Here is a 142,231-nt window from a genome sequence, read left to right as displayed (position 1 = left end):
CTACTGACTTCTCCATTTTACTTGAAATACACATTCAAGGTTTGCCTTCCTTGGGCTTCTCTCTTTTCATTACGCTGCCCACTGCTAGGTTTCATCGCCTCTCCAGAACGCACAAAAATGGAGACCCCGCCTCATTTAAACCCTGGACTATAGCAACAAGGATCGTTTCAGCGGAGCCAGAACAGAAGGAGCCACGACGGGGACGCAAGCGTTTTATTCTCCCCCGTGGTTCCCTCTCCCTCTCGCTCACATTTCCCTCCATGAAGCAGAACAGGAACATGTTACAACTGAGCCCAGCTTTACTCCCGGCCTCAAAGGATGAATCGCAGACAAGCAAGCGCCCGGTGGAAAGAGGTGGTGTCTCCCAGGAAGCCGGAGCTCAAGTGTCAATGTCTCCGTCAGCCTCTCTCCCCGGGCCGGGCCCCTCCCGCCCGCAGAGGGAGCCTTCCGGCCGCAGAGGCTCTGAAACCCCCCCCCCCCCCGGGCGCTGGGGTTCCCGCTGCCCTGGTCCCAGTGCTAAGCGGCCCGCAGGTCCCAGCCCAGAGGGCTCTGTGACGCCACGCTGCGCCCTCCCCAGGTCACCGTCAGGGCAGTGACGTCACTGCTACCCCTGAGTTTCAGAGGCACCTGGCGTTTGCTGGGCTCGGGGGTGGCCCGTGTCATTCCGGCTGAGAAGAGGCCGGGGGAGGGTCGGCAGCAGAGAAGGGGACAGAGTGGGGTGCAGGAAGCGGGGTGGAATCACCCGGGCGGGGGAGAAGCAGAGCCCAGGCGGGCGGGAGGGGTGCAGGAAGCGATGGCAGGCCGAGGTTCCCGCCCGAGCCGGAGGCAGAGCCCTCGGCCAGGCCGGGCGGCCCCTCACTTGGAGACCAGCATGTGCACGAACTCCTCGTAGTTGACCTGGCCGTCCCCATCCACGTCGGCGGCCCGGATCATCTCGTCCACCTCGTCGTCGCTCAGCTTCTCCCCGAGCCTGGTCATCACGTGCCGCAGCTCGGCCGCGCTCACCAGGCCGTTGCCGTCCTTGTCGAACACGCGGAAGGCCTCCCGGATCTGCTCCTCGCTGTCCCGGCCCCTCAGCTGCCGGGCCATCATGCCCAGGAACTCGGGGAAGTCCACGGAGCCGTTGCCGTCACGGTCGATCTCGCCCACCATGTCCCGGAGCTCGGCCTCCGTGGGGTTCTGGCCCAGGGACCGCATGACGGTGCCCAGCTCCTGGGTGGTGATGGCGCCGTCCCCGTCCTTGTCGAACAGGCAGAAGGCCTCCCTGAACTCGGCCACCTGTTCCTCTGTCAGCTGGTCGGCCATGGAGGGAGCAGTGGCAGCGGCCGGGCTCCGGGGGACAGGTGGCCGCGCTAGGGGCGCCGGCTGGCTGGCCGTCTGGCCCGGGCTTGACTGGCGGGCGCTTAAGAAGGAGCAGGGCTCCGCTGGCACCCCGACTCCCCGCCCCGCGGTTGCCCGGGGCCGGGCGCTGTTGGAACAGGAGTCCGGCACCAGGAACGGGCCGGTGGAGGGTTGGGCTGCGGCCAGCGCCCGTGCGCGCGCACGCGTGTGTGTGTGTGTGTGTGTGTGTGTGCGTGTGTGCGCGCGTGTGTGAGCTGCTCCCGCCCGCTCCACTGGCAGCTGTTGGGAACCCCCCGCGGGGACTCCCTGTCCCCTCCGCCTGCCCCATCGCCAGACCCCGCACTCAGTGAAACAAGCAGTTTCCCTTCTGGGAAAGTTCGGGCAGGATGAAAGGCAGAGGTTGCCTTGGCCTGAAGGGAACTCCTTTCCTTGTCCGGGTTCCCTTGGCCTGAAAGCCCTCGCTTTCCCAAGAGGGTTTTCAGAGAACGAACAAAGGCTTTCTCCTTCAGGTGGAAGCAGATGTCTTCTCACCTTCAGAAGAAACACGAACGGAGAAGGTTTTCCTCCAACGTGTTCACTCCTCGATATGTATCGAGGGCCTACTGTGTGCAAGTACTGTTCTAGAAGCTGGGAATAGAGCCAGGGACAAGACAGGCCACTCCCAGGCCTCCAGAAGCTTGTTTTCCCTCCCGGAGACAGCTAGCTGGCGAGTAAACCAAGCGATGAGATTCGTGGATACTGTGACAGGTGCCGTGAAGGAAGACACAGGGGCGCTGGCGGGGAGAGCACGGACAGGTCACCTCCACGGCGGTGCTCAGGGAAGGCTTCTCTCAGAGGTGGCACTGGAGGGTGACCTGAAGGGAAGGAGGTGCCTTCCCGGCAGGCAGGCTGAGCAGGTTCAAAGCCCACGCGGTGGGTGGGGAGAGGGCGTGGCATGGCCAAGGGACAGAAAGGCGGCCAGTGTGGCTGCGGCCTGATGGATGAGGGGAGAGAAGGACATGAGGAAGGGCACACAGAGGCCTCCTCAGATGCCGTGGGGGAGTCACGTTCTATTCTCTGATGAATGGGAAGACAGGCAAAGGCATGTCTGAAAGTCTGGACCTGGGTTTTGGGGGAGAAGAGCAGAAGAAAGGGGGTATTTTTAAGAGGAGACGGTCTCAAGAACGCGAAATGGGATGCTCACCGAGCACACATTCCTGCCCCCAGGGAGCCTGGGGAAATGACCACCCACCTAGTGACAAGAGGCCACGCTGCCTGCGGGAATCCACGGAAACCCAAACTGGGAGAGACCCCCAGAGAACCACCATGATACGGCGGGAGACGAGCAAAGGAGGACGACACCACCAGACTTCCTTGTAAAGCCACAGTAATCAAGATGACGTGGGACTGCCAAAAAGTGGACACATAGATTAATGGAACAGGACAGAGGGCCCAGAAATAGACTCGCAGAACACAAGCGACTAAGGAGCAAAGGAAATACAAGGTAGTCTTTTCAACAAGCGGTGATGGGACAGCTGGGCGTCCATGTGCAAAAAAAAAAAAAGTGAATCTGGACACAGACCTTACGCCCTTCCCAAAAAGTAACCCAAAATGGATCACAGACCCACATGGGAAATGCAGAACTACAAACCTCCCAGATGAGGACATAGAAAGTCTGAGTGACCTTGGGCTTGGCAATGACACCCAGCTCATCCAGTTTGGGTCCGGGCTGGGTTTACATAGGACGCCAAAGGCGTGATCCGTGGAAGAATTGATGAGCTGGATGTTATGGTCGGAGTATGTCTTCCCAGAATTCATAAGCTGAAATCGCACCCCCAGGGGGATGTAGTCATGAGATAACACGAGGGCAGTAGCAGGAGGCCGAGGAACCACTGGGCACAAGCGTGTAAGCGACACGGTGTCCTGGAGAGCCAAGGGCTAGCATCGTGGGAGAGCTCGTGAGACGGTCCCCGTGGTGGACGCAGACGTCCTCGCTTCCTGCCTACTTCACCCGCGAGGGGGTAAGTGGCCGATGGGTGTCTGCAGTCTTCTGGATCCTGGAGCTGTGGCTCCAACATCCAGCCCTCGCCCTAAGCGAGTTCTTCAAAAAGGCACGTTGAAAGAGAGCTCAGTAAGGATTTTAAACAAAGGTACTCATGACTCACAAAGGACGGTGCTGGGATGGGCTAAAGCTGTGGCGGCCTCACCGCTTGGGAAACTCGCTCTTATTCCATGGCTTTCTGCCATCCTCTCCCTGCAGCCTTCCCCGAGAATACATTTTTGATCCTGGGACCCATCTAAACATTTAAAATTATCGAGAACGCCAAAAGGCCTTTGTGTATGTGGGCTGCACCAACCAGTATGTTCTGGAGTTGAAATTACAACCGGAAAAAAATTCAAGTATCTAGCTGTATTTTTCTTTTTTACGTTTATTTATTTTTGAGACAGAGAGAGACAGGGCATGAGCAGGGGAGGGTCAGAGAGAGAGGGAGACACAGAATCCGAAACAGGCTCCAGGCTCTGAGCCGTCAGCACAGAGCCCGACGCGGGGCTCGAACTCACGGACCTCGAGATCGTGACCTGAGCCGAAGTCAGCTGCTCAACCGACTGAGCCACCCAGGCGCCCCTGTATTTTTCTACGTTCATTTGTAACTTAAAAAAATAGAAGTAAAAAACTCATTGCATGTTAACAGATATACTGTAGTTTTATGAGAGATCTATTTCTAAAATAAAAAAAATAATTTTAATTATTAATAAAACTAATAAATTATTTATTAATTATTATTTATTAATCAATTGTTAATAAAACTGATAAAAACAACTTCGCAAATCGCTTCGTGCATCTGGTTTTGTAGAAGCATGTCTGTTTCTGCTGCACTGGTCTGTGGGAGGATGTTTCGATATGAAGTACCGACTAACCCAGCTTCACACGGATACGCAGCTGGAAACGGAGAACGTCTAAATGACTCAGGTATTGGCGGGTATTTTTCTTCGGTACTATATCAACATTCGACGAGTGGTGGTTTCTCAAAGGTTAGCTGCAGTGTGGGATCCGAAGCCACATCAATGATCTTTCTCGTACTGTCACATTAAAATCCATCGGTCACTCTCGGGCTTCGTGATTGTGTCATGCTCTGCTTTGTTCCTTTGGACAATATTGGTTCACTGAGTTCTGTAGATCTTCTGAATGTTGCCCCGTTGCAGATAAAATTATAAAAATCTCATGGGGCACCTGGGTGGCTCAGTCGGTTGAGCGTCCGACTTCGGCTCAGGCCACGATCTCACGGCTGGCAGGTTTGAGCCCTGCATTGGGCTCTGTGTTGACAGCTCAGAGCCTGGAGCCTGCTTCTTATTCTGTGTCTCCCACTCTCTCTGCCCTTCCCCCACTCATGCTCTGTCTCTCTCTCTCTCTCTCTGTCTCAAATATAAATAAACATTAAAGATTTTTTAAAAAATCACATTCATTCATGTCACCAACAATCCTATTAGGAAAGTATCAGAAAGTCTCAAGCTCACAATGACAGGTATGGAATTTCCAAAATTCTAATTTTTATTTGAAAGCTCAAATTTTATCATTGACCACAAAGACTATCGATTGTTTTTCTTAAAGTGACAAGCTCACTTCATCCATTTTTGAAAAAAAATGTCTGCCAAATACCAAGTCTGGAGCAACCATATGGTGTCATATCAGCTGTTCTTCCCAATAAAGATGGCGGCCCATGACAAAAGCTTCCCCATTACACATGGGCTCACAAGGGCACCTTTCTTTTTTTTTTTTTTTTAAATTTTTTTTTTCAACATTTATTTATTTTTGCGACAGAGAGAGACAGAGCATGAACGGGGGAGGGGCAGAGAGAGAGGGAGACACAGAATCGGAAACAGGCTCCAGGCTCCGAGCCATCAGCCCAGAGCCCGACGCGGGGCTCGAACTCACGGACCGCGAGATCGTGACCTGGCTGAAGTCGGACGCTTAACCGACTGCGCCACCCAGGCGCCCACAAGGGCACCTTTCTTATGGCAAATGCTGTATGTCAGTGTTTAGCAGCATATTAAAGATGTGCCTACAAGGGTTGAAACTTAATAAAATAATAATGTCACTACTTCTCCAAGAACATTCTTAAGTGAAACTGGCTTTTGTTTTTTCAGTTCAGTGAAGTGTATGATGATTGCTAATACAGGAGCCTTGATTCATGCTAAAGGGGTAGTGATTTTGCCCTCCACTGCTCTGGCCCCAGTGCAAGACGTCAACACAATGAACACAGCAGATAATGTCTTGGTATTATTAGGAGAATAGTTTGGCCTCCCAGACCCTCAGAAAGGGTACTGGGGACACCCTCCCCTCCCACGGATCCTTGGAACACACTTGGAGGCCCACAACGGTGGAGTGTTGAGAACCATGTCTGAACTGAGTGTAGGACTCCCTGGGCTGGAGGTAAGAGGTACTGAGGACGCTGGAATCTTGGCAGGGACAGTGTGGACCCTACAGAATATGGTGTTAATGATGACCTCACTAGACACACATCCAAGGGAGTGCCTGCTGCAACAACTTCCTCTGAAGAGTAGATAACCCAAGGTATTTCTCTTCTCTCTGGATTGGCACTATAATAGTTTTTGTTAAAAATAATTCATGCAGCACCCTTGTGGATATGCCTCTCTTGCTGAGCGCTATGAAGATATAGATTAGGATTCCCCAGTCTCGTCAACCACTCATACCTCTGTGCCCTTCGAGAATGGGTGAGGCTGAGTGTGGCCATGAGAGTTCTCTCTCTCTCTCTCTCTCTTGATTAACAGCCCTAACCCTTGCTCGTCTACCTCCGGCCCTCCGGTATGAATATAAACACGTTGTCGTAATGTGTTTGGGTCGCTATAACAAAATATGACAAACTGGATGGCTTCCAGATTCAGGGCATGAATCTGAAGTCACTCTTGGAGTGACTTTTGGTCAGTCTTTATGACCAGGGCTGTCCTGGGCTAGGCTGGGCTGGAGTTTGAGTTCAGGGAAGAGAAGGCGGTTCTGGATCAGAGCGTGAGTTGTTTAATTGAGAAATCTGATAAGTAACCGGTGACATCATGTTTAGGAGGCTTGTGCACGATGTGAGAACGCATTTCCCAGAGCTCATGAGACACCATGCACGGCCTTCCGCTGGGTCATAAAGTGCAGGAGTGCTCACTTTTATGATTTGAGGCCTCACCTGCAGAATGAAGTCCACTGCAGAGGAAACAAACAATCAGACTGTTTTGAGAGTTGCCTGGATCCCCTTGGGTCAACGGGTCCTCATGTCCACTCCCACTGCTTTTACCAGGCAGCCCGCCGGAGGTCAGCCTCCACGGGTGCCCCACCCTGCACCAAGGCCACCTGTTTATGTACCGTCGAGCTCCTTAGCAGCTCACCCGCTGAGGCCAGTGCCTCCGGTGTCGCTGAGCACCTCTCACTCGGTGCATTTACGAAGAGGCAGCAGGACGGACACAAAGTGCCCTGTATACTGACAGCCACTTTGATTAAATCAGTATTAAATGATCACCCCAAATGAAAGCAAATTAGTCCTAAATCCCACAAGAAAAGCAACCAGGCAAGTTAAGATGTCTTCTCGAACTTCCTGTTTTCCTGCAAGAAGGATGATTTTTTTTTAATGTTTATTTTTCAGAGAGAGAGAGAGAGAGAGAGAGAGAATGCAAGTGGGGGAGGGGCAGAGAGAGAGGGAGACACAGAATCCAAAGCAGGCTCCAGGCTCCGAGCTGTGAGCACAGAGCCCGACGTGGGGCTCGAACCCATGAGCTGTGAGGTCATGACCAGAGCTGAAGTCAGATGCTTAACCAACTAAGCCACCCAGTCACCCCAAGGATGATTTTTTTTTTTAAAACACCTGCCAGGATTGGTGACTTTCTCCAGGTAACTCACCAAGCTCACTGGTTTCTCCTACCACGAACTTCAGGGCAGGTGAAGCGTCCTGGACTGGCCTTGGAGAAGGCAGGGTAGAGGAGAGCAGAGCAGGGAGGAAAGTGTGTTGGTTCTGGAAGGGCTCCTTTGTATGACTCACCGGCCTTTCAAATCTGATATTTGATGTTTTTTCTTTTTGTTGTTGTTGTTTTTACTTTTTTGATATTTGATGTTTTGAAAAAAAAATGACCAACAGTAAACATTAAATGAGGTAATGTTGCTGAGGGGCTAGAACTACATTCAACAAATCTTCTGATACCCGGCTACGTTTGATAATTGGCTAAGCGGGTTTAAGCACCCCCCCCCCTCCGCCCAAGCACAAGGGTGTGGTAATTACCTTCAAGAGAACCACGCACTTCCCCGAAGGGTCTGGAACTCACTAAGAGGCAGGAAGAGTGTTTCTTCCAAGTTCCAAGCCTTTGAAGTTTACGATTGTGATGAAAACCTTTCATTCAGTCCAGAAAGCGTGTGTGCGCGCTTGTGTGTGCGTGGGGCTCAAGTGTCCACGTGAGCACATGTGTGCCTGCCAGGGAGCACGGGACGAGTGGAAGAAGCAGGAGTGTTTGGGGCATGGGCTCTGTACCCGGGGAGGTGATTCGAAGGAGGCAAAGTGCTTTAGCAAAGTGCACAACTCCCTTTGGAAGTCATTCCCCCAGTGTTGTTGCTTTTTTTTTTTTAATATTTATTTATTTTTGAGAGAGAGAGAGCGAGAGAGCAGGGGAGGGGCAGAGAGAGAGGGAGACACAGAATCCGAAGCAGGCTCCAGGCTCAGAGCTGTCAGCACAGAGCCCAGCGTGGGGCTCGAACCCACGGACTATGAGATCGTGACCGAGTCAGATGCTTCACTGACTGAGCGGCCCAGGTGTCCTGTCACCCAATGGTTTTTTTTTTTTTTTTAATTTTTTATTTATTTTTGAGACAGGGAGAGACAGAGCATGAACAGGGGAGGGTCATAGAGAGGGAGACACAGAATCTGAAACAGGCTCCAGGCTCTGAGCTGTCAGCACAGAGCCCGACGCGGGGCTTGAACTCACGGACTGTGAGATCGTGACCTGAGCCGAAGTCGGATGCTTAACCGACCGAGCCACCCAGGCGCCCCAACCCAACGGTTTTAAACTTGCTCTTGAAGCACAGCCGTGGCACAGGGCACTACAGATTCCTACACGAGGGGGTTCCGAAGGGTGGCTGGGACAGTAAGAGCTTAATAAAGGTTAACTGTTATTCACCATCCAAGTAAGATTTCATGTGAAAAGGGGCTTCCCCTGCTAATGAGATTGTGAAAGTTACCCTCCCGTCTAAACCCCTTCGTTTCCGGACAAGGACGTTATAACCCATCAGACTGAAGGATCTGGTTAACTACTTAGTGAACCACAAGATATGGGTCTCGGTGGGGGTGGGGGCGTGGGGGGTGGTCTCCTGGCTCTTCAAGCTTCGAGGACCGGGGCCCGAGGGGCACTGCCAGTTACTGAGGGACTCTCTGGTCAGCCTCAAGTGCCTCGAAGGCAGAGAGAGCGTTTTGTTCACTGGAGACTCTGGGATTCCAGCGCAGCCCCAGCTCAGAACAGGCACTGGAGAAACTTCTGAATGGACGAGGAAGGCTTTGACCAAGGCGGCTTTGACCAGAGCGCAGGTTTCCCGGGAAGGCCTGGTCCCGTGGGCAGGGAGGACAGGGCAGGGGGGCTCGCGACGCTGGCGTCACCGACCACGGGGGTCAAGCGTCTCAGAGCGAACCCAAGAGCCTCGAGGTCCAGTCCTGACTCAGCGCCACTGATGTCGACCCCGGTGGCGATTCTGTCTGTCGGAGGAAGAGAAGAGACCGCTCCTGACCTCGTCTTTAAAGGGATACAGAGGTGACCAAAAAAAAACCTCACCCAGGACCAAGCATTGCCTTCCTGGAAGAGGCCAGATTTGGGGACTCAGAGAAGGGGTGACTGAGGAAAGGAGGAGGAAGGGGTGGAGGGTGCGGATATGGTGTGACCCAAGGGACCTCAGTGGGAAGCCCCAGGGCGAAGTCCCCTGCAGTCAGCGGGGGAAGGAAGGATTAGGGAGCTCAGTTTGGAGATTTTCCTCCGTGGGTGGCTCAGCTGGAGTGGAACTCAACGGATAAAGGAAAAGGAGGCGGCACGAGAGGCCCGACACAGGGGTGGGGGGTGAGCCCAGCATCAGGTCTGCCCCATGGGCCCGACCTCCCACCCCCCACCTCCCCCGAGCCCTACACTTCCTTCGGCTTCGTGCCCGCTCTGAGGTCTCGGCAGATGAGGGGAAAAGGGGAACGGCTATGTCTGCGAAGACACGGGCGGAGATCAGCATTTACACCATCTCTGTGCGACCAGGTGGCACCAGGAAGCCGGTCCTCCTCTGCCTCCCGGAGCCTGGAACGGCAGCTTGGACTTCCTGCAGAGTCAGGCTGTGAGCAGCATCCGACCCCCAGACTTGACAGGGTGGAGGGCCCTCGAGGGGGGCGCTGGGCGGGTGCCGCTTCCATACAGGAAGGGAGATGGAACATTCAAGACGCGCAGGGCTGGGCAGGGCTCTGCGTGCTGAGCCCCTCCCACCGCAACACTTTTCCAAGGTGGGATGGGAAGTGAAAAATTATGGCATCTATCTATCTATCTATCTATCTATCTATCTATCATCTACCCATCATCTATTATCTATTTGTCTATCCATCTATCTATCATAACTGGAGGAAGAAATTTCAAATGCATCATCGGGAAAATGCTATGTAGCTTGAGGAAACAAACACACAAAAATGACCACGAACCCAAATATTTAGAACTGGTTTAGAACACCTCAATTGCACAAGGAGCTTATTTCACTGGAAATAACAGCCTGGAACACATGCGAGGAAGGGAAATGAGCCAGTATAAATGGCAGCATTTATGCGCCAGAAAAAAGAGAGTAACGTGTAGAAGCAAAACTTCTGCTCTCTCTGATGGTGCACAGGACTAGTCAGGCTGAAGAATGCAGCTCACGTGCTGGGAGGGGCAGGGGGAGCGTGAGGAGGGCTCTAGTGAGAAAATAGAAAGTTACTAACACCTTAGTAAGAGGGGTGAGCAGAGGTGGAGAGAAAGCTGTGCCCTCTTTTCAAGATGCTAGAAACTAGTCAGATATGCTTTGTTTTTTTTTTTAACTATTAATGTTTATTTCTGAGAGAGAGAGAGAGAGACAGAGCGTGAGCATGGGAGGGGCAGAGAGAGAGAGGCAGACACAGAATCCAAAGCAGGTTCCGGGCTCTGAGCTGTCAGCACCGAGCCCGACGCGGGGCTCAAACCCACGAACCGTGAGATCATGACCTGAGCCAAAGTGGGACGCCCAACTGACTGAGCCACCCAAGTCAGATATGCTTTTAAAAATGTGAAGAAAGCTCTTAGGGAAGGAGTTAAAGTCTAGAGATCTTTAAAAAACAAATCATTGTTTCCCCATGTTTAATGAGGAGCAGGGACATTAAAAACCACAGACGAGGGGGCGCCTGGGTGGCTCAGTCAGGTGAGCGTCTGGCCCTTGATTTCGGCTCAGGTCGTGATCTTGAGGTTCATGAGTTCAATCCCCAAGTGAGTGTGGAGCCTACTTGGGATTCTCTCCCTCCCCGTCTCTCTGTCCCTCTGCCCCTCCCCCACTTGTTCTCTTTCTCAAAAAAAAAAAAAGAAAAGAAAAGAAAGAAGAGAAAAGAAAAGAAAAAAAAGAAAAGAGAAAAGAAAAGAAAAGAAGAGAAGAGAAAAGAAAAGAAAAGAAAAGAAAAGAAAAGAAAAGAAAAGAAAAGAAAAGAAAACAACCACAGATGAAGACTGGACTAAAAGTAGGGGAGTTAAAGCCCCAGCGAAGGGATGGGTGTAGCCGGAGATGAGGTTACCGAGGGAGAGAGAAAGTTGAGTGAGAATCAGGGCAGCTTGTCCCAGAATGTTCCAGAAGATAGGAGGATAATGGCGGACCTGGGTAAATACAGGCTCGCGGAGGTGATGCCGTGGGCTTACCGCGAATGATGGCTCCTCGAGAAACCGTTTCCAAGGATTTCATGGAAGCGCGTGAGGACCGTCTTCGCCCCAAGCACATTTGCCAACTTATCCAATTTAAAAGGCGAAACTGACCCCACTCAGGTCCATGTGCTGTGAAGCCAGGCCGTGCTGAGGGGCGGGGCACCCGCCGAAGCTCCACCTCTTTCTGGTGCATTCCGTGGCCTCACCTGCCTTCCTGCCCTTCTCCCCCCAGGGGGCGGCCAGCTGTCCCCGGCTCCGCGCCTTGCCTGAGCTGCGTGCGGCGGTCCTCGGTGGCGTGGGAAGGACAGCTGAAGTCCGCAGACACTGGGAGCCCAGTGGCTCCTCCGGGAACGAGTTCCGCGCCTTCTCTAAGCCTCCCTTGCTGTATCTGTAAGATGGGAATACACTGTTGAGTGGGGACAGGAGGACAGATGGATGGACAGATGGACGGATGGATGGATGGATGGATGCATCAACGGACGAGGTCCGGTGACCGGTGACCAGGATGAGGTCACCCATCGCAGCCCTTAGTGCGGCGCTGGGCACACAGAAGGCCACATCACCCCGCTCTCACCTGGTGTAAGCCACCGCCCTCTGTCTCTGCCGCGTCAGTGCTCCCAGGACAGGCACAGAGGAGACGGAGTCCCCATCCTCAGTTTCCTTAGGACCGCGGTCCTGCCGCCTCTGACAGTGCCCTGGGTCCCGTCTGCTGGGACCACAGAGGTTTCTCTCGCCCCTGGTCCCCGGTCACATCCAAGAATCACTAGCCTCTTCCTCACACCTTCTGTGTCGAAAACAGCCTCCTGGGTCAGGCCCCGGATCGGGAGGTTGCAAACACGAAGGCCTCCGCGTGATTCACCTGCGGGTGGTCGGCTGGCCCGGGCCTGTCAGCTCCTGGGGAGGAAGGGCAGGGTAGAGGGGCTGACCGCTCACCTGTGTGCACTGTCGTGCCCAGCAGCCCCGTGGACCGGCCTTCGAGGCCTGAGGGTCAGGCCTCATTCACTCCTCTCACAGCAGACAACCCTGAAGCTCAGACAGTGGCAGCTGCTTCTCGGGCCTGGCGGGCCGGCCACAGGGCCGCCGAGACACGTCGCGTGAGGCCTTGCAGCCATCTTTCCCGGGACCTAGTGCCCGGCCTCCCGGCCCAGCTCCTTTCTCTCTCCCCTGGCGGCCGGAGCCATCCAACTGTTGAAAACAGAAAAGGTCCTTCTTCCCGGGGGGCGGGGGCGCTGGGGGCCGCAGGCCACAGGCCTCAGTCTTGCCGGTAGGGACGGGATCCCGTGGCCTCTGCTTTGGGAGCACTGTGACCTAACTCACCCTTTCTGAGCAGCGCATCGGGACGCGTGGGTGTGCCCCAGTCACTCCTCTGGTCTGCTCCCTCCCCGACTTCTTGCCAGATGGGGAGAACATCAGCGCCCCAAGCAGAGGTCAGAGGGGGGGGGGTGGGGCGAGCACCTGCTCTGAGCTGCTGTTGAGGCAGTCCTGACGCTTTAGGATCTCGCCCCGAGGTCAGAGATACAGTAGAAGCACCGGGCGCCCCCTCAGAGCAATTGATTTATTACCGGTTTTAAATTAAAGTTGCTAGGGGCGTCTGGATGGCTCAGTCGGCTGAGTGTCCGACTTCGGCTCAGGCCATGATCTCATGGTGGGCGAGTTGGAGCCCTGCGTCGGGCTGTGCGCTGACAGCATAGAGCCTGCTTGGGGTTCTCCCTCTCTCTCTCTCTCCCTCCCTCCCCCCTCCCCTGTTCTTTGTGTCTCTACATGAATGAGTGAATAAATAAACTAAAAAAAAAAATTCAAAATTAATTAATTAATAAATTAAAGTTGCTGCTTTACAAGTTTGGTTAACTTTTTTTTTCCCCCTGGCAAATTTTGGCTCTGCCTTAAGTTATGTCAGTAATCGCTGTGAAACGAAGCCGGAGACCCACGGAAATATAACAGTTGACTACAGACAGGAGGTGGGACTGGCCAGCCAGAGGAATTACAGCAAGTCCAGACAAACCAGCGCCTGGCCCAGGCACCTGCTCACGTCCCTGTGGGCAGTGGCACACGATGACAAGACCGTCTCTAACTATGGGAAGCACGGTCCTCCTCCCTTGTTCCGAGCGATGGGAAATACAACATGTGACTCGCCTTGGAAAGGTTCCCACCACAGTTAACACGCTCGGTGTTTGAAGGCCTCCATTTCAGGACTCCGGAAACATACCGTACTCAAAGCCCTTCTTGCAGAAAGTGCCGGGTAGCTAGAGTGCCATTGTCACTGGGGCTGCATACGTGTGCGGACAGCGCATGCAGAGAGATGTGCGTCCTGCCAAGCTCCCGGGTGTGTCGTTGACCGAGAAGAGTGGGAAGGACGGCCCTTGCCAGGTGCCCGGCAAGTCTAGGCAAACTGTGGGCACCGACTACCCACAGCCCCTGCCAGGTCGCTGTGTTGAACGCAGGGCAGACACAGACCCTGCTCTTTTTTTTTTTTTTAATGTTTATTTATTTTTGAGAGAGAGAGAGACAGAGTGTGAGCAGGGGAGGGGCAGAGAGAGGGAGACCCAGAATCCAAAGCGGGCTCCAGGCTCTGAGCCGTCAGCATAGAGCCCGACGCTGGGCTCGAACCCACGAACTGCGAGACCATGACCTACGTTGAAGCCGGATGCTCAACCGACTGAGCCACCCAGGCGCCCCAGACCCTGCTTTTTTAACACAATCCCATGACAGCAGGGCCTCTGCCCTTTTCCACGTGACACGTTGGTGGCCCAAGAATCACAGCTTTGCTCGGAACAGGATCTAAACCAGAAAGATGATCTCCAACTTCTGCGCCTTCAACATGTGACCATTTTCCTGTCCAATGGAAGTTCACTCGACGCCCGGAGCACCTGCTCTGCGGCGCTAGGAGCGGAAGCAGGGAGCAAGAGGGGACGCGGCCCCCAGCATCAGTGGGGTCAGGTGTTTAACTCGGCCCGAGACCTTCTGAGAACTTAGAATAGCCACCCGCTCCGCTTCAGGGACGTTTGTCCTTGGACCTGCGAGAAGGTGCCTGGAGGAAACCGAGCCGAAGCTGCCCCAGGCGGAGGGCTGGCTCTGGGCCCACGGGGGAGGGGGTGACAGCAATGGCCCGCACTCTCAGCCCTGATAAGGCAGGTGTGTGTTATCTCCTCTGCGGTGAAGTCACCCGCCCCAGGCTGCACCACCTGTGACTGGACACACCCCACAGCTTCCTGGTTCCAAGGCCAGGGATGGAACCACCCGCTGCTCCGTGGGGGAATGTGACCTGTGTTTAGGGTTGGGGACACAGCAGGGACTCGGCGGGGGGGGGGGGGGCACATTCGGTGAAGGCAGCACGTGGCTCACGGTGGCCCGATGGAGGGCGGGCTCCGGCAGCAACATGTGCAGATGTGCTCACGTGGGCACAGGGTGATCCCCACGCAGGAGTTGCAGGCAGGGTGTGGGGGTGCTAAGCGGGGGAGGGACACGTGGGTTCCGGCAAGTCAGAGGAGCCAGGTCCTAAACCGGTCTTACTCGTTTGTCACCAGACCCGGCCCACAGAGCCCACAGAGTGTGTCTGTCCCTGGGGTACCCAGGCTGGCTGCAGCCATCGGTCTGAAGGCCTGGAAGGAGGACAGCCAGCCCACACCCCTGTGCCCAACACCCACACTCACACACACGCACACACTCACAGAGGGGTGTCCCCCCAGAGGGGGATCCCCCTCCCCTGGGCCGCGGGGGCCTGTTGCCCGTAGGGACGCCCTCGGGGACTCCAGAACCGTCACTGGGAGAAGTCCCAACATCCCTGGCAGCAGGGCCAGGAGGTAAACTGAGAGGGGCAGGAGAGGGAATGAGTCTGGGTGGGAGAGCTGACCTCCAACCGGCGACGGCCACGGGCCCGAGGTTTTGTCCAGGAACCCCTGGGTCTCTGTGCTGACGGACCATATCCTCTCCGCCTCTCTGTTGCGCTTGGTCCCAGGGGCTCCTTCTCAGCACACGTAGGTCCTCCACTCAAGCAGGCAGCCTCTCTTGTCTCCCTGACACCCAGTGGGGGTGGGGGGTGGCGGGGAATGGGACGCCACACGGGCTAACGTGGAGGTCTTCTCACTTGTCTTCGTGCGCACACTTCTTATGTGCCCCAGGGCTCCGCGGTGGGGCGTCCAGCAGGTGCCAGTCTCCCAGGCTCAGGCTCACTCCCAGATGGACGCCCTCGTCCCATCACACTGGGAACCCGGCAAGAGGTGCAGCCCCGTAAGGAGACACCCATGGACGTGAGGCATCTCTAGTTCCTTCTTGCTCCTTCCAAAGAGCTGGGCCGGGACCTGGAGGAAGAAAGGGGCTGGACCAAGCTAGATGAGGCTTTGGCGACACGTGCCTTGTTCCCCCGCTTTTCCCAGCACTGAGTTCAGCTGTCAGACAGTCTGTGGAGTTGGTCACTGGGGAGCAGCGATCCCTGATGCTGGTACCATGAGGCTGACCGACCGCTCACCTGCTTAGGCAGGAGGCCGAGGGGAAGGGGTAAAGGAGTGACTTTCATATGGATTCCTTCTCAAGAAGAGAAGACACGCTGTTAGAGAGGAAGCAGGGTCCAAAATGGCAGGCCAAGGGTGGGGAGGGACTTACCAGAAGGGTGGCTCTCTCCTCAATTTCTGGGTGGCCTTGGGCATTGGACTCTATCACCTGAGACTCCATCTGTGCATGGGCACAGTGAGCGACAACGAATAATTATCACCTTCCGGTCCCATGAGGTCACTCACTAGATGGTCTTTCTAAATACAAGCGTCTGTCTGCACTGTGTAGAGCTGTGTGGTGAAGGCTGATGTCCAAAAGCTGACTAATGTCAGAATCTGGGACTGTGTGACGTGACTCTACCCTCCCGGCAGACGAGTTTATCAGTGCCATCAGAAGGGTGTAACGACAAAATTGAGAGAGAGGTCCTCCTTTTCTTGCGTGTCGGTTCACATCAAACACAAACCAGCTTGCTACCGAAGATGAGGTTCATCATAGAATAATTACACTTCCTGATGATCAAAGATACTTTGATCTTTGATCTTAAGCGCCCCGATCATAGACGGTGGACGTATTATCCTATTTTGTAGATGTAGATACCGAGACCCAAGTTAAGTTCCCAAACCAGCAAGGGAGTCAGAACCAAGAGCTTCATCTCCTGATAGCGTCTGAAAAGCTCCTCCCTCGTTACGACGCATCATTTGATACCAAGGGGGAAATAAGAAAATGTTAACCATCTTGGATTTTTAATCACAAGCCCTGCTAATCAAGGAAGAAGAAAATAAAATGTAAACTATAGATTTATATCTTCAAATATTCTTAAAAGGATATCCTTGTTGTCAGGAGCCCCGCCCGTCCCTTGTCACTTCTGACCATGTGGTAGCTTCCTGTGCCAGTGCCCCAGGGGGACCACATTCTCCACCCAATACTGGTTGTGGGTTTCACTGAGAAACTGATTGCTCAATGTTTATTGAGGTCTCTGTACTATTCCAGCACGAAGATGAAACAGCAATTCTTCCTCAAGACGTCTTTATAATGTTGATTTATTTTTGAGAGAGAGAGAGAGACAGAGCACGAGCGGGGGAGGGGCAGAGAGAGAGGGAGACGCAGAATCCAAAGCAAGTTCCAGGCTCCGAGCTGTCAGCCCAGAGCCCGACGCAGGGTTCGAACCCACAAACCGTGAGATCGTGACCTGAGCCAAAGCCGGACGCTCAACCGACGGAGCTGCCCAGGCGCCCCCCTCAAGACGTCTTTATGCAAGAAGTTGGACAACTGGAACCTTCCCTTTATGTGTCTCTCCACATCTGGGTCCCTGGCTCGGGGTGCGCCGTGCCGTGCCCAGGGACGCGTCTGCCTGGCTGCCCTCTAGGGAGGAGAGACGCCGCAGTCTGTCTGATGGGCTGAAACGGAGACGGCTGGGGTGTATACAGTTTCTCAGGAGAGGGAAGGAGTTGGTGCGTCACACACAAAGGCACAGGCGGGTGGAGGATCTGGGAGTCTGTAGGGACCAAGAGGACATTTGCTTGAGAAAGACACCGTGGAGACTCTGGTGCAAATGTCCAATTGAGGGCCTTGGGTGTCACTTGCTAGGGACCCGGGGAGAGTCCCCAAGGGCTGAGCTCTTGGTCTAAAATCTGCTACTCAGAGCAGTGGGCAGAGATGACATCCTTCCAGAAGACAGAGGAGACTGTGGACCGGGGAAGTTTCCAGACTGGGTTTTGTGCTTAGGGCTGACCCTTAGTAAACCCTCGAGCTAGGCCACGTCTTGGCCACCCCTTTCCACACCCCTCTGTCCCTAGCGTCTGCAGGGGCTGGCCCGCTCTGGATCCCGTGCTGCACGGAGCCCCCCAGGCTCTCTGGCGGGACACCCGTGAACGGAGCAGACCCCCCCATTCCTCCCCCGTGCCCTCATAGAGAAGCTTGAACCTAACAGTGGAATGGGATCAGAGGAATCACGGGGCCGGAGGAGAGGTATTCCGGGGGGAACAGGAAGACCTTTCCTCACCCCCGAAATCACACTTGGGACGACCACGTGATAGACAGTTGGCACGTATGCATCACGCTCTGCACGCACACGGGCCTCTTGCTGTCTTGAAGCTGCGGGCACCTAGGCGCATCTTCCGTGGCCTGGGAACTTCATGATGCCCAGGGTTCCGCCCTGGTAGAATTCCACTCGCTTCTGCCACCCATCTGCCTCCACCAGGGCGTCCTGTTAGGCCAGAGCTGACAACAGTTCCAAGAAGAGAATAGAAATGCCAGACAGTCCCCCACTCCTCCGGGACCTGCTGTGTCCACCGAGGGAGGCTCCCCTTCCCTCCCCAGCCATGGTCTCTGCGAGAATCAGCCGGGTGAGAAGCTTCTAGAGTGGCAGGTCTGCCATCGGGGCTAGCAGAGGCTGGCTGGCCTCCAACGGCCCCCATGCTGGTTCCCTCCAGGCTTTCCTGGGCGGGCCCTGCGCTCCAAATTCCGGCCTTTCTGGTTTGCAGCTGGTGCGTCCCTCCCTGGGAGGAGGATTTCGCCCAAGGACGTGGGGAGGGCGGAGAGCCTTCCTCCTCCCTTTGCTCCGAATGCAGAAAAGGAGGGGGGTTCCATCCCTTGGCAAGACTGCCACGGGAGCTCTGCCCTCACACAGACACAGCCTCCCGTCCCAGCCGCCGGTCCCCGTCTCCGACGTGAGCCCTTTGAGCCAAGTGGCAGCCGGCTCGGAAGCTCTGTGACAGGTGTACGTGACATGGCGGAGCGGCTGTCTACAGAACAGGTGGCCGAGTTCAAGGAGGCCTTCACCAGGTTTGACAAGGACGGGGATGGAAAGATCGACGTCCAGGAGCTGGGTGCCGTGATGCAGGCCCTGGGCGAGAACCCGTCGGAAGCCGAGCTGAAGCAGCTCATCGCCCGGGGGGATGCCGATGGCGACGGCCGCATCAGCTTCGACGAGTTCCTGGCAGAGATGGCCAAGATCATGAAGTCCTCGGGCAGCGAGGCGGAGATGCGGGAAGTCTTCCGTGCCTTCGACCTGGACGGCGACGGCCACATCAGCGCCAACGAGCTCAAGCAGGCCATGGCCAAGCTGGGCCAGAATCCTTCCCAGGACGAGCTGGACGCCATGATCCAGGGCGCCGACGTGGACCAGGACGGGCAGGTGAACTACGAGGAGTTCGTGCGCATCCTCTCTCAGAAGTGAGGCCCGGCCCGGGGCCCATCTCCTGCCTGATTCTGGTCCTCGTGCCTTCTCGGGGCCCCTGCTTCCGTGGCACAGATATAAAGGGGAAGTCTGGGGGGGGGGTGGGAAATTACCTACTGGAGGGAGGGCCTGGGTTCCGCCCCGTCTGCCCGGTGAGACCTCGGAGCAGCTCCTGTAGAGAACCGGGGAGGCCCCCTGCCTCACTGGGCTGCGGTGAGGGACCCCAGAGCAATGTGATGGCTGACATAAAAGCAATTGGACTCCGAGAGCGGTGCTTACAAGTCTGGTTGGAAACTGGAAAATCGAAGGCCCCGAGCGGTGGCATCTGGGGTTCTTCTGCGCCTCTACGCCCTGCGCTCGGGCCTAGTGGGGGAGCAGACCTGGGTGGGCCAGATGGTCTGCCTTGGCCTCCCCCGCATGCCCCAGGAGGACATCAGGTGCGGGCGGCCGTGTAGGGCTGGGAGGGGACAGAAGAGGCACGTTTCTTTGGTTCAAGGGTCTGCCTGAGCTTCTGGGTCAGGACCGGAGGCCGGAGGCTGGAGCCCGGAGCCTGGGACGGAAACACTGTCTACACCACAAACCATAAAGTCATCACTCCTTGCATTTAGCCAACTGTTCTGTAGGCTCAAATAAAAAAAAAAAAAAAAAAAAAAGAAGTGTGTGTGTGTGTGTGTGTGTGTGTGTGTCCTACACGTGAGATGCAGGAAGGGTCTTACAGGTGAAAAAAACAAAGGTGGGGACACCAGGGGATCAGACCCACCTCACTCGAGGGGCCTCACGGGGCAGGACCAGAGGCTCCGGGCGGGACACTGTGTGTCGGGGGCAGCACCTGGGGTGGGGCCGGGGGCCGGCCGCGTCCTGGGGGTGGACGGCCAGGTCCTGGGGCGCCCGGCTCAGGGCGGAAGGCGTTTCCTGGCTGACGGCATCTCTCTCTCCCGTGAGAAGCCGTCCTCCTCTGCCGTCCCCCAACCCCATTCGAACGGGGCTTCGTGGCCTTGCCGTGTGGTCCTCACACCCGGACCTGCTGGAGGCTGCCCGCCTCAGCTTGGAGTTCCCACGGCTCCCTCGTCCTGGTCCTCAGAGATGGCTCATTCAAGGGCACCCTGCACGTGAGGAAACAGGACCAGGGTGGCCTCAGAATGAAATCTGGGTGGGGCGCCTGGGTGGCTCAGTCGGATAAGCATCCAACTCTTGATCTCGGCTCAGGTCACGACCTCACGGTTCGTGAGTTCGAGCCTCACATCGGGCTCTGTGCTGACAGCCCGGATCCTGCTTGGAATTCTCTCTCCCCCCCTCTCTCTCTGCCCCTACCCTACTTGTGCTCTCTCTGTCTCAAAATAAATAAACTTAAAAAATAAAATAAAATAAAAAAGAATGATGTCGGGGGGCTGGGCAGCAGGGGTGTCAGGATCATGGGGACTCAGGATTCGGGAAGCACATGATGTTTTCCAGCACTGTCTGCACACAGCCGCGCCGTTCTGGGCGTCATTCAACGGCGGGCTTCCCCTTTCTCCTCCGTGAAACGAGGTTTTCTTTGGTTTTTGGTGATGACTGACTTTATCTTCTCTCAGCTGCGGCAGGTCTGTGGCTCTGGTTCAGGCGGGGGCGGGGGCGGGGGCGGGGGCGGGGGGGCAGTCAGAACCGGCTTACCTGGGGGGTTATTGTAACATACAGGCGCCCGCCCTTACCGCCTGCCCCTCACTCCGGCATGGGTGGTGGGTGGTGGGTGAGTGACAGAGCCTGTCCAGCTTGTCCCCCCGTGGGAGGGGCAGGGCCAGGTCACCGGATGGGAGGGGCTGGTACACAGATGATGCTTTTCTTTGTTTTTTCCCCCCATTTGACATCTTCAGTGGATCACTCCCGTCTCCTGTGACTCTCACACGCTGCTGCCTCCTTCTCAGTCCTGTGTGCAGAACAAGTCCCCAGGTATGGCCCAGACCCCACCCCCCCCAACACAGCAGGTGTCAGACACAGCAGGGGAGTCCTGGGTGGGGGCTGGGAATTGGCCGATGGGCTGGGGGCTCTGAGACAGGGAAAGAGTTTCAGGTCCCCCCCCCCAGGTTCTGAGGGAGGCGGGGGAGGAGCGGGTGGGGGTGGGGGGACAAGATGACGGGAGCTGGGATCTCCTGGAGGTAAAGATGTGGAGATAAGGGGGTGGGGCCAAGACAGCTGCCAGACCTGGTGTGGTCAGGGGTGGGGAGCCAGAGGTTCTCCCCGAGGTCAGGCTGGGTGTGCTTCCTCCCAGAAAGTCCCCGTCCCCTTAGACACATAGGTCACAGAAATCTGAGTTTCTAGATTAGTGACTCCTAAATACCAAGCTGGTCCGAGATGAAGGTTTCCAGGCTCTGTATGGAAACAAGAGAAATGAAGACCTTTTTTGACCAGCTTAAGTGTATTCAGTTTTTAAAATTCTGAGAATATGCTCTTTCTGTATTTTCGGTGTTAAATGTCCTTTCTCCCACAAAGCCACTGTGATGGCAGATGATAGTTTTGTGGGATGTTTTTTTCATGTTCTTCCTCTGACAAATGAAAAGTCCTATCAGTGCCCCAAATTAATTTTGGTGTTTCACTGTCCCATGGCCCCAAATGTCTGAGAGCCCACTGCTGGTGCGGGTGGAGTGTAAAATCTCTTTTCTTTTCCTTTTTTAAACATTTATTCATTTTTGAGAGACAGAGAGAGACAGAGCATGAGCGGGAAAGGGGCAAAGAGAGAAGGAGATACAGAATCCGAAGAGGGCTCCAGGCTCCAAGCTGTCAGCACAGAGCCCGACGCGGGGCTCGAACCCACGAACTGTGAGATCACGACCTGAGCCGAAGTCGAGAGTCGGACCCTTAACGGCCGGGGCCCCCCAGGCGCCCGCGCTGTCGTGTTTCTCACGCTGGCTGTGGCTCCAGGGACGCTGGCTCTTCCCCTCCCCAGATCTCTGCACGTCTACGGTGCACGATACTGAACACAGAGCACACGGCTCTCGAAAGACCGGAGCTCGTAGAGGGGCAGCCCCGGGAGCTAGGAGAGGGGGCTGCTCCCTGGTGGGCGAGGTGCTCCTGAAAAGGACTCGATGGGACCACGAGGCGGGAACAAAGCAGCGGGCACCCCTCTTCATGTGTTGCCCCAGGAGAGCAAGCGTGGAGTCTGAGGGTCTGGGAAAGGAAGGGACTCTTCGGGTCTCCGGTGAGGGACAGACCGCGGCCCCGACCTCAAGGGCCCCGGGGGCCGCCCCACCAGCAGTGTCTCATCTACCCCCCCACCCAGAGCTTCTTCCACCGGAGAAGAGACCCAGGCGGCCCCGGGGAGGACTGACCCCTGGGGGCTGGAGGGCTGGCGGAGAGGGTCAGCTGGGACCCACGGCGTGGGGGAGCATCTTCTGGAAGCCGGCACTCTGGGTTTTAGGGACTTCCCGGTTGCACCTGACACAGAACCAACTTGAGCGTGGACTGCCGATCTCCCGGAGGATCTTTGAGGGTGGGGTCCGGTTACACCCCCGGGGTTCAGGCAGCAGCCCCGCCCCAGCCTAGAACTCCAGGGAGACCTGGAAGCAGGCAAGAAGTGTCCCGAGAGCCCACAGGGTTCTCAGTGACTTCAGGAAACTCAGTTCTCTGAAAGCCACTTCCGTGAAAATCCGTTTGCCAAGACTGGTTCCACAAATGGCCAACTTGCCGGTATTTCCCAATTTACTAAAAAAAAAAAAAAAAAAAAAAAAAATTATTGGTAAAAACACTCTGTGAGGATGGCAGAGATTCATATGGGCTGAGATGACTGACGACTTTTTGAATATTTCTCTGGAGTTTCTCTCATCCAGTTTAAAGTCTTAGCTTTGTTCAGTGTTCTGGCTCGGGAAATTATTTATCAGTTCACCTGAACCCCACACCACAATCTGATAAAGATGAACGTTCTCTGTTTTTTATTCTTGTTTTTTTATATATGTAAATTTTTTTAATAAAAATTTTTTGACGTTTATTTTTGAGAGAGAGAGAGAGACAGAGTGTGAGCAGGGGAGGGGCAGAGAGGGAGACACAGAATCGGAAGCAGGCTCCAGGCTCCCAGCTGTCAGCACAGAGCTGGACGTGGGGCTCGAACTCGTGAACCATGAGATCATGACCTGAGCTGAAGTCGGACACTCGACCGACTGAGCCATCCAGGTGCCCTCCCCACCCCCTCTTTTTCTTTAGGTACATCGGGCCTGTCACGTGGGGGAAGGAGAACTGAGCCATTTCGAGGCTAAGTAGCTGTACGTGTCTCCAATGTCAAGGATCTTGTGGATTATAGATTAAATTAAGTCTCTTCTAATAGAATTTCAATATAGGCTGTTGCTTTAGTACTTCTTTGAACTCACGGATGTATTAACTGTTTCCGTCAAGAAGATATTTTGTGTGTGTTTCAGGCAGTATTTGGTACAGGCTCTCTGTTTGAAGCATGATTCATCCATAAAACTGACATTTAGCCGAGCAGAACTGAGCTAATAAATCTACTGGAACCAGCTGGGGAGAGACAGCTTTGGTGAAAACAAAACTAATCTGAACTAAAGCAAAGTTTCCCTCAAATCCTTCAAGATCTTACTAATCAGTACATTGATTGCAGACAAATTATTCAACTTCTGGTCAAAACATATTTTAATTTCCATATACTAAATAACACATTTTTTTTTTTTCACTGAATTGCCCCTGGGTTTTTGAAAATCCTAGTTTATATCTATTCCTGACAGGCCTTTCTTTTAAGGTCCCTATCAAATGCCTCCTCCTCCAGGAAGCTTTCCAGATAGGCAGATACACACCTTGGAGTGAATGAATCTCTCCCTCTTTATACCATTCCCATCAAGGTGCATCTTGTATTACGAGGCCTTGTGAACAAGGCCTGGTCTCCTTCCTCAGAACCCCAAATAATAATATGACTCATCAACATTCACACCAGATTGTCAACTCCTTGAGCGCAGGACTCCAGGGCTCTGGCCGATCTAGTGTAAACCCTCCCCCCATCCGCACTAGATGCTGGGTGACCGAGTGGGCTCCTTCCCCCACGAGGCATCACCTCTACCCCTGAGAGATGCCCGCAGGAGTAGAGGGGATCTCTGCAATGTCTACTCAACAAGCAAAGACTGGAGATGTGACTGAGAGAGAGGACACCTCGCTCATGCCCTGTCCCCCGCGAACCACAAGAACAGTGCGCGTAGATTTAAAACTCCAATGATCCTGTATTAGGCTGCCCCGGACGAACAGAACCAATGGGACGCATACAGATACGTAAGAGGACATTTATTATAGGAACCGGCCCGGAAGTCCCACCATCTGCCGTGTCATTCAGCCTGAGTCTTAGGGTCTGAGGATCGAGGGGCTCGGGTATAAATTCTGAGTCTGAAAGCGAGAACGAGAAACGCCCATGTCTCAGGTGGGGAGAAGAGGGGTGTCCCAGCTCAAGAACAGAGATCGAATTCTCTTTTCCTCTGGCTTTTTGTTCCATCTGGGTCCTAGATGGACTGGGTGGTGCCCCCACCCCCACTGGGGAGAGCCACCTGCTGGACTCAGTCTCCCCCATCAACCCCACTCACACACACCCAGAAAGAATGTTTCATCAGCTTTCTGGGTGTCCCTCGGTCCAGCCGGGTGGACGCTAAAACCTAACGGCCGCAAGTTCGCCTGCTCTCGGTGTAGAAATGTGGAGTTTCCAGGGCCTGTGAGTCACAGGACAGACAGGGACATTGATGCCATTGTACCAGTTTTTGGGTTTCAGATCAGTGCTCTTCACAGGGCACATCCCCTCCGCCACCCCGGCACAGGGCCTCCGTGGGCCAGATTCTCAGGAAAAATCTAGATAAGACATCGTGTCCCATTTCCTCCGTAACCCAGTCCCGATTTTGAGTTTGAGGGTCCACAGTATGGCTGCCATACCCCTCACTCACTGGGACTGCTCGGTGACCCTCTAGCCGGAGGGGAGCGGCCTCTCCCAGCCTCGCACCCCGGAGTCAGGCCTGCCCCTGCCTCCCAGCCACCGCCCAGCCCGCACGCCAGCTCCCCTGCTCCTCCCGCCCTTCTCTCTGGCTTTACCATATCTGGGAAAGGGCCCAGGCGCCCCATTCTGCAAGCTCCTTCTTGCCCATCTGCAGTTGTTTACCACCTCGGGGCACCCTCGCCTCTTCCCCGCTGCAGACCGTCCTCACGCCCAGGGCACTGGCACCCGATTTCTATCTCACCTCTACCGTTCCAGCCTGCGCCTGCCCTTTGCTGGGACCCAGTGATTCCTTTTATTTTATTTCATTTTTTTAATGTATTTGTTTGAGAGACAGAGAGAGAGACAGCGAGAGAGAGGGATGGGGGAGGGGCAGAGAGAGAGAGAGGGAGAGAGAATCCCAAGCAGGCTCCACGATGTCAGAGTGGAGCCCAACTTGAGGCTTGAACTCACAAACTGAGATCATGACCCGAGCCAAAATCGATCAGATGCCATCCAGGCGCCCCTGGAGCCCAGTGATTTCTGTCTCAGCCACATGACTGAAGCACCAGAGAGCTGCTGAGAAAGGCCATACGTGGGTCCCCTGATGTTCTGACCCCCAACTCGGTCCGGGGGCCCAGGCTTGACCACCTGTTTTGCGCTCCCAGGTGCTCGTGTGGCCAAGAATGAGAAGCCAAGGGTAAGGAGCACTGCCCCAGGGCGTCCCTGGAAACCGTGACTCTCCAGGTGCCCACACCCCCAACCCCTCCTTTGCTCCACGGGGCAGACGGGCACAGCCTGTGCACAGGAATCCCAGGAAGCAGGCACCGGTCGTCACGGGTCCCCGCGGTGGGAGGTGCCGGGGCACGAATCAGGTCTGAGTCACTCTGTTTGGGAACAAATGGTGCTCTGCTTGGTGACCTGCCAGCCCCAGGACCCACTCTGCCACCCGGAGACTCTGGTGCCAGGCACTTCCCCAACTCGGCTTTCTGCTGCCTTTCTGCCTACTTGACCTCTGACCCAGAGGGAAGTCAAATGTCCGTGCTCTGGGGGGAGCCGTGCTCTCCCGCGTCCAGAGCCTCGTGGTCGTGACAGCACGGTGGAGACGGCGGTGGTGGTGGGGACACCCATCCTGGAGCCACCACCTTATCGCGGGTCTGTGAGGACACGGAGGGAAATGTCGCACCAGCCTCTGCCCTCTGAGGGGGACGAGAGGTGGGCAGAAACAACCATATGCAAAGACAGTGGGAGGCAGGTGTGTCGTCGATGGATTCCAGGGTCATGAGACGCTGAGGGGTGGCTTCGTGCTGGGTACTGGAGGTGGGGAAACCTCCAACAGGTGAGAAAGCGTTCTTGGCAGAGGCTAAAAGCATGATGGCGGGACGCGCCCTGCCTTTTGGGGCATCCCCACTCCCTGGGAGGCAGGGGAGACGCTGGAGGGGCCCCGTGACAGCTGGCCTCGACTGTCATGAGTTTGGAATTCTTTTCAAATCCCAGTGGAGGCGGTCACCAGCCCTGTGACCTTGGACAAGTCGGTTACGCGCTCTGCTAAGGCAGTGGTGCCCGGAACAGCTTGTTTTCGATAAGGAGTATCATCTGTGCGTTCTGAGTGCACCGTTTTTTTCCCCAGAAGGTCAAAGGGAGGTTTTACATCAGAGGAGGTGCACGGTCCCATCTGTGCTCTGGGAAGGTTCTTTGGAGATGCAGGAGGGGCCTGGAGGAGGAGGCCGCTTTGATGAGCTGAGCCGAGCTGATGGGGGGGGGGCGGGTCAGGAGGGAGAAGTCATTGGCTCGCGGGGGGGGCCCCGGCCGGTCCGCTCCACCCAGGGGGTTACCCCTGTTCTTGCTGCGGTCGGAGGGCCGGCTACCGCTGGACACGAGTGGCCTCTTGCCACATCAGATGGGGAAACACGTTCAGTTCTCAGAACCGCAGGGAGCCAGAGAGCCTCAGCCTCCGAGGGCAACAGGGCAGAGTGTGCGGCTCATAAGGCTCCCGGGGCCTGCCCGGTGCCCGATGGACTGGCCCAGAAATGGAGGGAGGAGAGCTCCGAACGCCCTCCGGCCAGGACTGTGGGGGCCAAGAGGTAGAGGTGACCCCAGGGCTTCCTGTGCAACCCCCCCCCCCCCCCGCCAGAGGGTCTTACCTCCATTCCAGCTGCTCAGGTGTGGGGAAGGGGACTTCCGGGCTACTTCAGCCACCTGCCCTAGGACACGAGGAGGGAGAGAGCACTCCAGGGGCCCGCTCTTGTGGGGACCGGTGTGGAAGAGGCTCGCTGAGTCCTTCCTCCTCCGCCTCTCCCTCTTCTGTCAACAAACACGTGCAGAGCAGGATTATTCCAGGCACCGGTGTTGGTGGTCAAGTAAGTGCCCACCCCACAGCACTGCCCATCGGGGACACTGGGGGCGCTGTCACCACATTGGCCTTGGGACTGATCCTGCCATGGGAACACGGGCCATCTCAGCGGGGCCACACAGCACCTGGCTGGCCTTGCCGACCACTGGGCAGTGGGCACTGCGGGCTCAGGGGAGAGCTCTGGGTTCACTGCACAGCACCCCCTTCCAGGCCCCTTCTCTGCCTGTCTCTTGGATCCCGGCTCTTTCTTCTTGGAAGCAGACCCAGGCCCTGGAGAAGGGCCCTCCACCGCCCAGGATGCTTCCCTGCGGGGAGGGGGATGGGCTCCCCGAACTGCCACGCCATTCACTTTGCTGAAGGTCATTGAAATTCTGGAAGTTTTCTCTTTGAGAATGGACCTCCTTCCCAGTGCCACCATGGCGGGCGGGCCCCGCGCTGCTGAGCTGCCCCAGCAAGGAGCCAGGGTGGCGCAGGAGGGCAGAGACGCGGGGCAGGGGGAGGCTTACCGAAAGGCGGCAGAGAAGGGGGTCTGCTGCTGCACTGGGGACTTCGCTTCAGCTGTTCTCGTCACTCAGATCTCAGCACGAATGTCAGCCCCTCACAGAGGCCACCTGACCTCTGGTCATGCCTCGTCGTCGGACCTGCTTCCGCTCTGCGGAGCGTCACTATCTGATGTTGTCCTCGTCCGTTTCCCCGCATCCCCCGCCCCCTCTACCAGGACGGGAGCTTCATGATGGCTGGAGTCTGTCTGTCTCGCTCCTTGTCGTAGCCTGGCATTCGGGTTCCATTCTGTAGGACCGATGAGCATGAAGACGGCCGTCCTTTTCAGTTCCGGGCACCTCCCTTCTCAACGACCGGTCGAGACAAGCTGGGACCAGATCAGAGAAGAAGGATCCAGGAGACCCCGCGGTGTTTGCCCCGGCGGGCTGCAGGGGGGTGTCCCTTGCTAGAGCAGGGGAGGCCTGAACCGAGCTCGCTGAGTACCTGAGGGACATCCTCAGACTCAGACCTGCTCCGTGGGGCCTCAGGGCTACAATTCGGGGCCCAGAGCGGAGGCTCCTCAGGACAGGGCTCCTCGAGTAGGGCCACGCGGGCTCCGCACTTGCTCAAGGTGCTGGTGCAGGTTCTGAGGCTGGGAAGACATCCGGGAGGGCCTCGTCCACCCTGCGGGGCTTGCTGGATGGACACTGATGATGCTGTCAGATTTCTGACGTTCAACGAACGGTTCTCTGGTTTCCATCGCGGGGTCTGAAGATCCTTGTCTCACTGGCAATAATGAGCGTGCCCTCCCCCATACCCAGAACTCTAACAACCTCTGTAGTCTCCTCCGGAAGGACACCTTGTAATGGTGGGGCAGGGGCGGGGGGCACGTGAAGTGGGGCAGAGGCGGGAGTGAGCTCCCGGCCCTCAGGCCACCATGTTTGGGCTGACCGGTCACAGCAGGAGTGGGGGTGGGGACACAATGTCAGCTACTCACAGAGGAGTAGAGAGAGGGGCGCACGGGCTCCCACGGGATCTTCAGTGCAGCTCAGTCATGCGCGTTCCGAGGGGCGCCCCACACCCACCCGGAAAAGGAAAGAACCGCGGCTGAGCAGTTTCAGTTTGGTTGGTAAAAACACACTTTGGGAAGCAAGGGTCCTTGGTAAAAAGGGCTGCGGCTGGAGGCTCTTAAAAGCCCCGGAGCTGTGAGGTGGCTCTGGGAGAAGGGAGGCCCCGGGCGGAGGGCGGGGATGCGGGCCCACCGCAGGGCCAGGCGGGGTCTGGGGCCCAGCTCCACCTGCCAGTTTCCCGCGAGACGGGGCGGGGCGAGGGGTGGGGCTTCCTGCTTCCGGAAAGTGCTGGCGCCGCAATCAGCGTCGTCAGGTCCTTGCCTTCCCCGCGCAGGGGTGGGCTGGGACGGGCCGGGTGGTGCCGGCCGCGAGCGCCCAGCTCCGGAACCGGGACTCAGCTGCACTGTGGGGCTGCGTGCTCCTGGCAGGTCGGCGTGTGCCACTGGTGGCCAGGACAGGAGGCCCGGGAGGGACGGGGAGCCTCCCGGCAGAGGAGACCTGCCTTTAACAGACCGGACTCTGCCACCTCCGTGTTTTCCCTCCTTTTCCCCACTCCAGCCACTCAGGCCGACGTCACGAGCGGCCTCGGAGAGCTCAGTTTCTGAGTTCTAGAAGGAACGGGCAATACATCTGGGGAGCCTTCGTGCCGACGGTGTTGTGGGGTGGCAGTGGCGGGGAAGGGAGTAGGCCGACCTTGGTGCTGACCTTGAGTTAGATCTTGGGCAGTCTCTTGGCCCTGGTTTTTCTGTTTGCAAACGAGGGCGTAGTGATGCCTCTTTCTCTGCAGATTTTATCAAGTTGTTAGAGTCGAGGCCACGCTGGAGCCGCTCGCACACGGTGTGAGCCGTGGTGTGCACGTGCCTTCCCTCACGCTTCCGTGTCCCTGCCGGGGCTGGTCAGAGCCCGTGGGCCGTGGGCCCCAGACCTGCCTGGTGGACTTTCCTTTGCTTGTACGGTTTTGGGAGGAGCCTGAACCGTCCACAGGGGGCTGCTCCACTTCCTTCTCTGGGTTTTCCATGAGGCACAAGGGGATTTCCTGTCAGGAACCACCGTGGTATCTCTCAGGGCCAGCGGGGAGAAATGGTGGAAACAGAGCCCGTTATCTCTCTCAAAACAATGCTGGTCCCTTGTTCTGCGGGCTGGCAAAAAAAAAAAAAAAAAGTCTTTTCAGGCATGTACTTTTAGACCAGAGGATTGTGTTACGTACATGTGATTATCACAGGGGGTTACAAAAAACCGCTGGGAAGGAATGAGGGGCAGGGGGTAGGGAGGGGGAGAGACAGAGAAAAGGGACCCCAAAGATCTTTGAATTCACTGGTGGCCAACCTTTGGGACCTGACCACTGACGGTACCTGGCTTGACTTTAGGACATAAAATGGCGGAAGTGACAAAGGAGAGGGCAGCCCTCCCTTTAGAATTGAGGCAGGACTTGCTAACATAATTTTGTTTTCAGAACACTGATTGTTACTGTTTCCTCCTATTTGTAGCAAGGGAAGCTGGTTTTCTACTTAATAATCATGACATAAGGTGGTCATTTAAAAGAAATACAGAACATGTAGACAACAACATATTCAGTAGAGAATAGGGCAAAAAAAAAAAAAAAGGCAAAATAGAGATAGTGACTCTCAGATGAGTGACCTTCTGGAAACACAGGGTAACCAGATGTCCCCTACATGGAGGAAGGGACCCAGGCCACAGAGGGATGGGCCTGACAAGAGTCCCTGAGGACACCAGGGTGATGGGCCTGGGTGTGGGCAGGCTGGAGAGTGGGGGACACAGAGGAGAGACAGCAAGGGACACAGGGAGAGAATGTCGCCTACAGAGACTCCCAGGGAGAAGCAGGGTCTCAGGACTCAAGCTGGAGGCCACAATCTGGCTGCAACCACAGAGGGGACCTTTTAAAGACCTTTTAAAGTCACGGCTTCCAGCTCTTCTGATTCATTTCATCAAAGGCTTGGGAAAATTCCGTGAGGCCTCAAAACTTTTGTTTTTGCTCATCAAGAAAAGCAGTGGGGCCACTTTTTTTCTGTGACCTGTAGCTTTCGTCTTCCCAGCCCACAGGCAGGCAGAGCAGCGGGGACCATTAGCGGGGTTGGCACGATAGGCCCGAAGTTCAGAAACAGGAGGACACTACTGACCGTCAGGTCCAGGAACATTGGAGAAAGAAGGTGCACTTCGATGACGTCAGGAAGTGTTCCCTTGTGGACAGGTGATAGCAGACCAGCCTGTGGCATGCATGCATGGGCTCTGAAGCCAGGGTCTCGGGCCAACCGCTTCTGGAAGCTTCTGATGTACACAGAAGTGCAGACAGGTGCCGAGGGGGCGTGCTTTGCCCCCCAGGATTACCCTCCAGGGTGGTCCTGTCTGCATCTCGTCCTCTTGCCGGGCCTCCCAGCTCACGTGGGCTCCGTGGCCCTCAAACACTCCAGCGGTGAAGCAGTTCAGGGATAAGCTCCTGGGCAGAGGTCGGCAGAGCGAGGCATGTATCAGTCAGTCCACAATTGTTTCTTGGGTTCAGATTCATAAGCCGAGCTGCGGAGGAATAGCCACCTGGCATTTTCCTGGATAATCTTCCAACGTTGTCTCTGCGGAAGTCCTGCCCACGGCCAATGGGCTCCACTAACGAGCCGCGCCTGCCACTCTCAGCTTGTCCCGGAGCGTGACTCTGATTGGCAGCTGATATTTGACGTCCCCATTTGTTATCTCCGTCCGTGGCATCTTGACAAGTACAGCACGTGTGTCCCCATTACAGTCCCTTGGGGGGTGCTCAGCTGCCGAGGGTCGCTGTCAGTCTCTTTGAGTGTCTGCTGTGCAGCTGCCATGCTCCCTACAGTAAATTTCAAGAACACCGGGCCCAAAAAATGAACAACTCGAGCAACAACAGATGCTGGCGAGGACGCGGAGAAATGGGAACCCTCTTGCATGGTTGGTGGGAATGCAAACTGGTGCAGCCGCTCTGGAAAAAAGTATGGAGGCTCCTCAAAACAATTAAAAATACAACTACCCTACGACCCAGCAATTGCACTACTAGGTATTTATCCAAAGGATACAAAAATGCTGATTCAAAGGGGCACGTGCATCCCAATGTTTATAGCAGCGCTGTTGACAATAGTCGAATTATGGAAAAGAGCCCAAATGTCCATCGACTGATGAATGGATAAGAAGACCGGGCTTATAGTGTATACAGTGGAATACTACTCTGCAATCAAAAAGAATGAAATCTTGCCATTTGCAACAACATACATGGAGCTACAGGGTATTACGTTGAGTGAAATAAGTCAGAGAAAGATAAATATCATATGATTTCACTCACAGGGGAAGGGGAGGAAAAATCAGATAAAAACAGAGAGGGTGACAAACCGTAAGAGACTCTTAAATCCAGAGAACAAACAGGGCTGCTGGAGGGGAGGTGGGTGGGGGGAGGGCATTCAGGAGGGCACTGGCTGGGATGAGCACTGGGGGTCGTATGTAAGTGATGAATCACTAGGCTCTACTCCTGAAACGATTATTATTCTATATGTTAACTAACTTGGAGTTGAATACAATTAAAAAAAGAAAAGAACAATAGAATTGAAAAAATAAAATAAAAGAACTTGCTTAAAATGTGAAAAAAAAAAAGGAAAAAGAAAACATGGAGCCCATGGGGTTAGATCAGGCCACGCCAATGCCGACCCCGTCAGTCCGTGGAAATACCTCTCTGGCCATTTCCTTGGGATGTAGCAGCAGACAGGAGCTTGAGTCCATTAAGAAAATAAGGCTGAGAAGCAGAAGCAGGCGCGACGGCATTGGGGCATTTGGGGCGCATGCAGGATACAAACTGGCACCAGTGCAACAGCCGTGGGCTCCTGGGAGCCACCATCACGTCCCTGACATGGGGACCAAACATCTGCGGGTCTTCCAGGGCACGGGCCTCAAGGCGCCCGCTTCACAGCCGCTGCACCACGGTGACCCGGCTCCGCGTCCCGTGGCGCGTGAAGAGGAGGGTGTCCTGGCTGGTGGAGGCTGCCATTCGGGGCCCCCCGCACGATCGAAGGCTCTGGTCGTGTGCCTCGGTCTCCCCAGCTTGGCGACTGCCCGCGGTGATTGTGTCTGGGCCTCCCGAGCCCAGGCCAGCAGCAGGCGGGACTCAGGACGGCCCCGGGTGATGATCTACGCTTTCGGGGAGCTCCCCTGTGACTCCAGGCCTCTGGGGAGACTGGTGATCTGGGGCTGCAGAGGGAGCCTGAGGAAGGCCTCAGACCCGGTGCGGCTGCTCCCCGCGCCCTGAGCAGGAATCTACAGGATGCGTGGCCAGGCTGGGTGGGGTTGCCGGGCTGGGCCCTGTCCTATCCCCCTGGGCTCCCCTGCCTGCCATCCTCTGGGATTCTGGCCTTGGGCTCGGTGCCCCAGCGACTCTCCACCTGTCACCCGGGTTTGCTGACCAGGCCTCGACCACACAGTTAGCTCCCAGAATGCTCAGAGTCAGGTCTCTGAGCAGGTGGCCCTGGGGCTTCCTGTGTGATCAGACTGAGCCACATGTGAGCCTCGGCTCTGCCGTCGGGCAAACCTTCAGACGCTGTCCGTCATGAGGAGCAAATACAAGAAGTCATGCTCCAAGTGTCTGGGAAGTCACTGCCAACAGGCCTGGGAAATCAGGGCCGCTGCTCTGGGCTCCTCACTTTGGAGGCCACTAGGGCGTCTCCCCACCTCGCCGAGCCCAGAAGGTCAGGACTCTTCTGGGCCAAGGGGTCATGCCAGCCAGAGCCCCGCCCCACTTCTGGATCACGTTCCTGGTGCAGGAAAATGTGGAGTCCCCTCCCAAGTGACCCTGCACCCACTTACAGGGCCTGTTTGCTTCTGACCCGGGGACTGGATCACCGCCATTTGCACACCTTGGCCCAAGGAGCGGGGAGAGAGGGTGTGGGTGTGGACACGACTCGGATGTGTGGGTTGAGCACATGTGAGGCCCCTCTCTGGGCAGGACAGAGCTGGGCAGGAAGAACAGGGGACAGACTGCAGGCTGGAGGCCGGCAGGAGCGGTGGGCCTGGCTATAAACGCATGGCGGGTGCCCAAGAAATGGTCATTCTCAGTGGTCCCGTTATTGGACTGCGATGTTTAGGGGTCTGACAAGCGACGAATCTGGTGGTGTTGTTTTGCATCTAGCAATGTTATCCATGTGGGAGAGAGAGGTGGGGGAGGGAGGAAGAGAGGGAGGAGAGGAGAAGATGAGAGAGAACCCGCTTCTCCATCCGCGAGGGCCGTGCCGCCAGAAGCGGACCAAGCCCGAGCCGGAGAGCGGGGCCCAGCCCTCGGTGCTGCGGCTGCAATCCGGCTGTACAGCATCGACAGGTCAGTGCCCGGCTGTGAAACCAAGTATGATTGTGAAAGACCAGGGCAGTTAAGGTCAGTTCATCTGCTCTGTCCGCTGGGACGCAGGATTCAGGGAGAGAGGGCAGCCGGCCCCAGGGCTCAGACTACAGCCATGTCTGCTCAGTGTTTGTGTGACCTATGCCTCTGTTCTGGGCCCCGGGAGACAAGCCTTGGTTTCTCGTCCTGATATTTACTTCTTATTTGTTCCCTCTGGCTGGGTCCAGATCCCAGGGCACCGATGCGTTCCTGCAGGCCGGACTCCTCCATGATTCTCCCCGCATTAGCAACAACCCAGCTGAGCTTTTAGGACTTGTATGAGCTATCTATCGCTGCGTAACAAATGATACGAAAACCTCGTGGCTTAAAACTGTAATAAACACGAATTATCTCAGTTTTTCTGGGAGCAACTTAGCTGGGGGTTCTGGCTCAGCACCTTTCATGAGGTTGCAGTGGGTGAGGCCTGATTCCGAGTTGGGGGGCTCTGCCCCCAAGTGACCCCCAAAAGCTGGGGAAGCTGTTGTGGGCCATGGGCAGGAGGCTCGGCTCTGCCTCCTGGGGCCTCTCCGCAAGCCTGTTTGGGTGTCCTGACGGCATGTGTCTGGCTTCCTCCAGAGTGAGTGACCAGAGACCTACAAGCAGAAGTGGCTGGGAAGTCACACGGCGCCTTGTCCATCTCCGTCTGTGCCACGCGCACCAGCCATGAAGCATTGTGGGAAGGGACCTGAGAAGGTGTGCGTCCAGGAGGCAGGACTCATCAGAGGCCATCTGGAAGGCCCGCCCAGGTCTGGGAGCCTGTGCACCCCGACCAGCTAACTCCCTGTGCCTGGATTCTGGCTAACACGGAGCTGAAATAATTTGGCCTCTGTGGTTCATTCAGTAAACACATTCTCTGTGTTTGGTACCTCAGAGATTGGTAGCTCAGGCGATACTCAAAGTGGAAAGCGTTGTGTTGCAGCAGCCACAGATCCCTGAGCGGGCGGGTGCGGGCCCGTCGGGGGGTGGGGGGGCAGAGCAGGCTGTCTAGCAGCGGTAAGGCCCGGCTAGGTCTTGCAGGACGAGTAGGAGGTCGCCAGGCAGAGGGAGGGAGGGAGGGAGAGAGGGCAGAGGAACAGTGTTCCAGGTGGCGAAGCTGTGTGAGACGTGCAGACCTGAGCGGCCTGGGGTGGAGGGGGGTACGTGGGATGCTGGACGCTGCCCGGTGAGGGTGCCACTTCTCACACGTGCTCGGATTTCAGAACCTCTCAGAAGCAACGGAAAGCTTCACATCCTTTGAACGTGGGCTGTTGGGCGGACAGACGCTAAGGCTGTGCTTGTCTGTTACCGCAACAAAGAAGCTCACTGGAAAGTTCTGGCAGATCAAGCCTGGAGGACCTGGCTGTGAGTTACAACAGCAGGGAAAGACAGAAATAGTTTCCATGGCTGGAAAAGATTGTTCCATGCGCCTTCCCTGTAGGCAAACGTGGTTTCGTGGTTGCTCGCAGATAGGGTGTGCAGGGGTGTGTATCTGCACGCCCCGTGCGCCATTTCCTTTGGGAAAAGCGCATTACTCGCGGGGACGAGCGCTCGTGACCACAGGTGTGCCCAGACCCCCAGAGTCTAAAGGCCGTGTCTGCAGAGTTTCCAGCTACATCCGCCACCCCGTAAGGTGCACTACACCTTGGATGGAATGGAAGGGTGCCACGCTGGCTATTTTATACGTGTGGCTTGTGAGGTTTGCCCCGCGTCTCAGGTCACCGGTTCCTTTGGGGCACAGACTTTGTGCTCAGCCCCTCCCTCCTGTCCTGTCCCTAGAGAGGGTCTGTGCAGAAGCATCGGAGATGGGATAGGAAACGGGGGTTCCAGCTCCACGCTGAGTTTTGCTCCCCCAGATCTTCCCCCTCCTCCCTCTCCACAGGCCCTCAGGGAGCGCTCCCCTCTCCCCCTGCCCTGTGATCACAGGATCCACATTCCTCCGACGGTTGGGTGGGGAGTGGAGGGCTGAGCTCACACCTGGAAAGCACCCAAGAAGAAGAGAACACAGGCAGGCAGGCAGGCAGGCGCGGGCAGGGTGTGCTGGGGGCCGGGGAGGAGACGCACGAGGTCTACGCTTGAGGGTTGGCAGAGGGTGGTGATGTCAGACTACACTCCTTTCCAGCCCTGGAGCAGTTTCCAGGCGTGGAGGGGGCCTGACGCCAGCCTCTCAGGTCACGTCCAACTGACAGCAGGAGCTTGAACTGCTAGAAGCAGGGCCTGGACCCATCACCCAGTGCAGCCTGGCTCCCCATGATCTCATCCTCGACTCTACTGGGGTGAGCGCCCAGCCCTGGGTGGGGTTGTGCAGATGGAACCCAGGCCCTGCGTCCCTTGCCCGGCAGAGGCGGAGGAGGGAAGAGAGGTGCCAAGGCGGTGAGCCTCTACCCCGCGTTGGTGGACCCCAGCTAAGGAGGCCAGCTCCCACCCCAGGCTCGCCTTGGGGAGGACAGACAAGGTTCGGAGGTCCCCTCCCCAGCCAGCTGGGGCGTGGCTGCTGACTCTGCTACCTTCCTCCTCTGCCCCCTGCGAGCGGAGGGGGCCCAGCCTCGCTCACCCTCACACCCTAGGCCCTGGCTGCTCCGAGTGGCCGGGGCCGGTGTCAGAGGCGGAGACCCTGGCCTCGGGACGCAGTTTCCCTAAGCAGCCATGGTTGGAGAGCGCGGCTTGTGGCGCAGACGCATCCACGCGGGTCACTTTTCTCACTTGGCTGAGCATTTCCATCCCATGTCTGACACCCCTAGTGGTACTCCAATTTTGGTCTCTGTAGATAGGACTTAAAAGATGTGTCTTCCTAACTGCACATGTTTTCCTGGGTCTGGGTAATGGCTTTTCTCTTTCCAAGAATAGACTTTCTTCAGTGCAGCTTTAGGTGCACAAACAAAGCAGGTGGAAAGTGTAGATTTCCCACCAGCCTCTGCTCCCGTTCCCCCTCAGCCTCGCCTACCATCGACATCCCCCACCAGAGCGGGACGATGGTCTGTGAACCGTCACCCCAAGTCCATAGCTTACATTAGAGGTCACTCTTGGTGATGTCCATCCCGTGGGTTTGGACAAACGTACAGTGACACGTATCCACCGTTATAGTATCACACACACTATAACCCTGAAAACCCTGGGCTTCACCTGTTCGTCCCGTCTCCCACGCCGACCCCCGGCAACCCCTGAGCTCTACCGTCTCCTTAGCTCTGCCCTTTCCAGAATGTCATAAAGTTGGAATCACACAGTATGGAGCCTTTTCAGATTGGCTTCTTTCACTTAAGTCATACGCATTTAAGATTCCTCTGTGTCTTTTCAGGGCTTGAGAGCTCATTTCTTTTTAGTGCTGAAGACCGTTCATGATTGGTTTATCACCAAGAGCGTCTTGGTTGTTTCTAAGTTTTGGCAATCGTGAATAAAGCTGCTGTAAGCATCCATGTATAAGTTTTTGTGTGTGGACATCAATTTTCAACCCCTTTGGGTAAATACCAAAGAGTATGATTGCCGGACCACATGGCGGGTTTTGCAGCGTGTAGTTTGGTAAGAGACCGCCAAACTGTCTTCCAAAGTGGCCGCGCCGTTCTGTGCTCCCACCAGCGAGGAGTGGAGTCCCTGCTGTTCCATGTCATGGCCAGCGTGTTGAATGGCCCGGATCTCACCACTCTGACAGGTTGGGGTGGATTCTTGTTGGAACACACACTTCCTTAGTGACATACGATGTTGGCTGTCTTTGCCTGTGCTTGGCACCTGTGTATCTTCTTCAGTAAGGTGTCTGTTTAGGTCTTTTGTCCATTTCTTAACTAGTTTGTTCATTTTCTTACTGTAAAATTTTAAGGTTTTTTGCTTTTTGGTAAATTTTGGTTAATAGTCTTTTATCAGATGTGTCTGCTATTTTCTCCCAGTCTGTGGAGTCTTCTCATTCTCTTGAGGCAATTTTTTTTAACATTTTCCTTTATATTTTATTTCCTTTTATATATTTTCTAAATTGAGACTCCATCGCATGTTTCCCTAAAGAGGTCCTGGTCAGGACAGACTTGAGCAAATCTTAAGTTGGGGCCAATAGATGGGTTCGAGAATATCCCCGAACCCCCCCTAATTGGTGTGGGTGTGTATACACATGTACATGTTTTCTTGGTAGGAGAGGGCCCATGGCTTCTATTAGAGTCTCAAAGTACTCATGACCTAAGATCACGTACCACTGGACCCGAGGAATCACTTGTATCTGAGACATCCTTAGACTTGTGGTTGGTTCTGGGGTTGTTCAAATATGCAGGCAAAAATCAAAACTCCTTTGGATCTAGAAGGTTCTAGAGTCCTCTGGATTGAGGGAGACTTTCTTTGATAGGATACTCGTCTCATGGGAACTAGGTTCAGTGGACAAAGGGATAGTATTCTTTCGTAGGTGTTCATGAATGTTGGTTAAGAAAAGCCCAAGTAGGTTGAGGTATCATTTACTTTGAACCCCCTGGTCTTAGAAACACAACGAAGACCAGTTTCATCTCTAGGGACAGGTGGGAATTTAAACCGATGAGTATGATGAAGACAAACTTAAGACGCGCCTACTCTGTCTTCCTGCATCTCAGTTACCGAGATTGACAGATGGAACCCTTAATTAGGCATTTGCTGATGTTTGTAAAATTAATTGAGTAATATGAGGGTTCTCTATATATTTAATAACCAAGTACTGTGCTGGATCTGCACACAGAGAAAAGCACTGAACAGAAATCTCACTGGCACGAAAGTAACCCGTCACCTGACTTGGTTGAGGAAACGTCAGTCTTACAGACTCAAGGGTGATTTAATGATGCTGGCTTCCCACGCACTGCTAGAGTCAATTCAGGGGCCTTAGTTTCCCTTACCACCTTGTGTGCATACATCCTGAGACTGAGCACCGAGTTTAAAAAGACTTTCCCAGGCAGAGACTAACTTTGCTCAAAGTATAGAAGCACACTAACTGAAGAAAATTAGGAAAGAAAAGAAATACCACTTACTTAACAGACCCTGAATATTTTAAGGCAAACCAAAAGTTTGATATATGCCAATACTGATTACATATCATTTACATAACATCTTTTGGCTAGATCAGTGATTACTAAGTGCTGACCCAAGGCATTCTCTGTATCAGAATTACTAGGAGGGAATGTTTACAAATATAAGTCATCAGCCCTCACTCTTACCACCCTTTCCCCCCCAAGATATTGAGTCAGCGAAATGGGTATTTGTACAGGGAGGAGTTAGGGGATAGGTCCACTTACCTTTATATATTTTTTAAAACCACTCCTGGGTGATTCTGATGCCCAAACTGGTTTTAGAACTACTGGGCTAGATCATCAAATGGTCTCAAATACAGATGTAATTTCTGAAGTGTTCATTCCAGTTTCTGAGTCTTATTTTCTCCCTTGAGTGAACCAAAGGGAGATAACAGTTTTTGATAAAAAATCGTTCCATTAACAGCATTTGAACTTGTCTCTAGAACTTCAGAAGCTGATCAAGGTGATTCTGGAAGGAATGATATTCTATAGAACATCTCTAGAAATGATCCGAAATCTTGCTGACTTTTTAGATCATGACTGTTGGTGTAACCTATACTTTTGACTTTGCATTTCCAGAGTTAGAAACCTGAGATGCTTAAATTAAAATCTGAATCAGCTGTGTCTCCCTCGCTGCCCCTCACCTGCTCACACCATCTCTCTCAAAAATAAACATTAAAAAAAAATTCTTTAAAAAAGACAAAATCTGAAATGCATCAGGATGCTTTGCTATTAGCTTTACTATTATATCCAGAAAGTGGCCAGATGTCCACCTATCTTCAATCCAACAGCTATTTCTTTTTTTTTTTTTTTCAACGTTTTTATTTATTTTTTTGGGACAGAGAGAGACAGAGCATGAACGGGGGAAGGGCAGAGAGAGAGGGAGACACAGAATCGGAAACAGGCTCCAGGCTCCGAGCCATCAGCCCAGAGCCCGACGCGGGGCTCGAACTCACGGACCGCGAGATCGCGACCTGGCTGAAGTCGGACGCTTAACCGACTGCGCCACCCAGGCGCCCCCTTTTTTTTTTTTTTTTTTTTCCCAACAGCTATTTCTGATTACACTGCATTCTAAATGGTTTAAGAAGATGCACAAAATTTGACCTTATAATTCAATCTTTCCCTTACTCCCCAGTGCATTTCAAAGGTTTGGTTATATACGATTTTTAGAAACTTTTGTGAGGCTTGCCATTATCTCTTTGCTGTACCAGCATTTCCTGGCAAATATCCCCCAACATCCACCAGCCAAGAAACCTTTGAAGGTGATTGTGTGTGTGCTTTTTTTTTTTAATTGTATAATTCATTTATACAGAGACATCATTTGGATTATCTATTTACAGTCTTTTTCAATTTTCATTTCCACTGGCCAGATATAGTTCACATAATAGTCAACATTTACTGGAATTGATCACCATTAGAAATCTGCCATGACACAGGGCTTAAAGACTATGGCCTCATCTGAACAAGAAACATTTTACAGTAAAAGATCCATCAGTCGTTTTCCCTCTTATGAATAAATCCACCAGAACTGATCTAATATGGTCAAATGTTCACACATTTCATTGCTTCTTCTCAAACCCGTAAACCAAGGCAAATTAAATTCACTTCCCCCAAGCCTTCTACAACTTACTACACACCCTCGAGTTTAGCTTTTACTATCTCCTTTCATGTTCTGGAACAACCAGACATTTTTACTTTAAGACAAAACTACTCTCTTAGACCCTTTTTTTTTTTTTTTAAACTTATTACCGGTCAGTTGCCTTCCCTCTTGCTTTTCAGACAACACTAAAACTTTTAACAAAATCCTTATGGCAGTTTTCTTTCAGTATATACGGAGTCATTTCATGTGTGGTCTCCACTCTGAATGCTACACTTTAAAAAACTGCAATTTTCTTAATTGGCTCAAAAACAGTATGGCTTGGTTTCACTTGGTAAAGTCACTGATTTAAAAAAAAGATATATATATGTATATATATATATATACACACACACACACACATACACACACATTTTTAATCAAAGAGGAAGAATACTTTAAAGACATGCCAATTGAAAAGGCAAAAGCATTGAAGTAAAAAAAAAAATCAAAGCAAATACTAAAAACTACTTTACAAATTAAAAAAAATTAAGTGTTTGGCAGTTTAAATGGATGAAAAATGAGGAATGTGCAGTGAAAAACAAATATAAAGCATTCCAGTTGATACAATGGAAAACTTAATTAAGTCTTATGGTTTGTTTTCCAAGGAATTTATGTTTCAGTGTTAAGTTCTGAAATATTACAAACATATTCCACATAGATTTTAGTTGCATGTAAAGTTTATCAAAGAAACACTGGTAAAATCCCATATTTGCAAAACTTTAGGTTTTAGCAAATATTGTAAATATCACAATTGGTTGGTATTAGAAAGTCACGATGAATGCAGAATAAAGAGAAAATCCATTTCATAAATATTTCATTTGATTAAAAATACCAGGCTTGCATGTTCTAAATAATCTGAGGAAAACATCTTTAAAAAAAAGGGGGGGGGCTACAGTTTAACAGTAATCTGCGTATATCTTTAGCTGCCATTTAAAAAAAAAAAAAAAAAAGGAACAACCAAAACCAACCGAAAACACAGAAAATGCTAGGACCGGTCGTAAGTAGTAGCCCTGCGACGCTCCCACGCTCACATTACACGAAAAAAACCTGTACACATTTATAAATAAACAGTCTCTCCACCAGTGAATACACAGAACTTCCTTTATACCAAAGTCTCTTTCCGTTTGCCACCGAACGGGGCTGTGTCCCTCGCCTTCCGGAAGCCAGACCGTGTCTGCTGAGCTCTCGCACCCTTCGTGTCATCTGGCGCGCGCCCCGGGGAGCCGCACTCCGGAGCGTCTCCGCCGACTTCCACCTGAGTCACACCGGAGGCCACGGACGCCCTTCTCTGGAGCGCGGCGGTCCCGGCGGCGGCGGGGGTGTTCTCCTCACCTTCTGCGGGCGGCTGGGGTGCGCCGGCGGCCGGCTGGAAGGGCGCGATGGCAGTGCGGATGCAGTTGAACCACTGCTGCTTGTGGAACACGTCGTTGGCCTGCAGGGTGTGGGACTGGCCCGGACACGGGTCTTGGAAGCGAACTCGAAAGATATTTTTAGCTGGAAGAATAAGAAACGTAAATAAGACTTTTAAAAAGTTGACTGCGAATAAAATCATACGTTTTCACACGGGTGCTAGCGGCTCCGTCAGGTGCACGTGTGTCAGGCGGACACGTCACGAGAGGCCCGCACGCGACTTCTCAGACCGGCCGGCTGAGCTGGCGCGGGAGCAGCACGGCGCCTCGCTCAGAGGGCGGACCAGGCGCAGGAAAAGGGAATCCGCCTCATTTCAGACGTTTCGTACAGGGACAGAATTCTTAGAGACCACGACTCAATTCACGTAGGCTCTGAGCTTACGTGTATTTACACGGCTTGAGACTCTGCATCTGTACCTTTGTCTGAGTTGCCGAAAGCCCCTCGAAAGGACCCTCCCATTCGCACGTCTCCATCCTGCAGGTCTTCCAAGACCAGCTCTTGGACGGGGATCGGCTGCCGATAAACCTGGTAAGAGTGACGCTCATTTCGTGTAACAGGCCGCGTCAAAACCAAGATGTCTTGAAACAGGAATATGTGCAGTTTCTGGAGAAACAAGAAACGAATACTTCCTCAACGTGGAACTCGGTGATCTGAAGTGCCTGAAACCCACTATGAAAATGTCTTGCTTCGACATTACTAATTTCATCAAATTCACGGACTACCATCGCCCTACCAATGACCTCCTAACACAGCGCCTGCTAGGCTCTGCACGTCCTACGCGGAGAGCTGCTCGAACCTCACGCGGTATGAACCCATCTTTATCAGTGGGTAACATCAGATTAAGCCGCAGCTGAGTAAACGCCACGCACCTCGGAGACCCACCGGCAGGAACGTGACTGGAGACACCAGTACCCCGCACCACGGTTTCCTAACAAAGTGAGGATGGAAAGCGCAAGCCGGTGACAGTGCCAGTGGTTCTACCTCGTCCCGCACAACCGTAAGCCTTTATAGAACAGTCAGGCCTCACGAGAGAAATCAGACAGGTCGGGCTTCGACTTTTTCTGAAAAGAACCTCAGCTCATGAACTGGGCTTCCCGGGGTGGGGTGGATGGGAATTCAGGAGGGCACCCGTGATGAGCCCCGGGTGATGCAGGAAGTTGTGGAATCACTGCACTGTGCACCTGAAGCCGATATACACCGCGGGCTGACTACCTGGAATCAGAATATAAACTGAAAAAAAAAGGGCTTCTTTCCGAAAAGCACGTAACGGAACAAAAACACCACACCAGGCTTATCCTTGGTTCTAGCAGGCGCTTTTATAATCAATATTTAAAAAATAAGTTTGCTTTCATTCCCTCTGCCGTAGAAAGTTGTTCAGTAGTGCTAACAGCTCCTTCCATCATTGTGAAGTCTTCAAAAATTTTTCTGAAGGACATGCGCTTTTATTAGGAAACTGGTAATTCATTCCCAAAGGAACCCCTGGGCAAACAAGTTGATTTATGCTTCAGAACTAAAGAATCAACTATTAAGCATTCTCCACCAAGGCATTTATTTGAAGTCAGTCTGTCACAACAGAAACCAAAGTCTGCTTTACCACAGCTGTTAACGTAAAATAAACACCAGTAACCTTTCGTTGTGTGATGAATTTTACAAACCTGCTTCATAATTTACACGGAAGAAATGAAATACGGCAGGAAGATAAAGGTAATCGCTCACTTCGTGTTAGCGTGCAAACACACTCACATGTCCACTTTTATTCTTCAGTTCCCCGTGGCACAGCAGCACTTTGCTTGCTTCAATTCTAGGGTCTTTCTGCTTTTCGTCCAGATACTCCAGTTTGTCAATGTAATACTGGCATTCCGATTCACCTTTCTTCAAGTTGATATCAGAGAGAACTCCTTGTATTATCAGTATCTAAAAATTATCAAGAAATCAAGGAAGCATTTTCAGCACATTAACTTAACTGTTTCCTTACAGGCCTAAAACATATTAAAACGACAGGATAAAGCTCGAATGGCCTCTAGAAATCCGATCATTCAGTTAGTCCCTGCATTTTACAGATGAAACAGCCTCAGCCAAACTGTGTGACCCGCCCAAAGTCACACAGCTAGCTAGTGGGAGGGCTCAGATATTAGAATCCAGTCTTTTACCTGAAACATAACTATAAAATGCATTACACGTCTCTCTATTGCTTAGCGTACTAACGTCCCGGGTGCCTAGAAGAGCAGAACGTTTCACCGTGTGGCAATACGTGTGACGTCTGACAGCACCACTGTATATACCTTTCCAAGGCAAGTTAACGTATAAACTTGAAAAGTGTTAAGAATCTTCTACTGGACTTACAGCTTCCTCCAGAAGCTGAACATCAGGGTGGTCTTTTGGAGTGTGTCTAAGAATTTCTTTTAATAGCAAAGGGTATTTGACCAGGCGGCTTCGAGGAATATCTAGGAAGCTCCAAAGATCTAGTTTTCGACTGAAGGGAGACTCAAGACACCGCTGGAGGAAGTCTTGGACTCTCGGGTCCTGTTTCTTCTGATCAAGAAGAACTTTGGCCGCCAACTGGTTACTACAGTAGCCTTTGTAGGCATTCAGGCCCGGCAACTGAAGGAGAGGAAGCGAAAACACAGTACGGTAAGTTCCTGTTGTGATTTAGGCCATCAGTAAGCCTGTGAAAACAACACAAGTCTTATAGCTAATTCTTGAAAGTTTTAATAAGCGGTGAGGCCCTCCCTGCAGATGTAACAGGGGTGGGATGGGATCCCGGGCCAACATCAGAGTATCCTTTCCTAATTTCCCTACAGTTTGGCTACATCCAACCGGAGACCGACGATCTCTGCCTTCTCCCAGCCTCGGCCGGATGCTAGTCTTCCATTTTCCCAGGGCACCGCGGGTCCCTCTACCACCGTCACCACCAACCTTGGGACTGCTCGTGCTCCCGACTGTCCTCTCACTAGAGTGTAAGTGTAGAGATGTCTCTCCTCACGGAACCCCCCATGGTCCCTCCTACGATAGCACCTGTCATCTGGCAGGCACTCAAACGTTAACTGAAACAGTAAAACACGTAATGTGGGATCTGTGCCCAAAGAGGATCATATTTTTAAAACAAACAAACCCGTATCAGTCATGAAGTCTCTTTTTAAGCCAAGACTGTTAACTTCCTACAGCTATCTAATTTTGTTCAGTTTTAATGCCTTGTATATCTGTCTTCTGAATTCAGTCAGTGGACCCAATGGACCTGGTATTCGCCACAGATGAGGAGTATGGCATATATGTAAAAACTATCTGGTGTCAGCAGCTCACTTCATACCCAGTTCACAAGAACGTGACCGATCTGCTCCACTGTTCCACCAGGTTTCGTTGCTTCTGCTATTCTTGCCAACAGATCTGAAGTGGAAAAAGGCAGAGATACCAATAATACGCTCATTTAAAAAAATAACTCCACGCTAAGTTAGAAGTTCAGATTCAAAACAACTTCTGCTAATGCTGTTCAGATACCAATGAGAATTCAATGGCGTATCTTACCTTCATGGAGAGGTATGTAAGCGTCCAAATCACCAAATATCTGGGTGAGTTCCTCCTCTGACATAATAGACAGCTTTAACATGGGGTCATGGTAGGCCTATCAGAGGGGGAAAAGTGAGTCATGCAAAGCGATCAAGCAAATAAAACACGATGAGAGACCTTCTTGAACACAAGCATGACTGACTACATAAAAGCTAGCGTGGATTTCATTTATTACACATCAAAGAAACTAAAGTATATGTTAATACTCAAACAAGCTCTACTGATATTCATATTTGAAGAGATGTGAAACTATAGAAGAAGGTTTTATCCTTTATAATTTGTTAAATAAAGTTTTTTAAAACTAGAGCACATGATAAAAAGTTATTTACTGACCTTTCTTGCAAGCTTGAGATCCTCAATTAAATCCTGTTCACCTCGGGACATTTCATATATTGCCTAAAAAAAAAAAAAAAAAAAATCCAGCAAACACTGTAGGTCATTCCTTCGAGAAAGGAAAATTATATACAATTGATACTTATCATGAATTATTTAACTGAAGTTATGAATAGCGCTCTTTAAAGGGACTCAATCTGAAAACCAGAATTCAGAATGGAATCTCCATTAAGTGGTTGCCACACGCTTTAGAACTTTGACCCCATCAGAGTTAACTTTGATGACCACCACCCAATACGGTGTTCCTGCTCAGCATGTGTTACGAATTAGCACTCAAATATAAAAATGCAAGCTGAGTTTGCCTTAGGCATTAGTTTGCTATTCTTCTGAAAACCTACGTTTAAAAAAAAGACGATTTTTTAGTATGAGACGGATTTCTTAGTTGAATGCTAGCTCACCTCCTGACGTTTGATTTCTTTGGTAGTTAAAGACTCCTTCATGCTGACGTCCAGCATCTCGGACCACAGCACACTGCTTCTCCTTTTGGAAGGTGTGGGGGCTGTTGATCTGCTCGATGACTTCTGGGCAGAAGCCGGGGATCTGCTGTCACCACGAAGGGTAAATGACTTAAAAGTAAAGAAACAAAAAAAAAAAGAGGTGAACAAAAGAGAAGATTTAAAGGAGATAGTAATTATTCTCTTCTTTTTAAAAAAAAAAAATTGGAAAGACAAATTAAAAACAAAGTTCTGAGATTTCTCAATGCATAAAACAATTATCTGCCCAAGCTTCAATCTATCATTCTAAAATATTATCCGTCAGAATTACCTCTTGGGGATAAAAACTATTTAAGACTCTGCTGTGACATAAGATGTAACTTAATATAATGAGGTTATGTAAATACTGTTCTGGTAAAAATATTCCTTATCAGCATGTTAAAAAAATGTATGTTTAAATAGAATAGTGTAAAACTGTTTGTACAACTCAAAGGAAAACACAAATTTAGGCTTCTCTGAAAAGCCCCCTTCCTACGTTACTCACCTCCTAGCCCCACCCCTGCTTACCTGAATTGTTTGACCAAAGCGTCGGACTGCTCCATTTCTTACAGGAGAGATCAAGTTTGCCAAGGATGTGACCCGGGCGAGAGGTCGAACTCTTTTATTGCTTGGCTCCTGTAAAAACAAAAACAGGTTACGCTAAATGTGTGTTCAGGTATAATGGTTTCCAACAAGCTTGGACAAAGTCGAACACTCTCAAAAAACCAGTATTTGTACATTATAAAACGCAGCAATATGGAACTCTGGAAATGAATGTAGTCCTTTTAAAGTTTATTATTTTATTTTAGAGAGCGCGAGAGAGCACGTGTGTGTGTGAGTGTGCATAAGAGAAGGGCAGAGGGAGACAGAATCTCAAGCAGACTCCATACTCCGCGTGGAGTCTGCGTGGGGCTCAATCCCATGACTCTGGGATCATGACCTGAGCCGAAATCAAGAGCTGGACGCTCAACTGGCTGAGCCACCCAGGTGTGTCCTGAATGTTGTCCTCTATTGTTAAAATGCTAAGAACACTAATGAGTAACAGTCAATTATGAAAAAAATAAAGGGCATGAGAAAGGCCAGGTGAGTATCACTTTGAGAACAGAATATTATCATTAACAAAAGAAAAACTAAAATGAATTAGATTCCAGAATCCCATAGAACTTTTTAGTTTAGTTCATTCAGTCACTTTTAAAAAGTACCTGATTATTATGAAAAATTTCAAATATACACAAAACTGAGAAGCAGCATAATGGTCCCACGTGCTTATCACTCAGCTTCGACAGTTTTCGATGTAAGACTTTGCTTCACCTATTTTACAGCAAATCCCAGACACTGTATCACTTCATTCTTAAATACTTCAGTTAGGGATCAGCTTCTAAATAAACATCTCTGCCCTGGAAGGGTCAACTCTGAAGGCCGAGTGTCCCTGTATTCAAGCAGAGGCAGGACGGTGGTTAGGCGGGCACTCGGGCTCTGGACGCAGATGGACTGGGTCCAAAGCCTGCTCTGGCCCTTGCTAGGGAATATCCTGGGCCTCGGTTCTCTTATCTGTAAAACGGGGCTCATGTTAGACCTTCTCTCCCAGAGTTGTTATGAAGAGTAAGTAAGATATGTTTAAGTGGCTTGAACGGGGCCTGGAACACATGAAATTTCTGCTATTACTAACATTCTGAGAAATATTTCCACTTAGTACACAAACACTGGGATTTTGGAATAATTAGGTTCGCTCTCAAACAATTTATTCACTTAAAGGAAAAATATATACAATTTTAGAAGAAATACTTATTGTTCTACATGTATTGTTTGTAATAGGTTAGCAAACATCACTTGATATTCAAGGATCTCAAGGCTTTTTACAGCTTGTATTACTCTCACTTTACTTCTAGGAAAATGGAGGCATACCATCAGGTGACTCATAAAGGTCCTGAAATAAAGGACATCAGATCATACCACAGCTCTAGCTTTTTCATGTCTGAGGGGTGTAATTATTTGTTTGTATTTGGTGCTTTTGACAATTGTGGCACACTTGACAAAATAACTCTGCTGACAGTTCAGAAGGACATACGATTAAATACACACTTGAAAATAAAATTAAAATTAAAGATAAAGACAACACTTAAAAATTAGCATTTAAAACGGGCAGATGAAAATTCTTTCTAAAAATTCTTTGATATGACTAAAGTAAGGGGTCAGAAAATGGAGTAAAAATAATTCCCTTAGCATAAATGAAGAACAAAATGGCAGAAAGAGTCAAAATCCTCCAGAAAGAAGCTTCAATGATTTGAATATTCAGTGAGGCAAGGAGACCTGAGCCAGCTCCCGCAGGTATACACCCGCAGCTACACACGCACAGGTACACACGTACCAGAAGGGAGCGTGACTTACGGAGTGAGGAGGCTGTGGAGAGAATCAGAGCAGGTCTTTGAAGGACGTAAGAGGTAGTGTTGTAAACCGACCCTCCCCCACCAAAAGGATTAATCCTAAAGTAAAACTTTGAATACAAAACCACTCACGTGCAAATGTTAAATGCACTAAAAAAGAAACCTTCAAGATACGTAGGAAAATGACAGGCGCACTGTGAGGCCAAGGACATGTGCGAACGCCTTTCCAACGCACATCTGTGCAAGACTCAAGTGACACATGCACGACAGAAGGTCCTGCACGAGGCATTCCTTTCCATTTAGTGAAGACGGCACAAAGAGTCTTCTGTTTGAACAGAGATATAATTACCTCCTCACAAAGTAAGACAGGCCAATGGTAACTAGAAACAAAGCAGCTGTCAGAAAGTTCTGTTCCTTCTTGGAAACAGAGGTTAATTCCTCTTCCCCGTTTAAAGCAGAACAAAGTTGACTTTCTGCTAAGTCACAAAATATTTAATTTCAATTTAAAGCGTCTTTGGAAGGTGCTCTTCCCAATGAATTTGAAAAGAAGAGTTAGTTCGGATGGGAGGAAAAGATTTTTGGTATCTATTTTATTACACAACATCAAGCTAATGATAAAAAATCCTTTTCTTTATAGGATCAGTTATGTTCAACTGTTAATTTCCTAGGAACTCAAAATTATGTGGTATTTAAGGTTTAAACTACAGAATTTAGATTCAGATAATTAAATGTAGATATATCTAAAGCATCTTTCTGAAATTGATATAGATTTTGTTTACGTGGTCTATTTAGGGTGGCAAGTTATTAATGCGCAGAAGCAGTATGTGCTGGTTAAGTATGTTCTGCAGCCCTTCAGAAGGCCATGGATGTGACATCTTCAGAGGATATGGTAGTCTCCTGAGTTTACCTCATCTAAAATGTCTTGGTAAGAGTGCAGGCTAGCTCAGTCACTCAAGTAGGAGACTCTTCAAACGTCCCTGTAAGTACGGCACTAAATCAGGAAATATGGGTTGGGGTGTGGGGGGCGGGGAGGGGAGGACACCTCTGTACTTTTCACACGTTTCTGGGGATCCAAAAGTAAAGGCCTTACTGCCTTACTAAAAGGACATAGATGATAAATATTCAGGAGACACAACACAAACTTTTAACATACGTATTTCAAGAGTATGAAAAATTTTAGTAACTTATAAAGTGTAGCTGAAACGTAAAGTCGTAACGCTGAATATGGCTCACTTCTGGTTCTAGGATACACATACAGTATTTGAGAAAAATATACAGAAAACTTTTGTGGAAAAGTGATATGGATTAGACCTTCCTCTATTATGTTATAGGGTCACCCTGAAGGCTTGGACAAAAACCTCCCTTTTAGAAACATAGGATTTGGCCTATGTAAGCTATAACCAAAAGGAGTTTTTCTTTAGAGGTCCAGATGAACCATTTTAATGATCTTGGCTTGGTTATTAAGAACCTAAACATGTGCACTGTCACAAAACTATTTCAAAGACCAAGTTTTTCGAGAACTGGTATTACACCCACGTGCGCCGCTCTGCACACACAGAAAGCAGGCCCAGTGTTCGGAGGTGATGAAGGAAGAGAGGGTAGGGTCTTACCTTTCTTACCATCGCTCAAAATAAGGCTTACATAACGGTTTCGTTACTGCTGTTATTTTTGTTCTGGAGTGCTGTTTGTTAACAGTGTTACAGTGAATACAAAAAGCTTAAGAATGAGTGCAGATGGGGAAACTATGCACCCTCCTCCAAAGACAATCTGAAAATCTACGCGAATAAACAAAGAATACCAACAAGTTTTATACACTCAAGAGCTTTCTACTGGAGCCAACCTCTCACCAGGGCCAAAGTTCACTGAAATGGAAAAATACCCCAATACCCTCGAACATAAATTTATGTTGTTTATTTAGGTTAGGTTTTAACCAGACTATCTAGTTTAGCCAGGCAATTGCACGCATTCTTTTATTTTAGGATATCTACTCTTACACTGAGTTTTTAATCAATTTATTTTAATAACCCAGTTGTAAACAGAAAATTGTTAAGATGGATTTGAAGTCTCTTACTGAGATGTATCTTGCATATAAAAGCAAAAACATAGAAAAATTCTGTTGTGAACTCAGTCTTTTTTTTTTTTTTTTGGAGAAAGGTTTTTTTCTACTAATGATGTCACAAAAGAGGATAGGATAGAAAGGTCTCTTCCACCGTCAACCAAATCAAGGCACTTAAAAAAAAATACAGTATGGGGCGCCTGGCTGGCTCAGTCGGTAGAGCGTGTGACTCTTGATCTTGGGGTTGTGAGTTCCAGCCCCACACTGGGCGCACTTACTTAAAAAAAACAAAAAAACAAAACCATAGTTAAAAAGAAAAAAAAAGTATTAAACCTGGGTTTTATTTGGTTTATTGGATGAATAACCTTTTCCTCTATTTGGCAAGAGCTTTAAAATAAGAAAACTGAAAAGAAAAAATTATTTATAAAAAGATAAAAGAGTTAAGATCACATAGGATTTCTTCCCTTTCTACTTAGTAATAGAAATTTTTTTTAGTCAAATTTAATCATTTATTTAAGGCTGTTACTGCTAGTACTAAAAACCTGACAACACTCCTGTTGTTTTTCATCTTTGGAATAAAGGTGTGCCAGTAACATGGCCAGTGTCTGATACCAACAAAAAAGGCTAGTTCTTGATGGTCCGAAATACGATCAGTTTCAGTATTTACACTGATGACCCTGTAGGACTTGCTCTTCTCAAAGGAAATGCTTACACATTTTGAGAAAACTGAAACATAAAAGCGAAAACCAAAACCATAACAAACACCAAAGCTGAAAGTACACCAAACAAAAGCACAATTCCTGAAGTGGGCAGCTATTTTAACTACCACAAGGTGTATGCATGAGACACAGCTTTACTGAGGTACACAATAAACTGCACATTTTTAAAATGTATAATTTGGTAAGTTCTGATAGAAGTACACAGCCACAAACTATCACCACAATTGAGACAAGAAGTATGTAGTCAACTGGGGCATCGCTTTGGAATGCCCCCTCTCTGTAAAGAGAGCTTTCATACTATTCTTACTTTGTGATCTTATCTTAGGCTAGAATAAACTTTTGCTTGCTGCTCATTAAAAAAAAAAAAAAAAAGTAGTATATAGTTAATTGAGTACAGGAACAGTATTTCTTTTCTTTCTTTCTTTCTTTTTTTTTTTTTAAAGTAGGCTCCACACCCAGTGTGGAGTCCAAAGCTAGCCTTGAACTCATCACCCTGAGAGCAAGCCCTGAGCTGAGATCAAGAGTACGACCGCCAACCGACTGAGCCACCCAGGCGCCCCCAGGAACACTATTTCTATCACGTAAGTGAGAAGACAGTATATATACCATACAGTATATATATTGTAGTAACCAGTATAAATAGAATATCCATGTAAGATTAAATCAGTTGTCAAAATTAAATAAAATGGCACGAAAATCATGATTTATTTTGATAAATGTTCATAAAGACTTTTAAAAACCGCAGTGACTTTAGACGATTAAAGCTAAGAGGGGAGAAGTACCTAAGTAATGATTCAATGGTCTAAATGTTCTAACGTATTTTTCTTTCTAAAAAAAAACACCAAAAAACAAAACAAAAAACTGCACACAACAAATTTATTAGATGTGGAAGGAAAAATAAAAATAAGCACTAGGTCTGATAGCATTTTGGTTGCAATTTGTTCACGAGTGTGAACTTGCAAGGAAGGGATTCTTATTTTCCTTTTACCCTATAAAGCAGTTCCTCAGACTAGGTAATCTAACTGCAAGTTAAAAAGAACAATGTGTTAAGCATCAGAAAAGCGACCAATTTAACCAAATTTAGCAGCGTGCACACTCACAATCTTTTTCTTTCTGTAGAAATTTGTGCACACTCAAGCTGTGCTGCATCTAAACCTATCCGCACAGTAGTTTCTAAACTTAAGCCATAGAGCCAGACGCGTTTCCCACTTGCATAAAAATCACGTATTTCAACACTCAGATCAAAAGTTAAGTTTAAAATCATATCGTTAAAAATCTTAAAAGTTCCGTGGAATCAGAAAACATTCCTCTGGCTTAAGTTTTCTTTCGGTCTTACCTCTTGTTCTCTGAAGGACTGATTATTAACATCCAGGACTCGGATAGTCCTTTTAATAGGCAGGAGACCTCCAATCTCATCATGAGCCACCATGCTTTCCCAAGTATCCCCTAAAACCTCTGGAGTTAATCCACATGCGAGCGAGCCCTACAGCGAAGCCCTACTCCGGCACACAGACTGGTCCTCCGAGTGCTCGGCACCCCCAGGCAGCCATCTGCCCAGGCCCGTCCCGGCGGTGGAGACGACCGCTTCTGCCAGCGGCACCGAGCAGGCGCCCGGACCTCCAGGCTCCGGGGGCGGGGCCCACCGCGGACCGGCTCCGGTGGGCGGGCACCTACGGCCACGTGACCCCAGTTAACTGACTGCTGGGCGCACCTAGGCTTCTCCCTTTTCTCTGCGCAGGAGAGAGCTTTCTAAGAGGTTGGGAATTTCTCCAGTAAGACGGGAAGGTTCAAGGAAACTGGGTTAATGGAAGGCTTTTCCTGATTTAAAAAGCATTCCGGAAGGGCAACTAATTGCTGATCTACGTTACCTACTCTAGGACTTAGCCACAGACAGGGATACTTTTCCTGTAAACCCTATTTCCTAGAAAGGAATTCAGTATGGACAACTTGACGACTTCAAGTAAGAAAACTGTAATTCAGAGTTAAGTGCATATACCAAAGAAAAGCCTGACTATTCAGGGTCCTTTTAGTGCAAGCATATTCAAAACTGTGAGATTAAGCTTTTCCACCAGTTGCCACCATTTTTTGTTAAGACTGGCAGTGAGCACACTTCAGTTCCTTCCGTTCCTAACGTAACTCTTCCACAGGGCGGTGGGTAAAGAACTGGGCCACCTAAGATGTTAAAGTTCAGCATTTCTCAGACTTGGAGGCAGATATTTTTTTTCTGTTATGTTTTAAAAACTTTGTATCTGTGTAACATGTTTTCTAACATAAATAGAAAAAAAAAGGTGATTTCGTTCTAATAGCAGGGTCCTTCTCCATTCTGAATTAACTGATCTTGATATAGTCCTAAAAGAATCACAAGACTGGGGAACCTGGGTGGCTCAGGGGTTAAGCGTCAGACTTCGGCTCAGGTCATGTTCTCCTGGTTCATGAGTTCGAGCCCCGCATTGGGCTCTGTGCTGGCACCTGAGAGCCTGGATCCTGCTTCAGATTCTGTGTCTCCCTCTCTCTCTGCCCCTCCCCTGCTCACACTCTTTCTTTTTCTCAGAAATAAACATTTAAAGAAATTTAAAAAAACTCACGAGAGCTACTTAAAATGTCTTGCACCTTACAGACAGAGCAAGGAGGTTCGCAGAGGTGAATTAACTTGCCCTAAGTCACGTGCCAGTGACAGTCTCCAACTTTGTAGTCAAAATCCTTTCCTCTGGGGAAAAGCACTGCTTATGATGGTTTGGTAGGTGTGCTAAGAAGATTTTCTTCCTCAACAGAAAGCACTGTATTCTATCTTGAAAGGTAGGATTTTATCTTAACTAGATGCTACTATGAAGATGATGCCAGTGATTTGCAAAAAAAAAAATTCTATTCTTAGGATTTATTAGGACGAGAGAAGTCTGAGAAATCTATGTGGAAGGCACTATTTTAGATTATGTGGGGGATACAAAAAGTAGGTTTCACATCTGCTCTAAAGTACTAGCAGACCATTATGTAAAACTCGCCTACACAAAGAGATAATAAAAGCTTGCGAAAATTCCGAAGTGGTACAGTTAGCTGGTGAGTGCCACAGGAGTTCAGGAGAACCACTTCTGGCAGTTTTCCGGGGGGAGAAGGGGCTGGGAAAGATGCTACAGGAGAGGCTGTAAGATGTTATTTGAGTGGTACCTGGAAGGCCATGTTATGTTCTTCCCAGGTCCAGGTAAGGGAAAAGTGCAAGGCTTTCCCAAAAGAGCATGAAGGAGTGAGCACCCAGACTGTGGTCACGGGCTGTGGGTAAACAGGGATGAGCAGAGGATTTTACTGAGTAGGTGACAGATACTGAAAGTTAAATTGTAAGCTGGCATTTCAGAGGCTTCGAAAGGTGACTGGACACATAATGCAAAAAGCACAATCCAGTATCAAGAACTTGGCGCTAAGGCAGGGACAGTGGGAAAGGAAAAGGGTATGTTGCACAAGTCAGAGGTGCCTACAATTTTAAAGTTAGGAGGGGTAACAGTTAATGCATATAAAGAAATGAGGAAGAATGAGCTCTGAAAGAGAATTCAGACTTTCATTTTAGATCTGAGTCTGAGGTGGGGCAAGAAATGAAAAAACTGAGCTAGGACTTGGAACTGCTGGACAAGGACTTGGAAGAGGCCAGAGGGCAGATTTAGCCTGGGGAGTCACATACACAGGGATCAGAGTGGAAGCTATGGGTGAATGAGATGCTTGGGAGAAAAAATCTGGACAAAAAGAACAAGGGCCCAAGGATCCAACTTTGGAGAAACGCCAAGGGAAGAAGACTTTTGCAAAAGGAAAAGTCAGCAGAAAAGAAACGTAACAAGATGCCAGCAGACGAAAAGGTGTTCATTGAGCAAAGAGGTTAAGAAGGGTAAGAAAAGACTCATGGATTTGGTACTGACGTGTTTTATGAGGACCTCGAGTGTGCTGGTTCAGTGGGCTGAGGACAGGAGATCAATTACAGAGGCTGAAGAGTGAAGAGAGCAGAAGAAATAGTCGGCACAGACCACGTATGATGACAATCTGCAGAAAACAACCCACGAAGGGCTGCAGGAGGCATCGGTGCTGCTCTTCTCTCTGCAAACACCAATGTAATTTGTGTTCAAGATGATGGTAATTCATCTTTTGGCTCTGAGCCTTTTTAAAAAACTAATGGTGACTGCGAATATTTCGCCGTCTACCCTTCGTTACCTGACCCCCTGATCACGCGTGTGGGTGACGTAGCTGGCCTCGGGAGCGGCTGTGCAGACAGCACCATGCAGCATGAGAGTGGAACACCGAGCGATCGTGGGCAACACGCACCTGCTCGAGCTCTCAGAGCTAGAGAGGGGCCGGGCTAGAACCCAGCAGTCTGGTTTCGTTGGCTACGTTGGCCCAAAAATGATGCAAGCGAGGCCAAAACCTGATGGTCACTGAGCCTCATAAGGGGATGCGGGGCTTGCACACAGCTGACAGTTAGGAAAGAAGCTGCAAGGGTGATCTCATGGTCTCTTCCCTGACATCTCTCTCCACTGTTTTTCTGTCTAGTTCTGACAGAGGTAAGGCCAGCACACAGCTGACAGTTAGGAAAGAAGCTGCAAGGGTGATCTCATGGTCTCTTCCCTGACATCTCTCTCCACTGTTTTTCTGTCTAGTTCTGACAGAGGTAAGGCCAAGATAATGAGAAGAGATTCCTCTCATTTCTCTCCTGCAGCTGAGGACCCAAGATATAAAGGGAGAAGTCTCATAAATGTAAAAATAGAAAGCCTACAGGAGCCAAATGGGAGTTAACGGTGACAGTCACAGCACAAAAATCCCAGCTCACCAACTCTAAAATCTTTGTTTCATTTCGAATGTTCAGGGTTGTGATCTAAATATAACTTAGACAACTGTAGATAGCATCTAAAAAAGCAACAATGAACACGAGATGTTCGACTCGCGCCAAGTGATGAGGCAGAGAGACTCTGGACTCCAACAATGCTCCCCGAAATCAGAGGGCTGAAAAGGTCCTTTGAGATCATTGACTCACCCTCCTCAGTTTTCTTAGGAGGAAACTGCAGAACGGCAGTGAAAAAAGAGAAGGGAAACTTGTGTCCTTACTCCGTGCCAGGAGTTTCCTGCACAATCTTACCTCGCCAGCTTTATGAAGTATGTGTTATGAGCACCATTTTACAGATGGAGGAAGCCGGGACTCTGACAGTTTTGAAACTTGCCCAAAGTTGCAGAGTTAATCAATGGCTGGACAGGCTTGAAACTGGTCTCGCAGCTCCTGTCACCCACTTTCCAGGTGAGACTGGAAATGTCCTGCCACGAGCACACGTGTGGTACACGCTGCATGTGAGGCCGGAACTGGTCGTCCTCTGGGAGCTGGGCAACTAGTCCCAGGCGATGTTTGTGATATAAATGTCAACATTTTACAGAGAAGGAAATCATAAAACAATTGAGACATTATTTGCCTTAGAGCCTTTTTATAACAAGGCAGGCAAGTAAAAAGACAGCAAAATAGTTCCAGTTGCTTAAGTTTTAGAAGAGATCCTATTTCAACTGTTTCATAATGTTATTAGGATCTTATTAAAGTATGATTTAAAAAAATTTTTTTTAAATGTTTATTTTTGAGACAGAGAGAGACAGAGCATGCATGGGGGAGGGTCAGAGAAAGGGAGACACAGAATCCGAAGCAGGCTCCAGGCTCCGAGCTTTCAGCACAGAGCCCGATGTGGGGCTCGAACTCATGGACTGTGAGATCATGACCTGAGCTGAAGTCGGATGCTTAACCGACTGAGCCACCCAGGCGCCCAAAGTATGATTTATAAATACTACATATCACATAACTGAAGCACAGATTGGTTAAGTGTCTTTTCTTTGTGTGGAAAATCTAGAATTTATAAACTTAAAAACTGAGTTTTCTAGAAATAATAATGCAGCTTTGTAACAGATATCAGTTTTTAATGAGAATACAGGTTTCTACAGACCAGTTATAATTATAAGCTCTGTTCTCCTGCCTGTAGGCAGCCTTCAATGCTTTCTTTCCTAAAATATGAAGAAGGTAAAGAGAAAGATAACATTGCTTCCCTTGTATAGAAAAAGGCTACTTACTTTTTTTCCTCCTTTTCATGTGAAATCAGAATTCTGGAATTTAGATTAATTACAGCTGAAGAATAATCATTACTTTTTTTGGGTCTAGATATTATTTGTTTTCACTTACTTTTGTCTGGAATAATAACCAGCAATTGGAAATTAGGCCAGGAAAGCCATATTATGGGAAAGAGAAAACAATAGTTAAGCTCTCTGCTGCCCTCTGCATGGGATATCATGAAATGCAATTGCCAACCCACTTTTTTTTTCAGCTTTTTAATTATGTTTGTAAACACCTTCTATAGATGACTACATAAACAATCTTATCTGTAAATAAATACAGTAACAGTACAATTTGTTTCTTCAGCCCGTAGCTCTCATGTTTTATGTTACTAAATTAAATGCGTTTAAAAGTCATTTAAGTGTATGAAAAGTTTCCACAGTTCACAAGAAATATTTTAAGGGCTTTTTCTAAATATAAGAAAACTATGTTTCACTTTAGGGGCACCTTGGTGGCTCAGTCAGTTAAGCATCCAACTTTGGCTCAGGTACTGATTTCGCGGTCTGTGGGTTCGAGCCCCGCATCGGGCTCTGTGCTGACAGCTCAGAGCCTGGAGCCCGCTTCAGATTCGGTGTCTCCCTCGCTCTCTGCCCCTCCCCCACTCCTGCTCACTCATGCGCACACTCGCTTTCTCTCAAAAATAAACATTAAAAAAATGAAACAGAAAAAACTATGTTCCACTCTAAAACTCTAGAATTCAACATTACAAATAGCTACTTACTAGTATCTCACTAAAAATAGCTCAGTTAAAAATAGAACCTTAAATCTTACTAAAAAAGGAAGCATTGATTCAAATATGAAATGGAACTTCTAAAAAACAAGAGTTCCAAAATATTTAGTAACCAGCCAAAAATAACAAAAAAGGCAGTTCCATTTGGACTAGATGAGCATGAAAGAAATTAGCAATATATTTATATGTAGATTTGAGTTTTTTTTTTTTTTTAATTTTTTTTTTTCAACGTTTATTTATTTTTGGGACAGAGAGAGACAGAGCATGAATGGGGGAGGGGCAGAGAGAGAGGGAGACACAGAATCGGAAACAGGCTCCAGGCTCTGAGCCATCAGCCCAGAGCCCGACGCGGGGCTCGAACTCACGGACTGCGAGATCGTGACCTGGCTGAAGTCGGACGCTTAACCGACTGCGCCACCCAGGCGCCCCATAGATTTGAGTTTTAAAAAATCATTTGGATTAAAAATTTAACTGTATCCAAGCTTTACTAAGAACTTGGTTCAGAAAAAGACCAATTCAGCTCTTTATCCTATTAGAAAGACTATGAACAGAATCTCAGGCTAAGGAGTTTGCTATTACGAAAACCATGGTTCTTTTTTGCAGTAACAATACAAACAGCAAATAAAATGAGGTATTGGTGCTGTTACTGGTGACTCTGATCTCAAGTACACAGGATAACAAACAACTTCCAGTATAATGTAAGATCACTTATGCTTGTGTAACAGGATGTTGAGTGGGATTTTTCTCATTGCCCCCTGAAACTCAGCAAAGCCAAAACCTAAAGACAAATGGTACCATGTCCTGTGCCCAGGCCCCTGTCCCCTCGGCCCACTTTTACTTCGTTATTACAGCAACCAGCTGCGCCAGGCAGCTCCTCCTTCCCACTGTGGGCTTCCTGGATGCTGGGGTGTGTGGCATTTACGTGTGAGAAATTAACACCCCACTTAATCCAGTGACTAATGGAGCACAGGAGCTGGTGAGTAAAAGCTCCCCCTTCAGTCCCTTGACAAGACAATTTTGCAGTGTATCGTACATGGCTCTTCAGAAGGTTCTAGCACAGTCAAGCCTCAGTTGCCCACAGTGGTGACCAGCTTAATTATAGACACTTGGCATTAACTGCCTCCTTCTGTTCCCTGGGACCACACCTCAAAATAGACGGTCAATGAGCTCACGTCTCAGGCCGATTTCTGGAGGTAACCCCGGCTAGGACACAATACTGAGACTGGCCCTAGAGATTAGACACACAGAATGAGATTCTGCAACGGGGTCCCTCATTAGTAAAATGGCGAGAAGGACTACAGCCTTTGATTGGTAGAGATGGGGTGGTGAAGCAGTGGTGGAACACGAACTATTACATCGGGGGCAACGGTAAAGATTGTAGAGTCTGCTGGCTTCTGTTACTTGCTTTCAGAGCTTTGACAAAGCAGCTGGTGACCTCCAAAATCTTCTCAGAACCATTATGGTGGGAAGGGCCAAGTGGGAGCCCCTGACAATTCTATCCCCTACCCCTGGGACAAGATAATAAATAGAAACAATGCTGCACACCAAGGGAAAATGCAGAGGTAGTCATCAAAATTACAGCAGGCAGGAGGGATAGTTTCCACTACATTTGCATTCAACGAATCGAATCTATGGGCCTTCTTCAGTGAGATGGATCGAGACAGCCAACAGTGGACTACCGTAAACTTAACTCGAGTGGTAGCTTTAACCTTAGCTGTCGTGCAAGATGTAGGTCCTTGACTGGAACAGATCAACACATCCTCTAGCATTTGGCATATGGCTATTGATCTGGTCTGAGGGTTCTTCTCTCCCCCCTCCCCCGCAATGTGTTCTTTTCAATTCCCATTAGTAAGGAGGATAAAATGTAACTGGGTTTTATGGTGGGAAGGACAGCAGCTTGTATTTCATGTCCTGAGGCTGTTAACTTTCCTGTTCTGTCCCAGAGTCCAAAAGGACTTGCTATCCACAGAACATCATGTTAGTGTAGTAAACTGATGACATCATACAAATAAGATTTGGTGAACAGAAAATGGCAAGTATTCTGGACACCCTGGGAAGTCAAATGTATGCCATGAAAATTCTGGGTCAGCCACATTCGAAAAGTTGTAATAGGTCCGATGGACTGAGGCTCTCTGGGATGTCCCCTCTACGGTAAAGAACAAGTTGCTGTACCTTGCATTCCCTGGCACTAAGAAGGGGCAAAGCAACAGGTAGGATTCTATCTGTTGGAGGAAACATCTGCTGCATCTGGAAATTCTGCTCTGACCTGTTAATGGAATAATCTCAATGCTCAGTTTTGAGTGGAATCCAGGGCAAAAGAAGCCTCGGTTGCGGGGTCCAGGCTGTGGTGCGAGCTGCCCTGCTGCACAGGCCATGTGACCCAGCACGTCTGATGGAACCGGGGGTCTCCATGGGAGACAAAGGCAGGAAAAGAACTGCAACACAGAGCCCTAGGGCACTGAAGCGAGGCTATGCCCTCCATGGCAGGGAACCACGTGTGCTCCTGGTGTGCTAGCAGCCCTAGTAAAGACGGAGGACCTGCCCACGGGACATCAAGAGACTGATGCAATCAGACATGTCCAAAATGAAAAGGGTCAAGTCTACCAAGTCACAAGGTTGGGCAGGTACGGTGGCAACCTATCATGTGATGGAACGGTCTGTTTGGAACCAGGCCTGAACAAGACCAGAGGGCGTAGGTAAATTACATAGATGTCCCTGACGGTCCTGGTACATCACACCAATATTACCCCTTCGATTCCTCATTTGGTGGTGGTGGGGGGAGGGTGGGTAGCTGAGGGTGGTGCTTGATTAAGGACAATCCTGAGGCAGAGCAGTAAAGGGAAACAATCCCAGCAGGCAGAGCTGTAGGCAGTTTACTTGGCCGTCTACTTAAACGGAGGGAGAAAGGGCATGAAGTACAGACAGACACAGGCTCCTGAGAAGTAGTGAGTGGCCTGGCTAATTGCTTAGGGGCTCGGTAGGGCAAGATTAAAAATGCTGAGAGAAGAAGTTTTGGAAAAGAGGCATATAAATGGGCCTAGGAAGTGTGCACAATGTGGGGGGAATCTCTGTCTTATGTTAATGCTTATGTTAGTGCCTCAGAGGCACTAGATAAACACAATGATTTATCCTGTGCATATCAACAAGTGTCTCTCCTGGGCCATCGTGGTGCTTCCGGAAGAGGCCCATGGAAAGAGGGGCGACAGCGCGGGTCTGAAGGATATGTACGGGTCCACAGCAGGGACTCCCTTTCACCGAGGCGCGGGAACCACTGGCACTGCTGAGTGTCCACCCTGCCAGCAGTTGAAAAGGGACGATGAAATCGGGACCGTTCCCTGAGCAGACGTGGCAGCTAGTCGACTACGTCGGACCCTGCTACTACGGTGGGCAAGATTCGGCCCAGCTGGAACTGCCATCTCCACTGGACGCTGGATTTCCTCCTCTATCCTCAGGACCTCTGCCAGCACCGTCCTTTCAGGGCTTGTACAGTGCCTGCTTTACTTCCACGAGACCCTACCCAACACTGCTACCTCAGACTTACGGGCCCGTTTCATAGCAAAGGAGTTACAACAACAGAAAGGTAATCAATCACCCGATCCACCGGTTCTTCCATATACCCCGCTGTCCAGAAGCAGACAGCTTAACAGAACGATGGAATTGTCTATTGAAGTGTTAGCTATTCTAGCAGCTCAGGGTTAAAATTCTGCAGTGTTGGAGCACTGGCCTTCAGAGTGTGATACACGTGAAACGGCCTATATATGGTGCTATGTCCTCCACAGCCGTCACACTTGGTCCTAGGAATCAGGGGGTGGAAGCAGAATTGGTCCCTCTCACCGCCACTCCCAGATGTGGTGTTTCCCAGTCACAGCCTGGCTCTCGAGCCACCAAGGCTCAACAGAGATAAACAAACTAGGGGCTCAGACCCTCGAGGATGAAGTGGGGCAAGCAACTTGGACCCACCGACGTGCTGGCCAAGGCTGAGGGAGACCTGTTATGGCAGCAGGGGAGTAAGGTGTTCCTGAATCACGCCTTTATGCAGCAGCAGAGACTGTAACTTGCTCCCGTGTACGAAAACTTCTGCAGAGATGGTGGCACGTCACAACCCAGAAGTCTCTGTGACAGACTGGACTTAAAGGGGTGCGCGAGCACATCTGAACAGTACAAGGAGCTCACAGTATCCTCCTCCTCACACCCCCTAACCCTACCCCTTAATCAGCTGCATATGTATCAATCGCATGTTCTGTTCTAGGGCTTCTCGAGTGCATCACGAACGTGCAACCTGCAAATACGAGGGTGTATATACCCTATGGGGCAACGTGGACCCATGTGCCGAGTCAACAACTCACCCTGGTATTAGCGTTTCCTCCTTTTCCCAGTCCCTTATTTCCCCCCAAAATATCAGCACACAAGCTTTGCCTCAGGTTCTACTTTCTGGGAGAAACCAAGATTAAGACCCCCATATTTTTAATCTGAGGAGGCATCAGCAAGCGGCACCAGCCATCAGCGGAGGGCGAGAGAAATCTATCACGGGCAGTGGAGGAGTAAGACAATGTGTTTTCATCATGACTTCCTTGCAGGACTTACTTATTAGAGGCCGATCAGGGATGCACCATCCACAACCCCTACAGCCACCCCCACTTTATCAGAAAAGAACTGAGAAATAAAGCTGTTGGTGTTGGGGGCCTGTCGTTCTATGAAATGAGACTACTCTTTCCACTCTGCAAGCCTTCCTTCCGTTAGGAACTCTCAGAAGGAGAGTGGGCCAAGATGGCACTCACCCTACATGAATTTCTGGTTCCTCTAGTACAAAGCCCAGAGGTGAGATTGAAGATATGGTCTTGCTGGGATGACTGCATGTGGGTGGGCAAAAACCAGCATGTATTGGAAGGGTGCACGGTATGCTACTTGCTAGAGGTTGTCCAAAAGATGTGGCTACTCTTGCAAGACACTATCAATATTTAGGGAGGGTTCACAGGAATGGTTATCAACATTTGATGGAGCCATTGCTCACGTAATCTCATCCAGTAAGGCAAAGAGACTTTATTTCTGCTCCCCTCTCCTTGCCTAACATCTTGGAGGAGGCTGGGTTTCAAAAAAGTGGAGACATATGCGATGAGCAGTCTCTCTGTCTCCTCTACACATTTCTAGGGTCACTGACAGATACAATCTATGCCTCCACTGGAATGTAAGCTTCATGAGGGCAAAGACTGTTTGGTTCTCTGTGTCTAACACTTAGTAGGAGCTCAATAATAAAGGAAGGAAGGAAGGAAGGAAGGAAGGAAGGAAGGAAGGAAGGAAGGAAGGAAAGGGATGGGAGGGGAAGGGAGGGGAGGGGAGGGATGAGAGGGGAGGGGAGGGAAAAGGAGGAGGGGAGGGAGGCAGGCAGCCAGCCAAATGTGCTGAAGAGTGGAGAAGAGCTATGAATCAAATTTGAGATTAAAGTTTTATCGTTAAATACAGAAAACAGAGGTTTAGAATGGTTACATAATTTACACAAAATCACATAAGTAGTAACAACTGGTTAAGTTCACAAGTTTGCAACTTCTAAACAATCTTTATTGGCCTTAGAATAACTTCATTTGATTTATGGCTTATTTTATATTAGTTAACAGAGGAAACAGAAGGACAGGTTAAAAGCAATATAAATAATACCTCTAGAAAGGTAACAGAGGGCAATACATCAAGGAAAATAAATACTACTATGGGAAAACAAAACAAAAAAATTAAAGATCTTGGAAATATTTTTAAAAATTGTCAAAATTTTATCTATTGCCAAAATAGAAATGTCAATAGTTTGGCTAACTAGTAGAATAGACACTAGTGAGGCATTAGCAAGCTAGAAAATGAAGCTGAGGAATTCTCCCAGAGAAGAGCATACAAGATTAAAGAGATGGAAACAACAAAAAAGAGTTAATAAACATAATTCCAGATTTTCTAAAATCTTCCTGAGTTCTAGAAGCAAAGACTAGACAGTGAGAGGATGAAAATAATCTAAAAACAAGAAAATTTCACAAGGCATTTCTGAAATAAATATAATTCTTTACAATTAGAGGGTCTGAAAAATGCCAAATAGGATGAAAATAAAACTTAACTAAAACTCTCAAACTGTAAAAATATTAAATAAATGATCCCACCAAGAGAAAAAAACAAGAGACTAAAAAACAAAACTGCAACATACATAATAAACCAGAGGTAAATATCCATATGACATAAAGAACTCAAATTACTTTTTTCCCTTTTTTCTCACATTAAAAAAAAAAACCGTGATGAAATGTACATAAAATTTACCACTTTAACCACTTTTAAGGGCACAATACAGTAGGGAGAGTTCAGAGGCATTAAGCACATTCACATTGTTGTGCAACCATCACCACCATCATCTCCTTCTGTCAACTTCCCAAATGGAAACTGTATACGTTAAACTTTAACTACCATTTCCCCTTTCCCCAGCCCCAGATAACAACTTATATTTTTTACCTCTATGAATTTGACTATTCTAGGTACTTCATATAAGCAATATCATACATTTGTCCTTTTGTGTCTGGTTTATTTCGTTTAGCATGTTTTCAGGGTTCATCCATATTATAGCATGTATCAGAATTCCTCTTTAAAGCTCAATATTCCACTGTATGTATATACCACATCTCATTTATCCAGAGGAAATTTCTTTTTATTCCTAGTTTGTTGGGTGTTTTATTTTTTTTAAATCATGAAAGGGTGTTGGATTTTGTCTAATGCTTTTTCTGCATCCATTGAAATGATCACCAGGCTTTCTCCTCCTTAATTCCGTTACAGTGGGATTATTACATTGATTGGTTTTCATTTGTTGAACCATCCTTGTGTGGCAGGAATAAATCTCACTTGGTCTTAGTGTATAATTCTATTAATATGCTGAGTCCACTTTGCTAGTATTTTCTTGAAGATTTCCACATCGACACTCATAAGGGGTATTGGTCTATAGTTTTCTTTTCTTGTAGTATCTTTGGCTTTGGTATCAAGGTATTGCTGGCCTCAAAGAGTGAGTTAATAATTGTTCCCTCCTCTTCAATATTTTGGAAGAATTTGAGAAGGATTGGTGTGAATTCTACTTTAAATGTTTGGTAGAATTCACTAGTGAATCCATCTGGTCAACGGCTTTTCTTTGTTGGGAGGTATTTTGGTTACTTATTCAGGCTCTTTAATATACAGATCTATTCAGATTATCTCTATGATTCAGTCTTGGTAGGTTATGTGTTTCTAGGAATTTGTCCTCTTCACTTAGGTTATGCAATCTGGTAGTGTAAAATTGTTCACAGTTCTCTCTTATAATCCTTTTTATTTCTGTAAATTGGTAGTAATGTCTCCACTTTCATTTCTGATTTTAGGTATCTGAGTCTTCTCTCTTTATTAAGTCACCTAAAGATTTGTCAATTTGTCGATCTTTTCAAAGAACCATATTTTAATTTCATAGATTTTTCTCTATTGTTCTATTCCCTAATTTATGTAATGCCCCCTCTAATCTTTATTATTTCCTTGCTTCTGCTAGCTTTGAACTTCGCTTGTTCGTCTTTTGCTAGTTTCTTAAAGTGTGAAGCTAGATTGCTGATTTGAGATCTTTCCCTTTTTAATGTAAGAGTTTATAGCTATACATTTCCCTCTTAGCACTGCTTTTGCTGTATCCCACTAGTTTGTTATGTTGTGTTTTCGTTTTCATTTGTCTCAAAGTATTTTCTAATTTTCTTTGTGATTTCTTCTTTGATCCATTGGTTGTTCAATAGTGTGTTGTTTAATTTCTACATACTTGTGAATTTCCCAGTTTACTTTCTGTTATTTCTAGTTTCATTCCATTGTAATTGCAAAAATATTTTGTATAATTTCAGTCTTTTCAAATTTATTAAGGCTTATTTTGTGGCCTAACATACAGTTTATCTAAAGAATGTTCTGTGGGTACTTGAGAAAAATGTAGACTCTGCTCTTAATGGATAGAGAGTTCTTCTGTATATGTCTTTTAGGTCCAACTGGTTTATGTTCAAGTGCTGTATTTCCTTATTAATTTTCTGTCTGGTTGTCTATCACAATTGGCAAAAATTTAAAAGATTAAGAAAGCCCAGGATTGAGAAGAGTGTAGAGATATGTTTATTATCATACACTGATAGAGAAGTTTAAATTTGTCAAATTATTGGAAGGCAAGTGAACAATATTATCAAAACTGAAACTTGCAACCCAGCATTTCCACTTCTTGACATCTGTATTAGAGACATAGCAACAGTTCCTCCTTTGTGCACAAGGAGAAGATACACTGCAGCATTATTTTTAATATAGAAGAACTGGAAAATATACTAAAGTACCACTGCTAAAGGATTGGTTAAGTAGATTATCATACTCTAGACTATGGAATACAATATGGCAACCAAAAAAGAATAAGGCAGCCTTATATAGTAACGACAAGAGACAAAGAGAAAAAGCAAGCTGTAGCACATGTACATGACAATCTATAGGTCACCATTATACACATTGTGTGAAAGTACGTAAATAAACAGAAAAGAACCCGGGACACATCAAATAGTAACTGGTTACTTCAGAGGATGAAGGTGATACAAGGAAACTTAAAAAAAAATTTTTTTTTTTTTACATTTTGAACAAGGACAGTGCATTCTTGTATTACTTTTGTAATTAAAAAAGGACACAAGCATTTAAATGCACATATCAGTCCAGGAATGATTTACAGTGGTCTAGGAACAATTAAGCTTAAGGATAAACAGCTCTGGATACTTCAATGGCTTCTCAGAGCATTATCAGGAATAATTGTTTTACATTTTACTTTTGTGTTTTTGGCTAAGAACCATTTTCCTATATCTATCTTCTGTTCCTCTTCACTTTCATCACCTATACTAGCAGCTGGCTTTATTTTTTGGACCTCTGTCGAAAGAGAAATCATGTTTCATTGTGTTATCTTACAGGGCGGCCAGTAGAGATCGTAAGTTACATCAAAATGCAAGATGGAGGGCAGTAAGCTATTCATAAATGAAGCCACTAGGCTTTAGCCTGCCAGCTAGCCTCAAACTACTCAAATCTGTGCCTCAGAATAACTGCCAATTACCAGTCATGGTTCTAAGAGGTGGGTTTCTCAAAAGTAAGACTATATTAAACCAGGAATTGACAAAAGACAATTATAATTCTAAACAAACGCAAATGCTTTTAAAATAATTTATTAGGAATAATATACATAACTCATTATTATGTTTAACCTAAAATTTACAGAGTATACCAATACTCAAAGTATAACCCTTTGGTATACTATTTAACTTATAAGAAATGAGATCCCTAAATCTGGCCATTCTGAAAAAGAACAAACCATTTATGTATTTTAGAACATTCTTTTGAAGTATTCCGGTTTGTTTTTTGATCACTGACGATCAGAGTTAAAGAACTTTAGTCATAAAATATGACACAGTATTACTCATCCCAGTATTACTTTACATTAATAAAGTAAAAGGTCACTTTGGACTCTTCCTATCAAAAGAAAAGGGCAAGGTTATGGTTGCTAACAAACAGCTGAGAAACACCTTTGGAAAACAAATACTGTGTTCCTTTTTAAAAATAATTTTCTACATAACATAGTAGTAAGGCAAACTGATAAAAGATAGTTCTAAAATTTTACTTAGAGACAAATTTGATAAGCAACCACAATTTCAACAAACAGCCAATGATCTACTACATGACAATCTGTTAACATCGGTATTAAATTGTTAGTGTGAGAGATCCAAAATCAAAATACATAACACGATGCTCACGTTACATGCTTATCTAAGTCCAAAGTCTTATTTCACTTATTTGACCTATACTACTTTATCTGTTCGTTCACTAAATATTTACCAAGCATCTATTATGTGTCAGGCCATGTGGCTAAGGTGACTGGAGTACAGAGGTAAAGAAAGTAATGGTTCCCAGCAACAGGCATCAAAAGATTATACAAACTGATTATATATTTAGCTTATTACATAATAAAACTGCTGTATTTAGAGGAAAGGCCAGGCAGAAAACAGGGCTGGGGGAGCTGGTAGAGTATCTGTTTCATGGTGTGTTTCTGGGGAGAGAGACAACTTTAAGAATGTCACATTCTAGGGGCGGCTGGGTGGGTGGCTCCGTCGGTTAAGGGTCCGACTTTGGCTCAGGTCGTGATCTCACGGTTCTTGGGTTCAAGCCCGCGACGAGCTCTGTGCTGACAACTCAGAGCCTGGAACCTGCTTCTGATTCTGTGTCTCCCTCTCTGCCCCTCCACCGCTTACGCTCTGTCTCTCTCTCTCTCTCAATAAATAAACATTAAAAAAAAGTCACATTTTCAGTTTTCAGCCGTGGCCATACCGCAGAATCACCCAGACATCTTCAAAAACAAACACAAAACCTAGATGTTCTCAGGTCCCAACGTCACCCATCCTTACTCTCCTGCCCCCACACTCAGGGTGTCTGGGACAGGGCTTGGCAGCCCCCTCCTCCCCCAAAAGCTCCCAGGTGACTCTGGCCTGCACTGAGTCGTTATTTTCAAGGTGTAAATACAGCTTAATGCTTCTGTGATGATCAGAACTTTATTGCTGACCCTCTTTCCTTCTCAAGAAATCTCATTTACTCCTTCTCTATTCATTTCTCCCTACCTAGGGCGTTCATGGTTCAACCAGCCCAGGTTGGTGGGGGTGGGATACAGGGAGAGGGGTAAGACTCTGGGAAGGGCTCCTGGAGATAATGACCTCGTGGGGCTAGGCAGGCATTCTCCAGGCAAAGAAAAGGAATAAGGACGTACAAGGGAAAGGAAACAGGAAGTATGATAAGAGAAATTTTGGAGAGACAGAGTAGCGGAACCCATCATAGTGGGGATTACATGTTACACAAGACATTTGGGTTCTGTCTTTAAAGCAATGAGTGGCTACTGAAAGAATTTAAGCAAGGTACTGAAAAGACCAAAGAAAGATCAATAAGGCATCAGAAAGAGGCTACAGGCAGGGAGGCCAGTTAGAAGGCTATATTTTGGAAGCAATTGGATAAAAGGATCCGAAAAACAGGACTGTGTTCTGGCTTAAAGATTCAGATCAGGGGGTCATCCGTTACAGACGGTGAATCTGGCGAGTGAGTGAGCTCTCCAAAGAAAGATCATACGTAAGAAGAGACAAGCGATGAAGACAGAACCTGTCTGCTCTTCTCATCTCCACAGCCCCACTCTTGCTCCAGGCCTCCATGCCCGGTGCCAGGCCCTCATGGACTGGCACTTTCTACACAGATGGAGGGACCATGCTGTGGAAGATCAGTTCAAGACTCCACAATGTCATCCCCGTTGATTTTCAGATGAATGAACTCCAGCCGATCATCTTAAGCCTTCAAATTAAGGGACCAATGAACCCTCTATACTACTTCATGTCTTAGTTCTTCCTCATATATTTCTTAAAATTTTCTTTAATGTTTACTTTTTCGAGAGAGTGAGACAGAGCACAAGTGGGGGATGGGCAGAGAGAGGGGGAGACCCAGAATCCCAAGCAGGGTCCAGGCTCCCAGCTGTCAGCACAGAGCCCCACAGGGGGCTTGAACTCACTAACCCCGAGGTCATGACCTGAGCCCAAGTCGGCCACTCAACTGACTGAGCCACCAAGGCACCCCATTCCTCATATTTTTCTTTGGCTCTTTCAAAATAATTTGTTTATCGTTCCTTACACATAACTGATTTTAATTCTTGACATTTATAGACGCTTCTTCTCTCTCTGCGGTTGGTTTTCCCCAGTTCGTTTTGGCGTTCATAAAAATCCAGCTCTAAATTAAAACCTCCCCAAATCTTCTATTTCTCTCTCCCATTCCTCCTCCTAACACCATCATACTTCTGTAATCTATGCAGATAGGGTTTTGTCAGAGGCTCTTGTTTCCCGTCTGTATGTAGTCTTATCTGTAAGTTTAAGTATAGGAACTGAACATTGTGGGCGCTCCCTAAATGTTTGTGGAATTAAAAAAAAAAAAAAAAAAAGAATAAAAGAAAGAATTTAGACCAAACCCTAGTGAAGTTTTGAGGATACAAAGAGGTTGTTATTCAATAAATTATTTCAAATTCATTCTTTTCTTATCACAGTTATACATGATTCCTTAGGTTTGGAACAAATAGAGACTACAAAGCATAGGATGCAGTTGGGATTGGTTAATGTGACCAAACTTTTATAAGGACTTCTTTCTTGAATATAATTCCTCAATCTGAAGAAGTTAACAGTAGTATATGCAAATGTGTAACTATTGTCCTAAACTTGATAAATTTTGAACAACAATAAAAGCTTATCTTTTGGCTAGTTGATGAGTATTAGTATCGGTTCATAATATAAGATCTATCCTAAAAATTATAGCAATTCAAGTAATTCCAGTAAATTCAATGTCAATAAAATCTGCTAAAATTGTATTAGGTTTAGAGGAAAGCCGAATTTGCCTTTCACCACATCGGGAGACATAACTCTGTGACTAAGGTGGTGTTAGTGACATAGTTTTACAATTTTTCCAAATCCTTCCATAAAAACATACAGAACAAGGACAACAAAACCAAACCCCAAAGTCAAAACGTACAGCACCATGTAATAAGGTACACACCCCCATGAATCCAAACATACAAGTTAATGTGGATAAACTAGTAACAACTAACTGTATGATAACCTATATAGTATCAGCAGAGAAAAACAGCATCTGTCATGTTTGAGTACAGAAGAATCCCCAAACTATCAATAGCTACTCACTGCAAAGCGAGGCAGGCCATTTTGAGCACAGTAACTGAAACCGGAAAGGGTTTCATCTACTCAAGGGTGGCAGTAATGGGTTCATGGCTGGAACACGTGAGCTTAGAAACCCTCAAAGCTCCCTTCCAAGACAAAACCCTACACTATGGTGCAAGTTCTGGGAAGAGATTTCAAGTAGAGTGGAACAGAGGTGACAGATATACGGGAAAGAGCAAGTTTAGATAAAAGTTGAGGAGGAAAACAGGTCCTGAAGAACTCAGAGTGTATCTGTATTTATCATTTCTTAAAGACAAGAGAAGAGGAAGCTTTAGAGTCTGAAAGCTAGAAAAGCTCTCTGGACTCATTCTTCCTTTCGAAAACTATTTTCACATAATAATGACCAATAGAAAAGGAACAGTCAAATCCCATATGAAGTTTTCGTCAGAAAAAAAGTATAAGGGAAAAAAATAATACCCCTACAAAAAATAAAAGCATGGTAGAAAAACATGCTCACAAAAAACTCTAATATTCCAAAATTAGCTATAAAAGAGCCGACCTCAGAATTAGAAAGGTGGCAAAATTGAGGAAAGAATTAAAAATAAAAGAAAATATCCAAAATGTGAAATCAGACAAAAGGAATTCCTGAATGTCCTTTCAATGGATTATCTCGTTTTCTAGGGCCATGTACCTTTTGTCTGATTTACTATCTGTTACTGATTAGGTTTCCTGCAACTCTGTCAGGGTAGATGTGAGCTGAATACCGACAGCAATGCAAATACATTTTGTAGGTAGAGACGGAGATGAGGACATTAATCTGTTCTGCATCTAATTTAATTTAGCAATCTCATTCCACCATTCTTTCTTTCAGTAACTGGAAGACTTCAGTGTTTCCTATAGTCCTTTGATTGGCTTTACCATTCTGTTGGTTCATTAATATGTTAATTAAATCGTTGACCGGTCTTCTCTCTTTAAAGTAAACAGAAAAAAAAAAAAAAGAAAAAAAGCAGCTGGAGCACCTAGCACAGCCAACAGAAAACACAGACTACAGTGAAAGGAAGAGGCAGTGTTTCCCCACAAACCTTTTGTCTGTCAGAAAGTGACGAAGCGGACGGCTATGAGACCCCCATGGTATCAGCCTCTGTGCACAAAGGAGCGGAGGGAAGGCGACTGGGCTTCTCCGACGGCCCTGAGAACAGGGGAGCCACTCTCTGGCACCCAGTAGTCTAACCTGAGAAGGGTCCCGGGATCAAACTCTCAGGCTGAGGGCAGGGACCCTCCCAAGCAATAAGGTTAGCAGTCTGGGCCATTTAAACTCTGGAACTCACAGCACTCTGAGAGCTGCGAGGAGGAGGGTCCAAGCAGTGAATAGGGCAATAGAGGCAAAGACCAGAAAAAGCTCAGACAGAAAAAGGAGGCAGCAGAAAAGAAAGGTCTCAGAAAACATGAGGCTCTCCTGTGACAAACCACTGGGTGGCTCAGTCGGTTAAGCTCAGGCTTGTATTTCAGCTCAGGCCATGATCTCTCAGTTCCGGAGTTTGAGCTCCGCATCCCCATCGGGCTCTGTACTGGCAATACGGGGCATGCTTGGGATTCTGTCTCTCTGCCCCTCCCCTGTTCGTGCTCTCTCTCAAAAATAAACTTTAGGGGCGCTTGGGTGGCTCAGGGGGTTAAGCGTCCGACTTCGGCTCAGGTCACAATCTCAAGGTTCGTGGGTTCGAGCCCCGCGTTGGGCTCCGTGCTGACAGCTCAGAGCCTGAAGCCTCCTTCGGATTCTGTGTCTCCCTCTCTCTCTGCCCTTCCCTTGCACTGTCTCTCTCTCTCTCAAAAATAAATAAACCTTAAAATAATTTTTTTTAAATAAACTAAAAAAAACCCCCAAACCAAAACCACCTCCTGAAGACATCAGAAGAGGGAGCTCTGGAGCGATGAAGCCGACCGAACAAGGGCTGCCAGGGCCCACTCCTCCTCCCCTGACCACAGGAGAACTGACTGTACTTAACAAAAGAGCAACAGAAAATCATAAATCCCCTTTAAAGCTATTATAAGAAGGCAGAAAATGTGAAGTAGAATAATTTGTCTATAGCATAAAATCAAAAAGGAGATTATAGAAGCTATGAAAGAACATCAAACTCAAAAATTAGGTGGGTAGAGAACGGAAGATGTGAAATGAGGGGAGAGAACTAAAAAAAAAAAAAAAAAAAGAAAAGAAAAATTATTTCAGAACAAAAAAAAATCAGTCTACTGCATTAAGAGAAAAAGACAAAAAGGAAGACAAGTTTAAAAATAAAAAAGATATATAAAGAGATAAATATTTTGAGACGAAGTAGTAAATATAAAAGATTTTTAAAATCCATGCTAAGTATAAAGGGCAGGGAGGGAAGACAAAACAGTGGAATAGAAAAAAAATGACAAAAATGGTAAGAAAAGATGTTCCTAAAATAAAAGAGGACTCAAAAGTATATATTTAGTGAAACTTTTCAACAGTGGCACTTTATGCAGAAAACAATGGAGTGAAATATTTGCTTATCCAAGGAAGAAAACGTGAGTCATGGATTTCAATCCATCTGAACTAGCCTTCAAGTACAACGACTGCAAACAAACCGACACGGACATTCAGTAACTCATGTAATCCTGTTCCCATTAACGAGTCCTCTGCATTTACTCACCTCTAGAGCAGGGGTCAGCAAACTCTGTAGAAAGCCAAAGAGCAAATATTTCAGTCTTGGTAGGTCAGATGGTCTCTGTCACTGCCACTCAACCTCTGCCACTGCAGTGTTTTAAAAAGTAGCCATTAACAACATATGTGAATCACTGAGCAGGTCGGATACAGTTTGTGGACCAGAGTTTGCTGACCCCTCTGCTAGGGAATGAGCTTCAGACAATCCACAACCTAGGAAGGCACGGACACAAGGTGCTGAGCACTCGTGCAGATTTACTGCAGAGCTAAAGTCTAAGCAATGGTTATCAGGGTACACGGCACAGTTTGTGATGCGTACGTGCTCTGTTCTTCTAGATACGGTAAAAGTATTTTTAAGAAATGGAGAATGGTGAATGTACTTGGAAAGTAAAATAAGCACTCAATATTTTAAATGTACCAATGTAGAATAAAGAGATATTACTTCATTTTATTAACAGGAGAGAAGGAGAGGAGGGAGAAGAGGTGTTAGTTGATTAAAATATGCTCATAGGAATAAACCAATTTACAAGAGCTAAAAAGGGGAAACTGAAGGCAAAAATAACCAAGAGAACGAAAACATGAACCTTGCTATATAAAGACATATCACAGCAAAACCACACAAGCAAAACAAACAAGGAAAGAAAAAAGAACACATGATGAAAGACAGCATGCTGTTTAGCCAGAAAAGTGAAGTATACGGAACATATATGCAATTGCTTATATTTTTAAAAAGTGAAAGAATAGGGGCGCCTGGGTGGCGCAGTCGGTTAAGCGTCCGACTTCAGCCAGGTCACGATCTTGCGGTCCGTGAGTTCGAGCCCCGCGTCGGGCTCTGGGGTGATGGCTCAGAGCCTGGAGCCTGTTTCTGATTCTGTGTCTCCCTCTCTCTCTGCCCCTCCCCCGTTCATGCTCTGTCTCTCTCTGTCCCAAAAATAAATAAACGTTGAAAAAAAAATTAAAAAAAAAAAAAAGTGAAAGAATAAACCATAATATTTGAAAAAGAAAAAAGGATTTTGTATGAAAGAAAGATGTAGGGTAGAAGATCCAGGAATAGAAACAAGAATCTTGTGGAGCTGACTTTGAAATTCCATACAATTTTATTACATGATTAAGAAGAAAAATTAAGTTAAAAAATTTTTTTTATGTTTTTATTTTATTTTTGACAGAGAGACAGAGTGCGAACAGGGGAGGGCCAGAGAGAGAGAGAGAGAGAGAGAGAGAGAGAGAGAGAGAGAGAGAGAATATGAATCTGAAGCAGGCTCCAGGCTCCGAGCTGTCAGCACAGAGCCTGATGTGGGGCTTGAACTCACGGACTGTGAGATCATGACCTGAGCCGAAGTCAGATGCCCAACTGACTGAGCTACCCAGGCACCCCGAAGAAAAATCAAATTTAAGAAGTAGTAGTTCTTAAAAATTGAAAATAAAAAGGAACAAGTAGGTTTCTGGCATAATTACACATAGAAAAGTCTCAGTTCAACAATTTAAAAACACAGTAATTTGTGTATACTTACTATACCTTTTAAGTAAAAATCAAAAAATCTGAAAAATAAAACATAAAATGTTTTAGGTAATTGTCTCATTTATGTAATGCAGTAGTGATTTGCAGTAATGTAGACTACTTTGAACTGTGAGTAAATCAAGTGAGTAATTAATGTCAATGTCCCTAAGACTGAGATTTTTGGTGTGGCTGAGAGCTCTAGATAGTAATATTGATGCAAATTAGTAAAAATACTTTAGCCTTGAATTTGAAATATCAGTATAAACTCATAATTTATTTCTTTATCTGAAAAAATGACTTCTGTTTCCTATCTCCGTGCATTAAAAAGGCACAGAAACAAGAATGAATAAAGCAGCAAGGAGTGTTCAGAATGCCCTGGTCTAAGCCTCTACCATTTCCTAAGGAAACCAGGGTTTTTAGAAATGACCACTGACACCGGGTATGGAGCAGAAACAACAACAACGACAACAACAACAAGGGGCACCTGGGTGGCTCAGTTGGTTAAGCAAGTATCCAACTTCAGCTCTGGTCATGATCTCGTGGTTTATGAGTTCAGCCCCACGTGGGGCTTGGTGCTGACAGCTAGGACCCTGGAGCCTGCTTCAGATTCTGTGTCTCCTCCTCTCTCTGCCCCTCCCCTGCTCACACTCTGTCTCTCTCTCTCTCAAAAATAAATAAACATTAAGAAACAACAACAGCAAAATGTACAAGTGGGCCTGGAATAGCTTGTCATCCTGGGAGAAAAGGAGGCTAGGCTTAAGTGTCTAGATATGAGGTGAGGGTCATGTCAAAAGGATACAGGAAATCAATACACTGCATCCCTTAAATTTACATTATGCTGTATGTCAATTATATCTTAAAACTGGGGGAAAAGGGGACATAGAGGCATCCTGAAGCAGCATCCAGTGGCCAAAGATGGGATAATTTACGCACTTGTAAGAGCAGTAACTGAAATAGACCAAAGCACAACAAATGTGCAAATATCCATAAGTTCATAGTCATACAAAAAATCATTAATTACGTTTAGAGAATTTTAATGAATAAAACTCATTTCTTTTGAAAACGGGTAAAGGAATCAAGCACGTACCCTCCTTTAGTGCAGGTAAGTACCTCACAGGAACCAAATGGTTGCTGAGGGGAACTTTCTTTTTATGGAAGTGTTCGCATTAATAAAGATGACTGATCAAGGCATGGTATCCACTTAGCGACCTTCAATGAATAAATAAATCTAGGCAATGATAATTAACTCATTTTGATAATAGCACAAAATGATTATTATATACCTCTCGAGGGAAGTACGCAGCCCAAATCAATCTCGATCTATCCGTTTAACAGAAATAAAGGAAAGAGAGGGACAAAAGAAATACCATGGAGCTATGAAAAGCTCTACACATCATTTCCTTTTCGACAACAAAAAACTGCAAGAAAGCAAAAAGCTAGAGAGAGAACCTACATATTAAACCCACAGAACCTGGGGCGCCTGGATGGCGCAGTCGGTTAAGTGTCCGACTTCAGCCAGGTCACGATCTCACGGTCCATGGGTTCGAGCCCCGCGTCGGGCTCTGGGCTGATGGCTCAGAGCCTGGAGCCTGTTTCCGATTCTGTGTCTCCCTCTCTCTCTGCCCCTCCCCCGTTCATGCTCTGTCTCTCTCTGTCCCAAAAATAAATAAACGTTGAAAAAAAATAAATAAATAAACCCACAGAACCCATCAAGAGACATATAATCACAACGTATAGACTTTATTATGAATTTCAACTCCAGACAAAATGAACAAATCCAAAACAGAAAAAGGTGTCAGATAAATCAAGGCAGTGTGAGCACCAAATCTGATGATACAGAGAAAATGATACAACCTAAAGGATTTGCTTCAAAATAATTCAGGGGCGAGTAGCCGAGTAGACAGAGAAATGACTGTCATTTGATCGTACGATGGTAACTGCTGAAGTTGGGGTAAACAAAAGGAGGATCATGTTTAAGTAGATTTGACCATGGATTTTACTGCGGCAAACTATGAAATACTGTCCTATTTCTGTACGTGGTCTGATTTGAAGCCTACCGAAAAAGGGTTGCCATTTCATCCTTTTTTTTTCTCTTTGAATACAAGATTTTTAAATGTAACTGAAACTGTTTTGCAAAAAGTCTAAAACTTAAAACACACAATTCTTCCATAAAGACATTACATATGTTCGCGCCTATGTGTGTGTGCGCGCGCGCACACACACACACACACACACACACACACACACACAGGCCTTGCTGGATCTGGTAAAATGTTGATGGGCAGACCTATAAAACACCTTGTCTTTTTTTTTTTTTTAAATTTTTTTTTTTTTTCAACGTTTATTTATTTTTGGGACAGAGAGAGACAGAGCATGAACGGGGGAGGGGCAGAGAGAGAGGGAGACACAGAATCGGAAACAGGCTCCAGGCTCTGAGCCATCAGCCCAGAGCCCGACGCGGGGCTCGAACCCATGGACCGTGAGATCGTGACCTGGCTGAAGTCGGACGCTTAACCGACTGCGCCACCCAGGCGCCCCTAAAACACCTTGTCTTTAAAAACAAGTAGCAGCTGCCATCATTAAACATGATGCCAAACATTTAAAAAATCTCACTTAAAAAATGTATAACCTTTACATAACAATCTTTAAAAAAGGTTCTTAAAACTGAGATGATTCTGTAAAATTTGGCAACCGACAAAAATGGACTAAGTAATTCCGGGGATACCAGGTTTGGGGACTTAACTACAGTTTTACATAAAGGGATACACAATTCTTTTCAAGTGTGCCCTGGAGGTTAGTTTGTGATAGGTCACACATTGGAAGTGCGCAGCCACGTCTGACCTGCAGACGAGCTGTTGGGCTTGCACAGTCTAACACCTAAAGACCCGGAGATTTCACGTAACAATCTGGATTCGACCGTCCTACAAGCAGCACCGGGAGAGAGCACAGGAGCAGGTGGTGCTTCCAGAAGGGCACACTCCTCTTTTTCACCACAGTCCCTACCTTCCCTGTAGGGTAGGTAGGGCCGGGCCCCTTTACGCAGGTGAGTGGGAGATCACTGGCTGAAGCCCCACAATGTTCTGAGGGAAGCTTTCACCTCATTTTTAACAAAGAAGTGGACACAAAAAAGACAGTATCTGTAAAAGCCAGTATTACTCGGTTTTGCACTTTTTTTTTGCACTTAAAAATTTTTTAAACGTTAGCATTTGTTATTCTTACAGCACAAGAAGAAACACTATCTGCATATTTTTAAATACTTTAAAATTTTTTTAAAGTGTTTTTAAATTTTTAAATTCTTTCAGGGCAGTAAGGCTTACCTTCAGATCAAGGCTGTTAAGGCTTATGACATCATCATCTTTCTCTCTCCGCTTTCTTTTCTGTATGAAAAAAAAGATTTCATTCTTATACAGAAGGAATGCATGTTACTTCATTAAACAGACTCCATAAAACCGGAAAAATCACGTTAAAAAAGTGAAGCTGTACTCATAAGGAAATTATTTCTATGAGGGATGCCAAATCACTTCTAGCATATATACTGTTTAAATAGCCCCCTTGACTGAATCATCTCATGCTGCGAATTTCCATTCCATTAAAAACCCTTAGGTAAAGTTTTTTCAGAACAGAACTCTTATGTAAGTTGAGGGCTGTCTGTACTTGTTAGAGAAAAAGTAAAATATGTTTTAAACACAAAGGCACCAATTTTTTTAAAAAAGGAACACGTATTATTTATCCTATAGAGGGAGGAAGGTCTTCACTAGGAAAAAAAATACCCTTTTCTCATGGCCCAAAGTAATGAAGACTTGTTGCCTGAAGCAGGATTTATAAGCTAAGACCAACACGCTCCTAGTGATTAGTCGTTGTCCTCACTCGGCCCGCTGGTGCCTGTAGCGGCAAAACTGTGCACAATCTTTAATTTCTGTCTTCTCTCACTATTGAACAATGCCTCAGTAACACATCACCCACCCACACCTCAAAATAACTTTTCAGATCACCAGTGACACAGCCTAGCTCTTGGAATTCTCAAAACTGACCGGCCAGGGCTCCCTTCCAGGACCTGGCTCCACCCCAAGGAGAAACTGGGGGGAACGGAATCAAAATCGAGCAGGATAGGGACAACAGGACAAAGGAAAGATAAAGTCCAGATGGGGGTGGGGAAAACTGATGGAGCCTGGAAATCTCAGAAGGCACCACAAAAACAAGAAGAAAGGGAGCTCTGTGAAGTCAGAAAAGTTATCTGAACCAAGCCTCTTTGTAAAGTTTTCATAAAAACTAAATCCACATTAAAATGAACAGAAAATTCTGAGTCAAATCCTACACAAAGTAACTCCAAGAAAAAAGAGAAAAGGGCAAGAATAACATCCCTACAGGGAATGAAAACACCTCAGAAGGAAATGCTCAAAAAAGCAGAGCGAAACTATGACATACTATTCCAAATTTAGCTAAAAGACATTAAGAAAATGGAAGAAGACATGAGAGAACAATATATATAAATCAGGATTGGGAAACACTAAAAAAAATGAAGGGACAAGAAATCTTAATTGATCCTAAGGTCATATCCAGAAGATCTGGAAAAACTGTGAATACGATCCTAATTTTGAAAAGCAAACTAAGCAAAAATCCTGCATGTGTGTATCTTATATGTGAGGCTGTGTGTGTTTGTAAATAATTGTATGAGCAAAAAAAATTTTTAAAAAAGGGGGCTCCTGGGTGGCTCAGCTGCTCGAGCGTCCAACTCTCGATTTCGGCTCAGGTCATGATCTCACAGTTGGTGGGTTCGAGCCCCACGTCGGGTTCTATGCTGACAGTGTGGAGCCTGCTTGAAATTCTTTCTCTCTCTCTGCCCCTCCCTCTCTCTCTCAAAATAAATAAGTAAACTTTAAAACAAAAATAATCGTATCAGCAACACAAAGGGACTGATAAGGTATCGCTGACTCGGCTTAGAGTGGAGGTGCTGGGGTAGAAGGACTGACGGGAGAGGAAGGACAGGAGCAGGAAACTGCCGGGCAAAAAGAAGTGTACTGAGGGAAAACTCTCATACGTGACGGTACTTATGCATTTATATAAAACCATATGCATGTGTTAGCATATGTATAAAGAAATTTAACAGATTTTAAAACATTCTACTGTGTTTTCTTTCAAATATTTTGAAGTTGAGCTTTTCACATGGATATATTCCATCCACCTGGAATTTGTGGGTACCCGGTGTGAAGTGGCACAGCTAGCTGCCTCTCCCCCACTACCACGTGCCGTAAGCACGGCTCCTCGGTCAGCTCTCACCTGCACGCCACGTCCCGGGCTCTCTTTCTCACCGCAGGTCTACCCACTACACCCGCACCCACGTCACATGCCCGCAGTTACCGTACCTGTGGAGGAAGTCTTAACAGCCCACACGAAGGAAGACATTCCCCGACTTTCACATGCTGTTCTGGGCCTTCTACTTTTCTTCCTGAATTGTAGAACGAGAGCTCTAACACTCGAGTGGGTTTTCTATCAGAACTGCACTGAATTTATAAATATGAGGTGTCCTGACATTTTAATCTTATTGAGTCTCTCCTTGCTTGACTATCTCTCCATTTAATTTGGTGTCTATATTCTTTATTAATGCTTTCCAATTTTTCCCATAAAAATCTCACAGATCTTTTCATAGATTTATTCAATTTTAAAAACTGCTTTTGTTTCAATAGGAGCATCTTTATAAATTACATTTAATTGAATATTGCAAGTGTATATACCTTCTGTTGAATTCTTTTTATAAATTGTATAGCCAGTAATCTTGCTTGAACTATTAGTTCTAACAGCTGCTATTAATATTCTCTTGGTTATTCTGTGTAGACGGTCATAGTGTCCCTAAGTAAAGACATCCTACTGTCTCTCTTGGATATTCTATGTAAACAGTCATCTTGTCCCTAAGTAATGACATCCTTGTGTCTCCTCCTTTCTAATGTGAACAGCACTTGTTCTCCTGTCTTACTGTGATTTTTGCAAGATCAAGTTTGGAGATATTTCTCTACTAAAGTTTTTCTGTTTGAGTTTAGACTTGTCATCTCGTAAGGGAAAGAAACCAAGATGAAAAAAGTTTCAGGGACGATATAGAATTGTATTAAAGTCAGGAAACTCTTGCTATGAATGCTTTACTGACCAGCAATACACGTAATTTGTATAAGAGTACAGAAATCTTAAAAGAAGTCCCCAACAGAAATATAAATTAAATACAAAAGAACAGAATACAAATGAATATGTATTGCCGAACCCAACAGCACACGATCAAGTAAAGCTTTGCAAACTAGAAACAGAATGATTTTTGCTATTTCCCCCAAATAAGGAAACGTAAAAATCATGCTCTATTTGTACATGTTATTTATAGAATTATAAGGTAATGAATTTTTAATTATAAAAAATCAATTTTCTGGTGTGAGTTTGCACAGTTAGATGCCTCTGTAAATCTCATTCTAAAAATAATGAAACAGTCCCTCTATACTAGGATGATTAGTAACAGAAAATAATTCATTCATCATATATACTATCTGCAATCATTTTTATACTTTTCAACCAAGAAAAAAAGCTGTAAGACTATGTACATAAAAACAACTTCATGTTTCATAATATATTCTCTTAATTTTCACACTGATAGGACTAAGAGGAAGGACTGCATAAGGCTAAAAATAAATAGATCTGGTACTTTTCAAGATATATTTTGTATTTAATTGAAATAAATTTTTACCTTGTTAGCAGAAAAGAATTACATCAGGCCACCAAAGATGTAACTTTGTAACAGTTACATTTACATACAAAGATGTAACAAAGATGTAACAGTAACTCTAGACCTCAAGATACTCAGATAAGTACAGACAAGTGAACGGTACACCAGACTGAAAGACAACCTAAGAATTAATCCTATCAGTGTCTTAAAATAAAAAACCTAGTTTGCTACTCACCAAAGTGAAGTCCCAATGGGGGCCAGGTGTTAAAAATGTGAAGGAGCTACCTCTCCGAAGGGAATGTCTGTAAAAAGAAAATTCAAGCAATAAATAAATTGAGAGTAACTTCAGTAACATAAAGCAGTAGACACATAAAAAGCTACCTTTTTCATAGGTTCAAAATTGTTTAAAGCAGCTTTATTAATCAGTCAATTGTAAAAATAAAAATGAGGGAATGCAAAAAAAAATCGGGGTGTAAGTTCTGGTCACTTTTAGAATCTTTATAAAAATGAAAGGGCCTTGATAAAATTAATAGACAAATTAAAAATAATTCACCAAACCAAGCAGGGTTATTTTAGAAACATATACATGATTCAGTAGTAAGTAATCTACTTATACAGCATATTAAACTAATAGGATAAATGAGAAGCAATAAATGATGCAAAAGTTGTCTAATAAAATTCAACATGCACACCTAATATCTTAAGAACAAGAATAAAAGGATGCTCAACATAATAAATAAAACCCAAATGCAATTAATTTGCATTTGTTTACATCTCTTCCATGTACTGATTTTTTTGAAAAATTATGGTTTAATTAACCAAAGGGGGGGGGGAAGAACTCTGAATAACTATATGCAAGACAAAGATCTCAAGCAAGATTAAAATTTGACTAGGATTTTGTCTGTTACCATTAAGTGACAGATTTTTCTTCTGTGTTATTTTTCCATTCAATGTAAGGAATTAAGTAAGAAAATCCTTATAACAAAAGCTGTCTTCACCATTATAAAATATAAACCTCTGTTTGTGAAACATGTAGAAAATCACAAAACATACCTCGCACAGGAAATACAGTTTATAAACTATACTTACCATTAACCACTTCAGATTTAAATAAATATAAAATAGGTTTTCCCTCATATCGAAATAAATGAAAATTAAAGGAGAAAAGCAAAGGGTCTTTATTTAGAGCTTGCTAGAGGCGAGGGAGTCCCCCACCATCACTGACCCAAAGGCAGACCCAAAGGCAGGCGAGAGTGGGAAGTCTTTGCGGTGGAGAAAAGGGAAGGCTTCAGGTGTGCCCAGATGGGACGCTATGGGCCCGGAAGCTGAGGTGAGTGCGCTTCCTCTGCGATTGCCTGGGAATGCACATTGGGCTTGTTCTGATTGGTTCAAAGTTGGAAGGAGAAAAATTAGGGAATCTGACAGTTACTGATGAAGCCTGGCCACTGTGGGTTGACTGTTACAAAGTTATTGCTCAGCTTTCCGGATTCTAAGGCCATTCTCCACTTGTATATTCATTCCACTTCTCACCCTTGATCCTCACTGGTCTTTGTTCACTATAAGTTACAGAAATACCACAGATGGCTACTACACCCACAAGAATTTGCAAGCTTAAATCAAATACGAGGGCTTTGGTAGTTTTCTAAGCTAAATATAAAGCAGAAGTTTGTTTGTATTTTGACAAGGAACACAAGGGAAAATGGCTACAGGGAGAAAGAGGGTATCAAAAAGGCTTCACAGAAGAATCGACACTTGAGTAATACTAAAGCTGAATCTGAGAAACAGCAATTAGCAAAGCATACAAGAGCTTTTTGGGGCTTTTTGGGCAAAGGGAACAGCACACGTTAAGGGGGAGTGAAACGAATTATATTGGAGAAACTGTAGGTACAATAGTTCCTTATGTTTGCGTATCAAAAGAAATAAGGAAGGGCCTTCCGGAACAACCCTTAAAGAGAATGGACTTGATCTTGAATACGTAAGGTGGCAGCTGTCAGCGATGGAATTCTAAGTAACAAGAAGGATGAACTGGAAGAACGCAAGACTGGTCAGAAAGACCAGTTAGGAGGAAGCTCCACTACTGCTTCCAATAGATGGTAAGGGGCTAACGCAATAGCAGCGAAGTTAGAAGCAGATTAGAAAGAGGGTTCAATGACGAAACCGGTAGACTGTTCCTCTTCCTCCCTATGCCGGTTCAGTTCAGTGTCTACCAAGGTTGCCGACATTGGGAAAATTCGATTCCACTAATAATAATTAGAAATAGATGCTGAAAGATCTTAAGGCATTTAAAGCAAATATTTCCTAAAAAATTATTTGTGAAAGATTAAAACACAGTAATAAGCCTTTTATTACTCTCAAAGCTGGTTTTTTTTTTTTTTTCCCTGACAGCCTCTTTAGAGGAGCTAGATAACTTAAGAACTACTTTGCCTTGTCACTGCAGAAAAAGTAACAATGAAGACAATGGTATGATTCTTGATAAACCACTAGAAGAGGTACCGTATTTAGGTTAAACCAACTGACATCTGAAATAATTATAATCCATACGACTAAACAAGTCGCACAGGTTTATAAGGTTTTATAAGGTTTCATAGGGAAAAACGGGACCTTCATACCATATGTATCCATTGATCACACTTTCTAAAAACACTGCTCTCAGTTCTGTCAGATACTACGTGGTTTGTAAGATCATCAGTGGGGAACTGTGCTGAGAAGCAGCAATTAGGATTTCTCAGAAGATTATTTTTAATCGAATGCAAATATTCATTACAAAGTAGTAATCACGGTGGCACTTAAAATACTCAGTAAGTACTTCCTTAAGACAAGTGTTGAGGAGAGCACAAAACCAAAGTTACTCATTTCTCTAGAATCAACCAAACTGACCCCAGAATGAATTTGATGTTTGAAAGCTGGAAAGAAAAATAGCTCTTAGGAATTTTAAATAGGTCAACTGGAAAAATACTTCTTCCAATCATATGGCAAGATTCTTTCCAGTACAGGCTGTAATCAGTTTTACAGTAATGCTATTTTTTCCCAAGTCAATAACAAGCACCTATTTGTTTTGAATACTCATGGAAAAAAAGAACCCAATAAACAAATTGTGCCCAGAAATCATGTAAGCCAGTGCCAACTTTTAAAAATCTTGGAAAGACATGCAGTCATCTTTCACAGGGGTCAGACTCCAAATGTAATAGCTATTTTAGATCCTTGTGGGAAAAAATGTTTGATTTCATGAAACAAAAAGGTTATAAGTGGCCTTTTCAGAAAATACTAAGTACAGTCCATTTGAAAAGGTACTAACAGCTGAAATGAGAACTCCATCTTCTTAGTAATTTGTGTCCGATCCCTTTTCTCCACATCCAAACAATTACAATGCTTAAAACATAAAATAAACATGAAGGAACAAGCTTGGTGTATTAAACTATGTTTTCTATTAATCCCATTGGGATTATTCCTTGGCCTCTAACATCTGTACTTCCTTTCCTACCTTTTGGTGTGGTTGTGAACAATGTAAATTATTTTTACACTGAACTAGTTTTGGTCTAAACAAAACATAACTACAATTATAAAGTTGATGTTCAAAAAGAGAAAAAGTTCGCTAATTCACTCTTAAACCAAATTATGTTTTCAAAGATTATGATTTGTGTCATTGCCCTCCTCTATCATGGCACGTAATTAAGAGCTAAGTTGAATTATAAGGAGTGGAAAGGTAGCTCAATGAACATTTTCATAAAATGTACCGGACAACATAAGTGAGATAATTCTTCCAATTAAAGGGGAAAACCACAAAAATGTAAAGATACTGGTTTATTTATAATAAGGTAGATATTTAGGGGTTTACAATGAAAAACAACCAAAATGAGTTAGCAAAGTAATGTTTTTAAAAAGCTAGCAAAATAGAAGGACTAAAGATAGGAATATAGCCGACTAGGTCACTGACATTAGCAATAAGACTTGAGGCCTGGGGCACCTAAAATATGAAAAAGTGTAACTGAAAACTGTTTGTGATGCCCCCGAAGCTGCTACGGAAAATTAGCCCCCATGTGGTAGGTAAAACAAGAAAAGAATGCAGCAGTTCTGAAGGACATTGGTCCCACACACAGCAGGGCAACGTCAGTAAATGACTCAGCCTAGTTACAGACTACTTACAAACTCCTGAAATTTAAAATTTGAATCTATTAATGAATGCCAAGGGTACCATGGATGTAGAAAGAATGATGAAAACCATTCTCTGTAGTTAACATTTGTTGATGTTTGGGATGCTGAACTACTCAGGTTCTCAATTTCTTGGCAAATTAGGCAAGACACAATGACAGATATTATTAAAACAATTCATTTATTTGGGTCAATGATCTGATGTACTGGACTGTTTGGACTGCTTCGCATCTTCGCTATTAGGAAATGATCTCTTTCGCTTCATAAAGGTGCTGCAGGAGCTGAAACTTAAGTAGACCATATCCCTTACCCTACTGGGGTTTTCTCAACTTTGTTACCTGTTGAGCCCCAAATAATAGACACACCTTGGATCCTCTCTAGTCTAGAACAACACTGAGCATCTAGAAGCCAGCACACACACATTCCAGGTATCAAAACGTCCTACCCCAATACTCAAACTATCACATAGTGTCTTTATAAGATTCAATTCCAATATCCTTATCAGGTTGCCTTGCCCATAGCAGGGAATTCAGGGGAGAGGGCACAGGGGATAACAGCGGCAAGTAACGGTGAGGGAAGAGAGCAATCTCTAAAAGCATACATATTTAGAAATCTAGGACTTTGGAAAACAGTTTGGCAATTTCTTAAAAAGTTAAACACAGGGGCGCCTGGGTGGCTCAGTCAGCTCGGCGTCCAACTTCAGCTCAGGTCATGATCTCACAGTTCGTGGGTTCCAGCGCCACGTCGGGCTCTGTGCTGACAGCGCGGAGCCTGGAGCCTGCTTCAGATTCTGTGTCTCCCTCTCTCTCTGCCCCTCCCCTGCTCACCCTCTGTCTCTCTCTGCCTCTTAAAAATAAACGTAAAACATTTTTTAAGAAAAAAAGTGGTCATTTGATGTGGGAGCAAATAGCCTTAGGAGCTATTGTGGGTATCCTTTTATTTTTAGCAACTACATAAACAGTAATAATGACAATCCTAGATTATAAAGAACTGGCTCAACTACTTGTTTATATGTCCTAATTTAGTTTAAAACATGTTTGGAAAAACAGTCTATCCAAAGAGTTAAATCTCCTTAAAGGGAGCAGGAATCCTTAGATCTGAGTTTGTACAATGGCTGGCCTGGGTTAAGACTGTACCTTTAGCCCTGGATATCATTCTACAAATTCATCAATTTTACTGGACAAACACAATTTAAAGGGTAAGTCCCATCACTCCTGGTAGATCATAGGCATGGTATTATCTTCCTACCAATGGAGAGCATGACTTCACATCTGTTAAAAGGAAAATGTTATAAAATCCTTAAAAGGATCATATGGATTTACATTCCTGCCATACAAGTGATGTACAGTGTTCAGTAGATTCTCCCAAGGCCCCAAAGAGCAGCAATAGAATTATTTAAATGTTATTTATATCCAATAATTGTAGCATTTGCAAAGAAGAGCTCCTTAAACGTGGTTACATGAGTGATAATTATTTTGTTGGTTGATGTTACTAATACGTCTCTTTAGAGATATTCTGTGGAGGAAGCGTGAGAAACAACATTAAATTAGGAGTTAGCAAATACAGGACAAACTTTTTCCAGTATCTAGCTGTGAAATTTCACAGAGCTTCACACGTCTCATGTATAAAAGAAGTTGTGCTAAATGCTAAGGCTCTCTCTTTCAGTACTAAAATGGGAGTCAGTTTTGTTTGCTTGTTTGTTTTGATAACAGCAGCAAGAAATTTACCGAATGCTTATTATGTACATATAAACATAGAAGTTTATATGAGTTCTGTGCATTGACTCAACCCTTAGAGCAACTCTATAAGGCAGGTCCTATTTCTACTTCCACTTTACAGATGAAGAGGCCGATGGCATGTATCGATGAAACGGGCCAAGGCCTCCAAGTGGTCAGCGGCAGAACCAGGATTTACCTGCAGTTAGTCCAGCTCTACCTCGCCGTGAAAAACCATACTACACCGCCCCTACGAGAGCTGACAACAGAGCCAACTGCTAAATACTCTTTGATACACAGTAAATAAGTGATAGTTCTGGTGTTTCCTGCAAAAAATACAAATAATGATACCTAATATTCTTGGAATATTTGCTAGGTCTAGGTACGTTCTAATGCTTGACATGAGTTATGTCATAGGATTTTCACAACCTTATGAGACAGATACTATGAAGTAAGATTTAAAGAGATTAAGTTCTCAAAAGCCGGAGTCTGAACCAGGAAAATGCCTTACTATAAAGCCTCAACTCTTTAAAAACTAAAATTTTATTTGGTTGTGGGCCTCAGTCTAAAAGAATGTACATTCCCAGAGGAAACGCTGAATCGAATCAAATGTGAAGCCAAAACAGACTCGGCGTCAGGGAAACTAGATCAAGAAAGCAGGCCGTCTTCCACGCTCTGAATTCTATGGCAGGGCCCAGGGCTGCCCATGCACAAGACCCTTTCCTGCTACCCAGAGCAAAGAGAGGATGTAAGGGGAGGAAGGATTTGAGAGGCCCGCTGAAAAACCTGCACAGAAGCTTACACCCTACTGGATTCCAGCTGTTTCTACTCTTTCTTCCTCCTAATCATCTCTCCCCTGCCATGGCCTATAGCAGTCATCACACGTATGATATGTTCCCCCCAGAAGTAATATTTAGCAGGGCAAATCATCTTCATGATCCTTTATTTAACGCGGCACAGACTTAAAACCAGCAGCCGTCCATTTCTCCTAGGTTCCGTGCATCCGAGCCATTTCTATCGCCCAGGGCATCCTCTAATCTACGTGTTTCTCGGTTGGTGGGCTACCATTAATAATTAGCAATAGGTGTGGCTGGAAATGAGCTCCAGGCCTGTGGGCTGATTAAAGGTGGGTCCCGTCAACAGCAGTGTTCACCCATGTGTACATGTGTGCCAACACACGCACACGCACACTCACCCCCACCCCCAACCCGTGGTGACGAGTTTCACTTTAAATTCCTGACCACACATTTCATGTAGGTCTTTACAATTACATTTCCCTTGTCACTTCCTCTCCTACTCTTGGAAAGAACTACTTCAAACCTTTCCCTCTTCACTCTTCCAATACTCCCTCCTCACCCCCATCTCACTTTCAGCTTAGGACTCTGACTCTGCATCGTATAATATTATATCCTGCACACTTACACTGTCCAATTTACCAACATACCATAAACTTTTTCTTCTCTTTCGATACAACGTATAAGCTGTATTAACTAATTCCAAACCCTCCATTTATACACTGGGTCATATCTGCTCTTCTCTACTCTGAAAAGCAGCCAGAGACAAAACACATCCATTTCAAAAAAACAACAATTAATTATGAAATGTACATAGGTACAATGTAACAATCTGAAGATAAAAATTGCCAGAGGAAGATCCTTTCTGAATAAGAGAACATAGGCAGTGTAATGATGTTGTCTTGAGGAAAAGCAGTAGTGTAATGAATGGATTTGTGAATTGAATTAGCTATTCATTTTCAGAGAGCAATATTTTTACTTGAGGGACCCACTAACAGATAAACTACCATCATTTGGACTTGGGTATTTTGCAGGCATTAACTCTACAATGAAGTATTGCTGCCAATGATAAAAAGTTGTGCTTTCAAATGAAAATTAGAATTTTTGAAAACTGTATCCATCGTTGTGAACATGACATCTCAACCCTTAAAAGCTTTTCAGGTGAGACCAGTGATTATATAAATGACTACGACTTTTTGATAGCATGTGACAGTATGTCAGTATGTATCAACCTTTGGAAGATCTGCTTAACTCAGTACACCAGTATTTTCCAAACGACAAACACATAATGTCTCAAAATCATGGCTGAGTAAACAGATCTAAAGACAGTGGATTTTAATATAACAGAATGAAAAGTTCATTGATACAATTTCAGATTCAAACTGCAGCCAAACATTAAGACACTGCCACTTGTCAAGTTTTGGTGTATTATCAAAGAAGAATACCCATAACTGTCTGAAAAGGCTATTAAAGGATTTGTGCATTTTTGAACTAAAAACCTGTGTCAGGGCAGATTTTCTTTATATACTCATATACTTCATTCTCTATATACTTCATCTTTATATATTGCAAGCAGCAGATATAAGAATCCTGCTCTTTTGTTAAGCTTGATACTAGAAATTTATGAAACTTATAAAAAAAACTCGACACTATGTCATCTCATCGGGTCCTCAAACACACCAAATGGGATTCTACCGCAAGGCCTTTGCACTTGCTGTCTCTCCCTCCAAATACTCACATGCCTTATTCCTTAATGTCTTCAGATCTCAAATGTCATCATCATGGGAGCTTTTCCTCTTGCTCTTTTAAAAAGAGCAACACTGGGGCGCCTGGGTGGTGCAGTCAGTTAAGGGTATGGCTCTTGATTTCAGCTCAGGTCATGATCTCAGGATTCGTGAGTTCAAGACCCCATCAGGCTCTGTGCTGACAGCACGGAGCCTGCTTGGGAATCTCTCTCCCTCTCTCTGCCCCTCCCCTGCCCACTCACTCTCTGTCTCAAAAATAAATCAACAACCACAACAAAAGCAACACTACCCTCTCCTGATCTCTATCCCCTTTACCATGCCTTAATTCTCTTCACAGTACGACCACCTGATACTGTATATTTGATGATAGTCTTTCTCACCCAATTTAAGCTTCATGAGAGGAGACACTTCATCTATTTTATTCACCAGAATTCACAGTATCTACAACACCTGGACGTGCCCAACAGTATAAATGAATGAATGCAGAATGAATCTAACACTGCCTCTGTTGGATATTTCCGAAAGTCTATGTTCCTTAACTAGTCTTTCCATCTCTCAGGCTGAAATGACTTCTCTTGCTCTTCTAACGCTCCTTAAATGGAGGCTGTAATCACTACCGAGATTTCACGAAGGTGTGAGACCACAAGTACTCTAAACCACAAAACAATAAAAATGTTTCTAGTGAAAAAACCCCTAGGTCTCTGCAGAGTAACTTAGCGATGGGCTCATAGGGGCGTCTGGGTGGCTCAGTTGGAGGAGCCTCGCTGGTTTCGGCTCGGGTCATGATCTTGTGGTTTGTGGGTATGAGCCCCGCGCTGGGCTCTGCAATCACGGTGTCAGAGCCTGCTGGAGGTCCTCTGTCTCCTTTCTGGCCCTATCCCGCGCACCCTGTCTCTCAAAATTAAGTAAATGTCAAAAAAAAAATTAAAAACAAAACAAAACATCCCAATGGGTTTATAAATGCCTTGTCGACGAAAGGTGTCCTATCTCTCAAACGGGGAGCAGCACCTTCAGGCCTAAGTAGAACGTAAATTACGCAAGGGACTGTGGTCTATCCCAAGCAATATGTGAGACGGACCACAGGGCCTTTTGAAACACGCGCAGAGGTGGAATTGTTACTTTAAAACCCAGCAAGCAGTTAACACGGATCGAGAGCGCTCGGTGTAGAGGCGCGGCGCACGCCTCTTACGCGCATTCTCGCTACATTTTACAACTTCTGGGAAGTGGGTCCCAGCTGAATCCCCATTTCACAGCTGAGGACGTGGGCCTAGAGACGAAAGGCCCAACAGCCAGAAACCGGCACCTGCCACCTCCAACAGCGTGGCGGGAGGGCAAGGTTTTCAGTACTCCTGTACGCCGCCCCTCTCCCAGACGCAGCCTTCTGAGGCCCTCAGGGGCCACCCTTCCAGACACACGACACAGAACGGGGAGCGTGTGACGACAGACAAAGCCAGCGACCATCCGCTGGGACCTGTTCCGCCGGGAGGCTGGGGCCGCCGCGGGCTGTGCCCGGTTCACGGACGGGCGCCCGCAAGGCGTCTCACTTGAACGCTCGCTTTCAGCCCAAGTTTCGCGCCCGTTCCAGGTCGCGCGGCTCCGGTGACGGCCCCTCCCCCTTCCCGAGGCCCGCAGGAGCCCGGGCGGTCGGTCTCCGGGTTTGCGTTCAGCACCCGCCCCCGCTGCAGCCCCCGGCCCGCGGAGAGCCCACCTCCTCCGCCGGCCCGCGCCGCCCCCGCCCCCGCCCTGGAGGGAGGGGCGGGGCAGGGGGAAGCGGGCAGCGCGCGCCGGGCCAGAGGAAGGGCAGGAGGGAGGAGGGAGCAGGAGGGGGGTGATGGGGGAGGAGGACTGCAGCCCGCGCCCCGCCTGAGGACCAGGAGGAGGAAGAGGAGGTGAGTAAAGAGCCCGCGCCCCCGCCAGGGAGAGGAGGGGGAGGAGGAGGAGGAGGAGGGTCAGCAGCGCGCGCCCCGCCTGAGGACCAGGAGGACGCGGAGGGGGAGGAGGGGGGTGAGCAGCTGCCCCTCTCCGCGTCCCTCCCCCCCCCCCCGCGCTCGGACCGGACGCCCGGGTCCCCGGTCGCTGCGGCCCCCAGCGCTTACCGGCCGTCGGGCCCCGGCCTGGGGGTGTCGGCCGAAGGTCCCGCGGCGCCGTCCGCGTTGAGCCCGGAGGCCCGGCGGCTTCGCCTCCGCGGCCGGGGCTGCTTCTGGGCAGCCTGCTCGGGCTCCATGGCGCGGAGGGGGGTGGGGCGGTGGCCGGGTGCCCGGGGGACCCGCTGGGTCGGGCACCGCGCCCGACCACTGCTGCCCGGAGAGCAGTTCCTGTCAGGAGTGCGCCGCCACCGCCGCCGCCATCTTCCGGGGTTTGAAAATGGCGGCCGTGCGGCGCCCAGCCAATCGGGGGGCAGCGGGCGGTTGCTAGGAAACGAGAAGTCCCGCCCTTTTGGCGCTTAAATGGAACGGGGCCAGGCAGGATGGTGAAGGGGTCAGTCCTGCAGATTCCTGGATGGCCTTGGATTTAGTTCAGACCCAATTTCTAAATCCCCAAGGCCCGTTACCTATTTCAGTGTTCATTAGGACTTAAACCACAGGCCAGGGCAGATTGGAAGCACTTTAGATCTTTCTTAGTATCGGGGGAGAAGAGGGATCGAGAGTAAGGACCCAAACTGATGTTGCGTTATTGGCCGCATACGCGCTAAATTATTCATGTGAGATAAATCCCCAGTTGCCAAAGGTGATGGAAATGTGTTCTCAGGGCTGTCTCTAGGAGACCACTAAGACCGAATTATGAGCCGTCCTGTCTCCCAAAAGGGAGAGACATTTTCTCTTTAGCGAAAGAGAGTGAAGGTGCCTTCATCCTCTAAGTGTATGAAGGCGGCAAAAAGCTCAGCATCCAATAAAGGACCTCCTTAAACAAAAAATAGCACATTCTTTGATTTTAAATATTGCTTTTTATGTCTCAAAGTCTTTAAAAAATAACTTCTTCCGGGTTATTATAGATTAGTCCGTTAAACGTTGGACTTCGGCTCAGGTCATGATCTCAGGGTTAGTGAGTTCAAGCCCCCCTTGGGGCTCTGTGCTGACAGCTGGGAGCCTGGAGCCTGTTTCGGATTCTGTGTCCCCCACTCTCTCTGCCCCTCTCCTGCTCGTGCTCTGTCTCTGTCTCTCTCTTTCAAAAATAAACATTAAAAATAACTTCTCCTTTGATACTATGATTCCATTTCTGGGAATCTGTCCTAAGGAATAAAATTATACATACATGAAAGGGTAGAATATGCCAGCTGGGAATATGACATTAGGATTATTTTGAGCTGTGGGCACTTGAAGAACACCAGATACAAGAAGCACATTCTGATCTCCACTTTTCTTCCTAAAAACTGGAGATAAAACTTCCATGTGAGCAGCTGCTGTCCCTGTGCCAGGAAGAAAGGAATCTTTTTTTTTTTTTTTTAATTTTTTTTTCAACGTTTATTTATTTTTGGGACAGAGAGAGACAGAGCATGAACGGGGGAGGGGCAGAGAGAGAGGGAGACACAGAATCGGAAACAGGCTCCAGGCTCCGAGCCATCAGCCCAGAGCCTGACGCGGGGCTCGAACTCACGGACCGCGAGATCGTGACCTGGCTGAAGTCGGACGCTTAACCGACTGCGCCACCCAGGCGCCCCAAAAGGAATCTTCTTATCATCAGAGATTGGGAGGACAGGTGTACAGAGAATTCTGTACAAACAGCACTTATCAGAATAACTCTTATCTTCCCTTGGTCTCCTCATGTATTTTAGCTACTTTTGCACGATTGCCTCTCTTCATCTGACCTACTATATGAGCACTAAGGTTTTGCCATTTCGTTGGATCGTCTTTTTCCTGTTGGGGTTGGGGAGCTCCCATCTACATGTGAAAATTTATTTGCTTTTCCCCTGTTAATCTGTGTTGTCATTTTAACTCTCATGCCCAGCCCGACACACTGAGAGGGTAGAATTGAAATTTTGTTTTCCCTGCAATGTGAAGATATTAATGGCATTGATGTTTATAATATCAGAAAAAGTAAAGGTAGTCTAAATAAATAATGATGGGGAAATGGTTAATTATCATTGACCCACTGGAAAGAATATTTTGTTTTTTTTTTTTTAATGTTTACTCATTTATTTGGAGAGAGAGAGAGAGAGCAGGGGAGGGGCAGAGAGAGAAGGAGAGAGAATCCCAAGCAAGCTCCCTGCTGTCAACACAGAGCCCAACGTGGGCTTGATCCCACGAACTGTGAGATCATGACCTGAGCTAGTCAGACACTCAACTGACTGAGCCACCCAGGTGCCCCGTGGAAAAAATATTTTCGGTCAACAAAAATGAACTATGAAGTGTATAATAGGATAAGTATACTGTAATTTTTAAATAAAAACATGGACTATGGAGGTATAATCAGTACATCCTGAGTCATGAATTATAAGAGATTTAACGGAGGAGGAAGATGAGATCAATGTATTAAGATATCTCTAGGTAGTCAGAGTATGAGTATTAAGTTATTATTATTTTTACTTTCTTGTGTTTTATAATTTTTTAAATCACGAGATGCTGAACTTGAATTACGTTTATACCACAAGGAAAAATTCTTGTGTTATAAGAATCATGTTGTGATATTTTACTTTATCCTACCCTACCCAAAACTAAAAAAGAAAATATTGCTTTGCAGTAGTTAGAGTAAAACAGTACAGAAATGCTGTCTAAAGAGCTTTGTTTTTTTTAAAGCTTATTTATTTAAGCGGGGCTTAACAACGGGCTCGAACTCACGACCCTGAGATCAAGAGCCTCATTCCTCCAACTGAGCGAGCCAGGCACCAGGCAGCCAAGTAGCTGGTTTCCACCCAAACAGCGATTTACAAACATTCTCTTGTGGGATGTTCTCAGATCATTTCAACGACTAGTATACTAATACAAATTAGGACCCAAATCAAGAATTCTAAAACCTATTCTCTTATATTCTCTAAAGAAATCAAACTCTCTTTTTGTAAACCTGCTTACCAAGTGATACATATCATGCTTGTTTCAGCAACCAGCAGGGTCACACAGTGTGTACTAGCTGGTGTATAAGGGGGGTTGTAGAGGAAGAATCCCGAGAATTCATCCTGTCACTTCTGACCGTCTGCCTGACCACTCTGTGCCGTGGATTTACTTCTGTTCTTCCAGCGAGTCCTCAGACTCGTGTCTTAAAGCTATTAAGGCTGTGCTTTCTTAAACTGCCAATGAGGAGGTTACTTTATGGTAAACTTGCTTTATGAAGAAAAGTTGCACCAATCTTACCAGACCAGCAGAAGAGTGTTTATTGGCACAACGGGGCAGACTATTTGAAATCAGGTTTGTTGTGTCTTAAAATCTATCATGTGTGCTTGTGTGTACGTGAAGTGAAAGTTGTTCATTTTTTGCATCTATCATCATTTGCTATATTGGTTTGCTTTTAGATATGTCAATGAGAAAAACCGTAAAATTGGAAACTGGAGTGCTAGCTGGAGGGTTTAAGAAGAATGAAACTTGGGAGGCACGTGAGTGGCTCAGTCAGTTAGGCATCTGACTCTCGATTTCAGGTCAGGTCATGATCTCACAGTTCGTGGGCTCAAGCCCCACGTTGGGCTCTGCGCTGACAGCGTGGAGCCTGCTTGGGATTCTCTCTCTTCCTCTCTCTCTCTGCCTCTCCCCTGCTCACATTCTCTTTTACTCTCTCTAAATGAATAAATAAACTTAAAAAAAAAAAAGAAGAAGAATGAAACTTGGAGGGAAAAATGTGTAACCAGGAAAAGCATTACTAATTAGAAGTAGATTGGGGCTAATTTGTTTCATGCTTAGACTATCTTAAGAACATGCCACTGAAGTTTTAAAATACTGAATTATGTTAGCAATGGGAGAGGAGGATGGAGGGGGAACAAGGTAGGCATGTGGGCACCATGGGGGAGGGAATGACAATGGAAAGTGACTTTGGCTGTGGCCACCAGGGCCGCCAACAGAGAATTAGCAAAGATAACTTCAGAAAGGTCAGTGTATCAATGGGAATTATTTCTCAGAGCTGAAGAATTTTTGTTTAACAAGAATTTCTCACTTAGAAGGTTTCTTCTTCTCACTTTCTTAGCCAGCAAATAAGTGGCCTATATTAAAAAGTACTTAAGGGAGGAACTTTGTAAAGAAAGGAAATCCTAACCATAAACATACACTTTCATACTTGCAAGTTTTCTTTCACTCTCTCTCAGGACCGAAGGACAGCCACGCCTGTGTCAGTGAGGGTTCTACCAGAGAAACAGAGCTAGTGATAAATACGTTTATGTATATGTTTATATTTATAGAAAAACGGAGATTTATACAGAGAGAGGTTTAAGTATATGTTTATATGTATACGAGGTAATGGAGTCGCATGTTATATATCTGTGGAGGTGTATTTCATGGAATGGTTTATGTCACTGTGGACACTATAAAATCTGAAGTTAGTGGGGCGGACTGACAGGCTCGCAACTCTTGGGTAGGAGCTGAAGCTGATAGTGCTGTTTTGCTTTTAAGGCCTTTCCACTGATTAAGTGAGACCCACCCACATTATCAAGGGTAATATTTACGTAAAGTCAACTGATTGTCAGTGTTAGCAGTATCTACAAAATGACTTCATAGCAATACATGGATTGGTGATTGATTGAATAAGCACCACGGGCTATCCAAGTTGACACGTGAAACTAACCATCACAGCAGAAGACTTCTCCAGACTTGAAATCCCAATTATTATTAGTTGAAGAAACTTTATTCTTTTAAGATTTAGTCTTCTAAGGAATAAAGGAATTACTAAAATAAAGGGGAAAAAAAGGATATGTTTCTTAAATTACATTACAAACGAGATTTTTCTAATTTTGCTCTAATTGCAAATCTTAAGTTAATCATAGCTCTAAGTGAGGTTGAGTATTAAAAACAAAAAATTAGGGGTGCCTGAGTGGCTCAGTCATTTGGGTGTCCAACTCCTGGTTTCAGTTCAGGTTATGATCTCACAGTTTGTGGGTTCGAGCCCCGCATCGGGCTTTGCACTGACAGTGTGGAGCCTGCTTGGGATTCTGTCTCCCTCTCTCTGCCCCTCCCCTACTCATTCATATTCTCTCTCTCTCTCTCTCTCTCTCTCTCTCTCCCCCCTCTCTCTCCTTCTCTCTCAAAATAAATAAACGTTAAAAAAATGAAAAAAAATGTAAAAAATTAAACATACCGAATGTGTCAATGGCCAGAAATGAGATACTCAGATCTTCTGATTTTCCCTTACCTTGTCTCAAACTAAAAATATCAGGGGCCAAGGGGAGAAATCTGACACAGCGACAAAATAAACAAGATTCTGATTTTATAAAAGGGAACAGACTTACTCTTTGTCTTTATTACATGGAACGATCAGAACCCTAAAAATTTGGGGGATTATTGGCAGGTAGAGACAGACAGGATTGGTTTCATGAAGATCAAATTCTGTAACACGTAGACCTCATAAATTCAGGAGAAAACTGCTGGAGAGCACATGATTAAGGGAGCTCCCCAGGCAGAATCAACAGATACAAGATATGGGAGGAGTTTGAGTGATTTGTTGGGGTGATTAAATGGGGAGGTACATTTGGAGCAGAGGTGTCAGTTGGCCTCTTCCCCCTCCTCTGCATGTGGAGTACACTTGCCCACAGGCTAATGCAGTGGGGATCCAGGAGCTGGAGATACGGAGTAGTGCCTCAGGAAGCTGAATATTCCAGGGAGGATGGGGAACACTAAACCAGAAGAGAGATACAAGCCACTCCGACTGGCGGTACATTCCAACCCTCCCCCTTTATAACTAGAAGCAGGCTGTAGAAAATAGCACAGGCTGGAAAACAGAAGTCTAAGACAAAACTGGGTAAAAGACAAAACAGTGATTGTTAAAAGATTTAAGGAAAACCTTCACAATGAGATAGACCTCAAAATCCGAAAGGGGGAAGAATTAGGACACAAGGAAAGAGAGTAAATAAAGCAAACAGAAGAAGACTTCAGAGGGAAAGGTGAGATGCCAATTCAGCCATGAAAAAAAAACACACTAAAATTCTGGTCATTTAAAATATAAAGTAAACCAAAAGACATATCAATAGCAGGACGAACACAGATGAAAAGCAAATTAACTGGCCAAAAGTTGTAGCTGAGCAATTTTCCGAGAATATAATGCAGAGAGCCAAGAAAAGGAAAGCATGAAAGAAGTCAAAAGTCAAAAGGGCAGAATTAAAAATTTCAACTTACATCCAACAACAGTTCCAGGAGAGAGAACAGGTAATAAGGAGAGGAGAAAACAAACAAATAAATAAAAAGCTCAGACCCAAGAAAGAATATGACCTGAAGATTAGAAGAGTCCTCCAGGTGTGGAACGAGGTGATTTAAAGATTGCATATAGATACATCATGGAAATGTTCATGTTAGAAGAAATAAAGAGAAAAATCATAAAAGCTCTCAGAGAAAAATAGGCTATCTCCAAGGAACAAAGATTGAGAGCAGTGCAATATTTTTCATTGGAAAGAAGGAATAATGGTCAGTATCCTCAGAGTTTTGAGGAAATAAAATTTGGAGCCTAAAATCTCATATTCAAACAAATTGTTATTTAAGGGTGGGGAAAAATGAACATATTTTTGGATATGCAAGAAGCTATCAAATGTACCACTTGCAAAATTGAAAGAATTACTTGCATGTATAATCCAGCAACATGACTAACAAATCCAGTAAGAAGGAATAAATGGGATACAGGAAGCAGTAGTACAATTTCTATTTATGCCTGAATAATTGTTGATGGCTAATGTAAAATATTTATTTTAATGACGCTAAAATTCCAAATATTATCAATTTTGGAAACAGTGGGGGTGAGGATGGGCATTAAAAAGGGAAGATTTGGGGTCCCTGGGTGGCTCAGTCGGTTGAGCGTCTGACTTCAGCTTAGGTCATGATCTTGTGGTTTGTGAGCTCGAGCCCCACATTGGGCTCTGTGCTGACAGCTCAGAGCCTGAAACCTGCTTCAGATTCTGTATCTCCCTCTTTTCTCTCTGCCCCTCCCCTGTTCACACTCTGTCTCTCTCTCCCTTTCTCTCTCAATAAACATTAAAAAATATTAAAAATAAAAGGGGGAAGATTGAAAATGTGTGTGTGTGTGTGTGTGCGTGCACGCGCGCACGCATGTTTTGGGGGCAATTTATTTCTAAAAGACTAAAATACGTAAGATTAAAATAAAGTATATACGTTAATGTATATAATTAAATTTGCATATTAAATTTTAAAGTAATAGAAGTACTGGAAAATGTGTTACAACTTACAAACCATGAGCGAAAAATTTGTGCTACAAAGAAAATTTAATCAGTCTTTCAAATTGGAGGAAAGTAATAAACAACATAGTGGAAAACATAAAGTAAGACAAGAGTATACCCATGCATATTGTAATCACAGAAATGTGAATATGCTACATTTTCCCAACGAAAGACAGAGACTCTCACCATTTTTAAAAGAGGTGCATCCACAGCAAGTTTAAAAAGAAGCGATTGGAGTTCCTGCTCCAGTAACAGGATGTGACAAGCTATCGTGACCGCTTTGACCACTAAGTAAAAGAAAACTTGCCCAAATAAAGCACAAAGGAACATACTGAAAACACCGATGAATGAGATAGTAAAGAATTAGTAGGCCATTTCTTACGAAATGAGAGAGGTGAGTGGAAGCCAGAAATCCCCTTTGTGTTACGGGTGTTTGCCAAACGGGGACACTTCATTCTTCATGGACTCAATGGGCACACGAGGGAGAGCGACCAATGCCCAGGGCCCAATCCAAGACTGTTTCATAGGAGACCCTTCTCCATAATGGTCAACTCCCCAAGTACGTTTAGAATAAGGGTAAACGCACCCCAGCTTCTCAACACCCAAGAGAGACAAGGTGATTTTCCCTGGTGTTGAGCAGAGCAGGGTATTGGGATGGATTTTATAGCCACAAGCTGGCCTTAGATTACAAAGTAACCCCAAGTTGCTTCCCTTGGATAGTCTGAAAACTAAAACTCGAGTGAATCAATTTAAACAGATGATACCCCCTACATGACTTGAAGAAGGAAATGCAAATCCTCTCTGGAGAAACGTGTCCATCCCAGACCTCAAAGACTTCAAATAAGTTTTCAAAGAAAACCAGAAGCTCACAGTCAAAAGCAAGCACACAAGGAAAAAAGGCCACTGGTGGTAAGAATCAGAAAAAATAACTGACATGGGCGCCTGGGTGGCTCAGTCGGTTAAGCATCCGACTTCGGCTCAGGTCATGATCTCACGGTGTGTGAGTTCAAGCCCCGCATTGGGCTCTGTGCTGATGGCTCGGAGCCTGGAGCCTGCTTCAGATTCTGTGTCTCCCTCTCTCTCTGGCCTTTCCCCTCTCGAGCTCTGTCTCTCTCAGAAATAGATAAACATTAAAATATATATATATATAACTGGCAGAGGAAAGAGACCTGCAAAGATGTTTGTTTTGTCGAATAATCATGCAGATTAGGAAACATCTACAGTGACTGTGTCTAAACAAATAGAAGACAAGATGGAAAATATCATCACAAAATAGTTAATTACCAAAAAAAAAGCTGGATGCAGCAGATTTGGAAAAAAAAATTCTAGAACAATAATTAAAATTGAAAACTCAGTGTGTGGCCTTAAAAAAAAGATTAGGGAAAGCCAGAGAAAGACAGTGGATGAACAGGAGGATAGCTGGAGAAATTAAGCATGATGTGGCAGAGAGATACAAAGTGACTGAAAATAGGAGATATTAAGAAGTATAAGCCACCGTAAAAAACGTCTAACGAGGGGCGCCTGGATGGCTCGGTCGGTTAAGCGTCCAACTTCGGCTCAGGTGATGATCTCACGGTCCGTGAGTTCGAGCCCCGTGTCGGGCTCTGTGCTGACCGCTCAGAGCCTGGAGCCTGCTTCCGATTCTGTGTCTCCCTCTCTCTCTGCCCTTCCCCTGTTCATGCTCTGTCTCTCTCTGTCTCAAAAATAAATAAACGTTAAAAAAATAAATAAATAAAATAAAGATACATAGAAAAAAATCAGTTACATTATGCCTACAAAAGACACATAAAAATATGACAATACTGAAAGGTTTTTAAATTTTTAAGAATGTAAAAAGATGGGAAAGACATCATTCAGATACTAACCAAGAAATCTATATTAAAGTAGTAATGTTAACATTCAATAATAAAGGGGCATCCGGGTGGCTCAGTTAGTTAAGTATCTGACTTTGGCTCAGGTCATGATCTCACGGCTCGTGGGTTCTAGCCCTGTGTCGGGTTCTGTGCTAACAGCTCGGAGCCTGGAGCCTGCTTTGGATTCTGTGTCTCCCTCTCTCTGCCCACCCCCGCACTCATGCTCTCATGCTCTCTCACTCACTGTCTCTCAAAAATAAGCATTAAAAATTTTTAAAAAAATATTCAATAATAAAGACTTTAAGGTAAAATCATTAGTAGATATAGTCATTTTAAAATGATAAAACATTTCAATTCCACAGAAAATATAACAATTTAAAATTTACATGCTCTCAATAACACAGCCTCAAAATATATAAAGCAAAAATTGTCAAAAAATTGTCAGAAAAGAAAAACAGACAAGTCAACAATCATAATGGAAAAATTTAACACATCTTTTTTTTTAATGTTTATTTATTTATTTTGAGAGAGAGTGCAAGTGGGGGAGGTGCAGAGAGAGAGGAGAGAGAGAGAATCCCCAGCAGGACCCAGTGCAAAGCCTGATGTGGATCTTGAGCCCATGAACTGCAAGATCATGACCTGAGCCGAAGTTGGACACTTAACCGACAGAGCCACCCAGATGCCCCTGTTTGAATCTTATTTAAGGAGAAGACATTCACATAGTACTTATATACTAGAAAAAGCTATTTTTCTAGCTATTTACTAATTGCTATTGAAGCAAATTTTACTCATCATCTTTCCCCATCCATGCTTGATACATTCTTAATAGGAGAGGAGGATCTTTTTAAGAAGACATTTGTTGTTTTGAACAAAAGTAAGCTTGAGTTGGAAGCAAATTTGGGTAAGCTCCAATTATGTCATCTGTAGTTGTGCACAGACTCTCCCAGGGTGTTCAGGTCCTGCACAGACCCTTTGAGAAAAGAGAATGGAAAGACTGAGGGGAGGCTGGACTCCTTTAAGAGAAGCAGGTGTCTCAGCCCCCAGGTGGAGTCATTTCCTGCCCTGTGATAAAGTCCGCCTGGGTGTGCGCCTCTGTCATTACCGTGGGCCAGTGGGGCACCTCCAGAGCAGCATGGTAAGTGGCTATGGTCCCCTACCTTGTTATCACTGTCGCTTCGGTGTGGTAGCAAATTTTACCCATCATATTTGGCCCACTTCACTACCAAACCATCCTTAATAAAGTCTTAATACAAAGGAAGAGATTTTTAAGGAGGCCATTTGTTTCTTTCAATAACTGTGTTTGAGGCAGATTTGGATAAGCTCTCATCCCATGCATCTGTAGTTTTGCAGCTTTTAGGAGAAGCTTGGTTGATTTGCAGTTGTTCACTCCTTTTTTCCTTAATTTTTTTTTTTAATTTTATTTGTATTTTGAAAGAGAGAGAGAGAGGCAGAATCTGAAGCAGGCTCCAGGCTTGGAGCTGTCAGCACAGAGCCTGACATGGGGCTTGAACCCATGAACTGTGAGATCATGACCTGAGCTGCAGTTGGACTGAGCCACCCAGGTGCCCCTGTTCACTGCTCTTAGTTGAAGTGCTGAAGCAGGGAGCCCTCCTTCCTTTCGTTCCATGTTTGTTTTAGACCTGGCATGCTGGGTTTTCTGTAGAAATCAAATTGCTTCACTTTTAGGTAGGCTTGTAGAGTTTCTGGGGACTTCAGACCCAGGTCACCATTGCTAAGCTCATAAATGCGTGGCCGGGTAAAGTACACAGACATCTATCTCCTTGTCCTCTCTTGATTTCAGTTCTCGGGGGACAACAATGAACATAGTTACTTATAATTCCTGCCTGGGGATCATCTTTTAAGATCTACTGGCCTTTTAGTATCTTATGTGCCAGTCTCAGTAATTTTTAGTATGTTAGAATTTTGAATTCTTAAATGGAAGCAGCCTTTCATACTGCTTATTCATCTTCGATGTTCTTAGTCCCTTGGACTCTCTCTTCAACATTTTAAGGATGTTTTAAGTTGTTTTGTTCTTAGAAATGATGCCTTCCTACGTGGGGGCTCCCTGTGGTCCCAGAAACGTTCTGTGTCTCGACTGAATCACTTTCAATATTCTGGGTGTGATATTGTACGATATATGTAGTTTTGCAAGGTATTTCTGCTGGGGGAAATGGGTAAGGGGTACACGAGATCTTTATGGTTTCTTACAACCATGTATGAATCTACAACTTGTCTTTTTTTTTTTAAATTTTTTTTTTTTAACATTTATTCATTTTTGAGAGACAGAGAGAGACAGAGCATGAGTGGGGAAGGGGCAGAGAGAGGGAGACACAGAATCGGAAGCAGGCTCCAGGCTCTGAGCCATCAGCCCAGAGCCCGACGCGGGGCTCGAACTCACGGACTGTGAGATCATGACCTGAGCTGAAGTCGGCCGCTTAACCGACTGAGCCACCCAGGCGCCCCATCTTGTCTTTATCTCGAAATAAAGTGAATTAGAAAATAGTGCCTTCCTAGTAATTCAAATAGCCACGGTAGCAGCATTTATGAATGTGCGGTGACTTACCAGTATTGGTATTTGGTGGGCAGTTTACAGTCTCATTTTATAGTGTGACTAATATTTAGCAGAGGCTCCGAAAGGAGGGAAAGGCTAAGAGAAGCAGAAGGTATAGATAGCCTTCTGTACTTTGGGACACAGTTATGTCTTGATTGGTCCTTCTTGGGCCAAGTATTCCTGGCGAGTCCCAAAAGGACATTATCATGCCTATGTCTGAATCACTTGGGTAGCAGACCTTGTGAAGACACTGTTACCTAAATTTAGGGAGCTTTGATCTGATTACAGTAGCTGATGTGCAGAGATCGTTGGAAGCCCAGCAGGTACGGGAGGGATGAGTGCTTTAAGAGTCTTAGAAACTGGTTTATGATGGAACATGTTGTTTGATTTTTATATGCCATACAGAGGTGGGAATATTGGTTGGTACTGAGTCAGGTGCTTAATTTTTTTTTAATGTTTATTTATTTTTGAGACACACACAGAGAGAGGGAGACCCAGAATCTGAAGCAGGCTCCAGGCTCCGAGCTGTCAGCACAGAGCCGGACGCAGGGCTCAAACTCACGAACCGTGAGATCGTGACCTGAGCCGAAGTCGGACGCTTCACCGACCGAGCCACCCAGGCACCCCTAGTGAGGTGCTTTCTAAATTGAGCTCACAGCCTTCGTCACGGGAGACCCGTAGCTGCACAGAGAAGGAACAAGGGGGAGGAGGTATTCAGGCGGTGAACTCGAATCCCTCATAAAGCAGAGAGGGCTGTGTCAGACCTTGTGAATCAAGGAGACAAAGTGCGCGGGCTTGGTGCAGCGGGAACGGGAACAGAGTCCAAGTCTGACTGCAGGGCTGCAATCAGCCAGAGCTGCCTCCCTCCCTCCCTGGACTGAGTGGCCTTTTTGTCGTTGAGTCTCAACCTGTCCCATGCCCACCAGCCACCGAAACCCAGCAACAACGTGCAAATCCCCAACTGCTGTCCTTGCGGTTTTCAGGATGGAACTTTTTCTTTCCTTCTCTCAGAGGAGCAAATATTCGTGTCCGTGTAAATTATCAAGAAAGTTAGATGGTGGCCTTTAAGAACAAGATGTGAATGGTGATTTAAAAGTAGGAGGGAGAGTGGAGGCCAATGAGGGTGGTAGAAAACAGTAGGCTTTACACAAGAAAAATAATCACTGTCCAGACACAACTGCTGTTAAGATTTAATGGTTTTTTTGCATTTTTAAAGATCTGTTTTGGGGCATCTGGGTGGCTCAGTCGGTAAAGCATTCGACTCTTGATTTCGGCTTAGGTCATGATCTCACCGTTTGTGGGTTCGAGCCCCGTGTCTGGCTGTGTGCTGTCAGTGCAGATCCTGCTTGGGATTCTTCCTCTCTCTCTGCCCCTCCCCCACCTGCACTCTCTCTGTCTCTCAAAATAAATAAATTAAAAACTTAAAACAATATCTTTCTATGCTTACTTTCTAATGTATTTGATATCATACTTTGTATACAGCTATACAACTTACATACCTTTTTACTTGATAATTTATCATAAGCATTTCCCATGTCAAAAATATTCAAGGGTTACTTAACCCTTTCTAGAATGCCCAATGATACATGAATGTAGACTGGTTCTTGATTTTCACTTTCTAAATAATGCTGTGAGTGCCAGTGTGCCTAAATCTTTGTATTTGAGACTCTTTTCTTAATAATCCACTTATGTATGTCATTTGCCTATTTACCTACTAGGTATCATAAGTGGGTTTTTTTTTTTTTTTTTGAAGATTTTATTTTGGGGATGGGTGCACCAGGGTGGCTCAGTTGGTTGAGCATCTGACTCGTGATTTTGGCTCAGGTCATGATTCCAGGGTCATTAGATCGAGCCCTACATTGGGCTGTGTGCTGGTCGTGGAGCCTGCTTGGGATTTTCTCTCCCTCCTCCTCTGACCCTCTCCCCCACTTCCGTGCATACTCTCTCTCAAATTAAAGAAAAAAAAGAATTAAATACATACAAATAAAAATAAACTATTTTATGCAAACAAATGGTTAGCTCTCCAACATGTATTAATAGGTAAAAAAGAAACCCGATGTATAGTAACATGTATGTTACGCTTCTGAGTGTTTTTAAGTATGTATGTGTATATGTGGGAAATTTCCAGAAGTATAAACAAAAAAAGTGCTTTTATGGAGTATACCTTATGCTAGGGTTTTGAGGTGTTTTTTAAAATTTTGTTGTGGTAAAATATATATAACATAAAACAAAACAAAACAAAACAAAATAAAATAAAATAAAATACTATTGAAGTCTAGGGAAAAAGGAGATTTTATTTTAAAGTAACCTCTACCCTCCACGTGAGGCTCAAACTCACAACCCCAAGATTGAGAGTCACGTGCTCTACTGACTGAGCCAGCCAGGCACCCCACAAGTGTTTTTTTTTAAATTAATGTATATAAAATTGCCTTATCTATAGCCCTTAATGTGAAGGACTATATGTAAGTTAATTTTTACATACATCAACATTTTTGTTTGTTTATTACAGTATTGAGTCTAAACATTTCTGGGTTGTTAAATCCCTTACATGTAAGTTTCCTTGGTAAATTCTCCACTACTTTTATGCTTAGAACATCCTTCCTTATTCAGAGCACATCTGGATAGTAAATATAAAATCTCAAGATATGAAAAGGTAGCACTTTAAAGTGCACTGGGTCTTAATACGTGTCAAGGTTATAAATTGATTTTTGAGGGGGCGGGGTTTATTCCCTTCCAGTAACTAGCAGCTATTTTTCTGGGTGAGGCAGCTTGATTTTATACATATATGGTATTTAACATGTATATAGCCTTACCTCATTCTTAGCCCCATTGCACAATAGGTGCTTAAATTACATTGTTGAAAGAAACCTTTTAGTGAAATTGGAGTCCTTGGTTTAATTGTTCCTAAAGCTTACCTGCAGCCTGGTTTTTGCTTTCCGTGAGACTCTTTTCATTAGCTTTATAATACATTTCTGTTGCTGGCTTCAGCTAGTTGGTTTCTCTCAGTTGTGAGCGGAATTACTGAGGGACAGAGCGTGTGTTACCTAAGAAGGCCTGCTTCGTTCTAACTTAACTATGGCTTATTTCAGAGGGAGTGCCTTTCCATTCACATTGGCCAAGCTGGCATCCAGATTGGGGATGCTTGCTGGGAACTCTACTGCCTGGAACATGGAATCCAGCCAGACGGCGCTGTTCTCGACAGTAAAAAGGATCAGGTGGAGAATGCTAAAGTGGAGCATATGGGCGCGTCTTGCAATACCTTCTTCAGTGAGACCAGAGCCGGGAAGCATGTGCCCAGAGCCCTCTTCACGGACCTGGAGCCAACTGTTATAGGTAATGTGGGGCTGGCATTCTAGCGTGCTTAACCAGGTCCACAACCACAGCAAACAAACCCAGTACGAGTGCCTGGGATCATCAGATTACACTGGATCTATCTCAACAGGATCACAGGGACCCTTTTTAAATTTAGAAGGTCACTCATGACCCCGTAAGGTGATCAGCATGAAACATACCCAGAGGGCATACTAGCTTAGCTCTCTTTTCCTATGTGATAAAACACATTCAAACCTTGTGAGTTTCTCCACACACATCTGTTGTAGCAGAAGATCAGATCTTTTCCTGGATTGGAAAGCCAGTTGCTAGAAGCTTCTGACAAAGAATCTGAAATTTGGCATGACCCGAACATGATTCCAAAGAGGCAAGGAGCCAAATAAATCTTCTAATTGTGGGGGAAGTGAATACAACGTTATGATTATTAATGGAAGACTTGAGTAAGCACTTGAAATGGGTCTACAGAAATGCTGGGGGGAAGAAGGGGTCTTACTGACTTGGAAAGGCTGGAGAGGGGGTGGATTTGGGTTTGGTATTATGCATCAATTATTTACTGCTGTGTAATAAACTGCCTCCAAAATTAGTGGTTTGAAACAATAATGATCACTATTTTGTCCATGACTCTACAGTTTGGACGGGGCTCAGAGGGCAGTGCTCCTCTCTGCTCTACAGGGTTTCCTAAGGAGGCTCAAGTGGGAGCTGGAGGATCCACTTTGAAGAATTCTTTTTTTATTTTTTTTAATGTTTATTTATTTTTGAGAGAGAGAGAGACAGACAGACAGACAGAGTGAGAGCGGGGGAGGGTCAGAGAGAGAGGGAGACACAGAATCTGAAGCAGGCTCCAGGCTCCGAGCTGTCAGCACAGAGCCCGACGCGGGGCTCGAACTCACGAACTGTGAGATCGTGACCTGAGCCGAAGTCGGATGCTCAACCGACCGAGCCACCCAGGCACCCCTGGAGGATCCACTTTGGAAGTGTTTCACCCTCATGGCTGGCAAGTTGGTGCTGGCTTGTTGGCTGAGAGCTGGGTCAGGGCTGTGGGGGCCACGGGCCTCCCCGCGGGCTGCCGAGACTTCCTCACAGCACGGCAGCGGGGTTCCAAGAGCAAGCATCCCAGGAGCACAAGGCTGAAGTCCATGGCATTTTAATACTCTAGGCTCGGAAGGGTGTTGACCTGCTGTTATTTGCTGGGTCAAGGCCATTACACACAGAGATCCACCGAGGAAGGGAGTATAAGACCTCACCTCTTGATGCGCCAAGAGCGAGGTTTGAGAAGCACACGTGAGATGAGAAATACTCTGGTGGCCATCCTTGGAAAATGCAGTCTGTACGTGCTGGATTAGAGTTCATTTCCTGATCAGAACAATGTCAGATCAGGTATCACACTGAAGGCTGATTGGTGCCCGTGGGAAGCAGATGCTGGAAAGGGTTATTATGAGGGAAACATGAGAACCGCTGAAGCCAGGATGCCTGCAGACAGATTCAGTATTTGGTAGACGTGAAAGAATTAAAAATAAGGAAATAGCAGTGGCTTCAAGAACAGGCGAAGCTAGTCTGAGGCTAAGAGAGGCAGTTACGTTGTATTTGGACTCTGAGTTATCAGTGCCCGAAGAGAATATCTGAATTTTTGTTTCTGACAAGTGGGACTTTGCAGCCATGAGCTTCAGTTGCAGTCTGGTATCCCCGAAACCCGGACGGAGTGGAATATGTCCCCAGAGGACTGCGGTAAATGTAACTAAAGAAGCAACGCGAGAGGCCACATCTCAGAATTATGAATATTGTAGCAGGTATTTTAACTTGTGCCAATCCGAAGACGCTGGGCCAGTTGGAGGTTTAAGACCTGGGATCAGGAGCTGAGCAAGTCAGGGAAGAGCTAGGAGGCAGGAAGAAACCAGAAGAAATTCCCCAGTCCTCTGGAATACAGCATAAAGAGAGGGTCCGGAGCTGGCCCAACCAAAGAGGCGTATGCTCCAGCTTGGAGGAGAAGGTGCTGATTTTCCTTGTTCTCTTCAGCAACTAAGAGAGCCTCATATGTGTGAGGCACTGTCCTTGACATTGGAGGTGTATGTAGTCGTACTCTTCATGGAGCCCATATTCTAGTGGCGGGCAGTTCTATAAAAACCAAATAGTGTGCCTGATGGTGATGGGTGGATGGGGAAAAATAAGGCAGAGCCGTAGGGGTAGGGAATGTTGTCCAAGTGGTGGGAGGTGCTTTTTCTAAAAGAATGTCAAGGAAGGCCTTGAAGGGAGGGCGAGCTGAAGGAAGAGAGGGCGGGAGCCTTACCTCTCTGGAAGAGATCAGAAAAGACTTGATGGACTAAGTGACAGTCCATCTGAATCTTGAAGACGGGGTAAGAGGACTTTTAACAGTTCACAGATGAAACAGAATGGAAAACACGAACAAAGACACACTCAGATACCTGTGAATATTGTTTCTGCTTGAAAATGGAGAGGATGTTGATATAGTGGAGTCACAGAAGACTTAAACTGGCATGGAGGCAGACTATGGAATTTCCTTGAATAATATGTGTGGTATGAATCTGATGGGAAATAAAAAGACTTAGAGCAAGGGAATGGCAGATTTAGAACTATACTTCAGTAATATTAATCACAGAGATGTATTCATTCCTGTATTCAATATTTCTTTAGCACCTGCTCTGTGCCAAGTACTGATCTAGAAAGAGAGTAGATTAAGTTACAAGATTTTTGTGTTGGATGGACTGGAATGGAGAATACCAATTGGAGAGGGGTCTTAACAGTAGAGGATTGAGGCGCCTGGTGGCTCAATCAGTTAAGCATCTCACTCTCTCAATTTCAGCTCAGGTCATGATCTCATGGTTCGTGGGTTCAAGCCCCGTGTCGGACTCTGTGCTGACAGCACAGAGCCTGCTTGGGATTCTTTCTTTCTGCCTCTCCCCTGCTTGTGCGCACTTTCTCTCTCTCTCTCTCTCTCTCTCTCTCTCTCTCTCTCTCTCTCTCAAAATAAGTAAACTTTAAAAAAAATAAAAAAAGAAACAGGAATGGATCATTTGCCAATGGATGTTCTTGAGAGAATTCAGGGGTGTCTCCCAGATTTCGCTGTTTCAATAATGGGGTTGAGAAATGAGGTAGGAATTCCAGAAGGGGACCTAGTTTTGGGCATGAGGAATTTGAAGGGTCTGCAGGTTGGTCCCTTCCCCTTAGAAGATGGGGAACCAGAGGTGTTCAGTGAAAAGTTACCCGATAGAGTTAGTACTAAAAAGCTGTGAAAGTGGCTGATGTTCTCCAAAGCCAGCCTGAATGGTTTTGAGTAAAGGAAAGGTTAAGTTTAGGTTGTGTTTGTGGAGTAGAATTCTACTAAAGATATTCATAGGCAGAACAAGGGAGAGAGGGGAGGGAGGGACGGTTCAGAGTGGCTGTGGGGCCCCATGACTGAGGGTGTGTCGTTCTTCTCCTCCTTCCCTCTCTTCTCTGGGGTAGTGACCAAGGATTTGGTGACGGGGAGGAAGGTGCTCATTGAGGAGTTCTGATTGGAATAATGGGGTGATGGTGTGTGAGACCTTGGAGATAGGAGTAGAGATTTAAGACATGTTTGGAGAGGAGGACAGAGGGTCAAGTGACGTGTGAGGAGTGTGCCAAGTGTGAGTCTGAAGGGGCCGAGAGCAAAGCTGGGGTGGATGGTACCCGTGAGGTGGGGACCAGGCGAGGAGGGATTTGGGGCGGGCGGCAAGCCTCCGGCTCTGATCACCCGTCACAAGGCCAGGCTGTGTGAGCAGACCCGTGAAAGTAACACGAAGGGAGGAGGAGTGGGAAAAGAAACTGCCGGGAGCACAAGGTCGTGGTGAGAAGGAATTTAGCAAAATTCAATGAACATTCATCCATCTAGGTAATGGGAGTAGACGGATGAATGAATATTGATCCCTTCCCTGCTGCTGTCCTAGTGAGTTCAGGCTGTTGTGACAAAATATCGTAGACTAGGGGTTAAACGGTGGAAATTTATTTCTCGCTCTTGTGGAGGCTGGAAGTTCAAGACCAGGGTGGCAGCGTGGTCGGTCTCTGATGAGCGCTGTCTTCTGGCTTTGCAGCTGGCCACCTTCTTGCCATGTCCTCACATAGCAGAGAGATCCGCTCTCTGTCCTCTGACAAGGGCACTAACCCCATTCACGAGGGCCCCACCCCCATGGCCCGGTGACCTCCCCACACCATCACGCCGGGGGTGAGGGCTTCAACACCTATTCAAGACAGATCTTGGGGAGACATGAACATTCAGTCCATAGCAGTACCATGTATCAGTGAGGAACTGCATGGATATTTTCCTATAATCCCTTTAGTATTCTGTCAGGAAACCTTGCTATCCTCAGTTAACAGATGAAGCCGCCCAGTCTTGGGCAGGTTCTGGAACTTGCCTTAGATCGTTGAACTTTTGAGGGTAGAACTGGGTTTGACCCCAGATTTGCATACTAATAAGAGCCATTCTCTTTTTTTTTAATTTTTTTATTTTTTTATTTTTATTTTTTTCAATATATGAAGTTTATTGTCAAATTGGTTTCCATACAACACCCAGTGCTCATCCCAGCAGGTGCCCTCCTCAATGCCCATCACCCACCTTCCCCTCCGTCCCACCCCCCCATCAACCCTCAGTTTGTTCTCAGTTTTTAAGGGTCTCTTATGCTTTGAAGAGCCATTCTCTTTTAACAACAACAACAACGAAACAGTATAAGCTAGTGGAGAAGACAATGTAAATGGTGGTAGCAACACGAACACCTGTGTTAAGCCAAACCATATAAAGTTGCCAGCGGTTGATTATTTTTTATCTAAAAAATGTCAGTGTTGTACGATGCCACCTAGTAACAACAGAAATGTCTGCAAGGTGCAGAGGTATCCCCGAGGAAGGGACGAGTAACTAGAGAGCCATCCAACGTCTTCTCCCGAGGGAACAGCACTGGCAGATTCACAGAGGCCTGGAGGAACCTGCACGTGTCACAGGAGTTCCGTGTGGCAGGAACTTGGGGCCGAGTTGGGGGGCAATGGTACAGAAAGACCATCGGGCTGGGTCATGGGCTAGGAGGTGTGGTTGGAGAAAGGCTTTGGCAACTTTAAGATTTTGGGGGAGACAGTTGTAAGGATTTCAGGTGGAGTGGGGCCGAACAGCTTTGGAAGTAAGGAAGCAAGGATTGTCAAATCATCCTTTTTAAAAACCACTTCACTTCCTGAGGGTGCTGGTTAGGTAAAGACGCTGGGCCAGATCACTCGTGTCACTGAGCAAAGTGGGAAAGGTGCCAGGAAGGGAGCGGACAGTTTGGGTGTGCTCACGAATGGCAGTGCTATAATCACTGATCTCTGGAAAAGTCGATTTTACTGAAAGAATTTATGGAACTAACTTCAGAATCTCAACTGGACATTATCATGAAGAACCGGGCTTCCAGAATGCTATAAATTCCCTTCTTAGGCTGAATTCAGCCTTAGACTTTTAGGTGAAAAGCAGAGTCCACCCAGAATATATGCCCACTTCTATCTTGTTTATAAGTGTATCTTTTAAAAACCTTAACTTTGGGTTTTTTGTTTATTTTTTTTGGTGTGCATATGTTAAAACTCATTTAAATAAATTTTGGTAAATTAAGTATTTGGGGGTGTACAAAATTGTGGTTTAGAAATTCATGGTGATGTTCAGGGGAGCAAGGTGAATTGAGAGAGCCATCTTGTTCTTAGACATTGGCTCATTTCCTCTTAGGCAGTGATCTTCTGAAATGAACTATAGGTATCTGGTGACGGGACCAATGTGGTATTTGCATAAATACATGTCCTGAGCTAATTGTATCATCATTAAAAAAAATTTTTTTTAATGTTTTTATTTTTGAGAGAGAGCAAGAAGACAGAGCACGAGCGGGGCAGGGGCAGAGAGAGAGGGAGACACAGAATCAGAAGCAGGCTTCAGGCCTTGAGCTGTCAGCGCAGAGCCCGATGCTGGGCTTGAACCCGTCAACCGCGAGATTATGACCTGAGCCCAGGTCGGAAGTTCAACCGACTGAGCCCAGGCGCCCCTGTATCATTATTATTTATAACGGTTTCCTGTGGGTTGCGCGTTGTGCCCTGTGATCTCATTTAATCCTTGTAACAGTTCAATGGGGCAGGTCTTGTTATTATCCATGTTTGTGAGATGCAACAATGGAGGCTTAGGGATGGTAAGTGACTGCCCCGTAGCTGAATGGGGAAGGAGAACCTGAATGCAGGAACCGGATTCTTGGACACACGCCCTTGCTGCCGTGCAGTGTCCCACCGTAACCAGGGCAGCGTCCCCAGAGCCTGCTTAGCCCTCCAACATAATTCTTCAGGAAGTGCGCTATGTGGATGGTTCTAAATTTGGGGAGGGGGACATGGACCTGGGACACATGTGTCTTGGCATTTCCTCATGCTGCCCAGGTTTCTAAAAGGCAACAAAAGTAGGCAGGAGTTGCGCTTGGTTGTACTGAAGATTGCCAGTATCGTAACCCGTTTCCCGGTTTTAGGCATTTATGTTAACTGCGTTTGAGTTGTGTATTTGAGTTGGCCACACCTTTCTTATTAAAGCCTCTTTCCTTGCATACTACTAATGATTTAGATTGGTATGCTTTTCCTTGCTTTACTGGCACGCAGTTGGCCATTTGTGGATAGAGGTACTTGGCCTTGAAATGCCAGCGTGATCCCAGGGTGTGTGATGGGTGTGAATAGTGTCTCTTAAATATCTGTGTCCACCTAGAACCTCAGAATGTGACTTCATTTGGAAATAAGGTCTTTGCAGCTGTACTGAGTTAAGATGGGGTCACACTGGATGGGGGTCGGCCCTACATCCCACGGTCTGTGTCCTTATGGGAAGAAGAGGGGACACGGCAGGGGGAATGGCACGTGTGACAGAGGCAGGCACTGGGGTCATGCAGGTACACTCAGAGGAACTCTGCAAACTGGCAGAGGTCACCAGAAGCCAGGAGAGTGGCATGGAACAGCCTCTCCCTGTCACCTCCGGAAGGGACCAGCACTGCTAACACCCTGATATGCGACTTCCTGAGCTGTGAGAGAACAGATTTCTCTCGTCCGAAGCCACCCAATTTGTTGTCATTTGTCACGGCAGCTCTAAGGAACTGATGAAGGGTGTGTGATAGGGAAACATACTTTCTGCTTATCTGGGAATAATGATACCCGTCCCTAGACTAAGGAAGGGTGATTCCGTGGTTTCAAGCCATTTGTCCACCACACGGGAGGACGGAGCAATCAGGGTCCTGGGCCGTGCAAGAATTCGGAGCAGGGCGTGCTGACCTCGTCTCCTCCTGCCCATGGGAGCATGCTGACCTCGTGTCCCCCTGCAGATGGGAGCGTGCCCACCTCGTCTCCTCCTGCAGATGGAAGCGCGCTGAGCCCCTCTCCCCCTGCAGATGGGAGCGCGCTGACCTCATCTCCCCCTGCAGATGGGATCCGAGCCGGCCAGCAGCGCTCGCTCTTCCCCCCGGAGCAGCTCGTCAGCGGCAAGGAAGATGCGGCAAACAACTACGCCCGAGGCCGCTACTCTGTCGGCGTGGGCATCATCGACCTCGTGCTGGAGAGGATCCGAAAGCTGGCAAGTGGCTCCCCTCTCCCTAGACAGGTGCCCCGGTGCCTGGGCCCCACCTCCCAAGGGACCGGCATTTTCTAGCACAGGCATCACGGCATCCAGCCTCTCCCCTTGGAGCCTCCTGCGGATGCGCAAAGTCGAGAAGCCACCGTATGTTGGCTCTGATTACGCTTTGTTCCGTAGGAAGGGCCGAAGAGACCTTTACCCTTGTTATATATAGCCCCATCTGCTCTTTTTTGGGTTTTTTTTTTTCTAGATTTATGGGGAAATGTTTTATTTTTCCCCCACTGCTTTATTGAGGTCTAACTGACACGCAACACTGTGTAAATTCAAGGTGTACGTGTGATGATTTTATACACCTGTCCTGTACAGCGATTGCGGGAATATGGTTAATGTGTGTGCGTGTGGTAAGAGCGTTTAAGATCTCTCTTAGCAACTTCCTTTTTTTATTTTAGTTTTTTTAATGCTTCTTTATTTTTTTTTTTTTTTAATTTTTTTTCAACGTTTTTTATTTATTTTTGGGACAGAGAGAAACAGAGCATGAACGGGGGGAGGGGCAGAGAGAGAGGGAGACACAGAATCGGAAACAGGCTCCAGGCTCCGAGCCATCAGCCCAGAGCCTGACGCGGGGCTCGAACTCACAGACCGCGAGATCGTGACCTGGCTGAAGTCGGACGCTTAACCGACTGCGCCACCCAGGCGCCCCAATGCTTCTTTATTTTTGAGAGAGAGAGAGTGCGAGGGAGGGAGGGGCAGAGAGAGAGGGAGACACAGAATCTGAAGCAGGCTCCAGAGCCCAACGTGGGGCTTGAACCCGTGACCGCGGGAGATCATGACCTGAGCTGAAGTCGGTCGCTCAACTGACTGAGCCACCCAGGTGCCCCATTTCTTAGCAGCTTTCAAGCATACAATACAGTATTGTGGACTAGAGTCACCATGCTGCCCGCTAGATCCCCAGAACTCATTCACTTTCTAACTGAAAGTTTCTGCCCTGCAAACGTTGCCTCCCGGTTGCCCCCACCCACAGCCCCTGGCAGACACTGTTCTACTTTCCCTTTTTATGAGTTTGATCCATGATACAAATGGGATGATACAGTATCTGGCTTTCTATGTCTGACTTCCCTCACTTAGCGTAATGCCCTTAACATCCATCCGTGCCGTACAAATGGCAGGAGGTCCTTCTTTTTAAGGATTAGCCTCCTTCCACTCTTGCTTCTGCCCAACTCGTGGCTTATCTTGTTATCACAGACGTCCAAAGCATCTGGACACTCGTCCTTTTCCAGTAGCATCCCACTATTTGTGAAGTTAACAAGAGGCACATCCTACCTGGAGATGAGTTACCCTACTTACGAACAGTCAGTTCTTCTTCGGGGATCTGGAGAATCCTTTGTCTAGGACCTGTTTTGGTGTTCGACATAATCCTTAAGTAATGCGATGCCTTTTACACCCACAGAGTAGACTGGGTATAGAGGTGATAAGTACTTCATCTACTGGCGGAGGGGGAGGGATCTGTTGCTGCAGTATTTTGCCAGTCATTTTCTTGTCTTTGTTACTGATAAAGACCTTGCTTTAGATCACATGCAGATAAATCCGTGGAGGGCAGCTAACGACAGGCGGATGTTCAGGTTTTGCCTACAGTAAAATTCTAAAGCGCTTCCCCTACTCCACACGCTCGCATGTGTTACCGTGGCGTTGATCACGGTTGACCAGTCCTTTTTGAAGGTTTTGTTTGTTCAGGGGAGCCTGTAGTGTCCCCTCTCACTGCTTCTGGCTTCGTTGGGCCCATTCTCACGTCTCCTTTACTTCCCCAGGCGGAGCACTGCAGTGGGCTTCAGGGATTTTTGATTTTCCGGAGCTTTGGAGGAGGGACTGGATCGGGATTTACATCTCTCTTAATGGAGAGGCTCGCGGCAGAATATAGCAGGAAGACGAAGCTGGAGTTCTCGGTCTATCCGGCCCCCAGGATCTCCACTGCTGTCGTAGAACCTTACAACTGCATCCTCACCACCCACTCCACCCTGGAGCACTTGGACTGCACCTTCATGGTGGACAACGAGGCCGTCTATGACATCTGCCACCACAAACTCGGTGCCGAACGCCCCTCTTATGCCAACATTAATAGGCTGATAGGTCAGGCGGTCTCTTCCATTACTGCTTCCCTCCGGTTTGAAGGGCCCTTGAATGTGGACCTGACTGAATTCCAGACCAACCTCATACCGTATCCGAGAATACATTTCCCCGTGACAGCCTTTGCCCCCATCGTCTCTGCCGACAGCGCCTACCACGAGGAGCTCTCCGTGTCCGACATCACCGCTGCTTGCTTTGACTTCTCCAATCAGCTGATCAAGTGCGACCCTCGGCTAGGGAAGTACATGGCCTGCTGCCTCCTCTACAGAGGGGACGTGGTCCCTAAAGATGTGAATGCAGCCATTGCAGCCACGAAGCTGAGGAACTCTGTGCAGTTCGTAGACTGGTGTCCAACCGGTTTCAAGGTGGGCATCAACAGCCAGCCACCCACGGTGACGCCAGGAGGGGACCTGGCCAAGGCCCGGCGGGCTGTGTGCATGTTGAGCAACACCACGGCGGTCGTGGAGGCCTGGGCCCGCCTGGACCGCAAGTTCGACCTCATGTACGCCAAGAGGGCGTTTTTACACTGGTACGTCGGAGAAGGCATGGACGAAGGCGAGTTCTTAGAGGCCAGGAAAGACTTGGCAGCCCTGGAGAAGGATTACGAAGAAGTGGGGCAAAGTCCCTGAGGCAAATGTGGCCGGTGAGGATGAAGACTCCATCAAAGCCCGTGCTTTCTTTTCAGGACACTATTTACACCTCGCGGGTAGATGTCCCCATTAGAAGAAACTGGAAACCGAATCAAGCAAGACCCTGAGTTCCACACTAGATGAGATGGCTCGGTACCAACAATGAGCTCAGATTTCCTTGTCTGTAGTGCAGTTCAGCACGGCTCTTGAACCTTTCAGGTTTGGGGTCCTTCGAGCTACTGGATCACCTCTATGTTTCTTTCCTTCTTTTTTTTTTCTCATAATGGAAACCTAGCTCTATTCTTGGATTTTGCAACAAAAGTCCATGAACCCCTAAAGTCAGTGCTCTTGCTTTCCCTTTCCTGAGGTGTAAAACAGCACATATTAATTATTACTGTTATTTCCCCCGTGCCTATATTTTGTACGTTGATTAAATAATGAATATTTTCAGTATCATTCTTTTCTTTCTTCCAAATGTGGGCCTTAACGTCACACAGTTTGCTGTTTATACAAACAAACCAGTAGCAAGAATATTCTTGGGTCTTTGAAATATTTTTTTTTTAACGTTGATTTATTTTTGAAGGAGAGAGACAGAGCGTGAGGAGGGAGGGGCAGAGAGAGGGGGGAGACACAGAATCCAAAGCAGCCTCCAGGTCTGAGCTGTCAGCACAGAGCCCGACACAGGGCTTGAACCCGTAAACCACGAGATCATGACCTGAGCCGAAGTCAAAGGCTTAACCCACTGAGCCACCCAGGCGCCCCGGGTCTTTCAAACATTTGCATCTGTGATCCTGTGGGTCAGAAGGTGAAAGTGAGCTCCCTCGGCTCCCCATCCTTGAAGAGATGTTCTCCAAGTGTGGCCGGCAGAGCCCTGCATCAGACCCAGTTGAGAGGTTTGGGGGAAAAAATGCATAATCTTGAGCTTTGCTGTGGACTTGCTGGATGAGAAGCCCTGGGGACTGGAGAGGGCATGATGACCCAAGAGTTTGAAGTTAAAAAAAAAAACAAAACACGTAATGGAATTCATTTTTGATACTAAATTATCCCACTTTCAAACCAGCTATAACTCCAAATGGAAAATATAGCTATAAATGCAGTAAAACCATCAGCCACTTTTTTTTTTTTTTTGTAATTCACAATATTTAGTCTGCCTAATTGTTGGAAGGTGAACTAGATACTGCAAAGTCTTGCTCTTGAGCTGATGGTAGTTTCCAGGTGCCTCCATCAGCTGTGGTGTTTACCTTACAGCCCTGGGCCTCCTGTGTCCTCTCTTGGCCTCAGCGTGCTCAGGGCTTTTGGTTCGGGCAGATACTCTGAGGGTAATAGATGCCAAAGCCTTGGCTGAAGGCGTAAAGTCGAGTGTCCTATTGAGAGGTTTGCCAAACTGCTGCATTACCATCTCCTTGCCTACGCCAAGACCCAGAATGGCCCCTCCACCTTTACTGGTTTCCCGGTAGATGCTTTTAGGTACTGACCTCACCGCCCTGGGATGTGGCCTTCAAGAGCTCCATTCGCACGATGGACCGTTTTGCCTGCTTTCCGCTCACACGTTGCCACCACGGAGGCCAGTGAGCACAGTTTGGTGGAGATGATGTCTCCACACCTTAAGACATGGCTGTCTGTCAAGATACGGTTTTCCCCAGCCCAGCCATTGGTGAGTTTTTGCTCAGTCCTCAAGTCTCTGAGCATTTGGCTGGATCCGCTTCGGACTCTACTTCCGAGGCCCCCTGCCAAGGGCTGAGTCTCCACTGATACTAAAACGACTTCGTACCAGAGTTCCCTTTGGACCCCGAGGCCTGTTAATCCTAAGATGTGCCAAGACTTCAGCATAGTAACAGGGAAAGGAATACCATTCTCTTTCCTATATTTCTGACTTGCTGTGATCAAATATTTGGAGGAAAGTAAAAAAGAAAAAAGAAAACTCTTTTCTACAAAGGAAGGACTGATTCGGTGCGGTCTGTGGTCACTTTCACCAAATCCAACATAGACCAACAGTGGGTTGTGTGGCTCTATATTTAAGGGTGAAAGAAAGCCTTCAATACTTGAAGGATCCCTCTGCCAATATCCAAATTTACGGGGCTCCATTTTTCAACCAACCTATGTGTCCAATATGCTCTCTTATTAAGTAGTAAATAAAGATATTTGATGACCTAAATATAATGGATAGTCCACATACCGGTGAGTTTTAGGGTTAGGTCTCCTAAGACGTAGTCATCAAAATGCAAATACTAGTCTCTAGACTGGTTTTTTTTTTTGTTTTTTAATAAAGTTTATCACCAAATGGTACAGCGTAAGTCGTGGCATTGTTACAACTATGTGATTTTGAAATGTATACCTCCCCACATCTTAAAATCCCCGCCTTGAATACAGTTACTTCTCAAGGTCCTTGCCAGTCCCAAGATTTTGTGAGTCTAAGATTTGATTCACTTGTGATGCCACATGCCTCCATATGTCATACGTGATATTAGATTTACCAGGTATTTGTATTATTCATGTTTCCTTGCCATTCATTAAACATTCATTTTTTTCTCTTTTAATGACACAACATTCAAACTTGACTCATTAGCATCATGTTTCTGCCACTTCCTGGACACTGAAAAAACCATAGTACATTTCCACTCAGTTACCATCCGCCTGTCTTTTGTGTATTGTTGCCTTATATTGTAGGGCCGTGTGTATTTTATTTTATTTATTATTTATTTATTTATTTATTTATTTTTAATATGAAATTTATTGTCACATTGGTTTCCATACAACACCCAGTGCTCATCCCAACAAGTGCCCTCCTCCATGCCCATCACCCACCCACCCTCCCCTCCCTCCCACCCCCATCACTGCCGTATGTATTTTAAACCTTACAAGGCATGGACTCTCGTTGCTGCTGTTTTAAACTGGATGTCTGCTTAGATTTACCTTCCTAGTTACCATCTGGTACTGTTCATTTCTCCTTGTGTTACCAAACTTCCACCTAGGATCATTTTCCTTCTGGCAAAAGACCTGCCCTTGGAAATTCTTTCGATGTGGATCCCGGGTTGAGAGGGGATGATATTTGCCTTTTCTTCCTCAAAGAGGGAGATCACCTGAAATCCTGACGTGTGGTCTTGAGGCAAGGACTCTCTTATTCATCTGTGTATCTACAGTGCCAGGCACAGAGTAGGTACTCCCATACTTATTAAGTTGAGAAGTACCAGGAGATGACCTTATTTCCTACTTTACTGAAATCACATCCATCTGATTCTTAACTTCTTCCATTCCTCTTCGTACACTTGAACTTGTTTTGAATCTGCACATACCCAGAGGGGTAGCTCTCCATTGCAAGGACATCTGTCATTTTTGTACCTTCTCTTGACTCCTCCCTTCTAGAAGACCTCACTCCTTCAGTCCCCTTTGTATATTCGGTCTCTTTCTCCACTGACGTTGTTGTTGTTGTTGTTGTTGTTGTTGTTGTTGTTCTTTTCCTTACTTGTATGTCCAGGTCTCTTCCTTCAAAACATCAATCCCTTTTTCTAGATTCTACTTCCCCCATAACATACTCTCACATCTTTCCGCTCCGCCAGGCTTGTCAAAGGAATATATACATACGATGCCTGCATGCCGTCTTCTCACTCCTCAGCAGTTGTAAGCTGTCTCCCCCACCTTTCTACTGACACCTTTATCTTGAAGATCACTGATTGTACCTCACTTATCAAACGTAGACCTTCTCAGCCTTCAGATTTCTTTACCCTAAGCGTTTTGGTTACTCCTTTCCCTTGAAACTTTTTCTTTGGCTCCCGGGGTTCTACTTGGTTCTCCTGCTACATCTGGCATCTCTGTATCTCCTCTTCCACCTGGTCTGGCCCTGTTGGAGATGCCCTTGGCCTTCTTCTCTGGCCCTTGGTTATCTCATCCACAACCACATTAGCTCCATGAAAACCCTAAACATTCCTTCTCCCAAGGTTTGTGCTGAAACTTCCGACTGCTTGCTGGACCTGTCTTCTCAGATGTCTTATCTACACTGAAATTTAACTTCTTCCAAGAAAACGTTATCATTTTCCTCAAAAAGAAATCTGCTCCTCCCTTAGTGTTCTCTGTCTTGTGCATTGACGTCATCTTCCCACGTTCTAAACAACACCGTCCTTTCTGACTGTTTTCTTGCTCCCTACATAGCCTGAGTCCTCTCAATTCTATCATGCTACCAGGACCCATTGCCTTCCCGCTCTTCCCAATGAAACCATCATGGCTCAGGCCATCACATCCTCTTCCCAGGGCCAGCACACTAGCGTCCAAAGGCTCTTCTGCCTTTCCCTTTGTCTTCCTCACCCATCCCACACACCACTCTGACGGCATCCTAAAGCACAGCTGAGGGTATTTCGCCCCTTGGCTCAGAGCGTTAGTGATCCCCGTTGTCTTAGGTATGAAGTCTAAATCCCTGCACATGGTGGGCAGGGCCTGTCCCCATGAGTCCCAACTTGTATTTCCAGTCCCAGCCAGACTGGAGCGTTCCCTGCTTCCCAGCACGTGTTTTTCTCTCTCCTCTGCCTTTGTTCCTTCTCGCCGCTCTTTCTTGCCGCTCTTTCTTCCTTCTCTCTGTGACCGTGTGATGTAACGCCTACTTCAAACCCAGTTCTTCTGTTCCTTACAGCTTCTTGGGCGTCCATTTACTCCCACCCCAGGATTAGGGATAGTTGGGATATACTGTGAAATCTCTCACTGTGTTGGAAATATTGTAGTAAATACTTATTAGTGAAATAGAGATATTTTTGTGGGTGCATATCCTACATAGAGCTTTGAACTTGTATTAGACTTTTACTATTTAATGTACATGCGTTGTTTCTCTCTCCAGACGCCAGAGGGCACTAGTGGCATGCTTAACTAACCCCTCAGTTCCTGTAATTTTTGGGGTGTTTTGGACATTTGTATGTGTGTGCATGTGTGCATATTCTCACACTCAGAAAAGACCATTCAGAGGTTTTCTTTTGCTTTTAAAAATTAGTGATCTACTAAAAATGAAGATCTAAAACCTAATTCTTTCCTAAACTTTTAAGGTCAGCTTGAGAACCTTACAATTTCTAAGTTTAGCAAATGTAAATACTTACTTTTGAAGGGAATACACATAAATTTGTGGTTCCCTTTGCAATCTTAGATGGATGCTCTTAAACATTTTAGATTGCATCGACAAATCTATTATATTCCGTTTTCTTTTAAGGACTCTGTCCCACAAACTTTTGCAAGTACTCTAATTCTAAAAATCTAATCGGTGAAACTATAAATGTGCTGATTAAGTGCATGCAAGTGTTTCACACTTTATGAACTGGTGCGATTTCGATTTAAGATCACAAATGTAAATTATTCACTCGGTTCACATATTTTAAAATTGGAATTGTAAGCCCAAAAGTGTTTCCCTTAGGCCACGAACGCTTAACTATCACAAAAACTACTTTAAATGCTAGGTAGGCACAGACTCCTTGTAGCAAGAACGTTACTACGTTATTTGATTGACTCATTCACTAGTTATTTACTGGCCATCTACCATGTGCTACTTACCATTCTGATCACCAGGGATACAACATAGAACAAAACAAAAATAATCCCTTCCCTCAAGGGGTTTATATGGTAGTGAAGGTGGGGGGTGAAAGACAATGAGCACGACATTAAATTATTTTGGGTGTTAGAAGGTGACAGGTACAACTGGGAAAAATAAGCCATGGTAAGGGGCTCTCGAGAGGAGGGCAGTCCCTTGGGGCCTCAGTGAGAAAGAGGCATTTGACGAAGACTTGGAGGAAGGGACATGGAGAATGCAGATTATCTGGAGCAAAAGCGTTCTCCGGGAAAAGGAACCAGCAAAGAAGATTTAGAGGAGTGGCTGGTGGGGAAGAAGGCAAATGGAGTATGGTGTCCTGAAAGTCAGGCTGGAAGATGGTGTCTGAAGGCGTTAGTGGTCCACTGGGTGAAATGATGCTAACAGGTCAAGAAGGAGGAGGGCTGTCCCTTGACCATTGAATTTAGCAACAGGGAGGTCTTGGCTGACCTGGATGGCCAGTTTCAGTGGAATGGGAGGGATGGAAACCTGATAAATGTGGGTTTTATGGAGAATGAGAGACACTTATTCTGCCCAAAGAGGATTTGCCATGAAAGGGGCAGAGTCATAGGCAACTACCTAGCAGGGGTGGCAGGTCAAGGTTGATTTGGGGTTTGTTTCTGATGCAGGCAAAGTAAAGTGGGTTTGTGTGCCAATGTGAGTGGTGCGTATGGGGGGGGAGGTAACGCGGATGATGTGGGGGAAAGAAGGGGAAGTTGTCAGATCAAGGAGGCAAAAGGGGATGGGAGCTTCATGCGTGACACAGGATTGTCCCTGACACGGGGGCACGGGTGGTGCATCCAACTTAGAGAAGAAGGCGGAGTGTGTGAATAGTGTCGCTCTGGGTAGGTGAACGTGGTGATGGGATTTGTGAAATTCTGCTCCAGAAGCATCTGATTTTCTTACTGACATGAAAAGCAAGGTCACCAGCTGAGGTTGGATACAGGGAGGAGATAGTTGAGGTTTGAGGAGAGAAGAAGACGGGTGGGAGCCTAAGGGAACGCGACGTCCTCATGACGCAGCAGGAAGAGCTCGCCAGGATTGTAAAGTGACAGCACTGACCGTGTGTGCGCACGTGCGTGTGCGTGTGTGTGTGTTTGAAGCCACGTTCAGCTTCGGGGTGCAGCGGCAGAGTAGTGGAGTGTTCGAATTCACCAGGGTTTAATCAATAAGGCAAAGCAAAAGCAGAGCACGGGAATTGCAGGTGTCCACGAGGGAACCATGGTTGGTCACAGCATTTACACCGGCAAAGGGTGAAGAGAAGTTTTGAGGATTGATGGATTATTGGTCTCGGTGTGGCCGGAAGATGGTTGGAGTTGGCATCCTGGAAAGAGCAAGCTGGGAAGATAGGAGGGGTGGTCGGACAGCTTGGGATTCAATGACTAAGTCGTTAAGGGGAGCAGAAGCGACGCCCAGGAAGCTGGATGGGTCCTCGAACGTGTGTTGAAATCGTGAAGGCGGGAGTGGTGTCAGAGAGACTGATGAGCTAAAATGATCAGGAAATGAGGTGCACTGACCCAGGTGTTGGTGAATGGTAGCAATAGTGGAGGGCAGTGAGTGGGGTGATCATCTGATGACCGAAGGTCCGGGGGGGAGCAATGGCTTAGGGAGGAAGCAGGGAGAATTATTTCCTGGGACGAAACGTGTATCTTTAAGAAAACACTGTGTCATCCCATAGACTCGAGGTTTCCTTCCAAGATACTTTTTTTTGTCTTTTGCCTTCTCGGCTTACTGAGGCTTCTTAGTGACATCCACCAGGCTGTGGCAGGTTCTAACCAACGTGCGCAACCCTGGGGATAGTGGATGATGGGAACTTCAGTAGTTAAAGAACAAGGTGGGATCATTATTCGTACCCTTGAAACTAATATAATGACATCATGGGGTATGTCGATTATACCTCAATACATTTTTTTTTAAGAAGAAATTGTTCCATAGCCCATACATTGAACTTCATCTATAATTCTTTCTTTTTTTTTTTTAAGTTTATTTATTTATTTTGAGAGAGAGCTAGCAAGAGCAGCAGAGGGGCAGAGAGGGAGAGAAAAGGAATCCCAAGCAGGCTGTGTACCATCAGCACAGAGCCCGATGCGGGCCTTGAACTCATGAACCGTGAGATCATGACCTGAGCCAAAATCAAGAGTCAGTTACTCAACCGACTGAGCTACCCAGGTGGCCTCATCCATAATCCAATGGTAGCTAGTAGCTATACCATTGGACCAGATTTCGTATTTCTTTGGCTCCTAATATATGTAACTCTCTTTTTAGTTTAATACTACGTACTTGTGAACTTGTACATCTCCCATTTCTTGGAATTATATAAAACACTGGATTCTGGGTAGCACTCAGCTTTCCCTGATTATTTTTGGTCACAGCTTCCAAAGTCATTCCACTGTCACAAAGCAGGCCCCTTTGCTGGCTGTTGGTGTTTGTTTTCAGATTTCTTACAAGGTACAACATTTAGAAGCCACATCATCCATTCGCTGGTCTTGTCTCCTTTGAAGAGTTTCACTTGACTTGTGAGCCTTCTTTTATTATTTTTTTTATAATTTTTTTAATGTTTATTTTTGAGAGAGAGAGAGAGAGAGCGCACAAGCAGGGGAGGGGCAGAGAGAGAGGGAGACACAGAATCCGAAGCAGGCTCCAGGCTCTGAGCTGTCAGCACAGAGCCCGACGTGGGGTTCGAACTCACGAACCGCGAGGTCATGACCTGAGCCGAAGTCGGACGCTTAACTGACTGAGCCACCCAGGCGCTCCAAAACTCTCTTTTCACAATAAAACAAGCCTTGGGACGCGGGGGTGGCTCAGTCAGTCAAGCGTCCGACTTCGGCTCAGGTCATGACCTCGCGGTTCGTGAGTTCGAACCCCACGTCGGGCTCTGTGCTGACAGCTCAGAGCCTGGAGCCTGCTTCGGATTCTGTGTCTCCCTCTCTCTCTGCCCCTCCCCCACTCACACACTATCAAAAATAAAGAAAGAATAAAATAAATAAAAAAAGAGTTTCAACTACTTTTTCAAAGGAGCTCAAACCAACACGAAGAATCTGGCAGAAATTATGTTGAGAATTTTCACTGATGTGAACTCATCGTTATCACCCCGTAAAACTACTTCCAAATTTTTCCTGTGAACCTCGTACACCTTTGCATTCCCCACAACTTTTTCTAAATCTTTTCTGTGGTGTGATTTGCTTTCCTGATCATGAGGAATTGATACTAGTGATGCATGTACTGATCCTTGACAAGGAAAGATCACTGATCCCCGTGGTATTATCCATCCCACGGTCTCTCTGTGGATATAGCCAAAGCATTGTTATAATTATGATCGTTATTTTCATTTAAATCCACTTCAGAGGGGGGGCCTCGGTGCTAACTCTTCTGATCGTTAGAAAGTCCGTTGACCTTTATAGGATAACTTACCGTCTTTATTTTCTGGTTTTTAAAAAATGTATTTCTACAAAGTTCTGTCAAAGGTGGCAGGTGGAGCGGTGGCCATCTGTGGGTGTGGCTGTTGGCTTTCTAGCGTGTGACCGTGAACCTCGCTCTGGCTGGGGCTGCACTCAGGTCAGAGGCTCCGCCTCGGGAGCTCAGACAGAGAATGCTGGACACGCTCCTGCACAAACCCGCCCTATCCCACTGTCGCTGGGGCGGGTTTTGGCAAATTTCTAGTCGGTTAACTGCGCTCATGCTCACATTTAACTCCTGGGAAAGGCTCAGAACGCACCTGCTGGGGACGTAATAATCCCAAATCCGAGTGAATGCCTGTGCTGCTTCCCGGTGACTTGCACGCCCGTGGGTCGCTGAGGTTCGCGCCAGCTCTGTGAGGCAGGGGCTTGGCTGGCGTCTTTATGCCCCTGGTGCGTGGGAAGGGTCAGCTCTGCATGCAGGGACAAGTGGAGGCATCGTGGCCGCTTCCCAGCCGGGGAAACTTGGGCAGGCGCCCTCGCTCCTCCGAGCCTCTGTCTTCCCGCCTCCCCCAAAGATAAATTTTAGCTTTACCAGGTGGTGGTATATTTACAAAAAGAGAAAAAGCACTCTGGTTTTTGCAAGGACCTGTGTCTTTACCACCCTCTTGATCGGAGCTTTTGTAATGCATCTACTATGATTTAAAAAAAAAAAAAAAAAAAACAAATCGGGTCCAGACAAGAGCCAGCAGTGACACTGAGCCTGCCTGCATTGTGATGCCAGCTCCAGCTTTTTTTTTTCTTTTAATTTTTTAATATTTACTTAGTTTGGGGAGAGAGAGAGTGGGGGAAGGGCAGAGAGAGAGAGGGAGACACAGAATCCAAAGCAGGTTCCAGGCTCCCAGCTGTCAGCACAGAGCCTGATGTGGGGCTTGGCTTGTACTCACAACCCGGGCGATCACGCCCGGATCCGAAGTCAGACGCCCAACCCACTGAGCCACCCGGGCGCCCCACCCGCTCCAACTTTTATGTTCTAGTTTTAGGTTGTTCGTGAAACTAAAAATGTGACCCCCTGCCTGATTTTTTCATCAGCCAAGTTCGTCCCGTTTCCTGTCCTTTTGTGTGAACAGAATATGCGTTATCAGACCAAAAATAAATGAAGTGCAAATTTAAAAATCCTCAAAATGGAGAAAATAATATCTACCTTATAGTATACTTGTGAGAAATCGATGAGATCACGTTCATGAAGCAGGGTTCCCGGGGCATCGGCACGGGGAGTGGAAGGATTTGCTCGGGGCCACGTAGTGAGGAGACCCTAGACTCCCATGTGGGTATTCTGAGTCTCGGGCTGCGATTCTTTCTGCTCTGCTATGGGGCTTCTCCAGGATGGAAACAGGTTGCCTTTTCAGGTTTTTGAGCTTTGGTCCTGTTAAGAGATGAGGTATTTTTCACCTCAAGTTTGACTTAGCATTTAAAAAAAATCTCCAGTCTCACTTCTTCCAGTAATTTCTGCTGGAAGCAGGGTTGCTGAGTTGAAAGCAAAATGGGGGTTCCTGGGTGGCTCAGTCAGTTAAGCGTCCGACTCTTGATTTTGGCTCAGGTCATGATCTCGCAGTCTGTGAGGCTGAGTCCCACATCCAGCTCAGCACTGACAGTACGGAGCTTGCTTGGGATTCTCTCTCTCCCTCTCTCTCTGCCCCTCCCCTGCTCGCTTGCGCTCTCTCTCTCTCTCTCTCTCAAAATAAATAAACTTAAAAAAATAAATACAGGTAAAGTGAATTTGTAGGGACACCTGGCTGGAACATGCAACTCTTGAGCTGGGGGTTGTGTGTTCGAGACCCATGTTGGGTGTAGAGATTACTTAAAAATAAAATCTTAAAAAAATGAATTTGTAACTTGGTTAAGTGTTTCCAAAGTGCCTCTCTAGTGCTTACGTTCCCGCCAGCCAGCAGTAGTGGAGGGAGGCTAGTCATTCACCCGTGGAGTCTAGGTTAGTCGTCACACTTACGGACCTTTGACGGACATTTATGGACGCACCGAGAGGTGGGACATTGTGTATGAGTGCGGTTCTCGTAGGCATGACGTTTACCAGCTTCTCATACATGCAGAGATTATTTGTGTTTGTGTGTGTGTGCGGGAGAGAGAGAGGGGGGCGGGGGAGAGATCTATTCACATCCTTGCTTATTTGGGGGGAAGTTATTCTTTTTTTCTCAGTTTTCTTGCTGATATCTCTTTATAGTGGGCTTTTACTCCTATTAAACCTTCTAATCTCCGAATGCCTCATATATTTTTTTATGCCAGTTGCAATCACTTTCCAGTTCATCACTTACACAGCCCGGGTGGTATTTGCTTCTTCTTCTCTCTCTCTCTCTCTCTTTTTATTATTTCCTTTTTTTTTTTTTTTTTGTAATGTTTTACTTACTTTTTGAGAGAGTGCAAGTGGGGGAGAAGCAGAGACAAAGGGGGAAAGAGGATCCAAAGCGGGCTCTGTGCTGACAGCGGTAAGTTCAGTGTGGGGCTCAGACTCCTGAACTGTGAGATCATGACCTGAGCTGAAGTCCGACACTTAACCGACTGAGCCACCGAGGGAGGCGCCCTGATATTTGCTTCTTTTCAAATCCAGATTTTGATGGTCACTTAGCGTGCTGACTCCTGGAGAGCAGAGGCCTTGCCTCACACACCAGCCTCTCCCATCAGGGAGTCAGCCGGACTCTTACCGCGGGTCTGATAAACACCTGCTAACGGCCTAGCGGCCCCATGCCCAGCCATGGAGGCGTTTGGGGTGTCATGAAAGCTCTCTCCCCAGCAACCCCGTGCCCATTCTAGAGCAGATGCCAGGTGGTGCCTCTTGGGTGGGAGCAGACCCCGGAGACGGCTCTAGCTTGAGCCACGGCTGGCAGCGTCCTGCCGGCTTGGCCTTTCCAAGCCCTTCTTTACCCCCTCCTAGGACCACCAAAAACCGCTCTGTCCCCGGAGAGATGGGGAATGGACTCATCAGCTACCTTCCTCATTCACCTCCCCTTTTGCACGCTCAGAGGTGTGAAGGCCGCTGGCTGAAGGAAGAGGAACTCAAGCCAGCCCAGGGTTGCAGAAGCCATTGGTTTTAATGGGGGAGAGAGGGAAGGGAAGGGGCCCTAAGTCAGGACGGTGAGCGGTGCGACGCCTCTCCTGGCTGGGCTGGTGTGCGGGGCGTGGAGGAGGAGCGTGGAGAGCGGGACCTCAGGACCTTTGTCTCCCGTCACTCACGGGGAAGGAGGAAGGAGAGTTCAAATGTAGGGAGAGGGGTTACGGGCCTCCCGTCCGTGCAGGGTGGCAGTGCTGTTCTTCTGTGTCTGTGTGCAGGGGAGGAGGGAGCTGGCTGGGGGCAGAGGAGGAGCGGAGGGGGCGAGCAGTGAAGCAGTGTGGAGAGCTGGACCCATCCCTCAGTATACAGGGCAGCTGGCCCGACCTCCGCCCCTGCCCTTAACCGTGCGCTTCCTCCCGCCGGCCTCTGCTCCTACTTCTTCCGGCCAATCTGTGCCATCAGGTGCGCGTTGGCAGCCGCCTTGGCCTGCAAGTTCTTGGCCTTGGCGATGTTGAAGAGGATGTTCATGATGTTGGTGGGGACGTCGAGGGACAGAGTGAACTTGGTGCGCCGATCGCTCTTGGCCTTGTCCTGGGACGGCCTTCCCCTGGGCTGCGCCGGGGACAGGTGTTTGTACCGGCCACTTCCGGCCCCGCCACCACCCCCGGAGCTGGGGAAGGTCCTCTTCTTCTTGTCCTCATCCTCCTGCACCCGCTCCTCGTCCTCTCCTGAGGATGGGTCTTGGCTGGGCAGGTAGAGGAAGCTTCTCTTGCTCGGCAGCGGTGCGTCCCCCAGCGGGCTCTGCTTGGCCTCCGGCAGGGCTGTGTTGATACAGCTGACCAAGGACTTGGCTTTGTAGAACTTCTGGGGGAGGCCTGGCCTGGGGGCCCCCGGGAGCAGCAGCAGCAGCAGCAGGAAGTGGGCTGGCTTCAGCATCTCTCCCTGGAGTAGAAAACAGGGACGTGGGGCAGGGGCGTGAGAAGGGCTTGAAGCTCTGAAGGGCAGGGTTGAACATTCACTAGGGCTTGGTTACTACTCACCAGTGGTTCTCCGAGTGTGATCTCCAGACCAGCATCATCACCGGGATATTCGTTAGAAATGCAAACGATTCTCAAGTCTTGCCCCAGAACTGCTAGATCAGAAAGTCTGGCGCCAGCCCCGTGGGTTGGAATAAACCCTTCAGGTGATTTCTGATGGCTCAGAGTACGATCTCACGGGTCGTGAGTTCGAGCCCCACGTTGGGCTCGGTGCTGACAGCATGGACCCCACTCAGGATTCTCTCTCTCCCTCTCTCTCTCTGCCCCTCACCCCCCTCAAAAATAAATAAACACTTAAAATTTTAAAAAGAAAGGAAAGGAAAAAAAACCCCTACATTTAGTGTATGGAGCAGGTGAGGCAATGGAAGTGTCCAGCTCAGGGGCCCTCCTGTAACCCGGACTGTTCTGGTCTGAAGCCATCATGGTGGTTGGGCCCCTGAGCAACAGTGCTGGGCGAGAACTTAAGCTGCTTTCTCCGGCAGCGGAGAAGGGCTCACGCGGGGCCGTTCCCGCCCTCTGCCCAGCCTCCTGTGCAACAGTAGCTCACAGCGTGTCGGAAGGCGATCAGAATTTGGGTTGTGTGTGGTCACCGTGCCTTAGGAACATGGTGAAGTGGGTAGAATTTACCTCCTGTGTCCTAGCACCAAGCCCAGCCCACACCCCGGCCCCCGTGGCCTCGCCTGGCCGCACTCTCTCCAGCTCTGAAGTAAGGACAGGAGGTTCCTTTACCGTCACCTTCATGCGTGAGAAAGAGACGCGAGGTCAAGGGGTGGGGTTTCATCTACTCACCCCCAGAGGAAGGGCTTCTGGCCATCCTACACACCCGATGTGCTGATACCCGTACGTACTCCCGTATGCGCTGCTGGACCATCCCAGGAAGCGCAAAGAGTAAAAGGCTGCCCTCTTCACTTTGGTCGCTTGACCTGAACTTGGAGTTTCTTTTCTTTCTTTTTTGTTAAATGTTTATTTATTTATTTTTGGGAGACAGAGAGAGAGAGGCAGACAGAGAATCCCAAGGAGGCTCCGCACTGTCAGTGCAGAGCCCAGTGTGGGGCTGAAACTCACCAACCATGCGATCGTGACCTGAGCCGCAATCAAGAGTCAGATGCTTAAGCGACTGAGCCATCCAGGTGCCCCTGGAGTTTATTTTCTAAGACATCCTTGGCTCCCATAAAAGGAAGCAAGAAAGATGTGGTTAACTATGGAACTTTGGGGGGACTGCTGTCATTAAGGTAGTTTTTAGTAAGTAAGAAAAGTTGGATGAATAAATCAACACGGGGGTCCTTCTGGGCATCGAGAAGTGCTAGGTTAGCATACGATCATTCCGTTTTCTGTGGTTACAGGCAGAGGTGAGAGGGGCTGGCAGTCCCATGCTGAGTTCTAGCCTCAACTCTGCAAATCATTGTCACCATGACCTTGAGCAGGTCATTTCCCAGAAAATGAGTGGGAATGAATGAACGCACTCCCACTTCCCGACTTCTTTACGCTGTGAATGGACGAGGCTAGAACAGACCCTTAAATACCTGAGCCTTGTTCTGTCTCTAAAGGAGAATCTTGTAATCCAGAATCTTACCCTGGACACACACACACTGACCTGGCAAGTTTTCTCTAGAAGCCTGCTGTTTTCTCACACACTCCACATTGCACTTACTGCCTTCTTCTTCTCCCCCCCCCCTTCTTAAGAGACCAGGTTGCTTTATTTGTTTGTTCATTTCTTTTTAAATCATAAAAATGTTGAGTTTATCAAAACAGTTATGAAAAAAACAAACAAACCGTGATCCTTTATAAAATCCCAGTGCATGAACTAGCTACATCTGGGCATGTACGTGGCAGTGTGCAGTGAAGTCAACACAGACTTGGGAGTTAGAGAGACACAGGTTCCAATCCACCTCGTCCTGGTTTGCCTGAGGACCGTGGGCAGATTGTTGAAACCTGGTGCATTTCAATTTCCTCATCTGATACATGGCGATAGCAATGATTGTCTCATAAAGCTTATGTGGAAGATTAAATTGAGGCAGATTAGCTCTTGCTGTAGCCAGATACTTAGTAGACGAGACTGTTTACACATAAATAATCTCTGGGTCCTAATAGGATAAGATTCAGTTCACGCACGACCATTTCAGAGGTGATATCCATATCTATATATTTCTATCTCTATCTGTCTACACCTACATCCACACATGCCAGCTGATTTGAGCCAGTAATTTGATCCTGCAGACCGCTATTTTTATTGTGGTATATTTCTGGCTTTTAGTTTTTGGTTGTTATACCACTCTCTCCATCCTAGCCCCGCGGCCTCCTCTTGCCTTGAACTCAATCTAGGCGCCATCGGTAGGTTTGGGATGAGGCATCTCTAACACCCTCGTAGAGGACACTGACGCTGCCGGTCCCTGGACCACGTGGTGAGAACCAGCTTTCTTGGTGTCCTGGTCCTCCCGGGCGCTCCTTAGAATTGCACGCCAAACGCCCAGAGAACTTTTTCCGGGGGGTGTAATGTGTTCGATAACCAGACTTTCGGCTTTGTCGTTTACTGAGGGTCCAGTTCGTTCTTCTGGGTAAACATCGTACGGAATCGTGGCATTAGCCGCCCTGCACCTTGCAGGTGCCTTAAGGCTTTGGAGCAGTTTCTAAGGGCTTGTAAGACCGACAGGATTTAAAGACTCAAAAGCCAGTTCAGAGAGAAAGGGGTGACGCTGGAAGGGAAGCTATAGAGAGAGCTTTGTTTGGGGTCGGCAGGGGAGAAGCTCTCCACAGGGAAGAGCCCTCCTTCGCTCCCCAGTAACGTCTGATTCCTTAGCAAGTCTCCCCTCTTAACGCTCCCCAGAATCCTTTGCCACCGCCCCTGGTGACACAACACACAGGTTCAAGATCTCCCTGCCACCTGCTGTGAAAACAGCACTGCCCCTGGAGTTAGGTTCTAGGGGGCAAAGCTCTACCTCTGTGTTTTTCTGGATCATTCTGTCGGGATCTAGCAGTACTTTTCTGGGTGCTTCTCAGAGATGTCCCAGAGTCACGCCTGGGGACGTGAGGCAGTGAGGGACCTGTGAGAGCAGAGCACCCCAGGGGGAGGGGACCCCAGGGCAACAAAGACCGGAGCTGAAGCCAGAGGCAAACGCACCGGTGGCCCCATGCTGACCCCTTCTCTAGCCCCCTCCTCCAGCCCCTTTCTGCAGCCCCTCCTCCAGCCCTTTTCTCCAGCCCCTTCTCCAGCCCCTTCTCCAGCCCCTTCTCCAGCCCTTTTCTCCAGCCCCTTCTCCAGCCCTTTTCTCCAGCCCCCTCCTCCAGCCCTTTTCTCCAGCCCCCTCCTCCAGCCCCTTCTCCAGCCCCTTCTCCAGCCCTTTTCTCCAGCCCCTTCTCCAGCCCCTTCTCCAGCCCCTTCTCCAGCCCCTTCTCCAGCCCTTTTCTCCAGCCCTTTCTCCAGCCCCTTCTCCAGCCCTTTTCTCCAGCCCCTTCTCCAGCCCCTTCTCCAGCCCCTTCTCCAGCCCTTTTCTCCAGCCCCTTCTCCAGCCCTTTTCTCCAGCCCCCTCCTCCAGCCCTTTTCTCCAGCCCCCTTCTCCAGCCCCTTCTCCAGCCCCTTCTCCAGCCCCTTCTCCAGCCCTTTTCTCCAGCCCCTTCTCCAGCCCCTTCTCCAGCCCCTTCTCCAGCCCCTTCTCCAGCCCCTTCTCCAGCCCTTTTCTCCAGCCCCTTCTCCAGCCCCTTCTCCAGCCCTTTTCTCCAGCCCCTTCTCCAGCCCCTTCTCCAGCCCCTTCTCCAGCCCTTTTCTCCAGCCCCTTCTCCAGCCCTTTTCTCCAGCCCCTTCTCCAGCCCTTTTCTCCAGCCCCTTCTCCAGCCCTTTTCTCCAGCCCCCTCCTCCAGCCCTTTTCTCCAGCCCCCTCCTCCAGCCCCTTCTCCAGCCCCTTCTCCAGCCCCTTCTCCAGCCCTTTTCTCCAGCCCCTTCTCCAGCCCTTTTCTCCAGCCCCTTCTCCAGCCCTTTTCTCCAGCCCCTTCTCCAGCCCTTTTCTCCAGCCCCTCCTCCAGCCCTTTTCTCCAGCCCCTTCTCCAGCCCCTTCTCCAGCCCTTTTCTCCAGCCCCTTCTCCAGCCCTTTTCTCCAGCCCCTTCTCCAGCCCTTTTCTCCAGCCCCTTCTCCAGCCCTTTTCTCCAGCCCCTTCTCCAGCCCCTTCTCCAGCCCTTTTCTCCAGCCCTTTTCTCCAGCCCTTTTCTCCAGCCCTTTTCTCCAGCCCCTTCTCCAGCCCCTTCTCCAGCCCCTTCTCCAGCCCTTTTCTCCAGCCCCTTCTCCAGCCCTTTTCTCCAGCCCTTTTCTCCAGCCCCTTCTCCAGCTGTGAGGAAGGCAGAATGACTCCCTGTCCCACCCCATCCATCTGCAAACCCTGACAAGGAGTTGAATTTAAGAAACATTTTCTAAAACAGTGGCTGTGGCATCTAGGGGAACTTGATGTGTTCCAGCAGGTGTTATGGTAACGAGCGCTTCTCCTCTGGGAGAAGAGGTCTCCTAGGGGAGACCCTTACGAGTGTGGGTCACACCGATTCCCACAGACGTCCAAGCAATTCACCCTTAGAGGGGCTGTGAGGGCTTCTACTCGGGGCAGCCGGGAGAAGAGCAGTTGTAGATAACATGTCCCTGACAGTATTCTCATTCATCTTGTTTAATCCGTTCTCAGAACTGTGTGGGGGTAGGGTGGGGGTGGGGGTGGGGGTGGGCCGGTGTACGCTCGATTGCCGTGTTTGAGGAGAAAGTCACAAACAGCATTTCTCAGAGAACTTGGACATTAACTGGGGACATCAACCACCCATCCTCATGTTTCCTCCCCCTCACAGGTGGCACCAAGTCATTACAGACATCTGTCCCCTTCCTCTAGTGTCCCGGCTTGGCAAGGGAGAAAGGACTCCAGGCTTTGAAGGCAAGGGACCCGGCGTCAAAATCACCCTCATGCTCTCGCTTGCCCGGGGTGACTCAGCCTCTCGGCCTCCACATCCCGAGGAGGAGACGTCGCCTGCCTGGCAAGTGTGCAGAGAGGAAGCAGGATGCACAGCAGCCCCTGCTCCTGCCGCCCGTGGGGAGTTCCAGCCCCCAGTTGCTATTCCCAACCATCTCCCCATTTGTAAACACGATTTTCTTGTTCACGGCTGAACCCTGTTCAGAAAAATACACTTGCAAGAACCCGTTCTGCCTCCGATCTGTTACCTTTGCCAAGCAGGTCTCTCTGGGCCAAAAAGGGAGGGCGGATTTCTCCTCACCTAAAGCGCAGACGGTGCCGTTCAGCACCGGGCTGCCCGGGGCCGGTGCCCAGGGACACCTGCAGCCTTGGTCTCTCGCCCCCGTCCAGTGCCCGGCACCTCCTGCCTCGTGTAGGGCCAATAAGCTCACTCGTCCCTCGTGGACACGTCCCCAGCCGAAATCTTACCTGTGAGTGGCCTTCCCTCCGCAGTGGAAATGCTCAGTGAGGGGGGCAGCCGCTTCAGAACCAGGAGATCTGCCCCAGAAACATCCCCCCTGAACTTCTGTCCCGGCTGGGGTCACTGCTCTTTCTTTCCTTGTATTGTTCCCAAGTGGGCCGTGATCGTCCCTCTCTATGGAAACCACTCCACTCCCTCGTGCATATATATAAAAGTGACAGATCACGGGGTGGGTTGTAATTCCAGACGTGGTGTCTACACTGGGACGCGATTTCATTTAAAATACGACCGAACCAGCTGTCCGCGTCATGGAGATGACAGGCACTCTGTATCCTTGACCCCTCCCACACACCTTCCACCGGTCCTCCCCCTTCCCACTTCCCCTCCTGCCCTAGCAACGTGCTCATTGATAAAAAGAAGGAAAAAAAAAATACTCTGTTAAATTGAGAACAGCTCCTTTGAAGAGTTTTATCAGGGATCTTAGTTCTTCCTGATTTCAGCCTTCCTTGCATCCTTTTAGGCTGCCCCTCCTTTTGGAAATCTGGACGCAGGACCGGCTCTGAAAGCAGACAAAGTGACTTGAAGTTCATCTTTTCACTTGTAGTTCTGGTGGGTTCTGAGACGCACTGTTATCTCTGGTGACTCACAGAGCTTTCTAAGTTTGTGTCCGTCAAAGGGCACATCGGGAGACGGGCACAGTGTACCTAGAGCTTCTGAGGGGAAATCATTTAAATTTTACCCATTTTTTTTTTCATCTGTTCATCCAACACTTTTGAGCATCTGCTATCCTAGCAGTTATTGGCAGGAGCCTGAGGAACTGGAAGAAGTCGAGAACCCTGTTCTTACAGGCATCACAGTAGAGACAGATATGTAAAAACAGCCTAATCTCAGCATGGCCAACACCATAGGACTGAAGGGAGCATTACTGTGCTGGAGACTCGACACAGGTAACCCACACAAGGAGAGGAGGGCTGGGGCGCCTGGGTGGCGCAGTCGGTTGAGCGTCCGACTTCAGCCAGGTCACGATCTCGCGGTCCGCGAGTTCGAGCCCCGCGTCGGGCTCTGGGCTGATGGCTCGGAGCCTGGAGCCTGTTTCCGATTCTGTGTCTCCCTCTCTCTCTGCCCCTCCCCCGTTCATGCTCTGTCTCTCTCTGTCCCAAAAATAAATAAACGTTGAAAAAAAAAATTTTTAAAAATAAAAATAAAAAAAAAATAAAAAAAAAAGGAGAGGAGGGCAGAGGTTCAGACAGGAAGGAGGTTTGGGAGGGAGAGAGCCTGCGAAGAGAAGGATTGAGGACATGGAAGGCAGGCAGGCAGGTGCTGAGTCAGGAGGCTGGCTTCACCCTGGGAGGTAAGGAACACCCAGGCGAGAGGCTTTCGATTTCATTCCAAATGTATCAGCAAAGATATGGGGACTTGTAGGCAGGTAACCTCCTTGTTTCACAGGTAAGGACACCGAGGACAGAGTCACAGTGAGCATCTGAGTCTCGTGTGGGCTGAACCATTTGGAAGGGCCATGCCAGACCCAGGCTGTGTCCGGACCTCTGGATAAGATGACACCTTCCCCTCTTAGACAGGCATTCCCGCCTCCTGAAGTTCCTCTAGATGAAAGGTAAGTGGACTTCTGGAACTATCCAAACGTTTTAATGCTCACGGGTATTTTGTGGCACAAAAGGAAAGCCCTTGTGGGGAAGAAAGCCAAACCCTCCACAGCCTCAGCCTTGGTTGTAGACACGTAGAATTGGACCTCACTCGGTTCCTGCTTCTGGAGCTGCCTGGCTGGGCTTCTCCTGAGATCAGCAGCGACGTGAAACTAGAGATCTGAATCCAACTCATTCATTCACTTGTCCGTTCGTTCATATATTCGTCTTCGGGAGAGATCTTATTTCTCCCCATTTCAGATAATTAGGCAGTAATGGAATTTGTGTAGGCTGAGGAGTAGACAGTTAGAAGCCTGAGTTTAACCCCCCTTTCTGCCCTTCTGAGCTCTGGGATACCAGAGAAGCAGTCTTGTGAAGAAGATACCAAACACTGCTACCCCGAGAGCCGTGGGGATTCTCAGCCTTGGCACTGTTGACATTTTGAGCCAGATGATGTTGTGGGGGCCGTCCTGAGCCTTGTAAGATGTTTGCAGTATCCCTCTACCTTTGAGACTTCAGAGCATACCCTCCCTTGCCCAGCTGTGACAACCAAAACTGTTCCCAGCTATGTCCCCCAGGGGCAAAATGACCCCCATCTGAGAACCACGGCCAAGAATATGGGATTTAGAAGGAGATGCAATGAACATTGGCTGCTTCTTCTTCATATTCTTCTTCTCCTTCTCCTCCTCCTCCTCCTCCTCCTTTTTTCTGCCCATCTGCTCTCTCTTTTCAACTTCCTGCAAAATCTCTCCACCTGAGACCAAAGCCGCAGAAGCCCGTGGAGCCTCTTGGTGTCAGCGGCTAGTGGCCGTCCTTGAGCGCACCATCCCCTCTCCAAACGGACGTGGGCCCATAGGTTCCCCCTGGCCCATCTGGGTTGGCTTCGGGGTTGGCTGATTGCTCCTGTGAACTCTCAGCCTGGGACTAAGAGTGTCCCATGTGGGGTCCACGTAGCCCTGAGCGGTGGCTGAGCGTGTTGTCCTAAAGATGCTTTTCTTAGAGCAGTCTATTTGCTTTACAACTGCAACAATGCTTCTGACTGCATCTGTTGGAGGCTTGGAGAGAGGCTTGGACAGAAAAAAAAAGCCAACTGGTGAGCAAAAGCCCCCAGGGTGTCCTTTCTAGCAAACAGTGGTTTCCCTTCGGTCCCTCTGCTAGAGGCCACGCGTGGCTCTGTGCTATGCTTGAGGTTTTCTCTGGCCTTGGTGAGCTATTAGTATCTCCCATGAATTCAGCAACAGAATGTTGTTTAGGGGTATAAATCCTCTAGCATGTGGAGGCCTGAGTGGAAAGAAAATGCTGATCGGTTTCATATTCGAATAGAAATGCCTTATACTGGGGCACCTGGGTGGCTCCGTCAGGTGTCCGACTTCGGCTCAGGTCATGATCTCCATGGTTCATGAGTTCGAGCCCCGCGTCGGGCTCTGTGCTGACAGCTCAGAGCCTGGGGCCTGCTTCGGATTCTGTGTCCCGCTCTCTCTCTGCCCCACCCCGGCTTGTGATCTGTCTCTCACTGTCATTCAGAAATGAATAAGCCTTAAAAAAAATTAAAAAAAAAAACAAGAAATGCCTTATATTTATAAAGCTCATTTCTCCAAAGTGCTCAGAGCGGTTACATAGAACAGCATAGTTTCTCAATGTCTGTGCTAGGCAGTAAAAGAAAAAGGACGGGAAGAGGAATGAGGGAATTTCCAGAATACTTGCTTTACAGGGGAGAGGTTTTACCTTGGCATCAGGAAAGAGCGTTTTCCCTTCTGCCTTGGCTGCCTGCATGGCTGTTTCATAGGGACTGTCACATTCTCTGCTCTTTTGTTTCCCGTTTTATGAAAGGTGGTTCGCGTGCCTTCGCCGTTTTCTTAATAAGGTTGACGACAAGATAGCGTTCCTAAGAACTTGATGACGTTTTACAGGAACGCAGAATATTATTGTCAGCCTGACTTTCCAAATCTCCCCTTATTTTTCCTGATTCTCAGTTTTCCTCGGCAGGTGTGGGTTAATCTCCCATTGTGCTTGTGAGTTTGTCAATTTCTTCCTGTAAGTCTGTCCCTTTTGGAGTGTTGGGTACATACAAGCGGTCCCTTTCATCATTTTACTGTCAACCAGTTCATGCCAAAGAATGCCTCTTGTCTTGAAGTCTGTTCTGCTTGGGATCAACATAGCTACTCCAGTTTTCTGTTGGATAACATTTGCTTGGTGCGTGTTTTCCGGACTTTTCTTTGTCAACATTTTTATTTTTATTTTTTTGTAAATGGCACATATTTAAACTTAAAAATCTAACCTCATAACCTCTGTAATAACAAGGTCTTTAATACACTTACACTAATAGTGATTGCGGGTATATTTGGATTTTTTTCTGCTGTCTTACTTCGGGCTTTCTGTTTGCCCTGGGTTTCCCCCCTTTTATCCTATTCATTTCTGTTTTTCCTTATCTGTGTTCTGCTCAATTAATTCTTCATTTTCATTTTTCCCTCTATTAGTTTATAATGTAAGCATTCAAAGCCACAATGTTTCCTCAAATCACTGCTTTCCCTACATCCCACAAAAAACGAACAGCCCACTTTTAATCTGGTGAAATCATTCTATCTGTTGAGGAGGGGAGACCCTTGCTTTGACCCATGTTTCTTGCAACACACAGGACTGATTTAATTGCGGATGGTTAGAATTTCTGCAATAATGGCCGACTGATCACACGGTGGTCATTTCCAGTCTTTTCTGATGGAGGTTCTGCAGCACCTCCTCCGAGCATCTATCACAAATCATTTTCATTTTGTATTCATCTTGAAACCAGAAGCAGTGGAAACAGGTGGGGAAAGTTCTGGCTCGTCTCCGTATCCAAGCACTGTGGTGATTTGTCAGACGTTTTATGGTCCTCTCTACCGGACTTTTGGTAGCTGGTTGATTCATAGAGCAAAGCTCCTGGGGGCCACAGGCAAGATGCAGGTGCCTCTGTCAAGGCCACGTGGAACAAAGAATCAAAAGCTTTCTGTTTCCCCAAGGAAGGATAGGACACGTGCCTTCTTGGATAGTCTTGTACCTGTTCCACTGCTATCTTCCCAAACTCAGTGGTCTGTGGTCTTACTTGGTAGATGAGGTAATCAATACCACCAGATCCACTTAGAGGATATAAGTTTTCTGTCATGACAAGGGAAATGAGACCTCTTCCAAACTTGCACGCAAAGCAATCGAGTGGGCAGCGTGCTCCCAGAGAGAGGTCCAGGTCTGTGTGCCCCCCATCTCCGTGGAAGCACAGTCCATAGTGAGGGTGGCCCAGCACCCACCCTTCCTCCAAGTGCGGTAGATGCACCTTTGCCATTTCTTTCCCTTCTAGGGAAAGGGACCCTTTCCCTACATTTGGAACCTCTGTCTACGTGCCTGCAGGTTAAGCAGGTACAATGCCCCATCAATTAGCTAATCAACGAATGAGGAATAAAACCAGCATATTCCCATCTGCTGTAGATTTGAATCCATTTCCCTTGGCAAGCCCAGGCCTTGGAGCTGGCTGTGGTTAACGCCAAGCTCTTCGCTGATGGTAACTCCTGCTTGAATGGAGCTGCCTTGATGTGTTTTCTCTGTGAGGCACATCACCGCATTCTTGCTCTTAGGGACATGAGACAGCACTTCAGATCTACACTTGGGGGCCATTTTAGACAGCAGAATCACCAACAAAAAGCCCGGAAATGCTAAAACGCAGCAGTAAATGTAAAAAGGGCACTCCTTGGCCGTATGGGAACTGAATGCAGAAGGCACAGTGTCGCCTTGCTCAACCTTAGATGGGAATGTGTGTGTTGGGTGACTAATTTTTCACCGCTCTGTACAAGCACATACCTGAATGATCCCGCGTTAATTTTGGAGTGTTTTATATTCTTAATTTTTTTAATGTTTATTTATTATTGAGAGACAGAGACAGAGCGTGAGCAGGGGAGGAACAGAGAGAGAGGGAGACACAGAATCCAAAGCAGGCTCCAGGCTCCGAGCTGTCAGTACAGAGCCCAATGCGGGGCTTGAACTCACAAACCATGAGATCATGACCTGAACCAAAGTCGGACGCCCAACCGACCGAGCCACCCAGGCACCCCTGGAGTGTTTTATATTCGTTATGAGCTGGTCAGTCAGATGCAACTGTATGAGCAGGCACAGGAAAGATTCAGGGAAACAAAGTTTATTATACCCGAAGGTCCTGCAGGCATGAGGCAAGGCCACCATGCGGGGCCACTTGGGGAAGCACCAGGGTGGTCAGGAG

The 142,231-nt window shown here is 47.1% G+C and overlaps 5 protein-coding genes across 6 annotated transcripts; 2 read left to right on the top strand and 3 right to left on the bottom strand.

Moving 5' to 3' along the window:
• Positions 1-855: 855 nt before the first annotated feature.
• LOC124502502 (calmodulin-like protein 3) lies at positions 856-3,069 on the bottom strand. The gene is made up of 2 exons (XM_047067180.1): positions 3,045-3,069; positions 856-1,307 (listed from the first exon to the last, which is right to left on the bottom strand). The coding sequence occupies exon 2, from the start codon at positions 1,303-1,305 to the stop codon at positions 856-858; it is 450 nt and encodes a 149-aa protein (XP_046923136.1). The 5' UTR covers positions 1,306-1,307; positions 3,045-3,069.
• Positions 3,070-18,388: 15,319 nt separating this feature from the next.
• Positions 18,389-18,972, top strand: LOC124502628 (calmodulin-like). Its single transcript, XM_047067343.1, has one exon. The coding sequence runs from the start codon at positions 18,452-18,454 to the stop codon at positions 18,899-18,901; it is 450 nt and encodes a 149-aa protein (XP_046923299.1). The 5' UTR covers positions 18,389-18,451; the 3' UTR covers positions 18,902-18,972.
• A 21,386-nt stretch (positions 18,973-40,358) lies between these two features.
• NET1 (neuroepithelial cell transforming 1) lies at positions 40,359-92,901 on the bottom strand. 2 transcript variants are annotated; one of them, XM_047066297.1, is made up of 12 exons: positions 92,657-92,901; positions 82,393-82,459; positions 78,775-78,834; positions 47,100-47,207; positions 46,497-46,664; positions 46,039-46,101; positions 45,664-45,760; positions 45,449-45,525; positions 44,485-44,742; positions 43,885-44,055; positions 42,558-42,744; positions 40,359-42,225 (listed from the first exon to the last, which is right to left on the bottom strand). In XM_047066297.1, exons 1-12 carry the CDS (start codon positions 92,782-92,784, stop codon positions 41,834-41,836), a joined length of 1,776 nt encoding a protein of 591 aa, XP_046922253.1. In that variant the 5' UTR covers positions 92,785-92,901; the 3' UTR covers positions 40,359-41,833. The 2 variants fall into 2 exon arrangements, with proteins under 2 accessions (XP_046922253.1, XP_046922254.1); XM_047066298.1 differs by lacking the exons at positions 78,775-78,834; positions 82,393-82,459; positions 92,657-92,901 and adding an exon at positions 53,067-53,288.
• Positions 92,902-96,483: 3,582 nt separating this feature from the next.
• On the top strand, positions 96,484-118,489 carry TUBAL3 (tubulin alpha like 3). The gene is made up of 4 exons (XM_047065238.1): positions 96,484-96,570; positions 107,346-107,589; positions 115,005-115,153; positions 116,959-118,489. The coding sequence occupies exons 1-4, from the start codon at positions 96,484-96,486 to the stop codon at positions 117,901-117,903; spliced, it is 1,425 nt and encodes a 474-aa protein (XP_046921194.1). The 3' UTR covers positions 117,904-118,489.
• Positions 118,490-130,351: 11,862 nt separating this feature from the next.
• UCN3 (urocortin 3) lies at positions 130,352-130,855 on the bottom strand. Its single transcript, XM_047065393.1, has one exon. It carries the CDS (start codon positions 130,853-130,855, stop codon positions 130,352-130,354), a length of 504 nt encoding a protein of 167 aa, XP_046921349.1.
• Between the last annotated feature and the right edge of the window lie 11,376 nt (positions 130,856-142,231).

This window comes from Lynx rufus, unplaced genomic scaffold (assembly GCF_022079265.1).
Source record: "Lynx rufus isolate CCGP_SWC_20201006 ecotype Redwood Valley unplaced genomic scaffold, mLynRuf1.p SCAF_7, whole genome shotgun sequence".
Lineage (NCBI taxonomy): Eukaryota > Metazoa > Chordata > Mammalia > Carnivora > Felidae > Lynx > Lynx rufus.
Note: the sequence above shows the minus strand (reverse complement) of the source record. Positions and strands in the feature narration are given on the sequence as shown.

What these genes read in the sequence shown, in the direction of transcription:
- TUBAL3 (XM_047065238.1), top strand. Translation starts at nt 96,484, where the DNA reads ATGGGGGAGGGAATGACAATGGAAAGTGACTTTGGCTGTGGCCACCAG. An exon ending in CCTGGAGCCAACTGTTATAG is followed by an intron (nt 107,590 to 115,004) that starts GTAATGTGGGGC and finishes CTCCCCCTGCAG; the next exon opens with ATGGGATCCGAGCCGGCCAG. An exon ending in TGGAGAGGATCCGAAAGCTG is followed by an intron (nt 115,154 to 116,958) that starts GCAAGTGGCTCC and finishes TTACTTCCCCAG; the next exon opens with GCGGAGCACTGCAGTGGGCT.
- LOC124502628 (XM_047067343.1), top strand. Translation starts at nt 18,452, where the DNA reads ATGGCGGAGCGGCTGTCTACAGAACAGGTGGCCGAGTTCAAGGAGGCC.
- UCN3 (XM_047065393.1), bottom strand. Translation starts at nt 130,855, where the DNA reads ATGCTGAAGCCAGCCCACTTCCTGCTGCTGCTGCTGCTGCTCCCGGGG.
- LOC124502502 (XM_047067180.1), bottom strand. Translation starts at nt 1,305, where the DNA reads ATGGCCGACCAGCTGACAGAGGAACAGGTGGCCGAGTTCAGGGAGGCC.
- NET1 (XM_047066297.1), bottom strand. Translation starts at nt 92,784, where the DNA reads ATGGAGCCCGAGCAGGCTGCCCAGAAGCAGCCCCGGCCGCGGAGGCGA. An exon ending in TTAACAGCCTTGATCTGAAG is followed by an intron (nt 47,208 to 78,774) that starts GTAAGCCTTACT and finishes TTGTTTTTACAG; the next exon opens with GAGCCAAGCAATAAAAGAGT. An exon ending in GTCACGTTCTTGTGAACTGG is followed by an intron (nt 44,743 to 45,448) that starts GTATGAAGTGAG and finishes CCTCTCCTTCAG; the next exon opens with TTGCCGGGCCTGAATGCCTA.